The 144,179-nt window shown below is 43.2% G+C and overlaps 1 protein-coding gene across 1 annotated transcript; it reads right to left on the minus strand.

Moving 5' to 3' along the window:
- Positions 1–14,960: 14,960 nt before the first annotated feature.
- Positions 14,961–86,151, minus strand: LOC309569806 (cathepsin S-like). The gene is made up of 10 exons (XM_082275809.1): positions 86,074–86,151; positions 85,168–85,316; positions 75,028–75,150; positions 66,106–66,258; positions 57,102–57,323; positions 49,171–49,333; positions 38,060–38,165; positions 35,138–35,217; positions 18,422–18,497; positions 14,961–15,119 (listed from the first exon to the last, which is right to left on the minus strand). The coding sequence occupies exons 2-10, from the start codon at positions 85,297–85,299 to the stop codon at positions 15,020–15,022; spliced, it is 1,155 nt and encodes a 384-aa protein (XP_082131935.1). The 5' UTR covers positions 85,300–85,316; positions 86,074–86,151; the 3' UTR covers positions 14,961–15,019.
- Positions 86,152–144,179: the final 58,028 nt, after the last annotated feature.

Below are 144,179 nucleotides of genomic sequence, written 5' to 3' on the forward strand. Positions count from 1 at the left end.
CTACGTGAAAAAAAAAAAAAGTTCCGCAGTGGAGAAGAAATCCGGAGCGGCCGTATGAAAGAAGCCTAAAGTAGATTGATGGTGCTGGAACCTTAGGTAGATATAATTTGGTGTGCTGGTGGTATTCAGTATCCAGTATGCTGGTGAACCAAGGAACTGCAATAGTAACCTCAGAATAAAGAAAAAAGTAATATTTGAGTCTGAAGAACGAAGCACTCCACCAAAAAATTAGCATACAGACATACAATAGAATAGATTAATTCTGTATATTTTAAGTCCTTATGAAGGAGGACGATGTGTAATCCCGGAAATGCATTGGCTGTAGCCTCTATTATATCTTTGGAACAAAACTTCCTTTTTTTTTTTTAAAAATGTTGAATGGCACCCCAATGCACTGTATAATAGAGGCCAAGGGACAACATCCCACATCACACCACAACTCACATAGTATGCCTTGCATTGTGCTGCTTTAAAACAATTATTTATGTCCTATTTATTGGTGATTTTAGGTGTGCTTTAAAGTACTGTACAACTAAATGTTTCTATATGACAGTCTAAACAAGTACCAAATCCAGTTACTATGTGATGCACAGTGCTGCCAATCCAGAAAGCAGTCGGCAGACTAGGTGTGACCAAGTGCTGATTGATAAACTACAGGCTTGTAAATCAGCAGTGACAATACTGACAGCTACTGTACATGCCATAAATATGTTCACATCCCACTGTAGAGCAGTGCTTTAAGTGGGCCGGTATGCACTGGTACTCAGTACCGCCACTTCAAAATATGGCTCTTGAGCATACCGCCACCTCTCTGTGCGCCTTAGCGTACCACTACACTCATTTTGGACATCTGCGCCCGCAATTGCCCCCCCCCCCCCCAAGAATATTTCCCACTCCAGAGCCAGATCAGTAACCACCAGTGAGTCCCCCTGCTCCGGAGTCCCAGCCCAGGCCAGGGGGGGTGCTTTGTGGGGAACCTGATGTTATGTGGGGGTCGACAAAATTTATAGGCTATAATAGAGTACCGGCAACCTCTTTTGGGCCACTTAAAGCACTGCTGTAGAGCAAGCATGAACAGCCTACATGAGAGTGTCAGCATTGTTGCCATCACAGAAAGTTGCATTAGGTAGACTTTACTGGCAGGGTCAACAGATATTTGTGGAACTAAGAGAAAACTGTAAGTGCGGAAATATTTACTGTATACACACTATATTATTAAGTATTGGGACGCCTGCCTTTACACGCGCATGAACTATAATGGCAGTAGGGTTCAATATTGAGTTGGCCCACCCTTTGCAAGATCCATAAAGACATGGATGATCGAGTTTGGGGTGGAGGAACTTGACTGGCCTGCACAGAGCGCTGACGTCAACCCGATAGAACATCTTTGGGAAGAATTAGAGCGGAGACTGCGAGCCAGGCCTTCTTGCCCACATCTGTGCCTAATCTCACAAATGCACTTCTGGAAGAATGGTCAAACATTACCATAGAATGAAAGACTTCCTGACCAAGGAGGAAATTCTCAGGGCTGCAAGGAACACCCCAAAGATTCTCATAGACGGCCATGAATTACAAATATACCCAGATATCTCACAGGCCACACTGGAGAAGAGACGCAACTTGAAAGAAATCACTACAGTGCTACAATCGGCACGTTTAAGCTATAAATGGGGATTCCCCTTCAAGCTAATTATCCCCCATAATGGATCCACATACGTGGTCACTAACATCCTGGAAGGACGCAAAACCCTCATCAAATTGGGTCTGATGGATCCTTCCATGAACCCCTCACCCCCCCCCCCCCCCAGCTCCTATATTAAGCTCTTCTTGGAAAACCTTTAACGCATGACTTACTTAACTTCCTTTTTTTAATTTTATTCTTTTACATTTTTCTTTTCTCCCCCTGCGTCTTTTCTCTTTTTCTTTTTAATTTTTTCCCTTGCAGAATCGATATACATCAAAACTCCCTAATCCATGGACAACCGGCAGACAATCAACCTCATCTCATCCTCTACTCCTAAAATCATCCACTGTCATCTAGTGGCCTTTTTCTAATCTGCAAGTCAATTTTACTTCACAGTTATATATTTGTGATGAGCTATATAATATTGCCAATCATTTTTTGGGATTGTATGGTTATATCTCTATGACCATAGAAATCATACAATCGAATTCTGAATATATTTCGCTTTTATACTGAAAGTATGGAAAACCTCCCTTTTATCATTTCTGCTTTTTGTTCCTTCTCCCCCCCCCCCCCCTTCCCATTTTCTCCTTTTTTTTTGCATTTCTCTCAGGTTTTCCAGGATCGATTTATAACTAGACGTTGCACCAAATTAGATTCCTCTTTATTTCTATTGGAATCTACAAAAGGCCTTAGTGCGGTCCTGCGCTTGTACATGTTGTACCCACTCAGTCGATTGACAGCCATCAGCCGTTATAGAAGGGTCTCCTCCCTGCTGGTTCCCATGTTGAGACCTCTTCTCCTTCTGTTGTGCTGTTGGCTCTCGATCGTCTGTTTAGAAGGAGATTATCCTTCATTTAGGTTATTTCTCTATCAGTACCTTATTGGTTCACTGATCCACGGTTCACTTTACTTGTTTAATTTTGTTCTTCATGGTTTTTTTTTTTTTTTCACTATTATCAACACATATTCGTATATATCTCTATATTCTCATTTATCCAGAAAGTTTATCTCGCTCATGTGCCCAGGCAAGCCTCACCTGGACACAAGTGCTCTGTACGTTGCACAACCGAGACCTCTACTCTCATGGTGCGCCCCCACTTACTCCACAGACCTTCAAAACTCTAACCACCCGGGATAATATACTAAACACCTCTATCACCCTAAGAATCGATCACAGTAGCTCAAAAAATCCCATTTTAAAATGACCATCAGATTAATTTCACATAATGTACAGGGATTCAATTCCCCCAACAAACGTAGAAAAGCTTTCCATCAGTATAAACGTCTCAATGCTAGAATTCTGTTGCTCCAAGAAACTCACTTTGCTGAAAACAATCACCCCAAATTTTTTCATAAGGCTTTCAATCAGTCCTTTTATACCACACACTCATCTAAAAGTAGAGGTGTGGCGATATTTATCCATAATTCATTCCCATTTGAAGTCCAGGAGGTGTGCAGAGACACAGAAAGTCGCTTTATAATTATTAAGGGGCGCATCATGGGAAAGGAGCTAACTATAGCTAATGTGTATGCTCCTAATGGAGCCTCTGTGCAGTTCTTCTCAGATTTCTTCAATGAATTAGAAAAATACCATTCCTCCAACATCATTCTAGGAGGGGACTTCAATATGGTTTCCCATCCCACCATGGACAGGAGCAACCCTAATTCTGCATCCAAGACATTCCCTAGGTCCCTAGAACGCAGACTCAATAACTTACAGCTGGTAGACACATGGAGATGTCTAAATATGGGCTCCAAAGAGTTTATGTTCTACTCTAACCCGCACAATTCTTCTGCTAGAATTGATTACATTTATTGCTCTCAAGTGATCTTGGCTAACTCTGTTTCTGCTGATATAATTCCATGTGTGTGGTTGGACCATCACATGGTGCTATATGACACATCATGTATTGGTCTTTCTCCTACACCGTTTTCATGGAGACTCAACGACTCCCTGTTGGCATGTACGGCGGATTCGCGGGAGATCTCTGATTCAATTACTGAATTTTTCTGACTAAACCCCACTGAGGATACCTCAATACAAAATACATGGGTCACCCACAAGGCCTTTATAAGGGGCAAACTAATTGCATTGGCAGTTAAAAAAAACTGTGAACGTACCAGTAGGATACAAGAGATCACTAGAGAATTGCAGCTATTATATAAAACCCACAATACGTTACATAATCAATCAACCAGACTTCTAATTGATCAAAAGAGAGCATAATTAAATAGTATTCTCTCAGAGAATGCGGAGAAATCCCTCAGATATTCAAGGTCAAAATTTCTACTATACGGTAATGCTGCTTCCACGATGCTAGCGAGGAAACTAAACCAAACAATCAAGCCCCCACACGTATATATAAATTAAATACGCCATCTGGAATGACCACTTCTCACCCTAAAGAGGTCTTGAGTATTTTCGAAAAATTTTACTCCACTTTACTGTCCCCACCATCAGCCGACACGCCAATGCACTCTCAAACCTGGTTTGAAGAAATTCCAATCCCATCTCTTTCTCCCTCGGATACAGAGCAATTGAATGCCCCCATCACAGAAGCTGAGGTGACACATAATATCAAAACCCTTCGTAATTCATCCGCACCAGGCCCAGATGGTTTCACAGCAACATACTACAAAAAGTTTTCCCCGATTCTGTCTTCTAAACTTACACAACTCTTTAATCACATTCTGAAAGGCAATATATTCCCTGAAGAAATGTCTCTGGCAAATATGACTCTCCTCCCCAAGCCGAACAAGGACCTATCTAATCCCCAAAATTTTAGACCTATATCAATTATAAATAATGACTTGAAATTATTCAGTAAAATCCTAGCAGCTAGATTATCCCAAATTATCCCAAAACTCATATCCACATCGCAATCAGGCTTTAACCCCAACCGTCAAATCACTGATAACATCCGGCTTGCATGCAATATCATACAAGACGCAAATTTATTTAAAAAACAATTATTAGTATTAGGTCTAGACATACATAAGGCCTTTGACAGTGTCACCTGGAACTATCTTGGAAAGCTATTACCCAGGTTCGGCTTTTCTAATGGGTTCTTAAATGGCTTTACAGCCCTTTATGAAAATCCTAAAACAAGAATAAAGATTCCGGGTTGCAATTCCTCTTTCTTCCCTCTGGGTAGGGGAACTCGGCAAGGTTGTCCCTTGTCACCTCTTCTATTTGCCCTAGCTATTGAACCACTCTCTATTGCTATTAAAAGACACTCTGGGGTGTCAGGCTACAGAAAGGGCTCTGAAACATTTAAACTAAGCCTATATGCTGATGACGCTCTCATGTATATACCAGACCCTTTCAATTCAATACCCAATTTAATGAATATATTAGACAATTTCGCAGCGGTCTCTGGACTTAGTATTAACTTGTCGAAATCTGTAGCTTTACCTATCAACTTCTCTGAGTTAGACACCCTAAATATGAAGATCCTTTTCCCGTTTGTCTGGGCCTCGGAAAAAATCTCCTATCTTGGAATTCAATTAAATAAAAATTACAATTCTCTTTTCCATTCTAATTATCCCTATCTAATTATCACTATTTGCCAAAATACGTAATATGCTTCAGATTTGGTCCTCCTATCAATTATCTTTCCTTGGCAAGATCACGGCGGTCAAAATGACCATTCTTCCTAAATTCATATATCTGTTTCGCGCACTACCCGTTTATCTCACTAAAGCTTATACCTCCAAACTTCAATCTGCTATAAATAAATTCATATGGGGTAATAAAAAACCCAGATATGCTGTCAACATATTATATCATCACCAACGCTCTGGAGGTCTAGGCCTCCCCCATATATGGTCTTACTATATTAGCAGTAGACTTGCTCAGATGGCACATTGGCATGATCGCTCCTCAAATCTGCCTTGGATCAACTTTGAGAGAAACTCGGCTACCCCTTATCACTTAGCAGGTCTATTATGGGATCCCACGATCCCTATGAGCAAAATTTCCTCTCGTAATTCAATTATTTCAGACACACTTAAAATTTGGAGATTTATTATTAAAAGATGGCCCCTCTTGTCCAGTCATCCTCTTGGCGCCTCATTTCTAGATGACCCCAGATTCCAGGAAGCGTTTAACACCCCCGAGAGGTTCACATGGTGGTCGGATAACAAATTGACCTCGATGTATGACCTTTATGATGGGGGAGTTTTCCACTCTTTTCATACATTATTAAACATGAAAAACATCCCTCACTCTGAAAAATTTAACTACGACCTCGTTAAAAATTACTTTGAGTCGCACTACCCTAAACCATCAGGATCTCCTCTTAGTACATTTGAACACATATGTTTGAAGGATCTCACAGGCAGGAGATATATTTCCACAATTTATACCTCACTCAACACAAGTGACTCAGATACAAAGTTGAGTTATATGGACAAATGGGAATTGGAACTGCAAACTTCTGTATCAATGGGAGACTGGCTAGATATGTGGCTGAATATGTGTAAGGCCACCAAATCGCTAGGAGTAAGGGAAACGGCTATTAAAATATTTACGAAATGGTATTATACCCCCAAAAAATTTAATAAATTCTACCCTGAGATCTCCCCCAATTGTTTTAGGGGTTGTGATGCTATAGGTTCTCTATTACACATTTTCTGGGAATGCCCCAAAATCCAAAACATCTGGTTGGAAGTATTCCTCTTGATAGAGAAGGTAACGGGGGAAAAATTTCCATTATCTCATCTACAATGCTTACTTTTTAAAAATATCCCAGAAATTCCCACACATCTTACACGTCTGACACATACCATCTGTATTGCGATGTTATGGGTCATCACCAAACATTGGAAAGAAGCAGCTGTTCCTTTCACTCAAGTTTTAGGTAGAATCGAGGATATCAGTTCGATGGAACAATACCATCATACTATCACAAACTCCAAGACAAAATTTGACCAGAAATGGACCCCCTGGTATATATATAATTGTTCCTTGGTCACATAAACAAAATATCACAATATATTAGGTCGACCAACATTTGAAGTTTTTACACCTCCATAATTACTAAGCACATCACCGCAGCGTTAAATCCATAAACTATGTTAAACGGGCACCTCCTTCTGAGGCAAAGAAGCTGCTCTTTCTTTCTTCTTTATTTTTTATTTGAGGACTATTGCTTTAAAAGATCTATTAACAATGTACTTTTATATTGATGTTACTAATGTTCTTTTTTCTTTGTACTTGAATATACTTTCAATAAACGTTTATAATCAAACATTACCATAGACACACTTCTAAACCTTGTGGACAGCCTGCCAAGAAGAGTTGAAGCTGCCATAGCTGCAAAGGATGGACCAACTCAATATTGAACCCTACAGACTAAGACTGGGGTGCCATTAAAGTTCATGTGCATGTAAAGGCAGGCGTCTCAATGCTTTTTAGTAAAATAGTGAATATGGGGTTGAAACACATTTTTTTTAATGGGAGGCCATATTCCTACTTTAAATTATTGGGCTGCTTTAACACAGCTTGCTGTTGTGCAAACTACATAAAGCCTTGTAAGCTCCTCTATGTCACTGTATTTCTCTCATACCCTGAAAGACTGTAAGCTTTTCAACCTTTTGTATTGCTTCCCAGAAATATTTTTTCTACATTTTCATGTTACTCTGTGTATTGTGTTGTCCAATGTGAGACTACCATTAGCATGAGGTCAGCAGTCTCATAAAGGCATGCTCACACTATGGGTTTGGAAGAATGGAAAGCAGCTGAAAGAAGCAAAGTTTAGAAGGTCCTAGGCCCACTCCCCTCATTGATGATGCAATGGATTTACTGAAAGGGCTCAGGCTCCACAGTACCCTTCACAAGGCTATAATTGTATATGCAGATAAAGCACTTACTTGGTTCTTTTGATTTGCTTTGGGGCCCTACACATGATACAGAGCAGCCATTCTCAGTGTTCCATGAAATCCTAGGTTTCTCAAGGGGTTGCTAGGACTTCCTTGAGCTGTAGTCGATTAACATTTCATCTGATGGTGCCCAGATAATTGTGAATCAATGCCACTTAGCAGAACCAGCAGCTTGACGCTATTGTTTTAGCTGTGTGACCACCAATGTAAGGGGTGTTTTTCCCACTGACCGCTAATGTAAGAGGCATTCTTCCCACCAACCATTAGTGTAAGGAGTATTCATCCCACTGACCTCCAATGCAGAGGCGTAACTAGAGCCTTCAGGGCCCCGATGCAAGAAACCATGAAGGGCCCCCCCAGATCCCTGGCCGGGGCCCTTCCCTTCAAGCCCAGGGCTCTTCCCACTAATCCTGGGGCTCTTTACTCTCGTTGCATGGCCTTTTATTACGGTCCCGCAGCAGGATCCTTTCACAAGTTCTGCAGTGGGCTCCCTTCCTGCAATCTTGGGGCCTCCCCACAGTGGTGCAATGCCAGGGCCCGGTCGCAAGTGTGACTTTTGCAATCCTGGAAGTTCACCCACTGGTTTGCTACTGGGCCCCCTGGAGCATGGGGCCCGGTAGCAATCGTAACCCCTGCAACCCCTGTAGTTACGCCCCTGCTCCAATGTAAAGAACATTCTTCCCACTCAGCATCAATCTAAGGGACATTTTTCCCACTGAACCTCAATGTAATAGTCATTCTTTCCACTGAATCTTTCTTCTGACTGACTACCTTTGATGTTACTCCTGGAATAATACTGAATTATGGTTTAAGAACTGCAGATCATGTTTTGGAGTGAAATAGAAGCTCTAGGATGACTAATCCACATTTGCCATCGTTTTTCAAACTTGGTTGCGTTGTAATTTTTATATGCTAACATCAATCCATATTGAGCTTGTGTATTTAACCATATAACAACATCAGATACGTTTGGTGCATCATTGGATTTCCATAGTTTTGCTATAGTCAACCTTGCTGCTACTAATACGTTTGCTACTACTGTTCTACACTCTAAAGAATAAAGAACCAGATTTATTCCTAGAAGAGCCATTGCGTAAGTAAGGGGAAGTAATGTGAGGTTAGCAATAAATGTTAAAACTGATTTCCAGGAAACGACTAAGATTTTTGCAGCTCTGTAAAATATGATAAAGGGAACCAATTTGTTCATTGCATTTCCAGCAAGTTGGGGAGAGTGATGGGTATGTAGCACTGTCCCCATAGGGCTTGTTGTATGATGACTTGTTGTGCATCCTCTGATTACCAGCAAACAGTCACTTAAGGTACAGTTCTCACATCCATCCTTACTTCCAATGGCTCATTACTCAATATACAGTCCAGACGTATCTGTTTTTAGTATTAATTGTGGAATTTGGATGGGAGAAGGGAATAGTGGGATACTCCAAATGGAACTATGTACATTGGTTAATGACAACTCTCACTTGGCCTTACTAGGTTGCTTGTGGAAGCAGTCACACTGCTTAAACCATACTGCCACATGTATGGAAAGGGTTAAGTCTCCTTTCTCTCTCCAGCAATAGACTTGGTGAACTACATTCTCTTCAGGATACTCTCTAGCATCCCCTTTACTGACACCCGTTCACTGACTTTTCTAGCTGCAGGAGTGTCCCCACTTAGGTCAGGCCCCTTGACACAGATCTGTACTCACTGTACTGCAAAATCAGATCCTCCAGTGTCTCACCTCTCCACAGGACCTCCTGGTTCAGTTCCTCTCTAGCTCTCTCTAGGCCCTCAGGTTGACTACCTGAGGCTGCATGGCGCCTCTACAGAGGGAGAGGCAGCCGCTCCCTCCCTCCGGGACTCTGCTATCCAGACCAAAGACCCCAAGCACATGTTCTTGTGGCATTTATACAGTATCCCAGCATGCACCGAGGCATTTTCCTCTGACAAATGCCTGTGCACTCATTTGTCAGGTCTCTTCCCACTGTCTATTATTCCTCTATATTGGACCAGTGTGAAACACTCTGCAGATGGACTGAGTTTCACCTAAGCACATAGAGCAGACCTCACTAGCAGATCCTGCTCTCTCGTAGGCAGAGAACAATATAGATACGTATACCTGCAATCCTTCTGGTAAGCAGACAGGATTCAAAAACTATACTCTCTCTCTAGCACCTACCTAGGAGGGTGCTACAGTTAGATTTTGGGAAGTTTATATGTTGTAAGGTAACATCTGTTTAATTTTTTTTGGGCAATATCCCAATATTTAATGCAGGAGGATGCCTTAGTACTCAGAATGATGGCCATATTCCATTGTACCCAAGAAATATATTGGAAAAGATCCTTTTCCTTTTTTAACATATTATTGGTTTTAACAGATTTAGGGAATTCTGAGAGAAGTTTAAAAAAATAAGCATATTCCTTTCTTATCACAAGTTCAACAGGTACCTCCAGATTTTTGATGGGATATTTGTGCTTAATTCTGGGTCATATTCCTTCAATCATTCAAAATGTTTACGTTTTTTTACCACCAACTCATTAAAGTCTAGGGGTAGGTTGACAAAGTAGTTAAAACCCTGTGAAATCCAATTATTCACTGAGATACGGACTCTACAATAGTCCAGCACTCTTAAGGGCACAGGAAAATTAATTTGTTTGCCTAGTTCCTTTGATTTAGAAAATATGTGTTTCCAAGCTATCAACGTGCATTTGGTAGTGAGGAGTTTTGGTATTACGTTTTTAGGAAGCAAAGCATACGCTATAGCTAATGCACACGTCATTGCTTAGTGACTTCTTTTTCAATATTGATTCTTGTCTGAATCAGAAAACCAAAACTTAATTTGGTTAAGAAATGACACATAGTAATAATGTTGAATATCTAGGAGACCCATTCCACCATTATTTTTAGTAGCAGTAAGAATTGAGAGGGCTACTCTAGGTTTTCCATTCCAAATAATTTTTTAAGCTTTAGACTCACCTGGTTGAAAAATGTATTGTTCACTTGGATAGGGAGAGAAAGGAAATAATAAAGGAGTGACAAAATGCAATATTATGTACTGAGGCAACACCCAGAGACTGTGAAATGGCGAGAGTACCCTGACCCCAGCTCCTACTTGTAGCCTTGTTTACTGCCTTAATGTGAAAAAAAAAAAACACTGCTATGTACTAGGGATCGACTGATTATCCGCAAAGCCAATTATCGGAGGGCTGATATCCACTTTTCCCGATATATCGGTATCGGCCCCGAAACTTGCCGATATTATCGATATTGTCGTGATGTCGTCATTGCGTATGTTGCACCACGCGCATTTGGCTTAATCTTCTGCCTTCTTATGCCGCCTCCCTCGCCTTGGACAGCCTCGCCTGGAGTCGGGAGTCTCTCGGGAGTGTATAACACAGCCTTACACCCACCCACAGCAGCCCGGTGCCAGCCACCCACAGCCACAGGCCCTGTACCAGCCAGCTAGCCACAGGCACTGTACCAGCCAGCCACCCATAGCCCCTGTGCCAAACACCCACCCACCACAGGGTGCCAGCCAGCCACCCACCGCAGGGTACCAGACAGACAGCCACCCACCACATAGTGCCAGCCAGTCACCCACCACAGGGTGCCAGACAGACAGCCACCCACCACCAGAGGGTGCCAGACAGACAGCCACCCACCACAGGGTGCCAGACAGACAGTCGACCACCACAGGGTGCTAGCCAGCCAGCCACCCACCACCACCACAGGGTACCAGGCAGCCACCCACCACCACAGGCTGCCAGCCTGCCAGCCAGCCAGCCACCCACCACCACAGGGTGCCAGCCAGCCACCCACCCACCACCACAGGGTGCCAGCCAGCCAGCCACCCACCCACCACAGGGTCCTGACAGACAGCCACCTAGCACCACGGGGTGCCAGCCAGCCACCCACCACCACAGTGTGCCAGCCAGACACCCACCACAGGGTGCCAGACAGACAGCCACCCACCACAGGGTGCCAGCCAGCCACCCACCACCACAGGGTGACAGCCACCCACCCACCCAACACAACAGGGTTCCAGCCAGTCACCCACCACAGGGTGCCAGCCAGCCACCCACCACAGGGTGCCAGACAGACAGCCACCCAACACCACAGGGTGTCAGCTAGCCAGCCACCCACCACAGGCACAGGGTGCAAGCAAGCCAGCCACCCACCACAGGGTTCCAGACAACCACCCACCCACAACAGGGTGCCAGAAAGCCAGCCACCCACCACAGGGTGGCAGACAGTCAGCCACCCACCACAGTGTGCTAGCTAGCCAACCACCCACCACCACAGGGTGCCAGCCAGTTTTTTTTTAACCCTATAATTGTGTCTTTCAAATTTCAATGGAGATGGATGCAGATAGAAAAAGTAAAAGTGTGGTCTGGGACTATTTCTCGTCTCCATCTCCAGGAAAAGCAGCAGTGTGCAACATGTGCACAAACAATGTAAGCAAGGGATCAGCAATTGCAAAAACCAAAAATACGTCAAATCTTTGGGCCCATCTAAGAGTTCATCATGTTAAATGATATCATGCAGCACAGAAAAAACACAACGAATCACAAGGTGAAATACCAGTATTCCACAGGCAACAATAACAGATATGTTTCAGAAAAAAAACAGGTGGCTACATTCGGATGGAAGATCCCAACTGCTGGACAGAGTAATCACAGAGATGATGGTCACTGATAACCAGCCATTTACAATGGTATCTGACTCTGGATTTTGTCCATAGTTGAGCCAAGGTACACACTGAAGATTGAATAAATTGGAAATGCGCAACCAATTAGCAGCAAACTTGGGCGCAGCAGTAACTGAAAAAAGTGTGCCATATCCTGATTGAAATATCAAAAAAAATGGAGAAAAATATGGACTTTATAGGCACTGATAGCAGCTTATAATAAAAAACTTTTTATTGATTGACATTTAAAACCATACAAAATTCCCAAAGGGGGAAATAGTACAAACAGAAACACAATGCATAAAAAATAATGCCTTAGTGTATGTAGACAACATAGGCACCATTTACATGAGGTGGTAATGACAATGATTTACATATCACATAATAATAAGTGGCAGGAAAAAATGTATATGTCACACATCCTGTAGGTCTCATAGACGATAACAGAACCGTAGCTACTATCGTCCCTGAGTTCCACTCATGCGACACTGGAATGGTAGACGATTCATGCAGCCAAATGCCCTACATGTTTCGCTTGAATGAACAAGCTTCCTCTGGAGCTACTGGTACATAACATTCCCTATAGAACCACGTGTCAATTCAAGGTAGGCTTAGGCCGATGTATAAAGAAGGGGGGTAGTAAAAATGAATAAATCATAACGGGGGAGCCTGTTGGAATGAGTTGCCGCAGGATACCAGGAATACCAGGGGCAGATGAAAAATGTCTTTCAAGACACAGAGAGGTATAAGTAGGTAGGTTGCCACAAGGGGCAGATAGCCAAATGTATGCAGGATAAGGTATGCCAGAAAGGAGGTCACTCTGGCAGAGGTATCAGAAATGGAATCATTCCAACAAGCATATCCCCCGGATGGGGAGATCCCCACAAATAGAGCTTTTTTTTGGTGGTATTTGATCACCTGTGCAATTTTTTATTTTTTTGCGCTATAAACAAAAAAAAGAGCAACAATTCTGAAAAAAAAAATCAATATTTTTCACATTCTGCTATATAACATTCTCAGAAAAAAAAAATTAAAAATCAAAATTTTTTAACAATTTAGGCCAATTTGTTTTCTGCTACATATTTTTGGTAAAGAAAATAGCGCAATAAGCGTATTTTGATTGGTTTGCGCAAAAGTTATCGCGTCTACTAACTACGGGAAAGATTTGTAATTTTTATTTTTTATTTTTTTTTACTAGTAATGGCGGCGATTTGCGATTTTTAGTGGGACTGCGACATTGCGGTGGACAGATCGGACCCCTAACTGACATTTTTGACACTTTTGAGGGAACCAGTGACATTACTACAGTAATCAGTGCTAAAAATATGCACTGTTACTGTAATAATGACACTGGCAGGGAAGGGGTTAACATTGTAGATGATCAAGGGTTTAAATGTGAGCCTAGGGGAGTGATTCTAACTGTGGGGGGGGGGGGGGGGCGTGGCTTGTGAAATGACCATAGAGACATGTGTTCCTATATAGAAGGATCACAGGGGCTCTATGATCATTCCAGGGAGAAGAATGGTCAGCTGTGTTTACCACGGCTGACCGTTCTTCTCTCTCAGCGGGGAACGATTGCCGATGTCAGGCTGCAATCGGAGCCACCTGCCCATGCATCGGCTTCCCCGCTGCTGAATGGGGGCAGGAGCGTGCCGCCGGCGGCGCGTGCTCGCCACCTAGCTCCCTGCTCGCGACCGATGTTGCCCTATGTCGGTTTGCACAGGAGAGCCACATTGCCGCAGAAACCAGTTAAAATAATCACATGTTGTTGCTTTGAAGTCTGAATGACAGACACTTTTTGTTTTATCGAGCTGTATTTACTCACTGCAATTTATAACATCCAAGTGAAAGATATAACACCAACATGTCAGAAAACAATAAACAAAAAAAAAGTCCAATAAAACAGAATCACTGGGTTGGAAAAAGGATTATTGTAAATCAGGTGTAGCAAATCACCTTCTCAATGGCACACAAAGCCATTTGACTTTCAAGTGTGATCACCCGTGGTCATTTTGATTAGCTCAGCATGAAAAAAGCTTTCCTGGAGCATTCCAGTCCCTGGTAGTGTAACTGAAGCAAACAATCAACTATGGATGGCAAGGCATTGTCAAAAGATTTTTCGGGATACATTTTTAGACAGGCACAAGTCAGGAGATGGATAGAAAACAATTTCAAAGGCTTTATAAATGCCTAGAAGTACAGTTAAGTCTAATATTAAGAAGTAGAAGGTGATTGGTACAACACAGGCCCTCCCTGGATCAGGTTATCACTCCAAACTACTAAAAATGGAACTGGAGATCTCAGATCTCAACAACATAAAGTCTTAGGTAGACTTCATTGGCAGGATTAGTAGGTATTTCTGGAATTTAGAGAAAGCAGTAAATGCCGATGTACTTCTAATTGTTGCAGCACATATTTTTTTTTCGGAGGCTATGTGAGAAAAGGTGGGGCTCAGCTACTATTTTTTGGTGTGACTTGGCATCACAATTCCATAACGTCCAAAACCTTTGTAAGTGAAAGCAACAATGCTTTTAGTTGCCCCCCACCTCCTTTATGTCTTGTTGGTTGATTTTTCCAAAATAAAGAAGCATTGATATCTTGGAAACACAGCATAGATCATTTTATTATTGCAATGAAAAGCCAATCCAAAAATGACCAAATGCAAGGTATGGAAACCAATAGAGTAAAGCCAGCGTACATGTTTCAGCCCAAGTAGGGCCTTACTCATAGCGAGGCATGTAAAGGGTATTCAGCATTTCCACTCTCACACAATCGGAAAGACACAGGAGCTGGCGATTCCACAATGGTTGTCACGATTCCTGGCCATTTTTCCATACCCTTCATTGCCCCAGCCTGCGCCCCAGCTGCAAAGAACATATAGAAATAATATTATAGATGCAGAAATTTGGCATGTTGTTTTAAAATACTCTACAGAGTTCTAGTAGAATGCCGCTTTTAAAGGAATGTTATCATTAAATATGATCTCTGGCTGTCCTCAACTACCACTCTGAATTAGTCATCGACCAATATCCTTTTTTTTATTGCCGATACCGATATTTCGGTCATCGCATAGGTATCGGCCGATGTTGGCCGATATTTTCGTACATTAAAAAATGTTTTTTTTTTTTTTTTACTTGACAGGTACTCTTGTGGAAGGATCTGGAAATATATACCTCTTCGTGTTTTTTAACAGAGGGTGAAATCAGGGAAAGGCTGGATAAACTTAACACAAACAAATCACCAGGCCCGGATGGCGTACATCCGAGAGTACTCAAGGAACTCAGTAAGGTTATATCCAGACCACTGTTCCTGATCTTTGCGGACAGTATTAGGACAGGAGATGTACCAGGGGAGTGGAGGAAAGCTAACGTGATTCCAATATTCAAAAAGGGTCAGAGGCATATACCGGGAAATTATAGGCCTGTCAGTCTGACATCAGTAGTATGTAAACTTCTGGAGGGGATGATAAGGGACTATATCGTAGAGTTTGCTAAGGACAACAGCATCATCAGTAGTAACCAGCACGGGTTTACAAATGGGCGTTCTTGTCAAACCAATCTCTTAACATTCTACGAGGAGGTGAGCTGTGAGCTAGATAGGGGCAGACCAGTGGATGTGGTGGACCTAGATTTTGCTAAGGCGTTTGATACAGTTCCCCATAAGCGCTTAATTTATAAAATAAGGTCTGCAGGTATCGACAGCAGGGTTTGCTCTTGGATACGGAACTGGCTAAAAGGGCGTGTCCAAAGGGTGGTAATAAACAGCGCGTACTCAGACTGGTCTGAGGTAGTAAGCGGGGTCCCCCAAGGCTCAGTCCTAGGACCAACCTTGTTCAATTTATTCATAAACAGCATTGAGGACGGGATCAGTAGTTCGATATCAGTTTTTGCAGATGACACAAAATTAGGCAGGGCAATAACAGCACAGCATGAAGCAGATATCCTACAGAATGACCTGGACAAAATAACGGAGTGGGCAAAGACATGGCAAATGAGGTTTAACGTGGAGAAATGTAAGGTTTTACACTTGGGGACTAGAAACATAAAAGCACAATACATGTTAGGAGGGGAACCCTTGGGAGAATCAAAAATGGAGAAAGATCTGGGAGTCTTGGTTGATGATAGACTAGGCAACAGCATGCAATGTCAAGCGGCAGCTGCCAAGGCTAGCAGAATATTAGCATGCATAAAGAAAGGGATGTATTCCAGAGATAAGACTATAATCCTTCCACTTTATAAAACTCTGGTCCGACCTCATCTGGAGTATTCGGTCCAGTTCTGGTCACCAGTCCTCAGGAGGGATGTGTTGGAGCTGGAGAGAGTCCAGAGAAGGGCAACTAAACTAATTAGGGGATTGGAGGACCTTGATTATGAGGAGTGTCTGCAATCGCTTGATTTATTCTCCCTGGAGAAGAGACGCCTGAGGGGGGACATGATAGCAATTTTTAAATATCTAAATGGGGATCTAGGCTTAGAAAAAAAGCTGTTCAGTCGAAGGGATTGCATGAGAACTCGGGGGCATACAATGCGATTAGAGGAGAAGCGTTTTAACCTCAGGCAACGTGGGGGGTTCTTTACTGTTAGGGCTACAAGATTGTGGAATTCTCTACCACATGAGGTGGTTTCTGCAGGTAGTATGGTGGCTTTCAAAAGACTCTTAGACGTACATCTCAAGGATCAGAACATTCAGGGGTATGCAAGATGATTACAGCCACACACACCTACACAGGTTGAACTGGATGGACTATTGTCTTTATTCAACCTCACCAACTATGTAACTATGTAACTATGTAACTAGTGATCGACCGACATCGCTTTTTTTACTGCCGATACCGATATTTTGGTCATCAGATATCGGTATCGGCCGATATTGGCCGATATTTTCGGACATAAAAAAAAAAATGATTTATGTTTTTTAATGTCTACAGGTACTGTGGTGGAGGGATCTGGGGGACCCCTAAACCCCTCCTCTGCACTTAAAAGCATTCAAAACGCCAGGTTTGGCTGTTTTGAATGCTGTCATTTTTTTAATTTGGCGCTGAGCACCCGGAAGTGATGTCATGACATCACTTCTGGGTTTTTACATGGAGACCCGATTATAGCCGAATGTGGCTTTGATCGGGTTATCTCTTCGGCGGCCGCGCAGGCTGGTTGCCTGGGTCTCCCGGTGGGAGGGGACGAAGACCCTTGGCCGACCTTTGGCTATGGACGCCGGTACCGGGGTGATGCCTCTAGATATCGGCAATATCGGTAACCTAAGGGGCCGATTCCGATATATCGGGGAAAGTGCATATCAGCCCTCAATATATTGGCTTTGCCGATAATCGGTCGATCCCTACTCTGAATGCTAATCATCCCCTTTAGTAGACATCATGGGGTTGATTTACAAAAACTGGAGAATGCAAAATCTGGTGCAGTTCGGCATAGATACCAATCAGCTTCCAGGTATTATTGTGAAAGCTTAATTGAACAAGCTGAAGTTAAAAGCTGATTGACTACCATGCACAGCTGCACTGGCTTTTGCACTCTCTCAAGTTTTAGCAAATCAACCTCATGATGTGACCAAATGCCTAGGTACTTAGTCCCATGATTGGCTAATGTTTAATCTACTGCTCTGTTCCATATTGCTACACACCTTGTCTTCCAGAACGTAGCATTTAGCTTGTGTCCTGCTCCACCAGTCCAGCATTTCTCTGCCACCTCATTCCCAGTGACAGAATGGGGTCCCGCCATGCAGCTAGGTCCATTGGATCTCAAATACTGCGGGTTCAGTCCAAATTGCTTCTGGGGCATTCAATGGTACCCTATAAGTGTCTACTTACAAGCTGGTGAATTCACTAATACAGTTAAGTAACATTTCTATATACACCTTTCCTACAATAGATAAAGAATCTCATGGAATCTAGTACCATTGGGTATGGGGGACATCAATGAGTCCAATACCCAATCCACCATGATATTCTTCTGTTTCATAGCTCAGCTCTGCAGAACAAAGCAAGTACCAATTTTACCTTATTGAATAGGACTTTTTCTACCTGGTTCAGACATTTTGAGGGTCAGGAGAGGCTAGAGGCTACCACAAAAACCTTATTATGGCATAATATTGTGTAGTCATTTGATCCACAAACATTTAAAAGTTTTCCTACTTTTATTTGTAAAATGTATACCTGTTTTTAATCAACCAGAAGGCATTTCCATTTTCTGTACCATATCCAATCACCAGTATTGCATGTCTAAATTCCCCTGGACAGCAGTTGGGTCATAGTACACACCTAGTAAAAAAATATATGTAAAAAAAGTTTAAAGAACACTTCTGCATGTAATAACTGAAAATGAAAAAAACAAAACATATTGATATACTATATGGTCAAAGTATTACAAAAAGTTGACAAGCCCTCTGTGTTGAGTTCAGATGTTTCCAGTGAAGGGTACTGGTAATGACACATCATACAAAGACATTCTACAGTTTGCGCAGTGCTTTACAACGTGAGGGCAGACATTACAATTACAATACAATTCGATACAGGAGGAATCAGAGAGCCCTGGTCATTAGGGATGATCGAACGGTTCGGGTCGACCATCGGTTCGACCCGAACATTGACTGTTCGAGGTTCGGCCGAATTCCGAACTTTTTGCTGAAAAAGTTCGGAATTCGGCAACCAGAACCGACCAAAATGCAATGGAACAGGGACTGGGCTTTAAAAGCCCTTGTTTGGACCAGAACCATCAGTAAAAGCCAATTGAGGGGGCAGGAGAATGCTAGGAATGTGATTGGAGTGACTAGGGGGTCCAGAGGCCAATCATTAGTGAATACGCCCCCCAGTATATAAGATAGCCCCATCAAATCTCTACCATTTTAATACAGGGCTGTGGAAGAGAGTGGAAGCAGTTCTGTTACTTCTGCTCTCAAAGTGTCATTTAGCAATTATTAGTGTGAGGAAAGGGATATCTAGTGTAGTTAGGGTACTATTTTCCACTATAGTTAGATTTAATAATCTAGTTTCTGTAGGGAAAGTGTTAAGTGTAAGGGGACCGTAGTGTAGTGTAGGGTTAACTGACTCTGACTGCTATGGCAGGGTGACAAAACCCTTCCATCTCAGGGTGACCGCTATAGAGAAAAGATCGTTTCACTTAGAACACTTATAGAACTGGATAGTGGCTTCACCCCTGTCACCCTGCTTTTTGTTGCAGGCGTTTATAGGGCTTTTTTGAGGACATGTTTGGAGTCAGGCATGACATCTGAACTTCTGTGTAGGGGTATATATACACACACACATGTATGTATATATACACATACACATATATAGGTGTGAAAGTAGCAGAACACTATGCTTGCGCTAATGAAATAATTAACACCCATATGGCTTCTCTGCTATAACACCTATATATGTGTATGTGTATAAATACATATAAGTGTGTGTGTATATATACCCCTATACAGAATTTCAGATGTTTTGCCTGCTTCCAAAGACCCCCAAAAAATGCCCAAAAAAAACGCCTGCTGCAAAAACACACCTGGGCGTTTTTGTAGCTGGCGTTTTTTTGGTCATTTTTTGGGGCGTCTTTGGAGGCAGGCATAACATCTGTACTTCTGTGTAGGGGTATATATACACACACACACATGTATGTATATATACACATACACATATATAGGTGTGAAAGTAGCAGAACACTATGCTTGCGCTAATGAAATAATTAACACCCATATGGCTTCTCTGCTATAACACCTATATATGTGTATGTGTATAAATACACATAAGTGTGTGTGTATATATACCCCTATACAGAATTTCAGATGTCTTGCCTGCCTATAAAGACCCCCAAAAAATGCCCAAAAAAAACGCCTGCTGCAAAAACACACCTGGGCGTTTTTGTAGCTGGCGTTTTTTTGGCCATTTTTTGGGCGTCTTTGGAGGCAGGCATAACATCTGTACTTCTGTGTAGGGGTATATATACACACACACATTTATGTATATATACACATACACATATATAGGTGTTACAGCAGAGAAGCCATATGGGTGTTAATTATTTCATTAGTGCAAGCATAGTGTTCTGCTACTTTCACACCTATATATGTGTATGTGTATGTGTATATATACATACATGTGTGTGTGTATATATACCCCTACACAGAAGTTCTGATGTTATGCCTGCCTCCAAAGACCCCCAAAAAATGCCCAAAAAAAACGCCTGCTACTAAATCGGCAAGGTGTGAAAATAGCTGAGCCACTATCCTGTTCTATTTCAATTCTACTAAAAACAAACTTTTTTTTTCTGGTTCTGGACATGCTACAGAGCTGACACTTCACAGGTACAATTTTTAGACCCCCCAGACACTAAATCCAAAGAAATCTCATTTTTTTTTTTCAATAATTTTTTTAAATAATTGGCTCTCTATCAAAAATGACAATTTTTAAGAACTTTTCTTTGTGTGATTAATATTCCCTGGGGCATGACCCAGAACCCTAGGCACTTTTTAGGGGCATTTATTGGGTTTTAGGGCTTCAAAATGGTGTTTTTTGATTACCGAAGTTCGGGTCCCTTTGATTTCAATGGGGTTCTGAAATCCGGGCCGAACTTTCGGGAAGTTCGGGTGTTCTGGTCGTACCGAACTTTTGAAAAGTTCAATCATCCTTAGTGAGGAAAGGGATATCTAGTATAGTTAGAGTGCTCCTTTACACTTTAGTTAGCTTCAAAAATGTAGTTTCTGTAGGGAAAGTATGAAGTGTCAGGGTGACCGTAATGTAGTGTAGGGTGAACTGACAGTGACTGCTATGGCAGGGTGACCAAACCCTTCCATAGCAGGTGACCGCAATAGAGAAAAGCTAGTTTCTCTTAGGTGACTTTCGCTTCTGTAATATGGCTTCGCCGCCGCCAGCATTTTTGGCTGCAGGCGTTGCTAGTGATTTTTTGAGCACATGTTTGGAGTCAGACATGACATCTGAACATGTGTATAGGTTGTATATATACACACCAATGTCTGTATATATACACCTGCACATATATAGGTGTGAAAGGAGCAGAAAAAACGACTTGCGCTAATGAAATAATTAACACCAATATATTTCTGTTCCTATCACACCTATATATGTCTAGGTGTGTATATACACCACTATACACAAGTTCAGATGTTTTGCCTGCCTCCAAAGAACCAAAAAAAAAGCCCAAAAAAAAACCGCTAGCGTAAAAAAGAAAAACGCCCAGGTGTGTTGTTGCAGGCATTTTTTGGGGGGTTTTTGGAGGCAGGCAAAACATCTGAACTTTTGTATAGTGTACCTGTGAAGTTTCAGCTCTGTAGCATGTCCAGAACCAGAAAAAAAGATAATTTTTCAGTAGAACAGGGATGGTGGGACCCCTCTTTTACCCTTATATGATCTTTTTTTGGGGGTTCTGAACATGCTACAGAGCTGAAACTTCACAGGTACACCTTTTAGTCCCCCCAGACACAAAATCACACAAAGTTCTTAAATGTTGTCATTTTAAATTTTTGATAGAGAGCCAACTATTAAAAAAATAAAATTTTTTTAAAAAAATAAACATGGATTTATTATCTGGGGGGGGGGGTCTAAAAAGTGTACCTGTGTACCTGTGAAGTTTCAGCTCTGTAGCATGTCCAGAACCATAAAAAAAAGATTGTTTGTATTGGTGCAATTATAGATCTGTAATATGGCTTCTCGCTTTTCACACCTTGCCGGTTTAATAGCAGGCGTTTTTTTTGGGCATTGTTTTGCCTGCCTCCAAAAACCCCAAAAAAATGCCTGTAACAACACACCTGGGAGTTTTTTTTGGGCATTTTTTTGGGTTCTTTTGAGGCAGGAAAAACATCTGAACTTGTGTATAGTGGTATATATACACCACTATACACAACTTCAGATGTTTTGCCTGCCTCCAAAGAACCCAAAAAAGTGCCCAAAAAAAACGCCCAGGTGTGTTGTTGCAGGCATTTTTTGGGGGTTTTTGGAGGCAGGCAAAACATCTGAACTTGTGTACACACACATACTTATATGTATTTTACACTTAGACAGATATAGGTGTTATAGGAGCATAACCAGTGGTGGGATTCAGCCGGTTCTCACCGTTTCCACCGAACCTGTTACTAAGATTTTACAAGTTCGTGGAACCGGTGGAAGCCGAGAGCAGCGGCAGAGACGGCTCTTTAAATCGGCAGTTGCTAATTAAAGAGCCGTCTCTGGGGGTGGACAGCAAAGCTTCCTGCTCACCTCCGCGCTGGCTGCTCCTTGTCATGAGTCCCCCCCCCCCTTCCTGCTCCACTAAGCACAGTCTCCTCTCCTCCCCAGCCAGAGTCCCGACCTCACTCCCCCTCTCCCTCCCCCCCAGTCGGCTCCCGCGCAAGTGAATGAACTGAAGCACACAGCCAGGTGCACTAAGAGAGCCGGAGGACACAGCAGGGATGTCTGCAAGGCTAGCCCCCCTCCTCCCCCCTGTCATACACAGGTCACCCTCGGAGCTGATTGCCCATCCATGCTGCTGCTGGAAGAAGCCCAGGTGACTGTGGATGAGTGTCCTGCAGCTTGGTAAAGGTGAGTGAGATGACCCCATCCCCCACACACCATCCCATACCCCACACTATCTCCCCTGGGGACAGGGACCCCTTCTAACCTGGGAAAGGGGACCCCTTCTCCCCTGGAGTCACGGACCCCTTCTCCCCTGGAGTCAGGGACCCCTTCTCCCCTTGGAGTCAGGGACCCCTTCTCCCCTTGGAGTCAGGGACCCCTTCTCCCCCTGGAGTCAGGGACCCCTTCTCCCCTGGAGTCAGGGACCCCTTCTCCCTTGGAGGCAGGGACCCCTTCTCCCTTGGAGTCAGGGACCCCTTCTCCCCTTGGAGTCAGGGAACCCTTCTCCCCTTGGAGTCAGGGACCCCTTCTCCCCTGGAGGCAGGGACCCCTTCTCCCTTGGAGGCAGGGACCCCTTCTCCCCTTGGAGGCAGGGACCCCTTCTCCCCTTGGAGGCAGGGACCTCTTCTCCCTTGGAGGCAGGGACCCCTTCTCCCCTTGGAGTCAGGGACCCCTTCTCCCCTTGGAGTCAGGGACCCCTTCTCCCCTTGGAGACAGGGACCCCTTCTCCCCTTGGAGACAGGGCCCTGGCCAGGGACCCCTTCTCACCTTAAGGCTTCTGCGTGGCCATCTCCCACCAGGAGCTCCTTCCCTACAGGGGGTTCTGGGGGACCTACTGCTGCCCGACGGGGATGATGAGACCCCTGAGGTGAAACTCACACAAATCAATTTTTTTATCATTTTAGGCCAATTTGTTATCTGCTAAATCTTTTTGGTTAAAAAAAAATCGCAAAAAGCGTATTTTGATTGGTTTGCGCAAAATTATCACGTCTACTAACTAAGGGAAGGATTTCTGTCTTTTTTTTTTGTCTTTTTTTTTTACTAGTAATGGTGGCGATCTGCGATTTTTAGCGGTACTGCGACATTTTCGGCAGACAGATCTGACACCTTTACTGAAAGTCGGAACTGGTTACTAAAATTTTTGAATCCCACCACTGAGCATAACCATATTAGTGTAAATGATTTCATTAGCGCAAGCATATATTTCTGCTCCTATCACACCTATATATGTCTATGTGTGTATATACATATAAGTATGTGTGTATATATACCCGTATACACAAGTTCAGATGTTTTGCCTACCTCCAAAGAACCCAAAAAAACGCTAGCGCCAAAAAAAAAAACAAAAACGCCCAGGTGTGTTGTTGCCGCCATTTTTTGGGGGTTTTTGGAGGCAGGCAAAACATCTGAACTTGTGTACAGTACCACTATACACAAGTTCAGATGTTTTTCCTGACTCCAAAGAACCCAAAAAAATGCCCAAAAAAAACGCCTGTTATTTTGAGGGGACAGCAAATTTACACTGTTATACAAGCTGTACACTCACTACTTTACATTGTAGCAAAGCGTCATTTCCTCAGTGTTGTCACATGAAAAAATATAATAAAATATTTACAAAAATATTAGGGGTGTACTCACTTTTGTGAGATAGCTCTTTGCCTACCAGAACTCTGCTATACCAGCTGTGTGCCCAGCCCTGTGTTACAGACTTAGCCCTTAGCCTACAAGAACTCTGCAATCCCTGCTGTGTGCCACCTGTGTTTCAATAAAAGCCTTGTATGTAAGCCTGCTCTCCATTCGTGTTCTATTTTACCCTCACCTCTGTCACACTTCCCTAAAACATCTTTTCACCCCACTGTAATACAAGCATCAACAGAGTGGAAACTCTGCTCTGAATTTAGGAGCAGTGCAGCATTGTTGCCACTCCATCACAGAAAGCTGCATTAGGTGGACTTCGCTGGCAGGATGAAGAGGTATTTGTGGGACTAAGAACTGGCAGATGGGACTGTGACGGGAGTCACTTTGGTTTGGGGGCCCATGGAATCCAGCTTACCTTAGAGAGGTTGGGAAACCCCTGTCTCAGCTCCTTAGGTCCTTCTTATGTGTAAGTCACCCTGTATCTACAAACCCAATTCCAAAAAAGTTGGGACACTGTACAAATTGTAAGTAAAAAAGGAATGGACTAATTTATAAATCTCATAATTGTATATATTTTATTCACAATATAATATAGATAACATATCCCATCTGCTTACCAGAGGGATTGCAGGTAAATCTTCCATAATACTTTATTGGAGGTATTCAAATGGGGTTTACAGAAAGAAAAAAAAAGAAGAATAACATGGAAAGACAGGAATTACATGGGCCCACAGGCCTGGCGAAATACAAACATAACATAACTGTATGGGTGGTTTAACTGTTGACCAATATATATGGTGAACGAACATTGTGTAACAAAACAAAACCCTGATGTGGTCACCCGTAAAGGACAGCGGTTAGTATCAGGGGATAGGTATATATGTTGTACTTCTGAGGTGGGGGGGGGGGGGTCCTGTTTAAAGAGATGTCAAGCCCAGGTTGGAGTTGACAGTAATGTGGGTTGGGTTGGTTTTTGAAATAAGGGTTATTTAGTAGTGCAGTGTGGTAACGGTTGGGGAGGGGTCAAAGGGGTGGTGAATTTTGTAACATGGTGTCGTCACATTTTTAAAGGGAGTTGTCAGGGTTGACTGACCTGCTGTCAGCCTTGGTAGATATGTCGGTTGGTTCAGTATAGTGATGGAGTGTGTTAGGTACGAAGGTAAGGGGGAAATTGGGGGAGAGGAGGTTGAGCGGTGGGGGTAGGGGGTGTTTAAGGTAGTGTGTGTGGAAGTAGTAGGGAATAGGAGTGGGGTAGGCCGAAACGGGGGGGGGGCATTTGCCTCCATCTATACCCTGGACGTATGGCCCACACTCAACGACTCCCGGATTCCAATGGAATGTGGAGTGGTAGAAGGATATCGGTAAAAGGTTAAGAGGAGTTCTGGGTCTTGCCCTTGTTCATTAAGGTTTGGGATCCATGATTTGGATATATTCAGAGGTGGTTCTAAATTGATACCAACAACACCAAAGGTTGGTGTGTTTGTAGATATTGTCGTCCAAAATGGCTATGAGTTCTTCCATTTCAGCTATTGTATCGATTCTTCGAAACCAGTCCTTGACTGAAGGAGCGCGTGTTTTGCCCCATAGGAACGGGATATACATATTGGCAGTGTATAGCATGTGCATGGTTAGAAATTTGAAGTAAATGCGCCCTGCCGTTGGGGTGTGGTGTAAGAGTTATTGTACGGGGGAGAATTCTAATGTAAACGGAGAACTTCTTGAGAGTGTGGTTTGTACTTCCTTCCAAAACTTTTGAATGATGGGGCATGACCACCATTTGTGGATAAGATGCAGGTAAATCTACATTGTTCACTGCCTACCAGAGAGCAGGATCTGTTAGTGAGGTCTGCTCAATGTGCTCAGGTACAACTCATTCTGTCTGCAGAGTGTTTCACACTGGTCCAATAGGGAGGCATGTTGGACAGTGGGAGGAAACCTGAAAAATGAGTGCACAGGTGTTTGATATAGCCCTGGGGATTTGGTAGAGGAAAGTGCCTCAGTGCATGCTGGAATACATAAAATAAATGCCAGGATCACATGTGCTTGGGGCCTTTTGTCTAGATAGCGGAGTCTCGGAGGGAGGGGGCGGCTGCCTCCTCCTCTGTAGAGGTACCATGCGGCCTCGGGGGTCGACCTGAAGGCCTAAGGAGTGTTAGAGAGGAACTGAACCCAGAGGTGAAGTTGACTGAAAGGGGATACACTGGGGGATCTGATTCTGCAGTACAGTGAGTACAGATCTGTGTCAAGGGGCCTGACCTGAGGGGGGGCCACCACTGCAGCTAGAAGAGTCAGCGGACAGGTGTCAGTAAAGGGGATGTTAGTGAGTGTCCTGAAGAGAATATACCGTATTTTTCGCCGTATAAGACGCACCGGCGTATAAGACGCACCCAATTTTAAAGGAGGAAAATCTAGAAAAAAAAGATTCTGAACCAAGTACTTTCAATGCGGAGTGCCCACAGCCTGCCCCCTTTCATTGTGGAGTGCCCACAGCCTGCCACCTTTCAATGTGGAGTGCCCCCTTTCAATGTGGAGTGCCCCCTTTCAATGCGGAGTGCCCGCTTTCAATGCGGAGTGCCCACAGCCTGCCCCCTTTCAATGCGGAGTTGTTTCTTAAATATTTATTGTATATGTCTAAAGGTTCTGTCGCTAAATGAATTTTTATTTTACTATCGTTGTCTATGGGCATTCCATTTTGTTACATTATTCTCTATGGGCATTCCATCTTCATGTTAAAGTCTATGGGCATTCCTTTCTGTCATTCCTTTTAGTATGTCCCGATGATTTGTGTCCCTCCTCGCTTGCAGTGTTCCGTCTTGTGGTGGGATGTACCACTCGCACACTGCAGTGTAGGGGGGATGATTCCGGTGCATTATCTGAACCCGGTATAAGCGGAGATTTTCCTCTGGGTAGAGCACACACGGTTGTGGCAGAATATAGAGCCCTGTGGGTAGGACCCCCCCCGGGCGGTCATGTATGTGTTGTGTATAGAGTAGTAGAGAAGAAGGAGTAGAGGTTCCCCCGGTCAGTGGCGCAGTACGTTGTTCCGGTGAGGGGGAGTCTAGCAGTAGAGCCGGTGTGTGTGTGTACTGTACACCTTGTGACAGCTGTGTTTGGTGCTGAAGGGACAGGAGCGGAGTGTCCGGACTGAGGTATCGGAGGGCACACAGCCCGGGACCGGTAAACCTCCCTCCCCCCTATCCCCCTTGTGAGCGGCTAATGGTGAGCTTCCAGTGACTGACAGTCCCCTTTGTCCTAGGTGCGGAGTACATGGAGACCTGTGCCCCCTCCTCCCTCCCTCTCCCCGGGGGTCAGCCTGCCATGCACTGATCTCTCTCCCGGGACATAAATGATAGAGGATACCATGACTCTGCTGTCTCTGCTGGGGAGGATCATGCGGTACTTCTTACTCAGACCGGAGACCCTGTTCCTGCTGTGTATCAGCCTGGCCCTGTGGAGCTACTTCTTCCACGTTGATGGGGGGGGGGGGCGGACAGAACGATCGTGCGGGTCACTCGGCTCAGACAGTCAGTCTGAGTGAGGATAACTACCAGTAGTCGCTGCAGGGCAGAGCGTGAGGCGCGAGCGGGGGGCGTGGCAAGGACTCCACTTCTGGCTCCGGAACTGGCAGGCAAATGTGTATTTGCCGTATAAGACGCACCAACTTTTCCCCCCCAGTTTTGGGGAAGAAAAAGTGCGTCTTATACGGCGAAAAATACGGTAGTTCACCAAGTCTATTGCTGGAGAGAAAAGAGCAAGGAGACTTAACCCTTTCCATACATGTGGCAATATGGATTACGCAGTGCAGCTGCTTCCACAAGCAACCTGGTGAAGCCAAGTGAGAATTGTCCTTATCCCTTATGAATAGTTCCAGTTGGAGTATCCCACTATTCCCTTCTCCCATCCAAGTTCAAAAATAAACACTATAAACCAATACCCCTGGATTGTTTATTGAGCGAGGAGCCATCGGGAGTAAGGAGGTTTGTGTGTACCCTAGGTAACTGTATGATTTTAATCAAAGAAGGACGAGAAGTCATCATACAGCAAGCCCTACGGGGACAGTGCTACAAGTGGAAGGGCAAATTCCTACTTTAGACTAGTATTTCTCATAATTTTTCCAGTCAAGGCACCCTTTATATTATGCACAATCTCGAGGCTCTCCCCATTCTAAATTGTAAAAAAATATAAAAACCAAACTAATAATTTTATGTAGTGCAAGTTCTATACATGTAGAACACCCAATATTAGAGGTGATTTATGTTGGCTGTCTGACTGATATTTCAGCATTTCTTCCTCATTTTAAGCGCTGGAAGCGCTGGACGGCCGAACACCTGGGCACACCCGATGAGCTGATCGTGAACAGGTGTTCGGCCGTCCAGCGCTTCCGCGTTCCACGGACCAAAACCACCTAACCGGAAGTGACAAATGACGCTGTGTTGCCGCTCTACGCGTTTCGTCACTGCAACGACATCTGGGGCGGTGCCATTCTACGCACTCCCGTTGTTTATATAGGCCTCCATATCTTAGTGACCTTATTGTTTACCTCCACCATATTGGTAACCTTTTTGAAGTCACCTGCACCCGGCTAACTGGCACACAGATTGGTTTACATAGCACAAGTGCACTTTAATTAATTTCTGCTTCAACTAAATAGAATACAGATCATTTCAATAGCACTAGGCACTTTCTGTTATATTTTTTTTGCACATCTTCTTTGCCTAAAAGCCAAACCTTCTGAGCACAGAGCACTTTTAATACCATTTAAGATTATTATAATCTATATACTTTCTGCACAAATTGGTTTGTGCAAGGTGGTAGCGCCAAAGACCAACAAATCCTGAAACCCCATTTACCTTTTACCCTAGTGGTAAGTTGGAGGCAGCACAACCACCTGTTCCATTTATGTTCAAGTATTAGTGTTACTTACACATTCCGTAGGTTTGAGAATATCATCTTTGATGAAACTAGTCAGGTCACGGCGTGCTGACGTCACACCTACGCATTTGTCTACGAAGGACGGGCGAGCGGAGCCGTCCGGCCGGCGGCTGTTACCTTCCTTCTACCCACGTATTGTCATCTGATGTTTGTAAGTGCAACTTTTATGTTTTGAATAAATTATCGTTGGATTTTATGCCATGGCTCTCCCCTCCTTATTCCTCGGTTAACCTGCACTACTTCCTGAGCCTTGGTTGGATGAGTCCTATTGGAGTTTAGCCCGATGTTACTTTGAACCCCCGCTCATATACCACCTGGAGTCGGTAAGAGTACCCATCCTTACTGGTGCCCTCTTGGTTGCATGATCGGGACCCTTTATCTCTACATGCTTATATATTAGTCCATCTGGTAAGCGGACAATCACACTGGGGAGACTATCTGAATTTCCTCTTGCTATATCTGGTAAGGGGTATCTACTCAGTTTGGTGGTGGTTGTCACTCTTTCACAATCTAATTACCACATTCAGCACTGGAATTCCAGTTTCACACATTTCGGGTGTCATTACCTATTGTTTTTGGTTTTACGCTATGGCGTTTGCCCTTTTTTTCTTTTTTATATAATACCCATTTCTGGAGATTTGCATCACAAGAGTGCAGGCTTGCTGTTCATTCTTTGAGACCTGGTGGAGTCATCATACCACATTTTGGCTACAAAATCTGTCACTTCTGGTAAGCGGTACCTGCACAGGTCACAACCTATTTGGTGCATCTACTCCTTATTCCATTATCGGTTTACACTATGGTGTTGTTTTTTTTTTTTTTTTCATCAATGTTTCACTGAGGAGAACCATATTGGAGTCCTTTGAAGTTTACCGCGTCTCACTTTTGAAGATACTTGCCTTCACCCATTTGGCTCTTTATTGTTTGGAATCTGGTAAGCGGTACCTACACAAGTGTCATCACTTTACATTTACATTTATGGACATTCATATGGACTGTTTCAATTTCTAGCGCAGCTTGTTTTTTATATTTTTACTTTTGGGGTGTTGGTCGCACTTGAAGTTGCTGCTTCTGTTTGAATTAGCGCAGTTGTTTTTTCTTATATTCTATTTGTGTCAATATTGCCTGGTATTTACCTCTACCTTGACTAAGGCCCCTGTTCCAGCTGAGGGAAAACAGCCTCAAAGCATGATGCTGCCACCACCATGCTTCACAGTGGGTATGGTGTTCTTTTGGTGATGAGCACTGTAGGGATGATCGAACTTTTGAAAAGTTCGGTTCGGCCAGAACATCCGAACTTCTCGAAAGTTCGGCCCGGATTTCAGAACCCCATTGAAATCAATGGGACCCGAACTTCGGTAATCAAAAAACACATTTTTTAAGCCCTAAAACCCAATAAATGCCCCTAAAAAGTACCTAGGGTTCTGGGTCATGCCCCATTAACTATTAATCACACAAAAAAAAGTTCTTAAAAGTTGTCATTTTTGATAAAAAAGCCAATTATTGAAAAAAAAAGAGAGATTTTTTTATTTTGACTTTGGATTTAGTATCTGGGGGGTCTAAAAGGTGTGCATGTGAAGTTTCAGCTCTGTAGCATGTCCAGAACCATGAAAAAAAAAAGATAATAAATTTTCAGTAGAACAGGGATGTGGGAACCCTCCTTTAACACCTATATGATCTTTTTTTCTGGTTCTGGACATGCTACAGAGCTGAAACTTCACAGGTACACTTTTTAGACCCCCCCCCCCCCCCCCCAGACACAAAATCACACAAAAAAAGTTCTTAAAAATTGTAATTTTTGATAAAAAAAAAAGCCAATTATTGAAAAATTAAAAAAAAAAAAAGAGATTTTTTTATTTTTACTTTGGATTTAGTATCTGGGGGGTCTAAAAAGTGTACATGTGTAGTTTCAGCTCTGTAGCATGTCCAGAACCATAAGAAAAAAAGATTGTTTGTATTAGAAAACTTTCAGCACAGGAGGTTGGCTTCGCTGCTGTAACACCTTGCCGGTTTAAGCAGGCATTTTTTTGGGTTCTTTGCAGTCAGGAAAAACATCTGAACTTGTGTATAGTGGTACTGTGCACAAGTTCTGATGTTTTGCCTGCCTCCAAAAACCCCCAAAAAATGCCAGCAAAAACACACCTGGGCATTTTTTTTTTTTGACGCTAGCGTTTTTTTTGGCATTTTTTTGGGTTCTTTTGAGGCAGGCAAAACATCAGAACTTGTGTATAGTGGTGTATATACACACATACATATATTTATATACACACCTAGACATATATAGGTGTGATAGTAGCAGAAATATATGCTTGCGCTAATGAAATCATTTACAGTAATATATTTCTGCTACTATCACACTGTATTACTGTAAATGATTTCATTAGCGCAAGCATATATTTCTGCTACTATCACACCTATATATGTCTAGGTGTGTATATAAATATATGTATGTGTGTATATACACCACTATACACAAGTTCTGATGTTTTGCCTGCCTCCAAAAACCCCCAAAAAATGCCAGCAAAAACACACCTGGGCATTTTTTTTGATGCTAGCGTTTTTTTTGGCATTTTTTTGGGTTCTTTTGAGGCAGGCAAAACATCTGAACTTGTGTATAGTGTAATATATATACACACATAATTATATGTATATAGACACCTAGCCATATATAGGTGTGATAGTAGCAGAAATATATTACTGTAAATGATTTCATTAGCGCAAGCATATATTTCTGCTACTATCACACCTATATATGTCTAGGGGTATATATACAGACATATATGTGTATATATACCCCCTATACACATGTTCAGATGTCATGTCTGACATCAAACATGTCCTCAAAAAAGCACTGGCAGTGGCAGCCCCTGCAGCATGAAAAATGCTTGGCTGGTGAGAAGCCATATTCCTGTCCCGAAGCAATTCAGAGAAATGATCATTTCTCTATAGCGGTCACCCTGCTATGGAAGGGTTTTGTCACCCTGCCATAGCAGTCACTGCCAGTTAACCCTACACTACACTACGGTCCCCTTACACTTAACACTTTCCCTACAGAAACAAAATTTTTGAAGCTAACTAAAGTGTAAAGGAGCACTCTAACTACACTAGATATCCCTTTCCTCACACTAATAAATGCTAAATGACACTTTTAAAGTAAAATTAACAGAACTGCTTCCACTCTCTTTCATGTCCAGTATAACAATGCTAGGAATATGGCGGGGGCGATCTTATATACTGGGGGGCGTATTCACTAATGATTGGTCTAGGGACCCCCTAGTCACTCCAATCACATTCCTAGCATTCTCCTGCCCCCTCAATTGGCTTTTGCTAATGGTTCTGGTCCAATCACAGGCTTTTAAAGCCCATTTCCTGAAGCATTGCATTTTGGTCGGTTCTGGTTGCCGAATTCCGAACTTTTTGGGCAAAAAGTTCTAAATTTGGTCGAACCTCGAACACCCAATGTTCGTGCCGAACCGATGGTGGACCCGAACCGTTCGATCATCCCTAATGAGCAGTGTAGTTTTTGCGCCAAACATATCTTTTGAAATTATGGCCAAAAAGTTAAATCTTGGTTTCATCAGACCATAACATATTTTCCCATGTGTTTTTGGAAGACTTCAGATGAGTTTTTGCAAAATTTAGCTTGGATGGTTTTTTTTTGGTAAGAAATTGCTTCCGTCTTGCCACTCTACCCCATAGCCCAGACATCTGAAGAATACGGGAGATTCTTGTCACATGTACTACACAGCCAGTACTTGCCAGATATTCCTGCAGCTCCTTTAATGTTGCTGTAGGCCTGTTGGAGGCCTCCCTGACCAGTTTTCTTCTCGTCTTTTCATCAATTTTGGAGGGACATCCAGTTCTTGGTAATGTCACTGTTTTACCTTTTTTTCTCCACTTAATGATGACTGTCTTCACTGTGTTCCATGGTATATCAAATGCCTTGGAAATTATTTTGTACCCTTCTTCTGACTGATAAATTTTAAAAATTAAAACCCCTTTGATGCTTTGGAAGCTCTCTGCAGACCATGGCTTTTATGGTAGGATGTGACTAAGAAAACATCAGGAAAGACCTACTAGAACAGCTGAACTTTATTTGGTGTTAATCAGAGGCACTTTAAATGATGGGAGGTGTGTACTGACTCCTATTTATAGGCGTGCACACAGGGTGTGCCAGATGTGCCTGGGCACACCCTAATCACCCTGTGTGGCGCAGTTTCCCCATAAAACCCTAATATTTCACAAAAGCCCCCTAATGGGACTCCTAAAAAAATTTGGAGAAAAGGAATAAAAATAATAAAATTGTCAAAAATAATAGCCATAAAAACAACTGACACCATCCACTGCCCTACTGACACCAATCCCTGCCCTACCCACACTGTCAGTATAAAATTTACATGCAAACACAAATGTGTTTGAGCTTTGAGGTGCACACCCTAATACAATAGGCCAGTGAAGGCGAACCTTGGCACCCCAGATGTTTTGGAACTACATTTCCCACGATGCTCAACTAGACTGCAGAGTGCATTAGCATCATTGGGAAATGTAGTTCCAAAACATCTGGGGTGCCAAGGTTCGCCATCACTGCGCTGTGCACACCTATACATGAGTTTGAATGTGATTGCTTAATTCTGAACACAGCTACATCCCCAGTTATAAGAGGGTGTGCACACTTATGCAACCACATTATTTTAGTTTTTTAGTTTTACTTCCCCCCTAACAGGTTTTAGTTTGTTTTTCCATTGAGTTGTACAGTTTATAGGTCACATTAAAGGTGGAAAAAAGTTCTGAAATCATTTATCTTTGTCTCATTTTTTTACATCAGAAAACCCTGACATTTTAACAGGGGTGTGTAGACTTTTTATATCCACTGTATACATGCAGATAATGCACTTACTTAGACCTCTTGATTTGCTTGGGGCCCTACACATGATATATAGCAGCTTTCTCAACCAGGGTTCCATGTCTTCTCAAGATGTTGCTAGGACATCCTTGAGCTGTGGCCAATTGACCCTCCATCTGATGGCGATTGGATAGTTTAGGGCGGGGATCCTCAAACTATGGCCCTCCAGCTGTTGCGAAACTATACATCCCATGAGGCATTGGAAAACTCTGACATTCACAGTCTTGACTAGGCCTGATGGGAATTGTAGTTCCTGAACAACCGGAGGGCCGTAGTTTGAAGACCCCTGGTTTAGGGTTTGACTCCAATACACTACTGTAATGATCTTTTTAGCTATCTGTATCCAAATATAATTTTTGTTTGTTTTTCCCTAAGCCCGCATTCACACTGCAGCGGCACGACTCTGTACTACTTCGGGGGCGACCTGTGAAGTCCGGTGCACCGCGACTTTGGTGTGACTTGCACGGACTTCATATAATGAATGTCTATGCAAGTCGCTCCAAGGTCGCCCCGAAGTAGTACAGGATCCCTTTTCTAAATTGTGTCGCTCCTATTAGAACGGGTCCTGTAGCAGTCAATGGACCGCGACTTGTCAGGCTGATAGCAGTGTGAATGGAGCCTATAGATATAGGTGCTGTTGACTTAGCAAATGAATAATAGTAAATCAAGTGAGCCTGTTTTCACTTTGAATACCCAATCATGTGCGAAGGAAATTTTTAAAAATGGCGTTTTGCTAGCACATGATTGGTTGACATAAGTGAACAGCTTCATTTTATTTACTAAACTCAGTGCACATTCAGTTTGCTCAATAAATAGTTTGGTAAATCAACCAATCATTTTTTTTTTTCTGAAATAAAGAAAAGAATCATTGATATCTTTCAAAAGCAGCATAGATTATTTTATTCTTGAAATTAAAAGCAGACCAAATGCAAGGTAAGGAAAGCCAATATAGTAAAGCCGGCACACGCGTTTCAGCCCAAATAGTGCCTTAGTCATAGCGAGGCATGGAAAGGATATCCAGCATTTCCACTCTCACACAATTGGATAGATACCCCAGTTGGCGATTCCACAATGGTTGTTACGATTTCTGGCCATTTTGCCGTACCCTGCCTCGCCCCATGTTTTGCCCCAGCTGCAAAGAACATATAGAAATAATATTAGAGATGCAGACGTTTGGCACACTGTTTGAATATTTTGCACAGAACTCTAGTAGAATGCTGCTTTTAAAGTGGTGCTATCTCCGGCTGTCCCGATCTACCACTCTGAATGCCTCCTCTTTAGTAGACATCATGTGACCAACTAGGTACTTGGTCACGTGTTTTTTGAGGAAAGAGAAGGAGGCGCAACACCTAGTGCATTACCCGTGGTCACCATATAAAATGTTTTATCAAAATGCCAAATGCATACTCACAGACAAGAAGAATGTAAAATCGCATTAAAAGATTCCACCACACATGGAATGGAACACGTCCTGTAAATGAGACCGCTAACACATTTCGGGAGTCAAGCTCCCTTCATCAGAGCTGGTCATATCAACAGAGGAGTTTGCTGTTGATATGACCAGCTCTGATGAAGGGAGCTTGACTCCCGAAACACTAGGTGTTGCGCCTCCTTCTCTTTCCTATATGTATCCTAGTTGGAGTTCCCCGCCTGAGGAGAGCAGCACACCGGTCTTCCCCTTCGGAGTGAGCGCTTGGCTGAATTGATTGTGACGTGTTTTTTGAGGCTATAGTTAGTATTTTAGGACTGCTGTTATCGTTGCTGTTTTTCAGACAGTAGGGAGGGCAGTTCGATGAAAGCTAAACTTTAATCACTTAAGGACCGGAAGATTTTGCTGCTTAATGACCAAGCCCTATTTTGCGATTCGGCCCTGCGTTATTTTAACGGACAATTGCGCGGCCGTGCGACGCTGAACCCAAATAAAATTGACGTCTTTTTTTTCCCACAAATAGAGCTTTCCTTTGATGGTATTTGATCACCTGTGCAATTTTTATTTTTTGTGCTATAAATAAAAAAAAACGACAATTTTGAAAAAAATAAAAAATTTTCACATTCTGCTATATAACATTCCCCAAAAAATACATTTAAAAATCAAAATTTTTTTAACGTTTTAGGCCAATTTGTTTTTTGCTACATATTTTTGGTAAAAAAAAATCGCAATAAGCATATTTTGATTTTGGTTTGCGCAAAAGTTATTGCGTCTACTAACTACGAGAAAGATTTATGTCATTTTTATTGTTTTTTTTTTTTTTTTTACTAGTAATGGTGGCGATCTGCAATTTTGTGCGGGACTACGACATTGGGGTGGACAGATCGGACCCCTAACTGACATTTTTGACACTTTTGGGGGTACCAGTGACATTACTACAGTAATCAGTGCTAAAAATATGCACTGTTACTGTAATAATGACAGTGGCAGGGAAGGGGTTAACACTATGGGTGATCAAGGGGTTAAATGTGAGCCTAGGGGAGTGATTCTAGCTGTGGGGGGGCATGGCTTGTGAAACGACCATAGAGACATGCGATCCTATATAGCAGGATCATATGGTCTCTGTGATCATTGTAGGCACAAGGACGGACGGCTGTGTTTACATCAGCCGTCCGTCCTTCTCTGTCAGTGGGGGGGGATCGCCGGTGTGTGGCGGCAATCGGAGCCGCCTGATGCGCGCACTGGCTCCCCGGCTGACGAGCGGGGGTGGGAGCACGCCGCCTGAGAGCGAGCGATGTAGTACTACGTCGCTTTGCCCACGAGCGGCTTCCTGCGGCAGTAAATCTGCGGCGGGCGGTCGTGTAGTGGTTAAAAGTAGGAGTGGATAAATTTACTAATACAGTCAAGTAACCTCTCCTACGAAAAAGGATCATATGGAATCTAAACCTAGCACCTTCATAAAATGCAGGGGCCAACTGGCAACTTTTGGCCCAGGGGGCAAGTACAGGCCCATGGCGCAGTGACTCCGCCCCCTACTATTCCTCTTCCCGGCCTTCTCCTGACCCCCATTCCAGGCTGAAGCTTTGCTCCAGGTACTCTCTACTCACCGGCCGAAACTGGGTTCCCGACCTGGTCAGTAGGGGGCAGTTGGGGGGAGCTAGGACAGCTTGGTCAGGGCTGCCTAGGGGAGGAGAGCGTCCAGTGGGGCATGGAACAGACCTCTGCTCAGACACAGTTTACACCATCGATGCTGGGGGGGAGGTCTGGGCTCCATCCTTGTCTTCATCCCACACTCAGTAGGTCAACAGTGGGGATTTTCTACTTCTCTTCACCAGGAATCCTTTAGGCATGTCTGTGGCAGAAGCGGTGCAGCAGAGTGGTCCAGGGGGCCAATTGCCCCCCTGCCCCCTGGCCTAGTCCTTCCCTGATAAAATATGTGCCCAATACCCAATCCTACATGATATTCTCCTGTTTCACTACTCAGCTAGGCAGAGCGAGGTAAGTGGCAGTTGTAGCAATTGAGGAAAAGAAGCCGCTCAGGTGAGACTGAATAACCGGTGCTGATCAGATCCGCCGTCCAGAAACAGTGCAAACTAAGAAATTGGACCTTTTGGAAAAATAAATTGGACCACACTCGGAAATATGAAATCAAAACTGTTCTTTATTCCTCATCGAATCCAAACAGACAGTGCATTGAGAGACATGTTAGGTTGACGCGTTTCACGATATAGATAATAAGATATAGATAATAAGCGATTATCTATATCGTGAAACGCGTCAACCTGACATGTCTCTCAGTGCACTGTCTGTTTGCATTCGATGAGGAATAAAGAACAGTTTTGATTTCATATTTCTAAGTGCCAGTTGTACCTTGTTAGATAAGATTTTTTTTTTCCTGGTTCAGACCTGTTGACACATACCGATAGTCAGGAGAGTCTAGCACAAAAACCTTATAGCGGCATGATAATTGTGTAATCATTTAATCCACCAACACTATAGTTCTCATTTAAATATTTTCACTTTACTGTATTTGTAGAATGTATACCTGTTTTTAAACAGCCAGTAGTCATCTCCATTTGTTTTATCGTATCCAACTACCACTACTGCATGGACAAATTTCTCTGGGCGACAGTTAGGGTCATAGTACACACCTAGTACACAAATAGAAAGTATGTATGTAAAAAAGGTCTGATTATACATTTGTTCATAATAAAGACAGGAAATGTAAATGTATTGATATACTATATGACCAAAAGTATGACAAAAAGCTGACAACCCCTCAACGATGTTGAGTTCTGATGTTTCCAATGAAGGGTACTGTTAATGTAACATCATAAAAATACATTTTAGGCAATGGTGTGCATCCAACTGCAGGAACCCATTCCTATCCTATTGTGTCCCTAATTCAATTTAGTGTTGTGGATGGGCTGTAACCAACCTGAGCGGTTATCTAACCCATCTGGGCTATGCAGGTTTACCCTAAGCCTGGTGGGGTTGATTGGTTCCACTTGTATCAAATCAAGGCCAACTCTCAGGGTTATAAATGACCATTTGCCCCCCCCCCCCTATATATATATATATATATATATATATATATATATATATATATTTTTTTTTTTTTTTTTTACTTTTATTTCCTCCCTTTGCCCCTCCATTTCCCCTGCAGTCTCCTCTCTGTTGCGTCCCCCCATTACACACCTGCTCAGCCCAACAACTGTCCAAACTTCAGCTAAGCTAACCACATTCCCTGTCTCCCCGTGCTCTCTACGTTTGACTTTTCCCCAAGGCCCCTTTCACACAGTACAGATCCGCCTGTCCGTTTTTTTGGCGGATCTGAACGGTCTCCCTATGCATCCCTATGGGGCATCGGATGTCAGCGGAGACATGTCCGCTGACATTCGATCCCATCCGTCAAATCTGGACGGATGGAAACCCCGACGGTCCGTTCCCATCCGATTTCCCCCATAGAGATGCATGGGGAACTGACAGCTGTGTCTCCGAACACAGCGCGGAGACACAGCTGTCATCCGCCTGCTCAGCGTGGGATCGGTGGATCGATCCCCCGCTGAGAAAAACGGACTCCGTCCGACGGACGTAGTGTGTGAAAGGGGCCTTATTCGGCCTACTTGTTGACTTTCACTTATTACTCCCATCTGCCAGCAATCACAAATAGCATTCCAAACCCAACTATGGTGGCTGATCCACGGACTCAGACACAGCTTGTTCCCTATGGGGGTGTCCGGACCTCGGATGGGCCATCAAGCCATAATAAGCACCCTTGATGTCACGCCTCTGGAAGGTTTTACCACCTTCAGGACCAGGCAGTTTGGCACTGCGCTACTTTAACTGGCAATTGCAAGGTCATGCAATGCTATACACAAATTAAATTTATATCCTTTTTTTGACACACACAGAGCTTTCTCTAGTAGTATTTGATCACCAAAATGTATTCTGTTGAAGGTCTTTGGTAAAAAAAAAAAAAATCCCTATTGTGACGGTATTCACCATCACTGGAATTTAAAGACAGATAAGTAATGGTTTGGATTGCTTCATATTTGCCAGCAATATCTCCATATAGAAATATTAAGATTTATTCCCATTTACCATGAAATCTGTAATTCCTAAATGCTGTGTATATTACATATCTTTCAATGTCAGCAAGGTTTTCCTTTTGTTTGTGTATTGGGAATGTGGATTGCCCTGTCTCATTGTAAGTGCTAATGACCTCCCATTGTTCTGTGTCTGGCTATTGTGTACATTGATTGCCCCCTGGGGGCTTCTGTCTCATTGCACATGGCAGTCCTTCTGGTCAAGCTATCGGACCAATCCCTACTGACTCATTTTCAAGTCCTCATTTGCATGGCTAAGGAGGACCTGAAGGAGACCACAGGTACTTTACAATTGACCAATAGGAAAGCGGTTGTTGGGGGCGGGATGTTCCAAATTCTGTATATAAGTCTTGTTCAATAAAGTTGTTTAGAGTTCCTTCACCTCAATCTAGAGTTCTGTCTCTTATTGGGGGAATCTGCTGCAAGGGATTGCTATGTCCTCCATACTCCCTTGGATAATCCCTAAGCTCTTGTAAGAGCTTGTAATAGAGCTTGTTCTGCTGCACTCTCTGGGGAAAGAGAGGTTCACCCACAGGAACCTGGAGCCTGGTCGTAGGTCCAGGGTGGGTAGGAGATTGCGAGACCCTAACCAAGCTGCGGCGGTTCGTGGGGTCTGAAGTGGGTACGGTGTCTGGTGGAGTGCTTGGAGCCCTCGGGAAGCACTAGGAGCATCTGTCAACGGAGGTACCCGGTCCGGGGTGCCCTGATCCGTTACACCTATAAATATATATTTATTGAACTATGGTATAAATACTGAATTTTTTTTTTTTATACTAGTAATGGGGGGTGATCTGTGACTTATAATGGGACTGCAGTAGTGCAGTGGGAAAAATGCCACTAACTTACGCTGGGGGGGGGGGGTTAACTAACTACCACTAATACAGTGACCAGTGATAATACTATACACTGTCACTGTACTAATGACACTGGCTGGGAATGGGCTAACATCTAGGGATTAAATGTGTGCCTACCAAAGTTTAGTGTGTGTACTGTGTGCTGCTTTTACTAAGCAATGCGCTGGTTTTATCTCACTGCAGGGAGAAAAAAAAATGGAACATTGCTGCTGTATGAAAAGAGCCCTGTGTTGTTTACCAACACAGAACTCTCTTCTGTCATTCGCTGAGCCCATCGGCTGGGAACCACTGATTCGTTTGTGCTGCAGCGTATGACAGTACAGTCTTTTGGGAGTATGCGAGCAGACCCAGAGAAAGCTACGATGTACAGGTAAAAGTACTACAGCAGGTCGGCAAGCAGATATCTGACCCAGCCCTTCTCTGAGGAGCTGTATTCAGAGGTTTGGCTTGGGGAGATGATAAATGTTTTAGAGTTCCTTTCCAGAGCAGGTTTTTTACCCTTTCTGCACTCTGCGGATCTTCCCTGGGGTTTATTGGTTCTGTCTGTTGCTGGAAGAGGTTTCAGGAGGCAATGCAGGAGGGTCAACTCTCTGGGTTATAAAGATATCTGACCCAGAGAATCTCTGAAGAGCTGTTTTTGGACGTGTGATTTGGGGAGATGATAAATGTCTAGAAACACCTTTCCAGAACTTTCTTGCCCCTGGTGCCTCCACTTGTGAGAATGCCTATGCAAAGGACTTCGGCTTCAGCCTTGCCCCATTCCAAGGCATGGGCTCAAGGGCCAAGAACTTGAACTGAAGCTAGGATGATGTTCAGAAGGAAGCTGGATTGGAAAAAGTATCTTCTTGCTGTAGAATATCACAGAGGAGCTAGTACTAGCTACCTGTTGTACAATATAAGAAGAAATTTCCCACAGATTATGGTATTTCAACTGCTTCCAAAAGGGGACAAAAAGCCAAACTTATTCATTGCAACTAAAGAAAGATGTGCAGGGCTGCTGTTAGAAATCGCGGGGCCCCGTACAGACTACCTGGCAGAAAATATTAAAGATATATTTAGCTAAAATTACAACAAAATCACTATTAGCAGACACAAATATAACATAACTCACATAATTCCTGCTAAATCTAAAAAAAAAAAAAAAGTCAATGTTAATAAATAAAAATGAAGATGAGATGCAAAAAATATACAGGCTGGGCAGTTGGAGCTCCATCGTGATCAGAGAGACAAAGGGAGAGAAACAAAGTTACAAATAAACCCCTGAGCAGAGATAACATTAGAGCCAGTGCTGGGAGGGGGATTAGTGAGGGACAACTGTCTCTTTCTCAGCAGATAAAAGCTGATAGCAGGGAGAGGGACAGATCAGATTCAGGTGCTGGAGGAAGATTTCTGTTTTTGTTGTCCATCACTAATCCCCCTCTCTGTGTGGGCCCCCCTGTGTGCTCGGGCCCCCTACAAGAGGGCTGGTGGCCCCCCCCCTATCAGCGGCCCTGAAGATGTGACTGATCTTACAAGATCATACATTTGTCTGGCCATTCTTCTGAATTCAGAATTTATCAGAGGCTGCTCTTAAAGAACCTGCTGCTCACAAGCCAGTTATCCAGGGGGCTAATTAGGATTGGAGCAAGACTCAAGAGAGAAGGGTCACTCACACTGCTGGCACAGCTTTGCCATTTGGAAAGCGCTTACAAGGCGAGACTGCCTGCTCTACTTACCAAGACCTCCTTAAGGTTTCATAAATTTAAACAGAAACTGGCCTGGGCCCAATGCACGATGTATGACATTTCAAATAAACCCAGCATGCTGTTGGCCCATGCCCTCTGCGGGCTTCATAATAGGACGTACATCCCCCATATTGTTTCCTCCTCTGGTCAAGTTGACCACATCGGACTCCATGACTTTGGCATTCTGAACTTTCTACCACGCTTTATATAATATATATTAAGAACTTTTGGACATGAAGTACCTTCCAGCTACCCTGCGAAATATGGAAGAAGCCTTTCGGGTGACCTGGGGACCTTGGCAACATTACGTACACAATAAAGCCTATCTCAATGAGTTCCCTCCAATTGGGTGACTCGTCTTGGCTCACGGATGCCCCTCCCCTGGTGAGTCCCACACTCTATTTCTCCTTTGACCCCCTGCCTACTCCTTACTTTATTCCACCCTCTTTCAGTTTTTCTTCCCTGTCCTCCACTCTCCTTTTCCCCTCTCCCTTCTTCTGTTCCCCCGTTTTCTCTCCCCTTCCCCCTCCCCTCTTAGCATACCTTTTGGTCCTGAAGTGTGATTTTTAGTCCACTATTAGGTCCAGTTGATATTTATAACATGAGGTGCTTGCTTTCTTCCTGCTGTTGTTACCCTGGCTCTAGTTACTTCTACATTATGGAATGCACTCTTTCTCTGGGTTCACTTTAAGAGTCTGTCGTTCTAAACTCTATTACTTGTTTATGTTGGTATTACCCTCTTTTCTACATGATCTTTATGGCAGCTTTGTACTAGTGTACCTGCTTCATCGTCAGATGACGAGTACAAATCATATGTTTTTGTTCTCCCTATCAATGTACACCATGTGATGTCACATTGTAACTTGGCTTCTTGTGTACGCACTGCCAAATGTTCTGTATATATTTTGACTGCCTACTAAAGGAATTACAAAAGGACCTGCTGCGTTCAGTACATCTATCCTCTATTTTAGTGATATTTTTAGGTATCCTCCACCCAGAGGCAGACTGGCAACTTTCGGCCCAGGGGGCAAGTACAAACCAGAGGCCCATGGTGCAGCAACTCAGCCCCCCTCCCACTCTCCCAATCCTCCGCCTGACCCCCATTCCAAGCTGAAGCCCTGCTCCAGATACTCTCTACTTACCATCTGAATCCGGGTTCCCGACCTGGCCAGCAGGGGGTGGTTAAGGCTGGCCGGGGCAGAAGAGTCTCCAGTGGGGCATGAAACTGGCCTCTGCTCAGACACAGTTTACAACATCCATGCTGGGGGGAGGCCTGTGCTTTGTCCTTGTCTTTACCAGCACTCAGTAGGTCAGCGGCAGGAACTTTTTACTTCTCTTCACCAGGAATCCTTTGGGCATGTCTGTGGCAGAAGCTGTGTAGCCTTTTTATGGGGCATCAGAGCGGCCAAGGGGGCAATTGCCCCCCTGCCCCCTGGCCCAGTTCTCCCCTGCCTCCACCCCTAAACCCTCTCTGCTAGAACGAAAATCTGTAGAATAGCCAAATCTTCTCCTCTTGACAAACAGAGCTTTTCTTCATTCTTGACCATTAGGTTATAGCATCACATACAGGAGTGGAACACTAGGCAGAAAAAGAACACAGCACCACCTAAGGGCAGTTAAAGCTGGTATAAGCCCCCCCCCCTTTTTCTGCTATAGGCAATCTAGTTTTTTGCCTATTGTTCAGGAGTAAGGACCTGGTTCCCTGCTGGGACCTGTGATTCCATTGTCTTTTCTTTTCCCCTTTTTTCCTATTTCTGTGATTTTTTTTTTCCTTCCTGCGGAGATCGGATTCTCTTTTCATTAACATGAATGGCCCCCCTGTAGCAGCCTCCTTTGTCATGGTTTACTCAATTTCTTCCTTTCCCGCTATGGCACATTTTACCAGGGTGATTAGTGCCTACTGAGCGTTCTAACATCAGATGTCTGTGTTTCAGGTTTTCCAGGTGGTTACTTGGTCGTCTGTGAGTACCATTAACAAATTTTACAAAGTTGTTGTTTTGGCCTTGTGTTGGTTGCTAGTGGTTCCCTGTCTCCCTGGTGGGGGGTTTCTTTTAGTAGGTTGGCTAGTTTGCCTGTTGGCTCCTATTTTTACCCCCCCCCCTTCAATGAGGCACTGCTTTGGAACATCCCTATGGTCAAGAATGAAGAAAAGTTGTGTCCATCAATGAACATAAGAGAAAATGGGATTTCTATGTTACTCATAGTAAAATCCCTTTTACTGACTTCATTGACCAACACAGCACCCACCCCTTTTACTTGTACTGCTTGGTGACTAACTGGATTGCCTATGGACGAGAGGGGGGGGGGGGGGGGTTATGCCAGCCAGGACTGTCCATAGGCAGTGTTGTTCTTTTTCTGCTTAGTGTCCTACTTCTGTAGGTGGTCAAAAAAAGGAGGAGAAGCTGTGTTCATCAATGAACTCAGGGAAAGGGATTTTACAATAAGTAACTAAAAAAAAAAAAAAATTCCATTTTGGGTAAGCTAGGGTTATAACTAGAGGTACAGAAACAGAAAATGCAGGATGCACTTGGCCAAAAACCAAGACTGAAAATTACAGTTTTTTTACATTTTTTATATTTTGATATATAATTGTATTATATTCGACTTTTTAATTAATATCATGAATTTAAATGGAAATAATTTGTCGGCCATTATTGGCACCTTCAGCACAAGAAAAGCTCAAGAAAAATGTATCTCTTTAAATTCTATGTACGTCTTTACACTGGTCCGTTGTGTTTCCATTGCAGTAGTAAAAATCTTGCTTGCTGCATTTTTGGTAAGTTCGAAAAAAACCACACCAAAAATGCACCTCCCCATTGAAATGCGTTAAAAATGCAGCAAGAACGCATCAATAACACACCCGTGTTATGTTTCTGATCCATTTTTTGACTCACATGACCTAGGAAAAATAAACCATATGGACAGTAAAATCGCACCGAATTTGCGGTAAAATCATGCCATTATCAATATGGCAAAATGCCGATAGGTTTCGCTAGCCAAAATTTCAGTGCATCTCTAGTTATAACCCCTGTCAGTTGTTTTTTCGCCATCTGTGTCCCATTGGGGAGATTTCCCTTCCTGTTCCATAGCCAAAACAGGAAATCATGCAAATTAAGGGACTTCCTTGAAGCCCTCTGGGCCACCAGAACTAGTGTACCTATTGGGAGATTTCTCCTCTATTCCTGTTATGGGGACAAGAATAGATTTTCTTTTACTTTCACAGTGATAATGGTAAACAGGACAAATAGAGAGTGTGAATCTCCCTAACTGGGGCAGAGGTAACAATAACGGGTGTTCTAATCAATTTTCAGCCCATCCAACACAAAAAAAAAAAAATTGCCTTTAGTAATACTTTAGGAACAAGGTTGCAAGCCTTCTAAGCCACCTCAGAGTCACCTACCATGGCTCAGGTGTAAGGGGTGCTACACAACCTTGTGGTATCCGTTTGGGGAAGCCATAATTATGTCCCTGTGCACTAAGCCATCTTCATGAAGACATGGTACTGTATGATGAGCTTGGTGTGGAGGAACTTGAGTGACCTGCCCAGACATCAACCTTATTGAACAGATATGGGATTCATTGAAATAGAGACTAATGCCCCGTACACACGCGTAGTTGGCCGTGAATTTTCGGCCAACGTCCGATCGGCCGATTTTCGGCTTGTTAGTATGATGCTTCCGACAACCGACTCCGAACTTTTCGGCCGAAAAAAATCTGGTGTGCAGGCTATAAAATTTTTGTTGGCCGTCACCACAACGGCCGATTGTTCGTCAGTCAGTACAGATTTTGGCAGACAAAAATCTGATGAGCAAGACTGGGCATGCTCAGAGATGAAAAAACACACGGAAAGTAAACCATCACATGACATCACTTCTGAAGTAGATTTTTGTTGGCCGAGAAAATTTGTGTGCAGTCTAGAGCACATTCCAACCAACAAAACACCACTGGACAAAAGTCGGCCGATAATCGTTGCGTGTGTACGAGGCTTTAGAGCCAGACCTCTCATCCATTATGGGTACCTGACATCACAAATGGTATTTTGCTTGAATGGCCACAAATTCCGTTAGACAAGCACCAACATTTTATGGAAAGCCTTCCCAGAAGTGTGGATGCTAGTGTAGCTGCATAGGGTGGGAGAGCAACTCCATATTAATGCACATGGTTTTGGAATAGGATGTTCAACATGCTCATACAAGTATGATGAACGGGTGTCCAGGTACAACTACATTCATAGCAAACAATGCACTTGCACTATAACCAGTAAGGGGGCCCATTTCACTATATACACAGTGACCCTTTCACTATATACACAGTGACCCTTTCACTATATACACAGTGACCCTTTCACTATATACACAGTGACCCTTTCCTTTCTTGGTTGGCCTCTTTTATGAACCGACTACTTGTTTTTGTATATTTACTGTGGGGCGGTGGCAATTCCTAGAAACACATTTAACTTTATGATCACCCCTGAAGCTGCCAATGTCATTAGTACAGTGACAGTGCAATTTTTTAGCTCATTACGGTCACTGGTTCCAAAAAACTGTCAGTTAGTGTCCGATTTATCTGCCCAAATATCACAGTCCCACTATAAGTCACTGATCGCTGTCATTACTAATATAAAAAATAAATAAAAATTCCATAAATATATCCCCTAGTTTGTAGACGCGATAACTTTTGTGCAAAACCAATCAATATACGCTTATTATGATTTTTTTGTACCAAAAATATGTAGCAAAATACATATTGGCCTAAATTGATGAAGAAAATTGATTGTTTGCTTTTATTTTCTTCATATATTCTCCCTCACAAGCAGTGGTATCAGCGGGGAGCGTAGATAGTTTAAAGCGGAGTTCCGGCCATGAAAAAAATTTTTCAATAAAAATACCCCCGGGACAGTCAGGGCTAGTGCATTCCACAATGGATAGCCTCTGATCTGTCCCGGGTCACACTTACCTGCAAGAAGAAATACTTACCTTTAAAATTTCTTCTCCAGCGTTGCCATCTCTGTTGTGGGCAGCTGAAGCCAGCGCGATCCTCTTCTGCGTCCTCTTCCGTGTCCTCTTCTCCCAGAATGCACCGGCCCCGCTCGTCACTTCCGGTGCGGCGCCACATTCCTCCACAGCTTCTGGGCATGCCCAGAAACTGTTTAGCAGGGAATGCGGCGTCGCACCGGAAGTGATGAGCGGGGCCGGTGCCGTCGCATTGATTCCTGGGAGCGATGACGTTCAGCTCCCAGGAATCATTGCAAACCAGAAGTGACGGCGCGGGCCGCGGCCACAGAGGGAGGAAGTGGAAGAAAGGTGAGTACATTTTCTACAATAACAAGGTAAGTGAAAAAAAAAAAATCATAACTATCCATTTCCTTTTCAGGTGAGGAAAAGCAAGCGGATGGCCACAAAATCGATTATGTCGATTTTGTGGCCGGAACTCCGCTTTAACCACTTTAGGACCGGAGGATTTTCCTGCTTTACGTCCAGGCCACTTTTTGCAACTTGGCACTGTGCGACTTTAACTGACAATTGCGCGATCATGCAACGCCGTACCCAAAGGAAATTTACGTCCTTTTTTTCCCACAAACAGAGCTTTCTTTTGGTGGTATTTGATCACCTCTGCGCTTTTCATTTTTTGCAATATAAATAAAAAAAGCGACAATTTTGAAAAAAATATCAATATTTTTCTACTTTGACAGTTAAAAAATATCCAATATATTCAATTTTTGTCATATATTTAGGCCAAAATGTATTTAGCTACATGTCTTTGACAAAAAAATTCTCAATGAGCGTATTTTTAACCGCTTTAAGACCGGAAGATTTTACCCCATTCCTGACCAGGCCATATTTTGCGATTCGGCACTGCTTTATTTTAATGGACAATTGCGCGGTCGTGCAATGCTGTACCCAAACTAAATTTATGTCCTTTTTCCCCCACAAACAGAGCTTTCTTTTGGTATTTGATCACCTGTGCAATTTCTACTTTTTGCGCTATAAACAAAAAAAGAGCGACAATTTTGAAAAAAATAACAATATTTTTCAAAATTTTTTATATGAAATCCCCCCCCCCCCAAAAAAATTTAAAAATCAAAATTTTTTAACATTTAGGCCAATTAGTTTTCTGCTATATATTTTTGGTAAAAAAATTGCAATAAGCGTGTTTTGATTGGTTTGCGCAAAAGTTATCGCAGCTACTAACTACAGGAAATTTATGTCATTTTTATTGTTTTACTTTTTAACTAGTAATGGCAGCGATCTGCGATTTTTTTTGCGGGACTGCGACATTGCGGCGGACAGATCGGACCCCTAACTGGCATATTTCACACTTTTGGGGATACCAGTGACATTACTACAGTAATCAGTGCTATAAATATGCACTGTTACTGTAATAATGACACTGGCAGGGAAGGGGTTAACTTTATTGGTGATCAAGGGGGTTAATGTATGCCTGGTGCTTACTGACGTGTGTGGGGGGAGGGGACTGTGTCACACAGGCATAGATCGCAGGTTCAGCTATGCTGAATCCTGTAATCTGTCCCTGCCTGTCACAGAGGAGATCCGCCCGCTTTGTTTACACAAGCGGGCAGATCTCCTCAGTCGATCCCCGATGATCCGGGAAGAGCGGCGGTGGTCACCGCCGCTCCTCCCCTGGCCCGACTCCCGCTGTGTCTGAATACAGTGGGAGCGAGCCTCCGGCGGCGCGCGCGCGCCGCCCACGAGGGGAGTAGGTCTAGTCGCTGGACGATAACGAGCCATTTTGCCGGAGTACACTCCATATGAGCGGTCGGCACGTGGTTAAAAAAATGATTAGATGGGCACCTTAACGACCTCAACATACAGGGATATACAATGTATTACATAAACAAAAGCACACTCACACACCACAGGTTTAACTGGATGGACTGGCGTCTTTTTTCAACCTTACCGACTATATAACTATGTAACTATGTACAGGGTACAGATACTTCATACGCACCTCTTGTGTACAATTGGAAGGAACGTTGAATACATAGTATTATCACAGACACGGGTCCTATGGTTGCCACAGCTTTTTTAAGTGACAGTTCATTCCCATATGGCAATCTCTCATAACTGCGGCATGTAGCAGCAACTTTAGGAGCCTTGCTGCAGTTGCCTTCCTGGTGAATGGATAAAAACAATGTTATTAAGGACAGGCTTCATGGTGTAAAGTCTCTGATAACGTATTGCCTGTGCCAACCAATTAAAGCTAAACTCCGGCATATATAAAAGGCAGATTATTTCAACTCTACGCTCATAAATATATCATTAAATGTATGTTTTTTTTAAATGCAGTATAAATCCCTGCTATGTATCAGCCTCTTATAGTTCCTGTACAGCAGTTCAGATGGGGGTCTAGGAGCCAATCAGGTGTGCCAGGGCCATCAGCCTTAAGTACCCAGAGAACAATAATTATTACGCCTGCCACGCTGTGACAAATTGTGGTGTGTAAATATACACAGTATATACAGCGCCCCCAGCAGGCACATCTGTTAGTGAAGCAATTAGTAAACATGGCTTCAATGTAAGCTGGGCCCTGCCTGTCAGCCTCGTAGATCAGACAGGTGGTCTTCCCAGTGGCAGTGCGGCTCCCCCAGCTGATAGGCTACACTAGCCTAGCTGCTGTGAAATTGACCAATGCTCTGGGGGGGCTTGGACCCCCCTGACCCCCCGCCCTTATCTACGCCCCTGAGGTGTGCTGCAGTACAAGAAGCATGTTGGGCGGAGGAGAGAGCCGGGTGACTGAGAGATAAGCTGCTTATCCTTTTTCTGCCCAGTCATAGACAGGGGGTGGGATAGTGTTGCCACCTTTTCTTTAAGCCAAACCCGAAAACTTTAGCAGCCTGGGACACCTTTGGATGCCCCAAGGAGAGTAGTAATGTTGTGTGCATAGAGTGCCATAGCGAACAGTGGGTGTGGCCAAATTGCTCTTGCTGAGATCATCGCCCTGCCCCCCCCCCCCCCCCAGTGATATAACCTGCCCCCTGACAGCTGCCCGCAGCTCCCGGATGGCAACAGATTTGTGTGTGACTATCTTGGTTATTTGGGGAGCCACAGCTCAGTCTGAATAATGTGTCGGGGTTTCCGTCCACCTGAAACCCGGACTGTCCGGAAAGAACCTTGGACAGGTGGAAACCCTAGGTTGGGACAAGATTTGTATGTTTTACTGAACACATCTCAGTACACTACAGCCTAAATGTAGTCAATTTTACAAACTAGAAGCAGGCTAAGGTTTGTGTACGGGGCACAGGGATCTGTGAGATTAGTTAGAGCAGTGTTTTTCAACCACTGTGCCGCGGCACACTAGTGTGCCATGAGATATTGCCTGGTGTGCCGTGGGAAAAATTCCAATTTCATCCGAAGCGCATGTTAAGGACTATAAATAGCTTCGGTGTCATTGTTACACTGACAGGAGGAGGACAGGAGGAGACATTGCAGTAGATCTCCGATGAGCAGAAGAGCGCCGATGGATCTGGATCTGGAGGAGACATGAGCAGAAGAGCAGAAGAGCGCTGACTGATGGATCTGGATGGAGACATGCGCAGAAGAGTGCCGAGTGTGGCGGACAGCGGCTATCTGGAGGAGACAAGCGCAGTAAGTACTGAGCGACAGTGAGATACTGCAGTGATGGACAAGTTTTTGAAAAGGAAAGAACTGGACTCTGAACAAAATTCGGAGCCAGATGAGAGCCCAAGTATGAGTGGGGATCAAAAGAAAGCAAAGATGGTTAGCTCAAGCAAATTCTCTGGCACAAGGCAATATAGCAAAAGCTATATTTCATTTGGATTTACTTTCACCGGAGATGCAAACAAACCAACTCCACTGTGCGTAAATGTTTTTAACATTTTCTAATGGTGGTGTGCCTCGTGATTTTTTTCATGAAAAAAGCGTGCCTTTACACAAAGAAGGTTGAAAAACACTGAGTTAGAGCAGGAGCTCCAAACTTTCTAAATAAAGGGACAGTTTTCTGTCTTTTACAATTTAGGAGGACTGTGGCCAGTGGGAGTAGAAAATGTCCCAGAATCCGAGGGTGTAGACAATGTATCAAGCTTGGTGGTCAGTGGCAGTAAATTACATAGTGCCAGAGTTGTATAAAGTACTCGAAACCCATACTTGAGTAAAAGTACAAGTGCTCGATCAAAAAGTGACTTGAGTAGAAGTGGAAGTGCTCGATCAAAAAGTGACTTGAGTAGAAGTACTAAAGTATTCAACATTTTTTGTACTTAAGTATTGCAAGTAGTTTTTTTAAAAAGTTTGCTACTCAAGTACTGAAAGTAAAAGTACCAGTAGTTTTTAAAAAAAATTTGCTACTCAAGTACTGAAAGTAAAAGTACAAGTACTGTGTTATGTAGTTATTAAAGAAAGAAGTCAAAAGTACACATGACATTATACACATTTTTTTGAGGTTCATGAAACCTGCCATCTACTGTTCTGGCTGTGGTCATTTTTATAATTGCAACGAGTAACTATGCAGCACAAAAAAAAAATATCAGAGTAGAAGTATTGAAATCATCGAAAAAATGTAGTGATGTAAAAGTGGAAGTAGGAGAAAAAAATTCTACTCTAGGAAAGTACAGATACCGCCATTTGGTACTTAAGTACAGTAGTGAAGTAGTTCTACTTACTTAATATACATCTCTGCATAGTGCCTGTGGTCACTCAGTAGGAGGAGGAATGGTGCCCAATCATTGGTATTGGTGGGAGGAATAGTGCCCAATTGGTGTCAGTTGGAGGAATATTGTCCCATCATTGATGTTTCTGGGAGGTTTAGTGCCTCATCACTGGTGTAAGTGGGAGAAATAGTGCTTAATTGCATAAATCACTGGAAGCAATGGTGCTTTATCGGTGTCAGTGAGAAGAACAGTACCTAACCAGTGGAAGGAATAGTTCCCCATAGGCTGAATAAAGGCAAGCAAAGAGCTGCATCTGCTCGTGGGCTGCAGTTTGGAGACCTCTGAGTTAGAGAATCATATAACAAGAGGAGTCAACAGAAGAGGAATAGATCAAAGATTAGTGTGAGTTTACTTGTATCATGTCACATAAGCCCCGTACACACGTAGCGATTGTCGGGCCGAACGATCGGCCGTCTTTTGTCCGGTGCTGTCCTGTCGGTTGAAAAGAGCTAAAGACTGCACACGAATTTTGTCAGCCAACAACAGCGATGTCATGTGATGGTTAACTTTCTGTGTGTTTTTTCTTCTCTGAGCATGCCCAGTCTTGCTAATCTGCTGTGTGTCGGCCGAATTCTGTACTGACTGAGGAACAATCGGCCGTTCTGGTGTTGGCCAACAAAAATTTTAGAGCCTGCACACCCGATTCTGTTCGGCCGAAAATTCGCAGTCGGTTGTCGGAAGAATCATACTAACAAGCAGACAATCGGCCGATCGGTCGGTGGCCTAATATTTACGGCCGACAATCGCTACGTGTGTACGGGCCTATACACTATATTGTCAAACGTATTGGGATGCCTGCCTTTAACACGCACATGACCTTTATGGCATCTCAGTTCAATATTGAGTTGTCCCACCCTTTGCAGCTATAACAGCTGCAACTCTTCTTGGAAGGTTGTCTACAAGGGTTAGGAGAGTGCAGGGCTTTTTTTCAGTGGGAACGTGGGGGAACGCAGTTCCGGCACCTCCAGCACTGAATGTATGCAATGGCAAGAGGTGCTGGGGTGTGGGTCTACTGATTCTGGCTGCTGGAGTATCTATTGTTGCTGGAGGGGATCTATTTTTTGTGTGGCAATCTATTGTTGCTGGCAGAGGATCTTTTGTTACTGGGGGTAATTGTTGCTGGAAGGGATCTACTGTTTAGGGACGGGTCTACTGTCGCTGGCTGATGGGGAGTCTATTGATGCTGCTGCTGGGAACTTTGTCATTGCTACTGGGGGTCTATTGTTGCTGTGGGGTCTGTTGTTGCCAGGGGGAGGTCTATCACTGCTGGGGGGGTCTATTGTTGCCGGGGGGGGAGGTCTATTGCTGCTGGCTGAGGGGGATCTATTGTTTTGCTTTTCTTGTTATCATTACCAAATTCCATATGAATAACTTAGTACAACAAAATGCTACTTGGCTCTTTATTCTTCAAAAGGGGCCGTACTGGGAGCTGGGTAGGGGGGTGTAACAAAGGAACGGTGCTCAGAGGTGGGTAGGGGCGGAACCAGGGGGCAGTGCTCAGGGGTGGGTAGGGGGCGGAGATACAAAGTGACTTAGAAGAGGGGAGTTCCTGCACCTATTTTCGGAGAAAAAAAGCACTGGGAGAGTGTCTATGGGAATGTTTGACCATTCTTCCAGAAGCGCATTTGTGAGGTCAGGCACTGATGTTGGATGAGTAGGCCTGGAACCATTTCAATGAATCCTATATCTGTTTAATAAGGTTGAGGTCTGTACAGGTCACTCAAGTTCCTCTACACCAAGCTCATCATACAGTACCATGTCTTCATGAAGATGGCTTAGTGCACAGGGATATAATTATGATGGAAGGAAAATATGCCTTCCCCAAATGGATACCATAGGGCTGAGTAGCACCCCGTTACCCCTTGAGCCAGGTTAGGTGACTCTCATGTGGCTTAGAGGGCTTGCAATCTGGTTCTTAAAGTATAACTTAAAGGCATTTTTTTTTTTTTTGTGTTGGAAAGCCTGAAAATTGATTAGAACACCCGTTATTATTGCTACCTCTGCCCCAGTTAGGGAGATTCACCCTCTCTATTTTTCCTGTTTACCATTATCACTGTAAGTGAAAGTAAAGGAAAATTCCAAATTTTCAAAACAGGAATAAAGGAGAAATCTCCCAATATGTACACTAGTTCTGGGGACCCAGAGGGCTTCAAAGGAGTCACTTAATTTGCAGGGATTTTCTCTCACTTTCTGTTTTGGCTATGGGACAGGAAGGTAAATCTTCCCAATGGGACACAGATGGCAAAAAAAAAACAACTGAGAGGGGTTATAACTAGAGATGCACCGAAATTTCGGCCACTGAAACATATCGTCATTTTGCAGTAAGAAAAATTTTGCAGCAAATTTGCAGTGATTTTACCACAATTTTTCAACACATTTTGTAGTTAGAGCGGAGACTGCGAGCCAGGCCTTCTCCTACAACATCAGTGCCTGTTCTCACAAGTGCACTTCTGGAGGAATGGTCAAACATTCCCATAGACACACTCCTAAACCTTGTGGACAGCCTTCCCAGAAGAGTTGAAGCTGTTATAGCTGCAAAGGGTGGGCCAACTCAATATTGAACCCTACAGACTAAGACTAGGATGCCATTAAAGTTCCTGTGCGTGTAAAGGCTGGCGTCCCAATACTTTTGACAATATAGTGTATCACAAATATAGCCAACATTTTGAGGCCCCGCAGGGTTATTTCCAAAAGTTGTCTTTGTTGTCTTTGTGTTGCTTTGAGTAAGGCACCCTGTGAGGCTTTAAAGGGTTGGCTGTATTTGGTACGAATAAAACCATATTACTCTTTGATCTGCAAGTGCATTTTCCTGACTCTTCTTCTATTGTGGTATCGTCAGGGGTGGACTAACTGGTCAGGCACTACGGCCATGACTGCGGAAGGGGGCCCGCAGGCACCACCTGCTGGAACTCTTAGGGCCGGTGCAGGGACAAAAAATTTGGGGCAGCGGGCCAGCAGCGACCATCTTTTTTCGGGTCCGGCCAGGCTGCATGATGATCATCATAGGAAGGGGGTCCCAGCCCGGGTAGAAGAAGTCAGCCAAGCACGGCACATGTACCCAATGTCATTATGTGTTGTGCCACATGCCTCCGCACACTGGGCCTGCTGCAAACCTAGTCCTACCTAGATAGGGCAAAGACCGCTACCGCTCTCTGAGTCCCTCTCTCGCCTTGGCAAACAGTGCCCAGAACGGCGGAAGAAAAGAGGACACAGAAGCCAGCCACAGCAGGGCCATGGTGCCAGCCAGCCACCCACAATGACCCACCCACAGCAGGGCCAGGGTGCCAGCCAGCCAGTTACCCACGGTGACCCACCCACAGCAGGGCCAGGGTGCCAGCCAGCCACACACACACACACACACACAGTGATCCACCCATTCCTGGGCCAGGGTGCCATCCATGGTCAGGCACTACGGCCATGACTGCGGAAGGGGGCCCGCAGGCACCACCTGCTGGAACTCTTAGGGCCGGTGCAGGGACAAAAAATTTGGGGCAGCGGGCCAGCAGCGACCATCTTTTTTCGGGTCCGGCCAGGCTGCATGATGATCATCATAGGAAGGGGGTCCCAGCCCAGGTAGAAGAAGTCAGCCAAGCACGGCACATGTACCCAATGTCATTATGTGTTGTGCCACATGCCTCCCCACACTGGGCCTGCTGCAAACCTAGTCCTACCTAGATAGGGCAAAGACCGCTACCGCCCTCTGAGTCCCTCTCTCGCCTTGGCAAACAGTGCCCAGAACGGCGGAAGGAAAGAGGACACAGAAGCCAGCCACAGCAGGGCCAGGGTGCCAGCCAGCCACCCACAATGACCCACCCACAGCAGGGCCAGGGTGCCAGCCAGCCAGTTACCCACGGTGACCCACCCACAGCAGGGCCAGTGTGCCAGCCAGCCACACACACACACACAGTGATCCACCCATTCCTGGGCCAGGGTGCCATCCAGCCACCCATGGTGACCCACCAACAGCAGGGCCAGGGTGTCAGACAACCAGCCACCCATGTGACCCACCCACACCAGGGCCAGGGTTCCAGCCAGTCACCCATGGTGACCCACCCACACCAGGGCCAGGGTGCCAGCCAGCCACTCACAGTGACCCACCCACAGCAGGAACAGGATGACAGCCAGCCAGCCACCCACCCACAGTGACCCACCCACAGCAGGGCTAGGGTACAAGCCATCCAGCCAGCCACCCACGATGACCCACCCACACCAGGGCCAGGGTGCCTGTCAGCCACCCACAGTGACCCACCCACAGCAGGGACAAGGTGCCATCCAGCCACCCATGATGACCCACCCACATCAGGGAGCCAGGCCAGTCACCCACAGCACGGGGCTCCATCTGTACCAGCCAGCCACCCACAGCAGAGTGCACCGTTCATGTCAGCCAGCCACCCATCCACACAAAAAGGAAGCCTGACCAGCCAGCCACAGCAGGATGCCAGCCAGCCACCCACCAACAGCAGGGAGCTAGGCCATTCACCCACAGTAGGGTGCACCGTCCGTGCCAGCCACCCACCCAGCCAGCCACAACAGGGTGTCAGCCACCCTCCCACAGGTGCCAGCCAGCCACCCCACAGGAGTCAGCCAGCCATCCACAGGAGCCAGCCACAGAGGACACATGAGCCAGCCAGCCACAGAGGACTCGGGAGCCAGACACAGACATTAATGTCTAAACCGGTGCCAACAAAAGTGAGTACACACCTAAGTAAAAATGTCCAAATTGGGCCCAAATTGTCAATATTTTGTGTGGCCACCATTATTTTCCAGCACTGCCTTAACCCTCTTGGGCATGGAGTTCACCAGAGCTTCACAGGTTGCCACTGGAGTCCTCTTCCACTCCTCCATGGCGAGCTGGTGGATGTTAGAGACCTTGCTGTAGGAGACTGCCCAGTGACCCAGATTTCAGGAGGCCCATGGGAAACACCAATGTGTTGGGGTAACACGTGTACATGTAACATGGTATTTGTGAATATCATGTGTGTTGTATTATGCAGTCCATTCATTTTTAACGGGCTACCAAAGCACCACAACCAACATATAACTGGACATCTGCGCATTCTAGGGTGTTACAATGGAACTGCATTGCGGTGTGTTGCCTAGGTGCATTGGGGTGCCAAAATAAAAGGAATGGCACTGCAATTTGTATTTTAGCTGAATTTTTTTAGAAACATCCTTCAGAGGATCTTGATAGTATTTCAGGACTTTGTTTTGTTACCTTTGCTTGGTATGGGTATGAGGATTCCAGTGCAAGTCCATGATCAATGACATACTTAAAAGCCTTATACATGTTTCCTCCCTTACATCCATTATTTCCATATTTCTTGCTGCAATCCACAAGTTGCTGTTCGCTCAGTGACCGCAATTTTCCTGTCTTCAGCTTCATCTGGCATTCCAGAGATCCTGTTGCACTGAAAGCCCAGCAAGAGCCACACTTTTTCTGCAAAAATGTATAATGCTAAGGATCAGATACACTGTAATTGTACAATGTTTTTTTTTCCAACTCTTATTTTATGATATCATGCATGTACACAGTAAGTTCCAAGGCAGGTTCCGAGGAAGAGGCAAAAAACATTAGCATACAGTTACAGATAAAACATACAACGTGTAGTCTCAGTAGGGTTGCCACCTTTTCTTCAAGCCCAACCCGAACACTTTAGCGGCACACTGCAAATGTTTTTTTTTTTTTTGGGGGGGGGGGGTATACACTATTCATAAATGTTGTGATTAAATAACATTTCTAATCATATAAAGGTAATCACAAAAGTCACTACCTACATCTGAATAGGCAGAAATCCCCTTTTACATCGGAATGCGCAACGTTCCCTCTTTACATCTGAATCTGCTGAATTCCCCCTTTACATCTGAATCCACAGAGTTCATTTACACTGTAAGGGGGGGGCTCTGCAGACTCTGATATAAGAGAATACTCTGGGGACTCTGATTTAAGGAGGCACACTAAGAACTCTGATGTAAGGAGGGGACTCTGATGTTATACTGCAGACTCTGGTGTAAAGGGGAACTCTGATGTAAGGGGTTCTCTGGGAACCAGAAACCCCACTTACATCATAGTTCCCAGAATTCCCATTTGATCAGGGTTCCCAGAGCCTCCTTTACATCTTAGTCTTCAGAGTTCCCCACATCAGAGTCTGCAGAGTTCCCCCTTACATCTGAGTCCGTCCAATTTTCACTTACAATGTAAGAGGGAGCACTAGGGACTATGTAAAAGGGAATGCTAATGTAAGAGGGCCTCTGCTCAGCAAAGCCCCCCTCACATCAGAGTCTAGAGAACCTCTTACCTCTGAGGAACCCTGATATAAGGGGGTGTAAGGGGGAATGCTGCAGACTCTGGTGTAAAGGGGAACACTGATGTAAGGGGTGCTCTGGGAACCCTGATTTAAGGGGGGCTCTGATGTAAGGGGGAATGCTGTTGACTCTGGTAAAAAGAGAAACTTTGATGAAAGGGGACTCTGCTCACCAAAGCCCCCCTTTTATCAGAGTCCGCAGAGCACCCCTTACATCAGATGGGAAGGTTAAGGCCATAGATGGCCTTCACTCTCATTCCGCTTGGGTTACCTTCTTGGCATTTTAAGAAGTGAACCGCAAGTGGACATTCATCGTCCCTCTTTTTGATGCTTTGGATATGTTCCCCGATTCTAACCTTAAATGGCCTTTTGGTTTTACCAATGAGCACTTTGCCACAGGAGCAACTAATCATGTAAATTACGTGAGTGGTTGAACAATTGATGAATTGGCATATCCTATACTGTTTATCCCCATCAGAGCTGATGAATCGATTGGTCCTGTCTACAAATTTGCACACAAAGCATCTGTCACATGGATACATACCATGTAGTGATGGAAGGTCAGTGAGCAGTTGGCTTTGGGGGTCCTGCAATACTCAGAATGAACTAGGGTGTCACGGAGATTTCTTGCCCATTGGGCTACTACAAGTGGGCGTGGGATAACAATCTCCCCCGATATCGGAGACCTTGTGAGTACATGCCAATGTTGGCTAAGTACGGCTTTGACCTGACCCCACTGAGAGCCATTGCGAATGATAATTCTAGTTGGAGCATTTCGATCCTGATTTTGTTTTCTAAATTTTTTGGGGGTCAGAAGATTTTGTTGGTTTTTATCAATCGCTTTTTTCTTGGCTCACCCAATGCAGCCATGCAAATAGCCTCTTTCTCTGAACCTATGTTATAGATCACCTGCCTCAGTTTGAAAATCCTCCTCTCGTGAGCAATTTCATTTAATTCTAAAGTATTGCCCAACTGGAATCCCATGGATTAGAGAAGGGGGTGATGGCTACTTGCCTGAAGCAGTATATTTGTAGCTGTCTATTTACGGAATGTTTTGGTAATTATTCTGTTTTCCTGTACTGTAATAAGTAGATCAAGGAATGAATTTTCATCAGAGGAAAAAAGTCAACCTGATGTTTCTATGTTGAGCTCATCTAGGAAGTTAAGTAGTTGCTCTCTGGTGCCCCCCCCCCCCCATATCATTAGGACATCATCAATGTACCTCAGCCACAGTAAACTATGACTGAGGTATGGGGGGGATCGATACACCACCTCCTCCTCCCAGAGGCCCAGGTGTAAACAGGCATAGGAGGGGGCCCAGGGGGCACCCATGAATGTGCCAAAGAGCTGTTGGTAACTGGTCCCCAAGAATTGGAAGCAATTATGTTTGAGTATAAAGTCCAGGGTTTCAACGATGAACTCATTATGTACTCCCATCTGTGGGAACTTCAGCTCAAGAAACTAGGATACTCCCCTTAGACCCCACTTGTGTGGGATCAACGTGTAGAGGGACTCCACATCGATCCCAATGAGCAGGACCCCCTGGGAACCACCTGGTCTGCCAACTTGCAGAGAACTTCACTCAAATCATGTACCAAGTAAGGCAATTGGCCGACCAGTTTCTTTATCAGGGCATCTGTAAACCTGCCTACTCTTTCCAGAGGGCCCCCTATGGCCAAAACAATCAGCCAGCTGGGTTTTTTTTAAATATTTTTGGAGCTTAGGGATTACATAAAAGGTGGGTATATTGTATTCTCGAACCTTGAAAAAGTCAAGCTCCTTTTTGGAGATCAGTCCTACCTCAGCAGCTAGCCTGAGTCTGCGATTGAGGGCATCGACAATGGCCGAGAAAGGGTTTGTGGTCATTTTTCTGTATGTGGTAGTGTCAGACAGCTGACGCATGACTTCTTGTCCATACATGGTCTCCGTCATCAGCACAATGTTCCCCCCTTGTCACTGCCCTTAATTACCAGATTGGGTACCGTAGTTAGTTCATTCATGGCTCTTCTTTCTTCCCCTGTTAGCTTGTCAGGACCACTCCAGTCCCAGTTAATTTTGGCTAGGTCTTTTTGAACCAGATCCAAGAAAAGGCCTATCCACTTGTGTTTAGACAGCAGAGGCATCTTCATGGACCTGATCCGAATGTTACTCGGTCTCCTGTATTAAGATGTGGGGGGGTCAAGTTCAGCCTCAGAGTCAGAATCCATGTTCTCCTCAAGCAGCGACATCAGTACATTTAGGGCTTCTTCTTCCCTATCTATACTTCTAGAATTAGAGCCAGTGTATCTATGAGTGTGCCAATATTTATTAATACCCTTCTTCAGACACAGACTACTATCCTTAAATACTTCAAATTCTTTCATAGAAGAAGTTGGGGAAAATGAAAGACCTTTTTATAGTAAAGTGATATGATGAGGGGTTTTTTTCAGCGGGAATGAGGGGGAACGCAGGTCCGGCACCTCCAGAACTGACTGTATGTAATGGTAAGGGGTGCTGGGGTGTGCTGCAGGGTCTATTGATTCTTGCTGTGAGGGGATCTACTCTAACTGGAGGGGATATATTTTAGAAAGGGGGTCTATTGTTGCTGGTGGGGGATCTATTGTTGCTGGGGATGGGTTCTATGTTGCTGGGGGGTCAGTTTTTGTGGGGAGAGATCTACTGTTGAGGGAGGGGTTGGTTGATGCTAGCTGTAGGGAGATCTGTTGTTGCTGCCGGAGTCTATTGTTCCTGGGGGGGGGGGGGCAGGGGGGGATTTGTGGTCCATTGTTAGGAGGATCTATTGTTGCTGGCTGCAGGGGATCTATTTTACTACCTTTCTTGTTATCACTTCCAAATTATATACAAATTACTTAGCACCACACAATTATATTTGGTTCTGTATTGTCTAAAAGGGCAGTATTGGGAGGTGGGTAGGGGATGGAATCAAGGAATGGTGGTAGGGGGTGGAACCAAGGAATGGTGCTCGGAGGTGGGTTGGGGGTGGGACCAAGGAATAGTGCTCGGAGGTGGGACCAAGGAATGGTGCTCGGAGGTGGGTTGGGGGTTGAACCAAGGAATAGTGCTCGGAGGTGGGACCAAGGAATGGTGCTCGGAGGTGGGTTGGGGGTGGAACCAAGGAATAGTGCTCGGAGGTGGGACCAAGGAATGGTGCTCGGAGGTGGGTAGGGCCAGAGAAAAGGAGTACCTCGGAAAGAGGGGAGTTCCTGCACCTATTGTCTGAGAAAAAAAGCCCTGGATATGATGTTCATTAAGTGTGAATTCAGATAGATTTTCTACCTTTAGGTCTTTAGTCGGTTCCCCTTTCACCCCCTGCTTGGCTCCAAATTCCATTATCTCGTGCTATTTCTTGTCCTTAACACCCTCTGACTTTTTCCTTTGTCTCTTCCTCTTTCTTTTTCTACCGTTGGTTTTTGAGTGTTGTCCTTGCTCCCCTCTGATGTTTTTACTATACTTTTTGTGGGGGCCTAATTGTTGGCTCTGGTGTTTGTATGCTCTAAAAAAGTTACCGACTTATGTTTACCCTCGCTATCTGATGAAGAATATAGGTACTGTGAAGGAGTGTTATTTCTAGCTCTACCACGACGTGAGCGGCTCCTTCCTCGTGGTCCCGTTAAATCAAATATATCCCTTCTTTCTCAGTCTTGGATGTTTTGCCTGAACTTTTCCTGTTTATTAATTCTCTCATTTTTTTGACTTTGCTCTACCTCCTTTTTATGCTGTTCATTATATTTTTCAAAATCAGGGTCCCGTCTGTATGGTTCAAGCAATTGAACACTGATTGATTTCTGCCTCAATTTCCACCAGTTGGAGTTGTTCCTCCTCCACAATCATCTGCATGGTATAAATTTTTCCCTGAGGCCCCTGGGGACAACATTTTGTGAAATGTGGAATTCAGTAAGGAAATATCCCACTTTTGATTAAGGTATTTTATAGTAAATTTCTTGTGATTTTTAAAGAAACCCTGATGACTCCCACTCTCACGCCATCTACCTTGGGACCGACATTGCACACATGGAACGGCACGAACGAAGAGTGCTCTGGTGGACTATCTCTATGCGGATTCTGTCCATGAAGCATTAGGAGCTTTCAGCGCCGCTGGGGAGTGGTGAGATCACACTGACTTACTTTGTGTATACTGTCCATAGGACACCAACTTACCTACATGTAGCCAGCCTCCTAGCAAGATACTGCATGCACACCGCTCCTATCTGCATCCATTCACCCGCCTACAGTCCAGGTTTACACAGCCAGGTTAGCCATTGGGCTACCATTCAGCACATCGGTGCAAAGACCCCATTCAGCATTTACCTGCACTTATGGCTGGCTGTACTATGCTAATGCACCACTGATTGACTCGGTTTTAGCGGATCCAGCCATCTATCCATCCCTCATATACTCCATATCACGTCTGGCCCTGTACTACCTTTGAAGCCATAGACTGGCCAACTGGGGTAAAAAACACAATTTACTCCATCTGCAGCAACTTGCACTAGTGCCTCTTTGATTTAACCATTGGATTGGATGAGTGTATGGTGGATGTGTGGTTTGTGTGGGTGTCTGCAGCTGCTTTCTTATCTGGTTTTGACAACGTTGTCATTTAAATTTTTTGTTATGTTGGAGGTTTTTGCAATTTTTCATGTTCTATTTTAACCAAATATACTTTAATAAAGATAGGTTACCTGCTAAATGACTAGATTCTGTAAAGTCTCAAAATACTAATTTATTACATATTTCACGATGGACACAAATATATAAAAAAATCACGTAATCCACATAAAAATACAGACATATATGAATAGAGGACTGACATAAAAAAGATATATTACCATGCATTTGTACAATTCATTATAATAGTAAATACGGTAAATATATAATAATATATAAATATCATAAAAATTTATATTTATATATATATACATCATAAATAATGCATGGTCAACATCCAGAAGATAGATATGTCGTCTCATCTATGGGCTCTATGCGTTTTGTGGATCCTTTTCCACTCATCAGGAGCTTGATTAAAAATATATATGAATGTAGACTAATTTTAGAATAGAAAAATATCATATATGTTGAAAGAATACAGCAAAATACTCCCTTGATAAAAACATATATATGGAATCCTACTACTTACATGTCAATAACTGAAGTAGACCCAGTGACCATATGGGAATAAGAGCACCATGAAGCAAAGGTCTAAACCGGGGCGGAGGTGGGTATAAGCCAACCAGTCCTGGGGTTGGGGGGACCCTACAGAAGAGGCAGATACGGACACCTATGGGAATTCCAGAGGGTGTGAACACACATGGTGGTCAGATATTCTATGAAAAAAAATCAGTATATAATAAAATGTGTATGTGTGTATGTATAATCAGATCAAGAGAATATTTGGTAATATGTGCTACAGGACGAAGGAACATCCAAGGTAACAATAAAGACAAGAAAAACACCAAAAAGTGCAAGGGGAACATAGGGTGAACAGGAATGCCAGTAGTGGAATTGGAATGTATTGAAGGTAGCCAAAAAAAATCTTACCAATGACAGTTTTTTTGGCTACCTTCAATACATTCCAATCTATATATTCCATTCACCCTTCTTATCCCCATTCAGGCACTTGGTTTCATTACTCATGTCTTTTCATCACTGCTTCTTTCATCATTATTGCTTCCTGTTTCATCACTGGCATTCCTGTTCACCCTATGTTCACCTTGCACCTTTTGGTGTTTTTCTTGTCTTTATTGTTATTATACCTTGGATGTTCCTTCGTCCTGTAGCACATATTACCAAATATTCTCTTGATCTGATAATACATATACAAATTTTATTATATACTGATTTTTTTCATAGAATATCTGGCCACCATGTGTGTTCACACCCTTTGGAATTCCCATGAGTGTCCGTATCTGCCTCTTCTGTAGGGTCCCCCCAACCCCAGGACCAGTTGGTTTATACCCGCCTCAGCCCTGAGTTAGACCTTTGCCTCATGGTGCTCTCATTCCCATATGGTCACTGGGTCTACTTCTGTTATTGACATGTAAGTAGTAGGATTCCATATACCGTATTTTCCGGCGTATAAGACGACTGGGCGTATTAGACGACCCCCCCTAATTTTCATCTACCGGTAATACTTATACTTAGGTTACCTTGGAGATATTATACTCGGCGTATAAGACGACCCCCAATTTTTGGGGGATTTTTTTTGAGGTTCAAAAGTAGTCTTATACGAAAATACAGTATATATTTTTTTTCAAGGGAGTATTTTGGTTTATTCTTTCGACATACATGATATTTTTCTATTCTAAAATTAGTCTCCATTCATAGATATTTTTAATCAAGCTCCTGATGAGTGGAAAAGGATCCACAAAATGCGTAGAGCCCATAGATGCAAAGACATATCTATCTGGATATTGATCATGTATTGTTTATGATATATATATATATAAACGTTTTTATGATATTTATTTATTATTATATATTTATTTACTATTATAATATTAATTATTATAATAATGAATTACTATAATAATATTAATTGTACAAATGCATGGTAATATATCTTTTTTATGTCAGTCCTCTATTCAAATATGTCTGTATTTTTATCTGGATTTTGTGATTTTTTATATATTTTTGTCCATCCTGAAATATGTAATAAATTATTATTTTGAGACTTTACCGAATCTAGTCATTTAGCAAGTAACCTACCTCATTTAAAGTCCCATAACCATTGCTTTTTTGTATATACATTTAGGGATGGGGGTTTGTTACTGTGTATACTTCAGATCATATCCTTTTTCTTAATACTTTAATAAAGCTGTTTATAATTGAGCAGTTGATCCTCCCTGAAGATGGACCTTTAGTCCTCCTTAAATATATCGGTATGTTACTAATTTAATTTTGTTACGTAATTTGTTTAGTTTTGTTTTCGTTAAATGTTGTTTAGTTTTCGTTAAATTTAATTTTATTTATTGATTTTCCAACTAATTCCAAATTTACAGAACGATTAGAATTCGGATCTGAATTCTGTGTGAAGAATAGCTGGTTGTTAAGCAGCGTGCCGGGAAGCCAGCCAATGCTTCCTGATGACTCATCAGCTGTCAGCGGGCTTCCCCACTGACAGTTGAAGCATAAACAAAAAATGCCGGCAATACAAAAATGTTTAAAAAAAAAAAGCTGCTTTCTTGCCCCCCCCCCCCAGTCCATACCAGGCCCCTCAAGTCTGGTATGGACTTTAAGGGAAACCCCACGCCAAAATGAAAAAAAAGAAAAAACGGGCATGGTGTCCCCCCCCCAACATCCATACCAGGCCCTTATCTGAGCATGCAGTGTGGCAGGTCAGGTAAGGGGGGGTAACGATCGAGCGCCCTCCCCTTCTGAACCATACCAGGCCACATGCCCTCAACATAGGGGGGTGTGGGTGCTGTGGGGCAGGGGGCACCCCAAAGCCCCTTGGGGACAAGGGTCTCTTCCCAACCACCCTGGGCTGTGGTTGTGGGGGTCTGCAGGCAGGGGGCTTATCGGAATCTGGAAGACCCCTTTAACAAGGGGCCCCCAGATCCCACCCCCACATGTGAACGAGCATGGGGTGCATTGTATCCCTACTAATTCACTAAACAAAAAATGTTGGCGGTGTGATTTGCTTCCATAGATTAGGAATACAAGTCTGACCTTCGTTTATTAAATGTTCCATCAGCAAATTCTTCTAACAATGCAAAGGTACTGATTATACAATGTTTATAGGATCCTCCCTATAAAGTTTCGGTGCAATACTCTTGTTTTCCATATACCTTCCAAAGAAGTATACAATAGTGTATTCTTAGAAGAAGTGCTAGTGAATAGGATCTTACTGTACTCAGTGTAATATTTGGAAGTAAGTTCAACACTAGTCTAAATTGTAAAATTTCTGTTAAGGTGACATACCTGGTCCTTCACTTCTGTGACACAGCCTTTCCTTCTCCAGTCAATCGACTTTGGAATTTTAACATCCCAATCATCTAATCCACCTGTGTAATTCAGCTCTGTAATGTCAGAATCCATATATTCCATCATTGTGGCCACCACTTCATCCGATGTCTGAAATGAAAAGATAATAATAAAAGCAACATCTCGGAATGTGTATTCTTACTTATACAAGGCTAGCTCACAAGAGTGGCCTCCCTCACTTGCTCACAGTTCCACCCCAGGTGCTATGAATTAGGCCCCGTACACACGCACGATTGTTGGCCGTAAATTGTTGGCCAACGTCTGATCTGCCGATTGTTGGCTTGTTAGTATGATGCTTCCGACAACCAACTGCAAATTTTCGGCCGAAAAAAATCTGGTGTGCATGCTATAAAATTTTTGTTGGCCAACAACAGAACGGCCGATTGTTCCTCAGTCAGTACAGATTTCGGCAGACAAAAATCAGATGAGCAAGACTGGGCATGCTCAGAGAAGAAAAAACACACTGAAAGTCAACCAGAACATGACATCACTTTTGAAGTTGGTTTTTGTTGGCCAACAAAAGTCCAGTGCAAATCTAGAGCACATTTCAACCAACAAACAACACTGGACAAAAGTTGGCCGATCAGTTGGCCAACAATCTGTGCGTGTGTACGGGGCTTAAGTAGATGCATTGCCTGCAGGCCTTCAGCTGAATGCAAGGAGGCACCTCTTCACTGACCACCAACGTAAGAAGACACCCCTCTACTGGATACTCATGTCAATAGGCAATTTTAAAGGGCCACCATTAACCACTTGCCGACCGCCGCACGACTATCTACGTCGGCGGTCAGCCCCTCACAGGCAAAGTGACGTAGGGCTACATCGCTTGCTTGTGAGGGTCTAGGGAGCGAGGCGCGCTCCCGCTCCTGCGTGGTCACGGACCCCCCCGCGCGTGTGACCGGCGAGGGAGAGGGAGAAAGTCAGGCGGCTTGTGTAAACAAGCCACCTGTCATTCTCCTCGGTGTAAAAACAGTGATCACACGGATCTACTATGCAGATCCGTTGATCAGTGTCATTACAGCTCAAGCCACAGCCAATCACAGTAGAAAGCACGCCCCTAGGGACACACACAGCCCCTCCCTCTCTAATAAAGTTAACCCCTTCACTACCAGTGTATTTTTACAGTAACAGTGCATATGTATAGCACTGATTACTGCAGTAATGTCACTGGTAACCCCAAAAGTGTCAAAAATGTCAGTCAAGGGTCCGATCTGTCCGCCGCAATGTCGCAGTACCGCAAAAAAATCGCAGATCGCCACCATTACGCGTTAAAAAAAAAAACAACAAAAATGACAAAAATCTTTCCCTTTGTTAGTAAACGCGATAACTTTTGCGCAAACCAATCAAAATACGCTTTTTGCGATTTTTTTTACCAAACATAGGTAGCATAAAACAAATTGGCCGAAAATGTTAAAAAATTTTGATTTTTACATTTTTTGGGGGGGGAATTTCATATAAAAAAAAGTGAAAAATATTGCTATTTTTGCAAAATGTACGCTCTTTTTTTGTTTATAGCGCATGATCAAAAAATCGCACAGGTGATCAAATACCACCAAAAGAAAGCTCTGTTTGTGGAAAAAAAAGGACACCAAATTCGTTTAGGTACAGCGTCGCACGACCTTGCAATTGCCTGTTAAAGTCACGCAGTGCCGAATCGCAAAATACCCCCTGGTCAGGAAGGGGGTAAAATCTTCCGGGCTTAAGTGGTTAAGAGAAGGCACTTTTTCACTGCTCACCAGTGTAAGAGAAGACCATGCCAAGCTTCAGGGTAAGGAGGCCCTTCAACACTGACTACCAATTACTACAATTATCCTTGTCCTAGTTTATTTTCTAAATATTATTATTATGTTTCATTTATTACTGAAAATAATTTGTCATATAGCGGAAGTAGATATGAATGGACACTGTATTTATAACTTATTGCCCCCAGCCTTCGCCAAATTCCTTTTTTTTTGCTGCAGTGATCTGACTTCCTGTTAGAGGGTGGCTACATTTATCCTCCATGGTTCCACGATATGTAGGAACGTAACCACCCTCTCTTGCTTACACCCAGGACGAACTATGGGATGCCTAGTATGCACAGAGCAGTGCACATGTCCTCTACTATCGTGCACTGCTCATTCCAGGAGAGGTTTGGGAGCTCAGGGAGGACATTACAGGGAGGCAGAAATGATTTAATGAAAAATAGATTAAGCACAGGATGCTACAGCGCTCTACACTTTTGTCGCTTGAAATAGGAGAAAACCACAGTCCTGTGCCGCTTGCAGTCCACTGGAGGGAATGGAAATAAAGGTATATAAATTATTTCCAGCATACTAGAGTGTGTGGAAAAATACATAGGAGTACCCAGGGCTTTTTTTCTCAGAGAATAGGTGCCGGAACTCCCCCTTTTCAAGTCACCCCTTGTATCCGCCCCTACCGACCTCCGAGCACCGTTTCTTGGTTCCACCCATTGCCCACCTCCGAAGACCACCCCATTTGTGGTACTAACTAATTTGCATTGAGCTTGTTAATAACAAGAAAAGCAGTAGAATAGATCCCCTGCAGCCAGCAACAATGGACCAATCACAACAAAACACCCCCTCCCTAGCAGCAACAACAGATCTCCTCGCAGCCAGCATCAGCAGACCCTCTGGAAGAATAGATCCCCACCCAGCAACAATGGACCACCTACAAAAAAATACCACCCCCTTCCTCAGCAACAATAGACCCCCGGAAGCAACAATAGACCTCTTCCTCAACAGTAGATTCCTCCCAGAAATGACTGAACCCCCAGCAAAATAAGACCCACCCTTAGCAACAATAGATCCCCTACAAGCAACAACAGATCTCCCCAGCAACAGACCCCCCTGCAATAATAGATTCCCTCCAGTAACAATAGATCCCCAGCAACCAGCATCAACAGACCCTGCAGCACACCTCCAGCACCCCTTGCCATTACATACATTCAGTCCTGGAGGTGCCGGAACTGCGTTCCCCTGCGTTCCCGCTGAAAAAAAAGCCCTGGGAGTACCATATAAGCATATAAATAGTCTCAGACCAGAGGGCAATACGGTTAAGAGATCAAAATAATAAATAAAGGCAATAGACTAAAAAGGTGATCACAGCCCAACTCCACAGAGCTGATGTTGCTGTACTTGGTGTGATGTTAAGCTAGACAAAAACACATACCTGTCCTTGTGGCCATGAGGGGAAAGAAAAACACCCGGCAAGGCCAACCTCTCCAGACTGCCACGGCAATACAGAGTAAAACCAACCACCAAGATGGTCGCCCTGAGTAATTGGAAGAACTAAAGCGGCGACCCGGAAATTATGTCAGTGGCAGATCATACAGTAGGGGAAAGGGGACCACATCCGACTATCTCTCAGCAGTAAGAACATGTTGTGAAGTGCTAGCTTCTTTTTCAAATCCAAATGAGAGAGAAAATGGAGGATACTTATATAGCCATCAGCACGGGAAGAGAGCCAGGACCGATGGAACCAAGCCGCCTATGATACTAAGGGCCGCTTACAAAACTAAACAACACGTTTAAAATACATATACAGTATGTTTATGCAAAACACCTTGTTATAAAAATAATACATAGATTATATTAATGTCACTTGAAATAACACATGAGCTTAATCCTCAATAAATACTGGAAAAGGGTAATTATAAAAAGGAATAGTAAATAATGAAGCATAATTCATATTTCCATGATTGGTCACTAAAACATTACATTAAAACAAAATACCATCCCAGCAGCAACAACAGGTCTCCCAGCAACAAGCATCAATAGATTCTCCAGCAGCCAGCAACAATAGACTCCCTTCCTCAACAACTGACCCCCCAGAAACAATTGACCTCCACACAAAAATAGATCCCCCTCCAGCAACAATCCCCCAGCAGCCAGCATTAATAGACCCTCCAACACACTCCAGCACTCCTTGTAATTACATACATTCAGTACTGGAGGTGCCGGAACTGCGTTCCCCCACGTTCCCACTAAAAATAGCACCGGTTTCATTTATTTAATTTTGTTTCGTTCATACATTTTTTAACGAATTCCAAATTTTCAGAATGATTACAATTCGAGATCAGTCGAAAAATGATCGACTGATTAGAATTATGTGTGAAGAATAGCTGGTTGTTAAGCAGTGGGCCGGAAGCTTGCTGCCGAATCTTTAACAACTGACGACGCATCAGCTGTCAGCGGGCTTTCCTACTGACAGCTGAAATGTACACAAAAGAATGCTGGCAATAGAAAAGACAGAAAAAGAACAGCGTGGGCCCCCCAATCTATACCAGGCCCTTCAGGTCTGGTATGGATTCTAATGGGAACCTCATGCTATATTTTTTTTAAAAATGGCGTGGGGTCCCTCTCAAAATCCATACCAGACCCTTATCCGAGCATGCAGTCCGATCCCCCCTCCTGAATCATATCAGACCACATGCCCTCAACATGAGGGGGGGGGGTGCTTTGGGGCGGGGAAGCTCTGAGTTCCCCATAACCCTGGGTGGTGTTTGTGAGGGTCTGTGTGCAAGGGGCTTATCGGAATCTGGAAGATCTCAGCCTCCCCACCATAGAACACCTTACCCAATTACCAAAAAAAATGTGAATAAAGGCACAGTACAAGTTTTTGACAATTCCTTTATTAAAAAATAAAAAACAATGTCTCCCGATGTAGATCCATCTTCAATCACGCCACCCGCTTCAGTCACCCGATGATGTCAGAGGGTGACCTGGTCCCCTTGTGATGTCACTGACCAGGGCATGCTGGGTTGATGACATCACAAGAGGGTGGAGTCGCCCGCTGATGTCATTGGGTGACTCCACCCCTACCTATTTAAGAAATGTCAGACGGAGGAGAAGGCAGTTGGTGGAGAGCCGACGGTGCGCGGGTCTGGTGGTGCGGTGGGCAGGGTGATTGATGACGGATCTACACCGGGGACATTGTTTTTGATTTTTTAATAAAATAATTGTTAAAAACTCGTGTGCTGTCTTCATTCACTTTTTACACTTTTTTTTGTGAATGTGTAGGGGTAATATGTACCCCATACTCATTGTCATGGGCAGGGTCGGGATCTGGGTGCCCAGATTCTGATGAGCCCCCCGCCTGTAGACCCCTAAAACCACCACTCATGGTCGTGGGGAAGAAGCCCTTGTCCCCATCAACAGGGGGACAAGGTGCTTTGGTGTGGGGGGCCCCCTGCCCCAAAGCACCACCCCCCCCCCCCATATTGAGTGCATGAGGGCATGTGGCCTGGTATGGTTCAGGAGCGGGAGGGGCACTCACTCGTCCCTCTCCTTTCCTGGCCTGCCGGGCCGCATGCTCAGATAAGGGCCTGGTAAGGAAGGATTGGGGAAGGGACCACACTCTGTCTTTTTCTGAATTTTCTATTGACACCTGCTGACAGCTGATGAGTAATCGCTTGTTGAGGACGCGGCAGCTGGCTTCCTGGCCCAGTCCTTAACAACTGGATATTCTTCACCCAGAATTCGAATCAGGAGCACATGTGCTGCGGGGTCTTTGGCTGGTGAGCAGAGTCCCGGAGGCAGGGTGGCGGCTGCCTCCTCCTCTGTAGCAGTGGTACGTGGCCTCTGGGGGTCACCCTGAGAGCCAGAGGAACGGAGCAGAACCCAGAGGTCCAGGAGAGCTGACTGAGGGGGAGACACTGGAAACCCTAGAAAAACAGTATCGTGAGTACAGGGGATTGTGTCAAGGGGCCTGACCTGAGGGGGGCCACCCCAACAGTAGGATAGTCAGCGGATGGGTGTCGGCAGTCAAGAAAGAGGATACTAGTAGAGTGCCCTGAAGATAATTTAGTTCATCAAGTCATCTGGAAAGATACTTAACCCTAAACCACCTAAGTGGCAAGGTGGATTAACAGCGGGGCTGTACCGAGAGGTAGAAGTGCTCCATTTTGTGAATAGTTAGTCTGGAGTATCCCACTATTCCCTTCTCCCATCCCTTTATAAAATAAAATACAAAACAACTACATACCCCTGGATTGATTATTGACTGAGCCAAGAAGTAAAGTGTTAGACTGTGAATGTCAAAGTTGCTATTGGTAACCCAGGGGGAACCGTAAGTGTAAAATCCAGCAGTCCTCAAGGGGGCAGTGCTACATGCTCTTCTGGAGGAATGGTCAAACATTCCCATAGACACACTCCTAAACCTTGTGGACAGCCTTCCCAGAAGAGTTGAAGCTGTTATAGCTGCAAAGGGTGGGCCAACTCAATATTGAACCCTACGGACTAAGATTGGGATGCCATTAAATTTTATGTGCGTGTAAAGGCAGGCGTCCCAATACTTTTAACAAAAAAGTCCCAATACTTTTAACAAAATATAGTGTGTATATATATATATATATATATATATATATATACACTATGTGAGAAAATAAATGACATGGCCATTAAGTAGTGGGTACGTATGGTTTATTTTTAGTAAAATAAGGCCCCTTTCACACATAGCTGATTCTGTTCCAATCAGTAGAGGATCAGTTCACAGATCTCCTGCTGATCAGATTAGAGTGGGGGATGACACTTGAGTTTGCGCAGAGCGAACACAGACAGAGCCCACTCTACTCTATGGGTAGTGACTCTGCTGTCCATTTACACCCGAGTTCCCCTGATCCACTTCGCCTAAATGGTGGAGGACGGAATCCCCTTCCTTTTTTTTTTTTTTTTTTTTTTAGTGGACCTGGTAGGACCTGGTCCATTTACACCCATCTGTCCATAGGGATGCATGGACCTTCTGATCAGGTCTGCCTGAAAAAGTGACAGCTGGATCTAATCTGGAACGCCCGTCTGAAAGGGGCCATGGGGATATAGTTTATTGTCACTTTAAGAACTGTTTTGTCCCAGGTGGTAAGTACACAAGGTATGCCAGTGGTGACATGGACTTTATATATTTCATTAACCACTTTACCACTAGAGGATTTTGCTGTCTTACGTCTGGGCCACTTTTTGCGATTTGGCACTGTGCGACTTTAACTGACAATTGCGCGGTCGTGCGACGCCATACCCAAACCAAATTTATGGCCTTTTTTTCCCACAAACAGAGTTTTCTTTTGGTGGTATTTGATCACCTGTGCGATTTTTAGTTTTTGCGCTATAAACAAAAAAAGAGCGTAAATTTTGCAAAAACAACAATATTTTTCACATTTTTTTATATGAAATTCCCCCCAAAAAAATGTAAAAATCAAAATTTTTTTAAATTTTTGGCCAATTTGTTTTCTGCTACCTATGTTTGGTAAAAAAATTCACAATAAGCGTATTTTGATTCGTTTGCGCAAAAGTTATTGTGTTTACTAACAAAGGGAAAGATTTTTGTCATTTTTGGTGTTTTTTTTTTTAACGCGTAATGGCGGCGATCTGCGATTTTTTTTGTGGGACTGCGACATTGCGGAGGACAGATCGGACCCTTGACTGATATTTTTGACACTTTTGGGGGTACCAGTGACATTACTACAGTAATCAGTGCTATATATATGCACTGTTACTGTAAAAATGACACTGGCAGGGAAGGGGTTAATTTTATTGGAGAGGGAGGGGTTAATGTATGCCTGGTGCTTACTGACGTGTGTGGGGGGAGGTGACTGAGTGACATAAGGACAGATCCAGGGTTCAGCTATGCTGAACCCTGCAATCTGACCCTGCCTGTCACTTGGGAGATCCGCCCGCTTGTGTTTACACAAGCAGGTGGATCTCCACACTAGATCCCCGACGATCGGGGAAGAGCAGCGGCAATCGCCGCTGCCCCTCCCCTGGCCCGACTCCCGCTGTGACTGAATACAGCGGGAGCGAGCCTCCGGCGGCGCGCGCACGCCGCCGAGAAGGGGGAGTGTCTGACGACGTAGATATACGTCGTCAGACGATAACGAGCCACTTTGCCGCAGTGCTATTACCGTACGCAGACGGCAAGTGGTTAGAAGAAAACTCCACCTTTGTTAGAAAACATAATACATTATATAAAAAAAAAATGTTACATAAGCTATTTTGTAACTTGTTTTTCTAAAGTAACTTTCAATTTCCAGATCCACCAATTAAGAAATTGTGATATTTGCATAACTCCTCCCACTGCTTATATCAGAGCTGAAAGTGGTTGTAAAGAATCAATGTTTTCTACCTTCGTGCATTCTTTGGATGAAGGTAAAAAAAATAAATAAAATCCCCCCATATACTTACCTGAGCCTGATCTTCCTCCAGGGGACTCTCCCTCCTCATTGGCTGAGACAGCAGTGGGAGCCAAATGTTATGTGGATAAAGCCGGCACACGAAAAGTCTTCTTCCAAGTATAATACTTTATTCCAACATGGATAGCGGTGACAACATGACAAATGTTGACGCGTTTCAAGTTTACGCCTTCCTCATAGCAGTGGGAGCCATTGTCAATCACAGCCATTGAGCTAATGAGGAGAGAGAGGGGTGGGGTGTGTGAATAGGCATGCACAGCAGTGGTTCGGGAGCCACCATAACAAATTGATGGTTCTGGGGCACTTGGCAGGAGGGAGGCGCCAGGAGCGCCTGCGCAGGATCCTAAAAGAAGAAGATCGGGGCCACTCTGTGTAAAACCACTGCACAGAGCAGGTAAGTATAACAGGTTCATTATTTTAATGTAAAAAAAAAAAAATCCAAACCTTTAACATCACTTGAAGGCTCTTGAGAGGAGTGATGTTTCAAGGAAGCTAATTACAGCACTCTGCCAACCCCTCCCACCAGCCACAATCTGCTTGCATTGCATAGAGAATCAAAGAAACCCAGTGATGATTTCACTGGGTGTAAAAATAAAGTATGTAATGAAAAAGGAAAGGTGTTATTTCATTTTGCTATGGTTTCAAATTACTGCACAAATTTGGAGACGTGTTCTTACCATGTCTGCCAGATGGTTCATTCCAACCTCATAGGTGTGAAGCCCCAGACTGTACTCCAGATTGTGGATGGTGACAAATTTCAGAGAATCTTCCCAGATCATTCGTCTTTTCATCTCTTCCATCTATGATAGAAAAAAAGAGAAAACAATTGCGCTAATCCAAAAATAAAATAAAAGCAGCAACCTCAAGTGAGACTAGCACCCAAAAAATGTCCAATATAAAATAAGTTGCGCTGTGGATGATGTATACAAGTTGATTGTATGGTGAAATAATAAAAGATCCGAATAATGTCCAGAATATGGAAACAAAAACGGGTAACTTGTACAGGTACCGCTTACCGGAAATATGATAAACAAAGGCCCATCAGTATGTTCAAATACGTCCTAGGGATGAGGTCCAGGTGGACTACCAGGTTCCAACGCGGATCCCTCAATGGAGTGGTAACATGTGTGATACAAAAAAATATACCGCCATAGCGTAAAACCAAAAAATAAGTGTAAAGAAAGGACACCCAAAGTGCAATGAGAACACCACTGCTCCCGTAGTGGAAGAAAACGTGATAAAAGGATGCCACAGAACCCCAATAGGTACTCCTTACCGAAATATAGAAGAAAAATAGCAGATGCACCAAAAAGGGGGGAAGGGGGATTACCCCAATAGGACAGCAGCTTACCACAAGGATGAGTATGGAGAGCTTATATATGACTGGATAGGTGTGACTTGAACATGCAAGCAAGTGGGGGGACACCTCTGATGGATAAAACACCCTTACCGACTCCCGATGATTTGGAGGCAGGAAGGATATGTATGGAACCGATCCGTTGTGTCTCCTCACTCAGATAGGGAACTCAGATAGACGGTATTGGGTCAACCATGGATGATACAAAATATGGAAAACGCCATAGTGTAAAACCCACGGATGTATTTATTGTTAAAAATGGTAATGCACTTACAGACAATCAGAAGATCAAATGCAGAGAGGAAAAAAAAGCCGCCGGCCGGACGGCTCAGCTCGCCCGTCCCTCGTGGACAGCAACGTGTAGGTGACGTCAGCACGCCGTGACCTGACGCGTTTCATCAAAGATGATATTCTCAAAGGTACGGGCGGCGTGCTGACGCCACCTATTAATAGCCATAGTGGTGATTAGATCGATGACCGGAAGTTCCCTAACCGCCATCTTGGTTGAGGTAACCCGGAACCGGAAGTTGCCTCCACGGTTCGGTAAACATCAATGGGAATAAAACAAAACAAACAAGGTGATCCTGCATAACCCAGAACCGGAAATCATGACGAACCCGGCACTGAGAGGGGTCAGGACCAACAGGATGTAAACAACATAAGGAGTAACCAAATAATGAGACCCGCGCCCGTAGGGGTTAGGCCAACCACTGTATGATGTAAAGTAAAATTTAATCAAAAATAATTAAATATTAGATATTGGATGTTGAATAGATCCAACATAGTCGTTGCACTAATTGAATAGTAAAACAAACTATGAATCAAATTTGTGCATAAATTAAATATATCAACAAGAATAATAAAAATATAAAAAAATTAAATTATATATATGTATTAAAATAAGTGGGAAATTCCGGTGATGGATTCTGACCCCAAAAGAAATTGTACAATATTTATAGACCCTGTTATGAATTGAAAAACAAAATAAAATATCCGTAACAGGCATCCAAAGATGAATTGGAAAATAAAAACAGTAACACATAACAAATAAGAATACAGTAACATTCTATAAATTTTGAAGGGCATATAGAGGTAACAATACGATAATTTCTGGACATAGTAATAAATTGTGAATTGGACAAGATATAATCTACCACCTTATGTGGACTATGAATTATCAATAAATGCATTGATTTCAGTATCTACATTTAAACCAAAAGGCATGTAGGTCTTGGCCCTATAGATCCATGCCATTTCAAGACGGGAGATACCTCTAGTTTGGGGCTCCCCCCTCCAGTGTGGAGTGAACCTGTCTATTCCAAGAAACAGCGTATTCCTAGGGTCACTGTTGTGGGCCTGTGCGTAATGCTTGGAAACAGAGTGCTTCGGGAACGCTTTCCTAATGTTGGTTACATGTTCATTAAGTCTGACATTAAGAGGGCGTTTAGTCCTGCCGATGTATTGGTAACCGCATGGACATTGAAGCAAGTATACCACTCCTTTGGTGGTACAGGAGATGAAGGGGTCAATGTCAAATGTTTTCCCCGTACTTTGGGAAGTAAACGATTTGGTGTTACGCTTCCTCACAGAGTTAAGTGAACAGATTTGACACACTGGACACACTGGTTCACTCCACACTGGAGGGGGGAGCCCCAAACTAGAGGTATCTCCCGTCTTGAAATGGCATGGATCTATAGGGCCAAGACCTACATGCCTTTTGGTTTAAATGTAGATACTGAAATCAATGCATTTATTGATAATTCATAGTCCACATAAGGTGGTAGATTATATCTTGTCCAATTCACAATTTATTACTATGTCCAGAAATTATCGTATTGTTACCTCTATATGCCCTTCAAAATTTATAGAATGTTACTGTATTCTTATTTGTTATGTGTTACTGTTTTTATTTTCCAATTCATCTTTGGATGCCTGTTACGGATATTTTATTTTGTTTTTCAATTCATAACAGGGTCTATAAATATTGTACAATTTCTTTTGGGGTCAGAATCCATCACCGGAATTTCCCACTTATTTTAATACATATATATAATTTAATTTTTTTATATTTTTATTATTCTTGTTGATATATTTAATTTATGCACAAATTTGATTCATAGTTTGTTTTACTATTCAATTAGTGCAACGACTATGTTGGATCTATTCAACATCCAATATCTAATATTTAATTATTTTTGATTAAATTTTACTTTACATCATACAGTGGTTGGCCTAACCCCTACGGGCGCGGGTCTCATTATTTGGTTACTCCTTATGTTGTTTACATCCTGTTGGTCCTGACCCCTCTCAGTGCCGGGTTCGTCATGATTTCCGGTTCTGGGTTATGCAGGATCACCTTGTTTGTTTTGTTTTATTCCCATTGATGTTTACTGGACCGTGGAGGCAACTTCCGGTTCCGGGTTACCTCAACCAAGATGGCGGTTAGGGAACTTCCGGTCATCGATCTAATCACCACTATGGCTATTAATAGGTGGCGTCAGCACGCCGCCCGTACCTTTGAGAATATCATCTTTGATGAAACGCGTCAGGTCACGGCGTGCTGACGTCACCTACACGTTGCTGTCCACGAGGGACGGGCGAGCTGAGCCGTCCGGCCGGCGGCTTTTTTTTCCTCTCTGCATTTGATCTTCTGATTGTCTGTAAGTGCATTACCATTTTTAACAATAAATACATCCGTGGGTTTTACACTATGGCGTTTTCCATATTTTGTATCATCCATGGTTGACCCAATACCGTCTATCTGAGTTCCCTATCTGAGTGAGGAGACACAACGGATCGGTTCCATACATATCCTTCCTGCCTCCAAATCATCGGGAGTCGGTAAGGGTGTTTTATCCATCAGAGGTGTCCCCCCACTTGCTTGCATGTTCAAGTCACACCTATCCAGTCATATATAAGCTCTCCATACTCATCCTTGTGGTAAGCTGCTGTCCTATTGGGGTAATCCCCCTTCCCCCCTTTTTGGTGCATCTGCTATTTTTCTTCTATATTTCGGTAAGGAGTACCTATTGGGGTTCTGTGGCATCCTTTTATCACGTTTTCTTCCACTACGGGAGCAGTGGTGTTCTCATTGCACTTTGGGTGTCCTTTCTTTACACTTATTTTTTGGTTTTACGCTATGGCGGTATATTTTTTTGTATCACACATGTTACCACTCCATTGAGGGATCCGCGTTGGAACCTGGTAGTCCACCTGGACCTCATCCCTAGGACGTATTTGAACATACTGATGGGCCTTTGTTTATCATATTTCCGGTAAGCGGTACCTGCACAAGTTACCCGTTTTTGTTTCCATATTCTGGACATTATTCGGATCTTTTATTATTTCACCATACAATCAACTTGTATACATCATCCACAGCGCAACTTATCTTCCATCTATGATGTCAGGAAATGGATATCGTCATCAGAATACACATAATACAGATGCAGAGTCATATAGAAATGGCCTGTATACTAGTCAGGTAATACTGTATTTCAGTTTTTTATAGTGGGAAGATATTGGAGTCACCAAAATTTATATGAAGCAGACGAGTGATAAAATCATTTGTACCTTCTAAAATGAAACATCAGACTTTACATGGTTCTTCAAATGAACCTTTAACATTCAGAGCCGTCTTTAACAGAGGGGGTAAATGGGGCAGCTGCCCCGAGCCCATTCATTTTTGTGGGGGCCCAAAGCAGCTGCCCCCTGAGCCTACGATACCTGCGAATAGCTGATTAGTGAATTTGGGAGGGCCCAATAAAATGTTGGTCCTGGGCCCAATCAGTAATAAAGATGGCCCTGATAATATTTGTGATCAATCAAAACCGATTTAAAGAAAAAAAAAAAGGAAGGAGCCTGTATGTACTTTATGTATCTTCTTCAAGTGTATCTAAACCCAGGAGCAATAATGTAATATATTGCACCTTACCAAGCCTTAGAAGTGGTGGCTGCATTCATAAATAAAGATTTATGTCATTTTTATTGTTTTTTTTTTTTTTAACTAGTAGTGGCGGCGATCTACGATTTTTTTTTTTTTTTTGCAGGACTGCGACATTGCGGCGGACAGATCGGACCCCTGACTAACATTTTTGACACTTTTGGGGGTACCAGTGACATTACTACAGTAATCAGTGCTATACATATGCACTGTTACTGTCAAAATGACACTGGCAGGGAAGGGGTTAACTTTATTAGTGATCAAGGGGTTAAGTGTGTCCCTAGGGGCGTGATTCTAACTTTAAAGGGGCGTGGCTTTTGATGTAACCACAGAGACATACGATCCTACATAGCAGGATCGTATTATCTCTGCAGTTACACCAGGGATAGTGACAGACGGTTGTGTTTACATCAGCCGCCTGCCTTTCTCACTCTCCCGCGAGAGATCGCGAGTGGCAGGCGGACATCGGAGCCGCCGGTCACACGCGCAGGGATGGCCTACAGGCTCCTGGGCGAGCGACATAGTACTACGTCGCTTTGCCCAGGAGCGGCTGACTGCAGCAGTATATGTACTTGCGGCGGTCGGCAAGTGGTTAACTACTTCAGCCCGGAAGGCTCACCCCCTTCCTGACCAGGCCATTTTTTTGAGATACGGCACTACTTTGCTTTAACTGACAATTGTGCGGCCCTGCGACGATGTACCCAAATAATATTTGTGTCCATTTTTCCCCAAAAATAAAGCTTTCTTTTGGTGGCAAAAGAAACCTCTGCGGTTTAAATTTTTTGCGCTATAAACAAAAAATGAAATCAATTATTTTTAGTTTCTGCTATAAAACCTATGCAATTACAAAATGTCAAAAAATCTAATTTCTTCATTAATTTAGGCCAATATGTATTCTGCTACATATTTTTGGTAAAATAAATCCCAGTAAGCGTATATTGATTGGTTTGAACTAGGGATCAATCGATTATCGGCAATGCCCATATATCGAGGGCCGATATGCACTTTCCCCGATATATCGGAATCAGCCCCTGAGTTTACCGATATTGCCAATATTTCGGGGAAGTGTTTGTACCGGAGTGATGCCTGCAGCTAGAGGCATTACCTCATCACCACCACAGCTGCCACAGATCCCACCCCCTCATAACTGCCAAGGATCCCACCCCCTTCACCACCAGCACTGCCTCTAATCCCATCCCCCTCACAACCACCACCACTGCCACAGATCTTATCCCCTTCACCACCACCAGTACTACAACCGATCCCAAGGGGGCACTCAGGTGGATGTAAGGGGCATTCTTGAAGTATTAAGTGGGCACTCTAGTGGTACTGTTTTAGTACCTCCAGAGTGCCCCCTTAAATCTTCCAGAATGCTCCCTTACATACTCCAAAATGCCAACTAGTAATAGTAAGGTCAGTGGCAGAACTGCCAGGGTCCCAAAGGTCCCACTTATGACTTGGCCCTGGTGCTCCACCACCATGTGGGAGCCTCAAGACAGCAGGAGGTGGCCCCCTGCAGAACATGAGAAAGGGCCCTGGGATGGGGTCAGGGGGGGACCCTTCATGGTTTCTTGCACCCGGGCCCTAAAGATTGTAGCTATGCCTCTGCTTTTAAATACAACTGGTCCTTTGAAGGCAAGCGTGATGTTGATGCGCCCCACAATGACTATCGAGTTTGACACCCCTGGTCTACAATAATTTCATGGCTTTTCACATTTTGGCAGCGGAGCCCTAATATTGACATTTCAGTAATAATATAACAAATTGGGGTGTAACTATTGAATGCGATGGGCCAAGGCCGGGGCAAGCTGACATCACACTTCATGTCGTATAATATGCAGCGCCCTTCCCATTATTTGACAGCCATACTGCTAAATACATTTTCATGTGCTCATCAAATATTAAGGTAATAGACACCTGGCTACAACTAAATCCAGGAAAAAATATGTTTTTCAAGGCCTATTATCCCAAAAAATGACTGCATATTGATAGTTGTGTATGTTAATGTATCACCTTTTTTTGGGGATTGAAAATTCATGTCAGTGTTCCTGCTAAGGAGATTTGGTATCTCTCCATTTGTCCAAGTGTTCATTGCTACCGGTTCAAAAAGTGAGGAAAAATCCTCAATTTTGAGTTGTGACCAGGATAGCAATAGACAGGAAAACTTCAAATGGAGACACTTATTCCTATGACAACTAAGAGTGGATTTTCTCTTACTTCCTGTTGTGTGTATAGGACAGGAAGTGAAGGGAAATCTGCCCAATGGGACAAAGATGGGGAAAAAAACCCTTCCCTAACCTATCCAAAGTAAAAAAAAAATATGTTTTGGCTTTAGATCCATGTAATAATAGTATTCATAACAGAAATGTATTTTGAAGGAACGTAATAATATCATGTCATATGTTAAGACAGACATAGTCATTAGAATAAAGTATTTTTACAATAGTGGTTCTTTAGTTATTCTAATTGGTTCCCAATCTTAACCCAATGTAATCAATCAGAATCCACTAGTTCCCGGGAAACTGGATAGCTTCACTGCCCTTTTCATACCATTATTGCTTGTTCTACTATTTTACAGAGTAATTATCACATCTTATAAACAACAAGGAAGAACCCCCCTAAGGGAACGGGACTCTAACCACTTGCCGACCGCCGCCCGACTATATACGGCGGCAGTCAGCCCCTCCCAGGCAAAGTGACGTACCGGTAAGTCACTAGCCTGGGAGAGAATAGGGGGCGAGCGTGTGCCGCCGGAGGCGCGCTCCTGCCCCCGCTCGTACTCGACGAAGCCGGCGTGTGTGACCGATGTCCGCCGGTCACTCCCGATCGTCGGGCAGAGAGGGAGAAAGGCAGGCGGCTGATGTAAACAAAGCCGCCTGTCACTCTCCCCTGTGTAAAAACACAGATCACTCGGTCCTGCTATGTAGGACCGTTGATCTGTGCTATTACACCTCAAGCCACATCCAATGACAGTTAGAAACATGCCCCTAGGGATACACTTAACCCCTCCCTCTCCAATAAAGTTAACCCCTTCCCTCCTTAGTCATTTTTACAGTAACAGTGCATATGTATAGAACTGATTACTGTAGTAATGTCACTGGTACCCCCAAAAGTGTCAAAAATGTCAGTCAAGGGTCCGATCTGTCCGCTGCAATGTCGCAGTACCGCAAAAAAATCGCAGATCGCCGCCATTGCGCGTTAAAAAAAAAACAACAAAAATGACAAAAATCTTTCCCTTAGTTAGTAAATGCAATAACTTTTGCGCAAACCAATCAAAATACCCTTATTGTGATTTTTTTTACCAAACATAGGTAGCAGAAAACAAATTGGCCAAAAATTTAAAAAAATTTTAATTTTTACATTTTTTGGGGGGGGAATTTCATATAAAAAAATGTGAAAAATATTGTTATTTTTGCAAAATTGTCGCTCTTTTTTTGTTAATAGCGCATGATCAAAAAATCGCACAGGTGATCAAATACCACCAAAAGAAAGCTCTGTTTGTGGGAAAAAAAGGACGTCAAATTAGTTTGGGTACAAACATGGTAACATATACATGAAAAATGTAATAATAAGGTATAAAAACTTGTCATGATCACACAATGATGGTAGAGCATTGGTTTCCAGTAGACACCCTACGTGTTACGGGAAATACCCTTCGTCAGGGGTGAATATGGGAACTCATATGCTTGAAAGATTTTTCATGGATAGAATGGCTGACCATGTCAGGGTGGGATGAAGATCCAGGAAGTAAGTGGATGAAATGACAGACAAGGATGGAATGTCAAGAGTAAAGAAGGAGAGGTGGCCCAAAAGATGTCTCCGACACAGGTCCCTATATAGGGAGCCTAGCTGGGTTGCCTGAAGCAGTCCATGTGCAATCTATAGGTAAGTCTGAATGGCAGGAGGCACTAATAGATCATGACTTAGATCAAAATAGTAGTGGCAATCCAAGTCTGCAAGCCAGGGGCTCAGATAACTTGTAGATGCCAAAAAGTTACCGACCGTCTGGGTCAGGAGGAGCCAGCAATGCCCAGAGGAGGGTCGGTAACTTTTTGGCATCTACAAGTTATCTGAACCCCTGGCTTGCAGGCCTGGATTGCCACTAATATTTTGATCTAAGTCATGATTTATTAGTACCTCCTGTATGCTAGCCTCCCTAAGGATCTATATTCAGACTTATCTATAGATTGCACATGGACCGTTTTAGGCAACCCAGCTAGGCTCCCTATACAGGAACCTGTGTCGGAGACATCTTTTGGGCCACCTCTCCTTCTTTACTCTTGACGTTCCATCCTGCTCTGTCATTTCATCCACTTACTTACTGGATCCTTATCCCATCCTGACATGGTCAGCCATTCTATCCATGAAAAATCATTCATGCATATGAGTTCCCATATTCACACCCCTGACGAAGGGCATTTCCCGTAACGCGTAGGGTGTCTTCTGGAAACCAATGCTTTACCATCTTTGTGTGATCATGACAAGTTTTTATACCTTATTATTACATTTTTCATGTATATGTTACCATGTTGATTTTTAATGTGTTCTATTAAAATTTATAATTTTTAATTGATATTGTGGTGTTACTTTTGGCCTTTAACCACTTGCCGATTGCAGCACGTCTATATACGGCGGCAGTCAGCCCCTCACAGGCAAAGTGACGTAGGGGTAGGTCACTAGCCTGTGAGGCTCTAGGGGGCTAGCATGCCACTGGAGGCACGCTCCCGCCCCCACTAGTTCACGGACCCCTATTATATTAAATCATTTTTTCATTTTTAATTGTTTATCATTTTTAATATTTATCATTTTTAATTGATATTGTGGTGTTACTTTTGGCCTTTAAAGTCCCGTTCCCTTAGGGGGGTTCTTCCTTGTTTTTGCAATTGGGAATGTCGGCCATTTAACACCCTGCTCTGCCTAGATGAGTGCCCCCCAGGGGAGGGCTGGGCCAGGGGGTAGGGGGGAAGGGGGGCAATTGCCCCCCCCCCCCCCCGGGCCACTCTGATGCCCTGCAAAAAGGCTGCACCGCTTCTGCCACAGACATGCCTAAAGGATTCCTGGTGAAGAGGTGAAGAGAAGTAAAAAGTCTGCACTGCTGACCTACTGAGTGCGGGATGAAGACAAGGACAGAGCGCAGGCCCCCCACCCCCCAGCATGGATGCTGTAGAGACCGGTTCCATGCCCCACTGGAGACTCTCCTCTTCCAGGCAGCCCGACCGAGCTGTCCCAGCTCCCCCCAACTGCCTCCTGCTGGTCAGGAAACCTTATTCGGTGAGTAGAGAGCACCTGGAGCAGAGCTTCAGCCTGGAATGGGGGTCAAGAGGAGGCGGGCCGAGTTGCTGCACCATGCACCTCCGATTTGTACTTGCCCCCTGGGCTGAAAGTTGCCAGTCAGCCCCTGGTGCCCCCTATATATCTTATAAGCAAGGACAAGATGGTGTCATGCCAAAAATGATGCAAAAACAATGATATGAAAGCAAACATCAAATAAAGGTCCTCTTTGGCATTTTACGTTACCTCATCCATGTAGACTTTGTCGTGTTTTGTAGCCCATAGCTTCCAGTGGTCATCCAAGGTGGAATCAGGACCACCATGAACAGACATTATAATGATGAGCAAGCATACAAGACTGGTTATAGGGGACCACATTATCTTACAATGCCGACCTGTTAAAAAAAAAATAAAAGTAAAAATTAGGGAATTTTACGAGTTTATACTGTACTAACTTTTCTGGCTGTAGCAATACTCCAGGGAAACTTCCTTGCTTAAATTTACTAACTATTAAAGCCAATACCCACTACTCCAGTAGACCACCTGCCCTTTCAGCCCCGCATCCAATCACTGTCCAGATCTTGCCACCTTCATCTTGGTAACATTTCAAAAATGTGCCCAAAAATACACCTCTTCTTAATTAATGACACCACCCTGCTACTAATTCACTTCTTTGTTATCTCCCACCTCAACTATTTCAACTGGATGGCTTAACTCTACACTAGCTGTCCCCACTTTAGTCTATTATAAATGCTATTGCCAGACTCATCCACCTTACCGACCTCTCTGTATCTACCACCCCTCTCTGCCAATCCCTCCTCTTTCCCATTGAATAAAAACCAAAAATATTATCACCAAACCATCCTCATCTCTCTTCCCAAGAGCTGCTGCTTTCTAGCCACCCTCGCTGCCTCCTCCCATGCTAGCCTCCAGGAATTCTCCAGAGCCCCTTCCATCCTCTGAAACTCCCTACCTCAATCAATCCAGCTGTTTCCTAAGGTCTGCCTAAACCTGAAAAGATGAAACGGCATTGTCCAGCATAAAACATCATAGATTAAAATATTGTAGTTTTTGGTCCTGCAAGACAGTAGTATACATGGAATGTCTCTCTGGACACCATTAAAAATGCTGCCAATTCTGGTTGCTACTCACCTAGATGTATTCACAGCTGCTGCTGGCGTAGGAACGGCAAAATTGGAGAACTATTCACTGCTAAATGAGTCACAGTTCATTTAGCAATTGTCAAAGCAAAGCCACCAGACTGCAGTATATAAATTGTTTTTTTTGATGGGCGTTGCCTGAACTGGTCTTACGTCCTGGAAGATATCTATGATATCAGCCTACCCAACCAAAAACCGCGATGACTATCAGTGTAAAGTTGCACAATCCCACTACAAGCACCTAAACATTCTAATTCTGCATCCAATCTTTGAATATTTGAATAATTTGTTAAACCACCCTTTTCTTTAATTACATCCTATAGTCTGTTGGGATAGGTCTCTACTAATGCCTCGTACACACGCAACGATTGTTGGCCGTGAATTTTCGGCCAACGTCCGATCGGCCGACTTTGGGCTTGTTAGTATGATGCTTCCGACAACCGACTGCGACTTTTCGACCGAACAAAATCTGGTGTGCAGGCTATAAAATTTTTGTTGGCCGTCAACAGAACGGCCGATTTTCCGTCAGTCAGTACAGATTTCGGGAGACAAAAATCAGATGAGCAAGACTGGGCATGCTCAGAGAAGAAAAAACACACGGAAAGTCAACCATCACATGACATCACTTCTGAAGTTGGTTTTTGTTGGCCGAGAAAATTTGTGTGCAGTCTAGAGCACATTTAAACCAACACAACACTGGACAAAAGACGGCCGTTTGGTCGGCCGATAATCGTTGCGTGTGTACGAGGCATTACTTTGCACATCTAGACTTTGCAATATTTGCCCACTCTTCTTTGCAGAACTGCTCAAGTCATGTTAAATTTGATGGTGACTGTTGTGGACTGCATAGATTTTCATTGGGGTTTAAGTCTGGGCTCTCACTTAGCTATGCAAGGACACTGGGCAGATTTGATTTAAATCAAGTTGTAATAAATCACTCGTAAAAAGGCTTGATTTAAATCAACTCAATTCAAATCATAATTTTTAACCTGCTTAGCGGTATCCCTGAGCGTGACTCGGGGTGGATTTTTTATGCTAGGATCGGTATCCCCGAGTCACGCTCAGGGTGGATGTGCAGAGCGTGCAGCACTGTCTCTTACCTTCTCCTGGCGATCCAGCGATGATCCCCCATTGCTGTGATCGCCAGCCGAGATCCCCGCCGCTCCTCCGTCGGTCTGATGACTTCCTGGTTCCGTTCCCTGCAGCAGCAACGCTGCATGGGAGCGGAACTAGGGAGGGAAATTCAAACGTTGCACAAAACACAAACACGTAACATTTATACTATATATATATATATATATATATATATATACACACACACATATATATATACACACACATATATATATATATATATATATATATATATATATATATAACGCATGAATTATAATCTAATCAATAATATAATTTTATTATATTATATATATATATATATATATATATATATATATATATATATATATTATATTATATATTGTATAATAAAATTATATTATTGATTAGATTATAATTCATGCGTTTGTGTTTCAAATTTATCACATCTGGGGTGTCTACTAGAGTCTTGTTTTGGTCAGGTTTAAGTCAGTAATTACTAAGAATTGTAGGCCTATAATACATAACGCCAAATTTCCATGCAAAAAATTGTACCGCTTTTGGTACAGAATTCCTGACATAATCATACCACAGGGAGGTTAAAGAGCGACTGTCATCTCTGTCCCGCAGTGGCTCCTCCTCTGACCTGCTGTTAACTCATCAACTGTCCTATTAACTTTAATGGGACAGCCGGTTAATGCGGCAGTGACACAACAAGGTGAGGGACGTGGCGGCAGCAGGTGAGTGGATGCCCGCTAACAGGCGCTGCCATGATGGATCTGAAATGACAGGTGCTCTTTAAATGTAAGGACTTATTGCTGGTAGTTAGAATCTTTAACATAAATGAAGGTTTAGGATAATAAGCTGTCAGGTAAGTAAAACAGCGATATCAGAATCATACAGTTTGCAGTGCACATAGATTTGAAAAACAACGGGATAAAGGAATATTCCTGAACTTTGTTTTATCTCATGGTTAGTGTGAAATTGTGTGAATGCATTAATGCAGCGCATGTTATCTCAGCTTGCAGAGCTTGGATTCATTGAATGAGTTTACCAAAAATGTAAATATTGCCGAATTTACAGCCTCGTGCTACATAATTAAGCTCCATTTCATGCTGAACAGAGTATAATAATAATATATTTTAAATAGAAAACTATCTTTAGATAGATTTTTACTCAAAAAGCATTGTATTAAAATAAATTTGATAAAAAAAACCTAATTTAAATAAATAAAATGTGATTATTTTGATTTTTTTTAAAAAAAAATGATTTATTTTTATCCACCCTGCACGGACATTCACCTTTTTCTTGGGAATGGGGTGGAGAGTAAATATCTATTAACCAAAAATCTGGCACGATCCCCTAAAAATTTAAGTTCATCTAGAAATAACCCACGCCAAACAGGGAAAACCCCACAGACGAGGAAGATGGGGATTTTAATGTGCCCAAAGTATCAAAAGAAAAACAAATAATAAAATATATAAATTTTATTGAGAACAAAATAAAAAAATCGACATGTAAAGACAATATATTAAAAGGTGTATCCCTTTAGGCACATCCTAAAGTACAGTGATTCGACGTGTTTCGTCCACAGTTTGGGCTTCCTCAGGATCCGGATGTGTAGTAAACTTGTCAGTAAATGTATAAACACCTTATAATAGATAGACAAAATCCCATAAATGATCAATACATAAATATACATATTATTTTATCTATACAATATAATAATGGTTGTATACGATTCACATATTTAAATACATTGGCTTAGAGGGAGGCGATCCAGAAGCAGAGGTTACGAGAGCAACGCTTGATCCAAAACATTGATTCCCCCTTCCGGGAGCTGACTGGCAGTGAATCCCCAGCTGGATGTGTGTTTACAGGGACAGCAATGAAGCACGTTGGCTTGATGTATTAGTTACTACTCTCAATAAAAACTTTTGAATCAACTTCCAAACTTGCAATTCTTTTGGATACCGGACGTACTCCTTTTCTCATTTTTTCACAGTCATTCCAGAACTATGGACAGTTAGCCCCCTTTTTATGGCTGTAACGGCCTCCAATTTGGGAAAGGGAACTTGTGCAAATTCAGCCAAAAGAGTTTTGTGAGCTCAGATACTGATATTGGATGAGAAGACCTGGCTTGAAGACTTGGAATGGGGTTCCAACTCATCCCAAATTATTTAATTAGACTTGGGGTCATGGATCTGCAGGTCACTTTATTTCCTCTATATTTTAACATATCAGACCAAGGTTCAAAGTGCACAACTGTCTAAAATGTCTTTGTGTGCTGTGGCATTAACAGTACCCTTTACTGGAAATACTTAAATTTAGTAATTTGGGGGGATGCCATTAAACATTTGCCCATATAGTGTATTGTTAATAGCAGTCTTCTAGGCAGAGCATGATTTTACAATACAAAGATCACAGAAATGAGCAATCCTGCCTCCTATCCCAGTGCTGTATTTTAGGCTAGGCCAACAAGGCCCAGGCCTAGGGCAGCACTTTGCAGGGGGGCAGCAAAAAAGCTGCCCCTCACCTCTACCTGAGACTCTATTGGCCACTGGTTACTAGAGCCACCTCTCTCTTACCCCCTCTCTCACCCGCCCCTTTCTCTCTCTCATTCCCCTTTCTCATCCCCCTCTCTCTTGCTCTCTCTCTCTCAGCCCCCCTCTCTTGCTCTCTCTCTCATCCCCCCTCTCTCTCTCATCCTCCCTCTCTCTCATTCCCCCTCTCTCTCATTCCCCCCTCTCTCTCATCCCCCCTCTCTTTCTCATCCCCCCTCTCTCACCCCCCTCTCTCTCATCCCCCCCTCGCTCTCATCCCCATCTCTCTCTCTCATTTCCTCCTCTCTCTCTCATTCCCTCCTCTCTCTCTCATCCCCTTCCTCTCTCTCTCTCTCTCTCTCTCTCACACATCCCCCAGTCTCTCTCTCATCCCCCTCTCTCTCTCTCACCCCCCCATCTCTCTTTTGCTTTAAACCCCCCTATCTCTCTCTCCACCCTCTCTCCCCCCCTTCCTCACCACCTCTCTCTCTCTCATCCCCTCTCACCCCCTCTCTTGAGATCTCAGGGGTTCATGCTGGGACTTGTAGTCTTTCAAATTTGGAGGGAGTCACATCCGTTAAAAAAGGAGGGGGCAAAATTACATAGGAGGAGGAGGGGGGGGGGGCGCCCAATTTTAGTCTTGCCTAGGGCAGCACAAAACCAAAATACACCACTGTCCCATCCTACATATAATTTTGGATGCTCATTCATGCTGATGTGGTCTTGATGTGGTGCATTTTCCATAAATTCAAGTTAAAACCTAACAGGATTGAAACCCCCTTGAAGTTGTTACAGGAGGGGTGCAGCCCCAAGAACTTCCAAGAATGTAAATTCTTCAGCATCCTAGTAAAAATTTTAGGGATCTTACTTGAGAGTCTTTTTTTTTTTTTAAATAAAGGTTTCCGGCTCTGCAACTCCCAAAGTCCTTAGAACCCAACACATGCAAGAAAATGTGTAAAAAGAAAAAACGCAGGAAAGTTGCAAAAACAAAAAGTCTCTTCAACACTGGATAATTTGCAGAGGATCCCCTCCCTCTAACTTTTTTTAAAGAATTGCTTCCCTTTCTTGCGACACTTCAGTTGCCCGGTTGATGGGCAAAGTTCAGTTCTAGTGTCAACATGGGATCTCTTAATATATAAGCAGCCAATTCTGGGAAAAATAACCTCCCACAAAAAAAGTAAATAACAGTAACCAGATGACGTCGTAGTGACGAAACACGTAGGGCGTGGCATTTTACGTCACTTCCGGTAATGGTGGTTCGGACCGGTGGAACGCGGAATCGGAAGCAGCCCGGCGGACACCATACACTGAAAGTGAACTCCCTAACTGTGAGTGGATGCTTACTTGCTTTGATTTGATTATCATATACTACGCAACGGAGGCTATTTTGTGTTTCAGCGACTAATGAAACCTGAGTCATCTGCCATAAGCGTGCGGTAAGCATTGTTTGTACCTGGTGAAAATCCACAGGCGCAATGTGTATTATTTAAAGGCACGCAACCGAGCAATATTACACAGGTGCACAGACTAGCACTCAGCACTTTGCATTTATGTGGCAACATGATATGGTTTCACTAAGCACATTTTATGCACTTTATTGATGGTTTTTAAGGATATTAGCACTAAGCACTTTGCATTTAAGTGGCGACAGTACATGGTTTACTAAACGCACTATATGCACTATATGCACTTTCTTAAGGCGTAAGGTTTTATATATATTTTATCTTCACCAATACGCACATCATACACATTTTTTATCTTCAATATTTTACATGTGGTAGCGCCGACACCAACAACCTTGCACTTTTTCACTTCACACTACCTCAGAGGTAGGTTGGCGGCAGCTTACATCACATTGTTTTATACTAATCCTAGTCCAATCAATGTACTGAGACTCCATAGCGCTGGTATCAACCCTATCCCCTATAACAGTAACCAGGGTTAGAGATCCAGAGAGATCCACAGCTGTAGGCTGGTGTACACCCTGCCAATAAAAAGCAGGATCAGGGACCTGGGCCATTCTTCCACCTGGGCCCCAGCTCTTTACAGACCATTCCTGGTCCCTCCATCCAGCCTTCTTAATGACCATGCAGTCCTTGTATATAAACCTTCCCCAGCTTTGATGCTAAGGAACTTAGTCCCAGAATTTTGTAGCTCCTGAATAATGATGGGGTTTAGGCACATGGAGGAACTCCCAGATCTCATCATTATACCAACTTTCTCTGAGAGCTTCCACCTCCTCCATTACTGCTAGAGGCACATATGGATATTCATACCCAAATTCAAGGACTAGCCTCCTTTGCATATACTGCTGCATTCTGGAAAGTTGGGGTAGTCCATCCTTAACTCCTCCGCCCAACAGGATATATAGATTAGCAGCCCTTTTAATTAGCTCACGATGAGCCTCATCCTGAGCAATCACCTTTGCCCAGGTGCGAGGGGGAGAAAACTCCAATGTGCGCTCCTAGCTCAACCATAGGCACTGGGCACACTGTAGCACCTGAAGATCATGCTTCCAGTCTGCCTGTATGGGCAATGTTCCTGGGTTTAAAGGTGCAGCTTCAGCCTCACTGGCAATTTCCTGTGCCTCCTTTCATTACTCCTGGTGTTCCTCCAGAACCAGACCAGACAAAGGCCCCCCCCCCCCTGAAGCGTCCCCCTCAATAATGTTCTCTTTACTCAGATCAACACCGTACTTGCGAGACCCTGAGTCAGTCTCTAGATCACTTGCTTCAGTCTCCCCAGGGGCTCCTCCACAGGGCAAAACACTGGTATTACTCCTGCTGCAGGCTTCCCTCCCATGTGGCCATGCTCTCCCCCAAGGAGGACAGAACTCCTATGACTGCTGGGATGGGACCCTGTTGGCGGCTATATATATTCTCTAAATCACCTTCTTCTCTATGCTCTCCTGACCCAATCTCCCCCAGGAGCTCCTCCATGGGGCTAGACACTGGTACTACTACCGCTGCAGGCTTCCCTGCTGTGCACCCCCCCATGGCCCTGCTCTTCCCCACTGAGGACAATACTCCTGTGACTGCTGGGATGGGACCCTGCCGGTGGCTGTATACATAGCCCCTGGCCCTCTGCCCCAGCTTGGGAAATAGCTTTGCCTTACTCGGCTCAGTGGGCTTGAGACTTTACTTACATGTCCTTTCAGCCACTCTAGTCCAGCAGTCTTTGTAGAAAATCTGTGTTAAACTCCATATTGTAGATGACAAGTTGCTGGGCACCAGCTCGAACAGTGGTTTCCCACAGTGCCCACTTTGGCTCCACACTCTCACCTCTTTAGTTGGCTTTTGACTTGTCCCGCACACTGTGAAAAAATGCTTCACTCTCCGGATGGTGCCCAGAGTGATACTACCCCAGTGCACTAGCAACCAATTCAGTCTCTCTGCACTGAAGAGGCAAGCTTGGGTAACCAAATGGGATGTAATCCGCCATCTTGGTGCTTTCACCACGTATAAGGTGTACTTCTTTTCTGGGACACATATCACAACTCAGGACTCATCATATATGCTACTCCTGGCCTAAAATTTAACTATTTACTTCCCATACAGAAATACTTACGTAACTGTAGTCACTGTAGGCACTTTATGCCCTCACGGCTGTTGGCAATCCCCTTTCCTTGCACTGAAATGCACAAGTCAGTGCCCAAAGCTTCATCCAGTTTTTCTGACAGTCCCTTATAGCAATGGCTGCTTGCACCCACAGGGAATCCCAGGCAAGCCCTCCCATGTACCGCAGACCCCTAAAGGATTTGTCCCAGGTTCTCTTCCCAAATGAGTGCAGAACAGCCAGGCACACAGCAACACCAACCGTCTCACGACTCAAAGACCAGGCAAGGAATTTATTTGAGATTAATGTTCATTGAACTTGGATAGGAGCAGGATGAGCTGTAGGATACTCCAAATTTTAGCACACAAAATAGTAGAGGACATTCTCTGTCTACTCTTCAGGATAATTCCCCTCTTGACTGACAAAAGAACAAGCAACTATAAGGGACTCCATACCTAGGAAAACATACCTGGCACTGAGTGGCGATTTTGGCTCTGAGGAAGAGGATCCTCCCTCGAAACGCGTAAGCCACATCAGGTTTTGAGGACGCCATCACGCTATCCAGCAGTAGAGAAGTGTCCTGGAAGCGAGCGGTGCCCATTTCCTATATGCTTGTTCATATGCTACGTTTGTGAGTATATTGTACGCCACCCTTCTTTGATTTTAATAAACTTTTAAGTGGTAATGCACAAGGTCGGTGCTCCCTTCTCTTGTTGTTTTCTTGTAGTGCCTTTTGGATACCCTTGGTCCTGAGGGGGGCAGCAAGACCACTTCTTTTTTGTCATAAAACCGCCTAGAAGATTCACCTTCCCGCATACCACTTGAGCACAGGAGAGATATCGTTTTTTGGACTCCATACCTAGGAACAATCTCAAATCAGCAGATCTGAAATGGATGCTCAAAGGGTTAGGCAGCAACAGTCACTAGGATCTCTCTTTCCAGCTTGTACTCACAGTGTCTCTGTGTGCTTTGATAACTCTGACCAACACCCACAAGACCCTTCTTCGGTGAGCTCCCAGGCCAGATCCTCAGTGAACCCTCCTTAGCTTGGCCCTAACTTCTCTCAGAAAAACGCCCCCCAACTCTCCCTGAGCTGGGACCTTAATAAACTCCTGCAGACTTCAGCTAATCTGCCCAGAAGGGCAGCAGCTCTTCAGGCTGCTGTCTTCTCCACCTGGACAAGAGCCCTGCTGTTCCAGGCCCAATAAGATTTATGCACCCCTCAACCACCTACTGGAAATTATTTTTCCCAGGGGTTGGCTGAAACCACATAAATATTGAGGCCCGGGGTTTGCCTCTTACAGCCCACTACATTCTAGAATCCACCAGAAGGCAGGGGAAAGTAGTCGAGCCTGCAGCCAGCAAGATCTAGAATATTCAAAACCACACACCACTCCACTGAAACTAAATTTACCTTAAAGTTTGAGTAAACTCCCATGTATTATTTTACCTATAGGTAAGCCTATAAAAAGGCTTACCTACAGGTACTGTAAATATCTTCCAAACATGCACCATGCACGTGCCACCCGGACCGTACCTTCAGAGTCCTGTGCCGTAACGCGCATGTGCGAGAGTGACGTCATCACATCTCTAGCCACTCACATAGCCAGAGTGTATATTGTATATTTTATGTGTATATTGACTTAGATGTTTCTCTGCACATCTGTTTTTAAATTATGGTTTTGTTGATTATTGTCTTTTTGTTTTGTTGTATGTTGTTTGTTCGTGTACCGATTTTTGTCCACAAGATGGCTCTGCTTGGTCTATATACCTTTCTATTTAAATGCATTGAATTACTTTTGTCCAGGTTGTTATTGATTAATACTGGATTTTTTTTGCGGAAGATATTGTTTCTTCTGTTGTAATTTTTATTTTTCCTATTGATTTGGATTTAGAGGTTACGTGGCTTTGTTTTTTTTCTGGTCCGGCTGTTGATGCATCCGCCGGATGTCACGCTCCTCAGCCAATTAAGCCGCTTGCTCCCGCTGCTGTATTAACCACTTAAGCCCCGGAAGATTTTACCCCCTTCCTGACCAGGGGGTATTTTGCGATTCGGCACTGCGTGACTTTAACGGACAATTGCGCGGTCGTGCGACGCTGTATCTAAACAAATTTGGCGTCCTTTTTTCCCCACAAACAGAGCTTTCTTTTGGTGGTATTTGATCACCTGTGCGATTTTTTGATCATGCGCTATAAACAAAAAAAGAGCGTAAATTTTGCAAAAATAGCAATATTTTTCACATTTTTTTATATGAAATTCCCCCCAAAAAAAATGTAAAAATCAAAATTTTTTAACATTTTCGGCCAATTTGTTTTATGCTACCTATGTTTGGTAAAAAAAATTGCAAAAAGCGTATTTGGTTGGTTTGCGTAAAAGTTATCGCGTTTACTAACAAAGGGAAAGATTTTTGTCATTTTTGTTGTTTTTTTTTAACGCGTAATGGCGGCGATCTGCTATTTTTTTTCCGGTACTGTGACATTGCGGCGGACAGATCGGACCCTTGACTGACATTTTTGACACTTTTGGGGTTACCAGTGACATTTCTACAGTAATCAGTGCTATACATATGCACTGTTACTGTAAAAATACACTGGCAGTGAAGGGGTTAACTTTTTTTGAAAGGGAGGGGCTATGTGTGTCCCTAGGGGCGTGCTTTCTACTGTGATTGGCTGTGGCTTCAGCTGTATGAACGGTGATCAACGGTTCTACATAGTAGAACCGTATGATCATCAATCATACACAGGGGAGAATGACAGGCAGCTTGTTTACACAAGCCGCCTGACTTTCTCCCTCTCCCCCGCCGATCGCAGAGTGACCGGCGGACATCGGGTCCGCCGGTCACACGCGCGGGGGGGGTCCGTGACCACGCAGGAGCGGGAACGCGCCTCCGGCGGCGCACGCTTGCTCCCTAGACCATCACAAGCAAGCGACGTAGACCTACGTCAGTTTGCCTGTGAGGGGCTGACCGTCGACGTAGATAGTTGTGCGGCGGTCGGCAAGTGGTTAAGATTGCGATGTCGCCCGCCGGCCACGCCCCTGACGAGTCATTTGTTGACTAAACGCTACATCGGGCGGGACTGGTGGGAAAAAAAGGAAATTTGGAAACTGGACTAGAAACACTCAATTAAAAAAAAAAGTTCACAAGGGTCGTATTGTTCACTTATAGTTAACCACTTCTGGACCGGAAGATTTTCCCCCTTAATGACCAGGACATATTTTGCGATTCGGCACCGCGCTATTTTAACGGACAATTGCGCGGTCGTGCGATGCTCTACCAAAATAAAATTGATGATCTTTTTTTCCCCACAAATAGAGCTTTCTTCTGGTGGTATTTGATTACCTCAGTGATTTTTATTTTTTGCGCTATAAACAAAAAACCGAGCGACAATGTTGGAAAAAAAAAAAAAACAATATTTTTCACAATCTGCTATATAACATTCCCCAAAAAAATTTAAAAATCAAAATTTTTTTTAACATTTTAGGCCAATTTGTTTTCTGCTACATATTTTTGGTAAGAAAAAAAAATCCCAATAAGCGTATTTTGATTGGCTTGTGCAAAAGTTGTCTTATCTGTAAACTACGGGAAAGATTTATTTTTTATTTTTTATACTAGTAATGGCAGCAATCTGCGATTTTTAGCGGGACTGCGACATCGCGGCGGACAGATCGGACCCCTTACTGACATTTTTGACACTTTTGGGGGGACCAGTGACGTTACTACAGTAATCAGTGCTTAAAAATATGCACTGTTACTGTATTAATGACACTGGCAGGGAAGAGGTTAACACTGTGGGTGATCAAAGGATTAAAGAGGTAGTAAACTCCTCAAATTTTTTTTTCTTTTTTTCTTCCCTGCAAAGTAAATGCATAATGTGCTAGTATGCATCGCATACTTGCACATTATGTGACACTTACCTCCAACGAAACCTACGATGTCCACACTGCCGGCCGCATCCATGTTCACCCGTCTTCTTCCGGGTCTGCGGACTCCAGCAGTATTACTGGGCAGAGCCGCGTGACGTCACTCCCGCGCATGCGCGTGGGAGCCACCAGTCACGGCACAGGGCTCTGAAGAAACGGCACGGGCGGCCGCATTATGTCATCGGCTGCATACACTGCAAATATCTCTTAAACAGTGCAAGTTTAAGAGATATTTACAGCACCTATAGGAAAGCCTTAATATAGGCTTACCTATAGGTAAAAGTAATTAAAGTGGGTTTACAACCACTTTAAATGTGTACTTAGGGGCGTGTTTCTAACTGTATGGGGAGAGGCTTCTGAAATGATCATAGAGACCTGTGATCCTACATAGAAGGATCACAGGCGCTCTGTGATCATTCCAGGGAGAAGGACGGTCAGCTGTGTTTACAACAGCCGACCGTTCTTCTCTCTCAGCGGTGAACGATCGCGGGCGCCAGGCGGTAATCGGAGCCGGCTGCCCCATGCTTCGGAGTCCCCGTCATCCTCCCTGATCTAACTGCAGAGATCATATGATCCTGCTATGTAGGATCGTATGTCTCTGTGGTTACATCACTAGCCACACCCCTTTACAGTTAGAAGCACGCCCCTAGGGACACATTTAACCCCTGCATCTCTAATAAAGTTAACCCCTTCCCTGCCAGTGTCATTTTTACAGTAACAGTGCATATTTTTAGCACTGATTACTGTAGTAATGTCACTGGTACCCCCAAAAGTGTCAAAAATGTCAGTCAAGGGTCCGATCTGTCCGCCGCAAAAAATCGCAGATCGCCGCCATTACTCATTAAAAAAATAAATAAAAATGACAAAAATCTTTCCCTTAGTTAGTAAACGCAATAACTTTTGCGCAAACCAATCAAAATATGCTTATTGCAATTTTTTTTACCAGACATATGTAGCAGAAAACAAATTGGCCTAAAATGTTAAAAAATTTTGATTTTTAAATTTTTTTTTTTGGGGGGAATTTAAATTAAAAAATGTGAAAAATATTGTTATTTTTTTCAAAATTGTCGCTCTTTTTTTGTTTATAGCGCAAAACGTAAAAAATCGCCCAGGTGATCAAATACCACCAAAAGAAAGCTCTATTTGTGGGGAAAAAAAGGACGTCAATTTCATTTGGGTACGGCGTTGCACGACCGCGCAATTGTCCTTTAAAGTCACGCAGTGCCGAATCGCAAAATAGGGCCTGGTCAGGAAGGGGGTAAAATCTTCCGGGGCTTAAGTGGTTAAGATGGTACATTACACCAGAATTAATACACAAATATCAATCAGAAAAAACGGACAAATGCTGGAGGGATTGTGGAAGTATTGGAACGATGTACCATATTCTGTGGGAATGTCCCAAAATCAAAGAATTTTGGACAAAGGTATGACAAAATAATTTGTGAAATAACTGAAACAAAGATTCCAAATGACCCATGGGTCTGCCTATTCCATAAAACGACAACACCACTTAAACAATATAAAGTAACTCTAGTCCCAACCCTGCTAAATGCAGCAAAAGGAACAATACCGAAGAAGTGGTGCGAAGTATGCGCCCCAGAGTTAAAAGAATGGTGTAATAGGATAAACTACGTCTTTAATATGGAATATATATATATATCTTTAATATGGAATATATTAGCAATAGTCAGGAGGAAAATCCAATAAATATGAAAAAAAATGGGAAAAATTGATAGATTTAAAAAAATCAAGTAAACATATGGGAATAAATATTAAATATAATGAAAGGAAAAAAAATAGAGATGGCAATGGAGTAGGCTAAGAATCAATACGGAGGAGAGACTGGGGAAGGAGGGGAGGGAGAGGGAAGATAGAAAAGGGAAAAATATATTGTAGGGCAATATTTTTGTAAATCTGATTTTAAAGATGATATGTGTATTACCTTTTGAATTGACTGTAACATTTTTTCAATGAAGCCTAAACTACAATAAAAAATTTAAATATAAAAAAAAAGTGAACAAAAGTTGACAACATGACAATATTATACAATTTTGCGAAGATTAGAACTTTCGGTCTTTTGTAACATAGTGCTTCTGCTAACATGGTTTGCGTGGTCTGCTCACAATTACCCAAGAGGAAAGACACACCAATCTAGATTCAACAAAAAAAAAAACACACTTTGTAACCGCAATTTTTAAACAAATTCTGTATAATTATAGCAGAAAATAGCAGAAAATAATAAAAATAATAATAATAATAATAAATAAATAGTAAATAATTGAAAGTGCAAAAAGCAAATCGGTGTTGCATTGACCCCGTAGGGCTTGCTGTGTGATGACTTCTTGGGCCTCCCTCTGGTTACCTTGCAGATGGTCACTAGGGTCTTTTTCACACGTCCATCCTTACTCCCATTTGCTTGTTATTCAATAAATAGTCCAGGGGATTTGGTTTAATATTTATTGTGGAACTTGGCTGGGAGAAGGGAATATTGGGATACTCCAACTGAATTATTCGCAGTAGATAAGGACAACTCTCACTTGACCTCACCAGGTTATTTGTGGAAGCAGACACACTGCTTTAACCATACTGCCACTTTTATGGAAGAATTAAGTCTTCTTGCTCTCTCTAGCAGCAGACTTGAAGCAACGACTTTATCTTCAGGACACTCTCTAGCATCCCTTTGACTGACACCTGTCCACTGACTCTTCCATTGAAGGGATGGCCCTCATAGAACAGGCCCCATGACACAGAATCAGATCCTTTCTAGTGTCTCCATTCCAGTCAGCTCTGCAGGACCTCTTGGTTCAGCTCCTATCTGACTACCTGAGGCCGCTTGGCAGCTTCTACAGAGGGGACGGCTGCGGCCCCCCCTCCGAGACCACGCTCTCCAGCCGAAGACCCCAAGCACATGTGCCCTTGGTATTATTTACAGTCACCCAGCATGCAACAAGGCACTTTCCTCTGCCTATCACCAGGGCTGTAACAGTGCCTGTTCCCCCAATTGTCGGGTTTACGCCCACTGTCCAATATGCCTCCCTATTGGACCAGTGTGAAACATTCAGACAATCTGAGCTGCACTTGAGCGCCATTAGCAGACCCTATCAATAGATCCTGCTCCCTGATAAGCAGAGAGCAATCTAAATTTACCTGGCAATCTTCCTGGTAGGCAGAAAGACCCAAAAACTATACTCTCTTCTAGCACCTATGTAGGAGGGTGCTACATAGGGAAAAATGAGGGTCTACCAACTAAGCACGTGCTATGATCTGTAGGGGTATTTTATATAAGAAAGACATGACTGCATCTGGTCTGCCATGCCAAATTCACAGTAATGGAAAGGAACTCTAGTTTTAGGTTAGGAATGCTGAATTATATGCTAAAGTATAAGTCCTGCACCATAGGTAGGGCACCGTCTTTGTTCCACTCAAGGTCCTTTGTGCACAGGACTTTCCAGCTCCTGTATTACATCCCTTCCCCTGTTTTAATGTTCCAAAGAGGGACAGATTGCAACGTCCAGTCTAACAGTTGCAGACAACAAGCGGTTCTGAGTCTAAGAGTAGGAAGAAGAAAGCTTTGTCAGGAACTCAACTACCTCTTGCACATGCTTTGACTGTACCGTGAGGATGTGTCCTTCATCATAGACTGGTCCTGGGAAGTGACAGCCACTGAAGACTAGAGGTGGTAAGATGGAGTGGCATGGTCCTGGAGTGACCAACTCCATTCATACTCCTCTATCTTCAGCCTCAGTACAACAAACCATGATGAGTGGTGCTTCATGAACTTACTGGCATTGCTAGGTTTTTCGTGCCTAAACATCTGCCATTGTTGCAGCTTTCTCTTTTGCATACTAATTGCATGACATTATGTGCAAGAACCTAAGCTGTCCATAGGCGACTTTTTGTTTTTTCAATCAGCCAGCAGGCTAATCGAAAAAAAAAATTAACAGATTTACCCATCCACACAAGCATGATTAGAGAAATCCTCTCTGCTGGGACATTGTATTCTGATAGTGGGACTCCTTTGATGTCAGAATATACAGATTAGCAGTTCTAGAAAAATGGGAAAAAAGGGTAAATGATTTGCCACAGATGTCCAGTTGCCTCCATCCCTATATATATGTGTACAGGCAAAAAAGTTTTGGGACTTTAATTGAGGTAAATTGGACAAAAAATATATTATTCTTTATTATTATTTGATGACATGATTTATATGGTAAAGACAAAAAAATATAATAGTACTGTAGCATAAATACATACAGAAATAGCGCACACAGTAGGTACAGTAATAAATATTGGATACATAATAAATACAATCTTTTTCTAGGACCAAAAAATGGATCACTCAAGAATAAAATGGATACAATAAAATATACATGTTCTGTGTGCGCATAATCTTACAGTAAATGACAGTAAAATAAAAAATAAGGTAATTAATAACTTATTTTTTAAATATATCACAGTTAGATTAAACATATGAGTACATGCAGGCTCGACGCGTTTCATGGACCTCCGTCCATTCATCAGGAGCTTTATATGTTTGTCTAGAAATGATGAAAATATGGGTTATGTTAATGCACTAATATGGAATGTAGACTAGAGTAAAACGTATAGTGGAATGGACACTACCTTAAGCAGTGTCAAAAATCCAAGAGCAAACCAGTCTGGGACAAAGAGACCAAAGCTGATCCAGGAAACGCCTGATCCGGGGCTGAGGCATGGGTCACCTCCAAAGAACACAGACAACATGGAGGAGAGGATCTCAGATGGAGTAAAAATAGGTACATATACAGGCTTTAGGAGTGTCACTCCACGAAGTGATGGTAAAGACGTTTTGGGAGCAAATGTAGTCTGAAAATATATATATATAAAACTAAATAAGTATAAAAAATGAATATATTGAAAAAATCCATTTCCACATATCTATAAACAATAATAGGATGTATAAATCAGACAATTGAACCCGGAAAGAGTGCCTTTGAATAGCCAGCTAGGTGTCATAAGACTAAGCAGAATCATGAAGTGCATATAATCAGAGAAAGAGTCCAAGAAGATATATGAATTGAATAGATCCCCGACAGTAAGAGGTGCACAAAAGAGGATATAGGGGTGCATGTTGGGGAGTATTCACCAACAAATAAAAATATGCATATAGTCAGAAAAGTGTCCTGACAAAAGTGTGTGTACTAAATCACCAAAAGTGAAATATCCAGAGAAAAATATAAATATATATGTATAAGGATAATAGAATCCAAATAAAGAGTATGTGTGGAAAGCTGACAAAAATGCAAACCAAAATAGACCAATGGTTTAAAAGTGTAAATCAGCAAAGAAAAGCCCCTATGAGAAAGTGCCCAAATAAAAAGTGCAAATAAACAAAGTGAGGATCGGTGCACTATAAAGTGTGACATAGGTTAGGACATCCATTATTCAAATTCAGTATGGCAAATAATCAATACTGAAGTTAGATAATATCTTAGAGTCAAAATATTGTTAAAAATACCAGAGAGAGAAGATCCCGAAAGCCATGCTCAAATCCATCCACCTCAAATGTCCGAGATATCGGGGTGAGACCACGCCAGCGCCATGCTGGCGTCAGTATATATAGGCGGCTAGTATCCTTCCCACATCCAGGCAAGAGGGCCGGACATTGGAAGGAACGAACCGCCCACTGACGTCATGAAGGATGGAAAAAGGGGTTGCCCTGGTAACGTGACGCCGTGAGGCGTCACGTAACATGCAACACATGCATGGCGCCGATGGAGGGCGTGACCCCCCGCCCTCAACCCGGATGCCAAAACAGAGACAGGCTCAGGGGGAAGGTGGCTGACCGTCCATCGCAGCCCCAGACAGGAAGCCTGTAACTAACTCGAGTCCAAAAGACCCAGACTGGGTGTTTAAAAGCTCAAATAAAAAATATTTGCTGTATAAACGTCAAATATCAGTAGAGAGGGAGCTGATTGTAAAAATTATATATATATTTTATATGTGTAATGTGTATGAGTATAATTTCTTATTAAATATCATAAATAATGAGAGTTAAAAGGGCTGTGGCAAATACAAAACGGGTGTCTTCCACCCCAAAATGTACTGGGAAAAAGGGTAAATGATTTGCCACAGATGTCCAGTTGCCTCCATCCCTATATATATGTGTACAGGCAAAAAAGATTTGGGACTTAAATTGAGGTCAATTGGACAAAAAATATATTATTCTTTATTATTATTTGATGACATGAGTTATATGGTAAAGACAAAAAAATATAATAGTACTGTAGCATAAATACATACAGAAATAGCGCACACAGTAGGTACAGTAATAAATATTGGATACATAATAAATACAATCTTTATCTAGGACCAAAAAATGGATCACTCAAGAATAAAATGGATACAATAAAATATACATGTTGTGTGTGCACATAATCTTACAGTAAATGACAGTAAAATAAAAAATAAGGTAATTAATAACTTATTCTTTAAATATATCACAGTTAGATTAAACATATGAGTACATGCAGGCTCGGCGCGTTTCATGGACCTCCGTCCATTCATCAGGAGCTTTATATGTTTGTCTAGAAATGATGAAAATATGGGTTATGTTAATGCACTAATATGGAATGTAGACTAGAGTAAAAAGTATAGTGGAATGGACACTACCTTAAGCAGTGTCAAAAATCCAAGAGCAAACCAGTCTGGGACAAAGAGACCAAAGCTGATCCAGGAAACGCCTGATCCGGGGCTGAGGCATGGGTCACCTCCAAAGAACACAGACAACATGGAGGAGAGGATCTCAGATGGAGTAAAAATAGGTAAATATACAGGCTTTAGGTTTAGGCGTTTCCTGGATCAGCTTTGGTCTCTTTGTCCCAGACTGGTTTGCTCTTGGATTTTTGACACTGCTTAAGATTTCTTATTTAATAAGAAATTATACTCATACACATTACACATATAAAATATATATATAATTTTTACAATCAGCTCTTTGCCTGTACACAGTTCTAGAAAAATGTTCCAACAAGCAGTTTGATAGAAGACGATCGTTAGATCAATTTCTGTCAAGTAAGAGTGGCCACACATGGATTGAAATTCAGCTGATTCCTGCTGAACCAGCTACATTTCAATCCATCTATGGCTAGCTTGATGGATGATATAATTTGCTGGGATGAATGTGTGCTACAGACGAAGCAGTGTTTCAATATATTTATGTACTATCATTTATTTATTTATTTTAGGTACTTATATAGCACTGTCAATTTACACAGCGCTTTACATATACTGTACATTCACATCAGTCCAGTTTTGTAAGCCTGATGTATTTATGCCAAGCTAAATGCTAGAGTAAAAAAAAATCAAATACACTTGCAAAATACGTAATGGTAGAACGCTGTGTCATTGACACTTTGAAACGTGTACTGTTCCGTAACACCACGTGCACCCTAAAGCAGTGATGGCGAACCTTGGCGCCCCAGATGTTTTGGAACTACATTTCTCTTTTTCACAATCAAGTTTATTGAGAAAATAAGGAAACTGAACATTACAGAAACATTATGATGAAATGTGTTAAATGTGAATAGGCATCATTGGTATATTGAAAAATGCAATACAACATCGGTGATGAAGCCTCATAGTGCAATTCGAACAACATGTGAATCACATCCTATAAAAAGAATCATATATAGTCTTGTGTAAATTTCTTAAATCTGAAACTAACATTACATAGCAATCTAAAGAGTGGAAGTAAAAGTGAGAAACAGTATAGCAGGAGGAACAGGTATTGGTGATACAAACTGGGGTTGAGGGATATCTGTCTGACAGGAGATCCCATAGATAGAGTAGGTAAAGTATGTAAAGTAGACCTCTAGGGTAGTTTGAGAGCTGAGTCCAGAGGATGAGTTCAGCTATTAGTCAGGTGTTCGTAATCTCTAGAATGTCTAAATAAGTACCAGGAAGTCCACAGTGTATGGAATTTCTCAGTTCCGTCTGAAGCTACCGCTATTTATTCTTCCATGTTGTAGATATTGTTGACGGTATAAAGCCATTCTTTGACTGACGAGGGGTCGGAAGACTTCCAATGTAGGGAAATCAGAGATTTAGCTGCGTTAAGGAGGTGATGAGTAATCGACTTTCCATTTCTGGAGTTTTTCAGGTGTAATGTACCATTGTGTGAGAAGCTTATAGGCGTTTTCCTGGTATCTCGTGCTCACAGAGCATTTATGTGCCAAAAGACATGCATTGGTCCATTGCTTATCAGATATGTCAATCCGTAATGCTGTCTCCCATTTACTTTTGCATTTATCTGGTGCAACCCATGAAAAAGTCTGTAAGAGCGCGTAAGAGAAAGAGGTAGCGCCTTTATAAGCCTTCCCTTTTAAGCATATCTGTTCAAAGCTGGTGAGTGGTCTAGAACATGCCATTCTTCTCACAGAGTTGGTCAGATAAGGGTGTACTTGTAGATAGGTCCAAAAAGGCGGAAAAACATCTGCATCTTTAGATTTAAGTCTCTCTCGTTTAAGCAGGTTGCCCCTGTCAAAAAAGTGTGTGGCCAACTTGTATGCAGTGTCTTTATTGTTTACCCAGAGGTCACTTAAGCTTGGAGCAAAACCTGGGTTGCCAGTCAATGGTGTAAGTGGTCCAGGACTGCTGGAGAAGCTGTGTGTTCTAGTTAATTTGTGGAAGATTCTAAATGTAGTACCCATCAAGGGATGAGTTTTCATGATAGACGGATAAGAGGTCCAGGGAATCCAAGGAGAATTGCGTATTTGTAAAGGGAGTGCCTCTGATTCCAACCCAACCCAATCTTTCCTGGAGCTATGGCAATGTCAATTAATAATTCTGGTCAAATGTGTGGCAAAATAATACACTTGAAAATCTGGGAGGCCCATTCCACCCATCTCTTTCCGTCTAGTAATTAATTTAAATCTTATTCTCGGGGGTTTATGCGCCCAGATAAATTGAATTTGTAAGCTTTTGAGCTTCTGAAAGAAGCTATTCGGGATTTGAATGGGAAGGGCATGGAAAAGGTAGAGTAGCCTCAGCACAACCATTTTAACAATGGCAGCTCAGCCAAACCAAGAGAAGAACTTTTTATTCCAGGAAGCAAGGTCAGAATTAATGGATTTTAATAAAGGTATGAAATTATTTTCATACAGTGCAGGGATAGTGGGGGTGAGCCAGACTCCCAAGTACTTCAAGGCCTCCGATACACATTGGAAAGGGGCAATTAGTTTTTAGTGGGAGGGATTTGTTACTAGGGATATTTATGTTTAAAGCCTCCGATTTAGAATAATTAATTCGGAAATTGGAAACATAGCCACAAATTTCGAAAGCTCTCATTAAATTTGGTATTGTTGTATTTGGTTGCATGATGAAAAACAGCAGATTATCTGCATAAGCCGCAACTTTGTAAGTCTTGTCACCCACCTCTATTCCCTGTATCGATGATTCTGCTCTAACTTGGCTCAAGAATGGCTCAAGAGTCAAAATGAATAGTAATGGGGACAGTGGGCAGCCCAGTCTTGTTCCTTTTGTTATAGTCCCAGGTTCCGAAAAAGTGTTATTAATTTTTATTTTAGCAGAAGAGCACATGTATAGAGATGCCAACCATCCCAACATGTTGGTTGCCATCATGAAGTCCCATGCTACTCTGTTGAAGGCCTTCTCCCCGTCTGTAGACAAGAGAAGACCCTCGACTTTTCGCATATGGGCATGGTGGATAAGATTCAGAGCTTTGATTACACTGTTTTTGGCTTCACGTCCGGGCATAAAGCCTACTTGGTCAGAAGCAATTAATTTTGAGAGGAGAGGCTTAAGTCGGTTAGCTATTATTTTAGCCATAAGCTTTAAATCTAGTTCAGTAGTGAGATTTGGATCAGTCAAAGAATTTAGAGCTGCACGATTAATCGTTCTGGGATCGCGATCTCGATCCACCCCCCTATGCGATCTCCATCACGAATATCGGCGATTCTGGGGGTGGGGTTATTTTACGGCCGCACCTCCGTCACGCTTCCTCTATTCAGCGCTCTGCAGATGACGAGGCAAGCCGCACCTCCGTCACGCCTCCTCCATTGAGCATTCTGCAGATGACGCGGCATGCCGCACCTCCGTCACGCCTCCTCCATTGAGCACTCTGCAGATGACGCGGCAGGCCGCACCTCCGTCACGCCTCCTCAATTCAAGTCTGCAGATGACGCGACGGTGTCTTCCGTCCCACCTCAGCCCCGCCTGCTCTGTCCCCGGAAGTGACAAGGTCCTATTTGTTCACGGGTCTGAGAAAATTATGGCATGATGAGCTTTCCATGAGGTAATCAAGGACAGAGGAGGGGGGGAGAGAGGGGAAAACCCTAAAAAATAAATAATTAAATGTATATTGTAATGAATGAATTATATATATTTATATTTCATTTCATTATAATATACATTTATTTATTTATTTTTTTAGGGATTACATTTTCTGCACATAACACTATCTTTTCAGCATTTTTTACTTGTGAATTATCAATATAATAATAATTAATGAAATTATTATTTTCATTATATTATTTATTGTATTTTATTTATATATATATATATATATATATATATATATATATATATTACAATGAATAATATAATGAAAATAATAATTTCATTAATTATTATATTGATAATTCACAAGTAAAAATGCTGAAAAGGTAGTGTTATGTGCAGAAAATGTAATCCCTAAAAAAAAAAAAAAAAAAAAAAAAATAAATGTATAAATATATGTGGTGCTGAGAATCGTGAGTGAATCGTGATCTTTATTCCAAGCAAAAAAAATTGTGATTCTCATTTTTGCCAGAATCGTGCAGCTCTAGCACCAGTGGCGTTTTTAACAGTTCTGCGTATGTCTTGTAATAGTGGGATGTGAAGCTGTCTGGGCCTGGGCTCTTGTTAGGTTTCAAATCCCTTATTGCTGTTATTAGTTCCAATTCTGAAATAGGGTGTTCTAAGGTCTGCGAATCGCTCGGAGATAATATGGGAAGTTGACTCTGTTTAAGATATTCAACAATTATGGAAGCTCTATCCCTCTCCAGACCCTGCGGTCTATGCTGCGGGGCCAAATTGTAAAGGTTAGAATAACAGTCATGGAATTGCATCGCAATCTGTTCTTCAGCTTGTTCCATTTTGCCTGTTTTAGTCTTAATACTTGCAATATTAGTGGATGCTTGAGCTTCTTTAAGCGCTCACGCTAAAAATCTGCCACTTTTGTACCCATGCCTTTTCGCAAGAATAGGAGATGTTTAGTTCTAGCTTCCAAAAGTTGTTTAAGTTCTTTACATTTTTCTAATAACAGTGTGGCCGATTGCCGGGACAAGGATTCTTTGTGAAATTGTTCCAGGCTAGTGATTGTATGCGATAAATGCCTGAGCTTATTTTCTGTATTTTTTGAGTTGCGCCAATTTTATAAGCTCGCCTCGGATAACGCTCTTATGATCTTCCTATCTTGTTAGAGGGGAACAATCTGTAGTAGTGTTTAGTAGGAAATCATTTTTAATGTGTTTAGTTATAACCTCATGGGAGGTGGGATCCATGATCAGAGACGCGTTTAATCTCCAGTTAAAAGCTTTAGGCTGTGGTTGGGAATGTAGTGTTAGTGAGATAGGCGCGTGGTCTGAAATTATTTGAGAGCCAACGGAAGTCTGTTTGAAGTTTATTAGGTCTCTTTGGGTTGTAAACAGGTAGTCTATGCGGGCATACCTGTTGTGGGGAATGGAATAGTGCATAAAATCTCTACCATCAGGGTACAAAGCCCTCCAGGAGTCTACAACCATAAAGGATTGAAGCATTGACTTAATACTTTTTAGTGTTTTATATTGAAGACTTGATTTCCCTGTGGAAGTATCCTGCAGCGGGTTTAATGGCACATTAAAATCTCCACCAAGGATGATACGACCTGAGGCAAAACCTAATAGGTCATACGTTCGTTTTTTGCGGAAGCATGTGAGTTGTTGGGAAAGTACACATTAGCAAGAGTTGTAGGCATTCCAGTATATGTTCCTTTTATAAATAGGTACCTGCCCTCTTGGTCTGCCATGTGTGTCTCAGTTTTGAAATTTGCAGTTTTACTGATTAAGATTGTCACACCTTTTGATTTAGCGTTGGGGTTCGTTGAATGGTAAGCTTCAGGAAAGTAGGAAGACTGAAGCTTGGGAACCTGGTCAGTCTTAAAGTGTGTTTCTTGTAGGAAGATAAAATGAGGTCTAGCTTTTTTCAATTCCCTTAACAAGGTTGATCTTTTCTCAGGAATGTTGAGACCCTGTACATTATGTGAGATCGCCGTCAAGTGTTTCCCCAGGGCCATGTTGTAAGTATCCACAGAAGTCTACCAAACTTTTCCGTCAGCAATGTCAGCATCAAGCAGTCAAATAGAAGAAGAGCAAAAGAGGGGTGAGGAAGACAAGAAAGAAAAAGAAAAGGAGAAAGGAAAAGAGGAAAGAGAAGTAAAAGCGCCTCTATATTTTACAAGGGAGATGCCCAAGGTATAGAAACACCTTAAATCAGCTAAACCGTTATAAGGTAAGTACTTATGTGAGCCGTCACACGTCCACGAGTGAACGAGGGAGGGCCCACTTGTTGGGTGGATAGGAGGCGTACGACCAAAAAGGCAACACTAGATACAAGAAAATCACTATTTCAATGAAATAACAGTGCAATAACAGTCAGTTAAAATCAATAAATGGAGAGTATGGCAAAACAGCTCTCTAAAAGGCTCATTCAAATAAAGTATTAGCAATAGGTAACTTACGGCTTTAAACAAAAATGCGTATGTATTGCAATTTGCTCAAACATATTGTAGGTAACTGGGTAAACAGAGTGGGCAAGGAGATCACAACAAAGGAAGTGCAGCAACGGAGGCTACATTAAAAACTGGGGTGTGCCAGAGACCATATATGGCCAAATCTGAGAAAAACAATATCCGTGACTTGAGTGTGTTGGGTCCTCGAGGGTGGCCGGAGTGTAAATGGTGGGGGGGGGGAGAGAGAGAAAAAAAATGTAAAATACATTTTTCTTTCTTGTTTATTTGTATAGTCCCTTCTTTCCCCCCTCTTCCCTTTGCCCGGGGTTTATGTGTCTCGGGGCAAAACATAGAGACAATAAAGGCAAGTACCATGGAAGCAATGTCCGCAGTTTGTCGATGTCTACAGTCCATGGCCAGTGGGCAATGAAAAGCACATATTTAGGCTTCTTGATCCGATACTGGTGAATGAGTGGTCCCTGACAATAACTTGGCCCTCAGTTGTAAAGGTAAAGGTGCGCTTTTAGCGAACAGAGTAGGTGGGTGAAGAAGGCCCCCCCCCCCCAAGGCATATTATCTCAGATATGATCCAACAATCTCATATAACATATAAACGGGGATATGTGCATGTCTAAGTGGATCCAAAAAGGGCTAAACAACTTTTTTGAGCTGGAAAGAGAGTAATGTCACTTTGCTGTCTCAGCGGTCATCATACAGTTTTGCAGTTTGTCTGTGTGTTGTAGGGGTAAACAGACCTGGATCTCCATGAAGGGCGTTCTTGTTTTTCTAATGCATCAGTTTATCCGGTGAATTGAGCGGGGTGTGCGGTGGGGTCCTCGTGAGGGGGGGGGGGCAACTTATTTTCCTGGTACCAGTCCGGTAACTCCACCAGTGGTATCTGTATATCTGTAGCCCCTCACAGAACTCCATCAGATCATTGGGTGACCTGAGCACATGTTATTTCCTGTTAGAGGAGACAGTGAGCACAAAAGGGTAGCGCCATTGATATTTCAGGTCTTTTTCCCTGAAAGCATTTAGAAGCGGGTGTAAAGTTCTCCTGTTTTTCAGGGTGATCTGGGACAGGTCCTGAAATATTAGAATTGGAGTGTCATTAAATGTTATGGCGTCACTCTGTCTGGCTTTCAACATTATTTCTTCTTTAAGTTGAAAGTCCTGAAAGCAGCAAATAATGTCTCTGGGGGGACCAGCTTCAGGGCCTCTGGCTCTTAAGGCCCTATGAGCACGTACAAAATCTATCATGGCATCCTCATGGCATTTTAGCACATTGGATGGAGCTTCGACACACGGACCAATAACGAGTTTTACAAATAGATCCGGAGATTGGAATCTTGTATCTCGCTCTGCCTGCGATATCATTTCTCTGCTCCCATGGTCTATGTGTCTTTTTCCATCGTCTGACCAATATACAAGTTTTGGCATAGATTTTGGCCACACCATCTCTGCCTTGTGGTCGTCTATGCCCGCCCGGGGGACGTTAGTTGGCATTCAGCACCTATACTCCATTTGTTGTGATCCACCTGTCTCACTACTGGGAGTATCTACATATGCCTCGCCCTATATGCCATTGTAAATTATCTTTCTTGTATATTCATTTGCTTATTATTAAGCTCTATCCCTTGTACCCCTGAGGAAGCGGTACATACCGCGAAACATGTCGGGTAGTGGAGATCGGATCGATTAGAGAGATACACACTGGCTCTGGCACATCCAGGCTGACTGTGGCCTCTGATTAGTCCGCCCACATTTCCAAGGATTTGACCTCATTATGACATTTTATCAATTTATGTTGTTACTATGATGATGTTTCATATTGTCTTGTAACAGTATTGTCCTTTATTGTTTGTCCCTATGTTGGGAAATCTATGTGAGTAATAAAATTACAACTTTTTAGACAATTTCGTATACACATTTCTTGTTATTGGTTATAGAACGGTACCCTTTAAAATCCCAACCTACGCCCCATTTTTTGATACTCTCTCTACTTTGATTAGGGATGAGGTACCCTAGGATTTAATAATTAATTCAATGGGCTAATCTTTGCCATTTTAGCACATTGTTGAATACCTTGTGGAGTGCCTGTGGGATTTGGTCAGTGGGCATGGATTCAGGGATCCCCCTGATCCGTGGGTTGTTGCGTATCCCCTATTATCTAGATCTTCTAGATGTCTGCTGACGTCTATGAAGTGTTGGGAGTGTGTGGCAGCTATCTGTTCCAGCTTCTTAATAGCTCTGTCTCTCTGAGTCCCTGCTTGTTCAGCTGCAGAGAGTTGTTCAGTGAGCACCAGGATGTCTGCTTTTAAGTCTGTGATCGCTGCTGAGAAGGTGGATTTGATATCAGCAGCGTTCGATGTTATGGCAGCAATAGTCAGGGGCATGTCAGCGTGGGAATCCCTGCTTACCGCATCCTCTGACGCTGATAGGGATCCCTCATTGTTCTCCTCTTCTCTGCTGACCAGCGCCATCTTGCCTCCAGGCATGCTGCCACGCGAGGCCGACTGTGATTTGAACAGATCAGAGATGTTCCTCCTGGTCACCGTCAATGATGCTCAATGCTGGCAATTGTGTGAGGTATGCCTGGTCAATCTGCCCATCCTATGGGGCCTCTGATGCCGTAAGCGAGTGCTGGAGATTCGTTATTGCCAAGGAGCTCCTCAGTGTGCTGCCATCCTCATTGCGCTAAGCCATAGCTTATAGTTCATGTGGAACTACATTTCTCATGATGCTTATGCACTCTGCAGTGTAGTTGAGCATCATGGGAAATGTAGTTCCAAAACATCTGGGATGCAAAGGTTCGCCATCACTGCCCTAAAGGCATCTCCCAAGGATTGTTTTTTTTTTTTTTCTTGTCACTCATTGCATTAGTAAAGAATAAATGATGACAGTCTCATTAGATCCTTGCATTAGAAGGATCCTCCCTGTGCTGTATAGTATTTTCTGGGGCATTTTATTGTTAGATTTATTAAACATTGCCCATGGCGGTTCCCAGCTCCTCTTACCTTTTTTGACAATTGCTTGAAAATCACTTTCAAATCAAATTCCCAAAAAGATTCAAGGAACTCCCTGAGAATCATACTCGGGCAGATCTGGCCATCACTTATTGTGAACTTTGCCACACAATGATGGTTCACAGAACTCCATCCTGTATACTGGAGGGCCACGTGTGTTTTCCTAAACTATTCAGAAAAATGTTTCAGCCTATCTGAAAGCCAGGCTAACATTTCCAATAAAACACAAGTAGGCAACATGATTTACTCTTGTTCTCAGTGAAAGCTTCATGTTGGAATTTTCCAACACAGACATATTCTACCATACTATACAGGGCTCTACTGGAACGAAGACAAGAGCAAAAAAGGTACTAGGAACAATTTAGACATGATACAATTATCTTACCACCATGGTCATCAGAGCATGAAAGGAAAACCACACAAGAACAGGGAGAACATGTCGACTGGTTGAGATCTACAACCAAGGCATCCAGTGATGCAAGGCAGACATGCAAACCACTAAAGCCTGGTACACACTACTGTTTTTTTTCTTTTTTCGTTCAACCCACAGGTAGACAGCTCTGGTTAGAACTGCTGTACTAACCATGCAGGGTAAGTCCAGTGATCTCCTCTGCTGAGCTATTGAGTTCTAACATCCCCCCCCCCCCCCTTCCACATTTTATCTGGAAGAATTTTTTTGTTGTTGGTTTTATGGGCACAATTAACACCCAAAGACCAATTTTTCTGCACCTGTTTGACAGGTGCATATAATTTCAATTTTTGACAGCAAGGTCAATTCTTGCTTTCATCAAGAGCACCTCTATAGGGTTACAGTGTGATGACACCTCCGACACTCAAAGATCAATTTTTCCGCACCTGTTTGGCAGGTGCATATCATTTTAATTTTTAACAGCAAGGCAATTCTTGCTGCGATCTTTTTTTGGCTTTATAAATGCAATTATTGCTGCAGCAGCTTCTATACACAGTACAGATGTGCCACTTTACAGGTATACTAAGGGGATCCCCCAGACACTATTTTGAAAGGAATTTTTCATTTTTATTGCTATTTCTAATTTTTTATGCCTTCACTTTAATAAAGCAACAGTAAATGACTGCTCATTTAAAAATGAAGTTTTTTTTATAAATTTTATTTTGATTGAATCATGTCCCCCAGGGCAGTGCCTGGACCCCCATAACCATTGTACGTGCAATTACTTGCATATAAGCCTTCAAATTGGGGACTTGTGATTTTTCCAGTTTGGGTCCCATAGACTTCAATGGGGTTCGTTATTCGGTTTCAAACTTTCGCAACGTTCGATAGTTCTGGTGCAAACCGAACAGGGGGTCGTCTGGCCCATCCCTAATTACCGCAAGAAATAGCTTTTATTCTCTAGGGTCTCTGCATTATATATAATGTTTGGTGGTTCTAAGTAGTTTTCTAGCAAAAAATACTGATTTTAACTGTCAGAAAAAGGCCTGGTCTTCATGTGGTTAAAACGCAGCAAAAAAGATCAGCTTCCTTTTTTTTGCAACAACATGCTTCTAGATGCCAAGATAAAAGATATATTCATGGTCAAAGAGATGGCAGAAATATGATTAGACATTCTTATCTTTCCATGTTAGGCAGAAGAGGAAGTGGTAGTATGATGATTGCACGGATGAGTTGAAGACGGGGGTGACCATAGAGCTTCTCTGCAGAAAATATTTTTTCCCACGTTTGCAGCGATGTCTTAAAATGGTAAAAGCTATGGCAAACTTGGTGCATCCAACACTAAGCCCGGGTGCTTAAGGGCCCATTTAGATAGTTGCATTATGGTAATGCATGGCGAAATGTGTTTTTTTGTTTTGTTTTTGAATGCTTGAAGTGGTATAATTACGGCGGTGGTAGAGTCAATGAGGTATCTAGGTAATAAGTGGGTTGTTCCCTCAACCTCAGAAAATATAGAAGTAATATTTCATTCTGAAGAACAAAGTGCCAGACCAAAACGTTAGAGTCCAAAATGTAGTTTTATTCCAAACATACAGTAGGTGGATTATATATTTTTAGGTCATGATGTTTGGTCCCTGAAACATGTTTTAAACAAAACTTCAATTTGCCATTTAACATTTTGGTTTGGTTTTTTAATCTTTAGACTCAAATATTGTTTTTTTTCTTATATAGTGTAATCTCTCGCGCTAATAGGTTCACAAAACACACATTTAAAAAAATCAAACATAAATACAAATACAGTATCATAAACTGCAGCTGCTTATACTTAAATAAAATTATAACAAACTAGTGAATACACCACTTAAAAGCAAACGCCAAGCAGCACAAATGCTGTAAAATGAGTAAATAAATAAATAAATAAATAAGTGAATTGATAAGTGTCTCAAAAAAAATCATAAAAGTCCCAAAGAATAATGAATATTGCACAGTTCCATGAAAAAAATGCTTGATTAAATACAACATCCAATGTTGTGGATCCTGTGAGTGAAGAATGGTTTTAAGATGCAAGGAAATAGTGATCGACCGATATTGGTTTTTCGTTGCCGATACCGATATTTTGGCCATTGCATATTGATATTTTCGTACATTTCAAAAAAATAATTGTTTAAAAATTTTTATCACTTGACGGGTACTCTTTTGGAGGGATCTGGGGGTCTAAAAGACCCCAAACCCCTCCTCTGCACTCAAGTTTGACTGTTTTGAATGCTGTCATTTTTTTTTTAATTTGGCGCCGAGTACCCGGAAGTGATGTCATGACATCACTTCCGGTTTTTACATGTAGACCTGATCAGAGCCGAATGTGGCTTTAATCGGGTCTTCGGCGGCCGTGCAGGCTGGTTGCCCAGGTCTCCCGGTGGGATGACGGAAGGCGGCGGAAGGGGGGTGACGTCCCCTCCCGCTCCTTGATTTGAGAGCCGAGCGGCTTCTCAGCCGCATCGGTTGTCATTACAAGACAGCTGACCATCGACTATGGACGCCGGTACCGGGGTGATGCCTCTAGCTGCAGGCATCACTCCGGTACAAGCACTTTCCGAAATATCGGCAATATCGGTCACCTTGGTGGGCGATTCCGATATATATACCTGGGAAAGTGAATATCGGCCCTCGATATATCGGCTTTACCAATAATTGGTCGATCACTACAAGGAAATATTCAGCGCAAATCAAATAAAAATCCATAATAAGCAGCTTAACACTAAAGGTCAAAACCAAAACCTCAAAGAATAATGTAAAAAAAGGCATGCAGTGACATATGCTGGAAGATAAGCCCATCCACCAAGGCAAACACTGCCTCTCACCTCCACTATTCAAACCTAAAAGAATCACACAGCCCAAAACATACTCCAAGGGAATCAGATCAAATGATCCAGGAAGGTCCTGATTGGGAAAGCATCCTCAGAAAACTTCTTCTCCCTTTGTATGCAAAGGGGGAAGAAGAGACGATCTAGTGTTCTCTGCATGTATCCAAATAATTCATGTATTCAAAAGTAATGTAATTACAAAAGGAGCACTTCATAAGTGCATGAAAACAGTGTGTAATCGACAATCTGATCATGGTGGCCGCGGGTAACGTCATGCGTCGCTCCTCCCCGTACGCGTTACGTCCGTGGGCAGGACTTCTTCAGCGGGAACTGCTTGCTCCACAAAAATTGCTAGTAAAAGAAAACCTGGGTTTGTGTCCAGAGAGAGATCTGAAGGTGGAACATGGTGGATTTTCACAGTATCCTGATTACAGCTTGAAACATGTCCCTGAGCACAGCCATTGTAGAGGAGAAAGATAAGGGATAAAAGATAAGAAAGATGACTGTCATCATTTATTCTTTACAGCGCGATCGCCCATACCATGCAAATTGGGGAGCAAATGTTTTTTTGGTGAGTGGCCAGCTGATGGGAGTGGTGTTGGATGTCACATTGGTGGTGGATTTTACGGTGACAAAATCCTTCTTTACTCACCGGATCCACAACATTGGATGTTGTATTTAATCAAGCACTTCATGGAACTGTGCAATATTTATTATTCTTTGGGACTTTTATGAATTGTTTGAGACACTTATCAATTCACATATTTATTTATTTAGTCATTTTACAGCATTTGCGCTGCTTGGTGTTTTCTTTAAAGTGGCGTATTCACTAATTTGTTATATATTGTTTTTTTTCTTAATGGTATCCCAATGCAGTGTATAGTGCGGCACCACAGCAAACACACTCATGTTAGCATGCATTGTAACGTGCTGCATTTAAAAAATGGTGTTCAGTCAACCCCCAAAATTTGCAGGGGTTTTGTTCCTAGAGCACCCGCAAATTGTGAAAAAACGTGAATTTTGAATGTGGTCAAAAAATGCCTGTAAATGGAATTAATGGTAAAATTTATGTTACAAAATTAGTAAATGATATTGTTCTTAATAATTTAGTGTTAAAACTAGGGATCGACCGATTATCGGCAAAGCCGATATATCGAGGGCCTTTTGATTTACCGATATTGCCGATATTTAGGGAAAGTGCATGTACTGGGGTGATGCCTGCAGCTAGAGGCATAACCCCCGTAGGGCTTCCATAGCCGAAGGTCGGCTGTCTTGTAATGACAACTGATGCGACTGAGAAGCCACTCGGCTGTCATTCCAAGGACGCCCCCCCCTCCCGCCGCCTTCCGCAGCTCGTCCGGGTCTCCTGTCCCACCAGGAGACCCGGGCATCCTACCTTCACCGCCGCCGTCTGATCAGGTTTCCATCTGCACCGCTGCTGTCTGACCAGGTCTCAATTTCTTTGAATTCGAGTACCGCTGACATGACATCACTTCCGGGTACTGGCGGTGCCGAATTCAAAAACGTACAGCATTCAAAACAGCCAAACTTGGCGTTTTGAATGCTTTAAAGTGCAGAGGAGGGGTTTGAGGTCTTAGACCCCCAGATCCCTCCACCACAGTACCTGTAGACATTAAAAAAAAAAATCCAGAAAGTAGTGGGCAGAACTAGGTGTGGAAAGGTTTTGATTGACAACCTACAGGCTTATGAATTAGCAGTGACAATCAGTGGTGGGACAAGACCCTCTAGGGCCAAGGGCCAAGGGCAAAGATACCAACTGCGCCACTGCTCCCCAAGATCCCAAGATGTATAAAGGAATTTGAGCACTAATCTTCACGTTTATCCCCTAAACATAAATTCCCCTTGAAGGTCAAATTCTCCCAAACAAAAATGCACACTGTTTCCAGTAATAATTCCACCCCCCCCCCTCAATGCAATCCCTACATAAACCTATGCCCCCCATTCCCCCTCCTACCACAAATCCACTCCCCTGCAAAGTTTCCAATCCTAGCACAAATGCTCCCTTCCCAAATTACCTCTTCCAGCACACGCCCCCAAAAAAAGCACCTATCAGAACAATTCTCAGCTGTTTGCTCTCCCCTCCTCAATCCCCCCACAGCACTAATTCCCCCACCTACATTTTTCCTTCTTGGACAAATCTCACCACCGCACCCCCCCCCCGCCCCGCCCCGCCCCAAAATGCTCCTCCCTGAATAAATACCAATCTAATAGCACACATTTCCCCCTCTATGCCTCTTCTATCTTAAATCCCCTCAGTCCCCCTTCCTACCTCATATCCCCCCCCCAAAAAAACCCTCCTCCTATCACTAATCCACTTCTCACTCCCCCTCCTAGCATGAATACTGTCATTTCTAGCACAAATATGTAGCAACCTCTAGTGTAGAGTGCTATTGTAAATAGGGTTTTTGATAGTGTAGGTAAATTTAGGCATGGCTGGCAGCAAAGCCTGTGTTGAATCTGGGTCAGGTTATGTGACTCACGGAGGCTGGATAAATCATCACCTCCCTCTTCTTGCTGGAACCTTGGAGAGGCTTCCAGAAGAATGGAAGGGAGGTAAGGAGGAGCTTCCTGGAATATTGATGAGGGCCCCAGCCAATCCCAAGCAATTGGTCTGGCAGAGGGTAGGCACCACCTAAATGCTCTTGGGTCATGCCAGCAGGGGCAGTTGGGTGGAAGATGGAGAAGGAGTGCTGAGGAGGCTGTTTGTGGCCCTGGAGGGTGCCCCCTAGTTTGGAGGGGTGACCTCGGCCCTGGGGAGATTCTCTTACAATACACGGAGGCCTCCTGTCCTGAGGCACAGGAGCATGAGTGAGGACAGCAGAAGCCAGCAAGCACCTCCAGGAGGTCCCCAGGACAAGTCAGCCTGGTGGGTTGGTAAGTGTGCAGTCTGTTAGGACTGTGGGAAGTAGCCTGGAGGGCTAGTGAGAGAGGAAGCTGCAGCCAGGAGAGCTGGCAGTGCCATAAGAGGTGATACTGGGATCAGTAGCCACAGGATTGTAGCTGGACACTGGATTTTTCTCTACACACCAAAGGGGCCCATGGTCCCTGCCTGTAAAGAGCTTTTGCTTAATTTGACTAAGTGCCTTTTGTCAGATTCATCAAACAGTGTTCCAGAACTTCCAGCTGAATCTTTGTTGTTTCTGCAAGCGAGTGCTGGAGGAAGAGGAGTGTATATAGACTGTATAAAAACTGTATATAGGAATATTGTCCCTGAAGAGTTGCTAAAGTCAAGTGGACATCCCATAATTTCCGTCTACCCTGTCCAAGTTTTTATCCCCTCAATATAACACAAAACCTAGCACTGGACTGTTTCTTGGCTCAGGGGTACTGTGGAGAGTCGGTGCGCCTGTCTGTGCAGGGTGGGGGATCCCTGTTCACCAGCGGCTCCTACCTGTTGTGCACAACAAATATATATTACTCTGCCCCCCTCCAGTTGTTTACCCAGTTTAATTCCCCCTCCCTCACACACAGACCTCACAATTCAATACATTGCTGCAAATGTCTGTGGGATGTTCTTCCTCCCAGGCTCCTCCTCTTCTTGATACCTCACACCCCTTTGCTGGGGGAAGATAGGGGTGGGTAAGCAAACTCTGCTCAGTCCGATGAGACAGTAGCACAGTAGGAGGGTGGCAGTGACAGAAGGAAGAACCTAGAGGGGAGAGAGTGCCCAGCTCTCTCTTCCTCTCCAGATTGGGCTTTGTCACTTCCCACGCAATGCTGACAGGAGAAGTAAAGCTGCTGTCAATACTTATGCCAGATTGTAGCGGCAGCAACACTTTACAGGGCGCCCCCCTTGTATGGTACCACTGTGCCCAGGGCAGTCTCCCTTCTGCCCACCCCTAGTCCCAGCCCTGGTGACAATACTGATAGACACTTCCCTAAAACATCTTCTCATCCCACTGTAGTACAAGCATGAACAAAGTGGAAACTCTGCTCTGAATTCAGAAACAGTGCAGCATTTTTGCCAAACCATGACAGAAAGCTGCATTAGGTGGACTTCACTGGCAGGATGAACAGGTATTTGAGGGACTCTGCAGGTGGGACGAAGACAAAACTGTATGTGCAGATATATTTATAATTGGGGGTCGCACTTGCAACACATTTTTTTAATAGTTGGCCATATTCCTACTTTAAACTAACAGGCTGCTTAAACACAGCTCATTGTTCTGCAAAGTGTAGTGTGAAGTACAGTATGTATTAGGCACAGTAAGCTCCTCTAACTTCAGTATCACTCTCATACCATGATATACAGCAAGTTAGCAAGTTCCTCTACCTTTTGTATTGCTTCCCACAAGCATTTATTTCTTCTATATGTATCACCCTCTAGTGTGCGCTAGTGTATATAGTTGCAGTTTAGGATGTTGCAGTTGTGGTTTGGCTCAGAGCCAGGCCTGAGTTCAATCTGGGTCAGGGCTGAGTGACTCTGGGAGGCTGGATGACTCAGCAGGCAGTACCTCTGGTAACTCCCCCTGCTTTTTGGAACCTTGGAGAAGCTTCCAGAAGTAGAAGGTGTTGGACGATTCATGTAGGATAATATATACAGTATATACAGTGCCTTGCAAAAGTATTCGGCCCCCTTGAACTTTGCGACCTTTTGCCACATTTCAGGCTTCGAACATAAAGATATAAAACTGTAATTTTTTGTGAAGAATCAACAACAAGTGGGACACAATCATGAAGTGGAACGAAATTTATTGGATATTTCAAACTTTGTTAACAAATAAAAAACTGAAAAATTGGGCGTGCAAAATTATTCAGCCCCTTTACTTTCAGTGCAGCAAACTCTCTCCAGAGGTTCAGTGAGGATCTCTGAATGATCCAATGTTGACCTAAATGACTAATGATGATAAATAGAATCCACCTGTGTGTAATCAAGTCTCCGTATAAATGCACCTGCACTGTGATAGTCTCAGAGGTCCGTTTAAAGCACAGAGAGCATCATGAAGAACAAGGAACACACCAGGCAGGTCCGAGATACTGTTGTGGAGAAGTTTAAAGCCGGATTTGGATACAAAAAGATTTCCCAAGCTTTAAACATCCCAAGGAGCACTGTGCAAGCGATAATATTGAAATGGAAGGAGTATCAGACCACTGCAAATCTACGAAGACCTGGCCGTCCCTCTAAACTTTCAGCTCATACAAGGAGAAGACTGATCAGAGATGCAGCCAAGAGGCCCATGATCACTCTGGATGAACTGCAGAGATCTACAGCTGAGGTGGGAGACTCTGTCCATAGGACAACAATCAGTCGTATACTGCACAAATCTGGCCTTTATGGAAGAGTGGCAAGAAGAAAGCCATTTCTTAAAGATATCCATAAAAAGTGTCGTTTAAAGTTTGCCACAAGCCACCTGGGAGACACCAAACATGTGGAAGAAGGTGCTCTGGTCAGATGAAACCAAAATCGAACTTTTTGGCAACAATGCAAAACGTTATGTTTGGCGTAAAAGCAACACAGCTCATCACCCTGAACACACCATCCCCACTGTCAAACATGGTGGTGGCAGCATCATGGTTTGGGCCTGCTTTTCCTCAGCAGGGAAAGGGAAGATGGTTAAAATTGATGGGAAGATGAATGGAGCCAAATACAGGACCATTCTGGAAGAAAACCTGATGGAGTCTGCAAAAGACCTGAGACTGGGACGGAGATTTGTCTTCCAACAAGACAATGATCCAAAACATAAAGCAAAATCTACAATGGAATGGTTCACAAATAAACATATCCAGGTGTTAGAATGGCCAAGTCAAAGTCCAGACCTGAATCCAATCGAGAATCTGTGGAAAGAACTGAAAACTGCTGTTCACAAACGCTCTCCATCCAACCTCACTGAGCTCGAGCTGTTTTGCAAGGAGGAATGGGCAAAAATTTCAGTCTCTCGATGTGCAAAACTGATAGAGACATACCCCAAGCGACTTACAGCTGTAATCGCAGCAAAAGGTGGCGCTACAAAGTATTAACTTAAGGGGGCTGAATAATTTTGCACGCCCAATTTTTCAGTTTTTTATTTGTTAACAAGGTTTGAAATATCCAATAAATTTCGTTCCACTTCATGATTGTGTCCCACTTGTTGTTGATTCTTCACAAAAAATTACAGTTTTATATCTTTATGTTTGAAGCCTGAAATGTGGCAAAAGGTCGCAAAGTTCAAGGGGGCCGAATACTTTCGCAAGGCACTGTATATAGTTACTCAAAAAATTTAACTAGTTACTAGTTACTTCTGTAAATTGTAATGAGATTACTTTACTAGTTACTGCATTTGAAAAGTAACTTCACTACTTATTACTTTACTTTACTTTTGAAAAAAAAATATGAACAAATTCCAATGCGCATATTTATTTGTAGTGCACAAAAAACAATACAATATTTATTGTTTTATTTATATATATATGACCACAGCGTGCCCCCTTTCAATGCCAGACTGACCACAGCGTGCCCCCTTTCAATGCCAGAGTGACCACAGTGTTCCCCCTTTCAATGCCAGACTGACCATAGCATGCCCCCAGATTGACCACAGCGTGCCCCCAGATTGACCACAGCGTGCCCCCAGAGTGACCACAGCGTGCCCCCAGATTGACCACAGTGTGCCCCCAGAGTGACCACAGCGTGCCCCCTTTCAATGCCAGAGTGACCACGCCAGAGAGACCAGTGCACTTACCTGCAGTGGTGGGCGTCTTCTCCTCAGTCCTCCCGCCTCCTCCTCGGCCACACGATCCCCCGCATCTCCTCCAGTCCATCCTCCCGCAACCTCCTCGGCCACACGATCCCCCGCGTCTCCTCGAGTCCGTCCTCCCGCCACCTCCTTCGGCCACAAAATCCCCAGCGTCTCCTCGAGTCCGTCCTCCCGCCTCCTCCTCGGCCCGCGCGAGATGTCAACGGTTTGGGTAAGGCAGGAAAGCGTGTTACTCAAGCCGAGTAAAGTAATGCAGTTATAATTTGTTACGAAAGTAACGCGTTACATTACTACGTTACCAAAAAAAGTAACGTAACACGTTACATTGTATCTCGTTACCCCCAACACTGTATATATATATATATATATATATAGTATATACATATACAGAATATCCTACATAAATCGGCCAACAGAGGGTGGAGTCTAGAAGGAGCTGCTTGGAGTATTGATCTGGGCCCCAGCCAATCCCCAGCAAAAATGAGCTGGCAGGGGGAGGGTTACCTCATAAATACTCATGAGTCATGCTAGCAAGGGCAGTCAGGTGGAAGATTGGAGATGGAGTGCTTAGGAGGCTGTCGGTTAGTCCTTGGGGGAGCCCCCTAGTCTGAGGGGGTTGATCTCAGGCTTGAGGCTTGGGTGCTGAAGGGACCCTCTACAACACAAGGAGGATTCCTATCCTGGAGGCACGGGAGCAAGGAGAGGACATTAGGACCAGGTAAGCACGTCTGGGAGATCTCCTGAGTGTCAGTCTGGAGGACTGGTAAATGTCAGTCTGGAGGACTGGAGGAGCATCAGTCAGGACTGTGGAGAAGTAGTCAGGAGGGCTAGTGAAAGAGGCTGCTGCAGCCAGGAGAGCTGGCAGGGCCTGAGGAAGTGAAGCTGGGACAAGTGACAAACGGGAGGAAGTTCAGTAAATGTGTTAGTGGTGTCACTCTACATTCCACAAGTATAGGGGCTGGGTGTCCCTGCTTGTAATGGGCCGTTGCTACCGACTTTTACAGAGTGACACTGCTGGAGATTCTGCAAGCAAGTGAAGTGCTGGAGGAAGGAAAGGAGCTTTATATAGGACTGTATATGCTAGGAGTTGTTCCTAAAGTTTACTTTGAAGTCAAGTGGGCATCCAATAATACCGCTATCCCTATCCAAATTCATTACCTTCAATAAAACAAACAAAAAAAAAAAAGTACTGGACTGTTTTCTGACTCTGAGGTGACTGTGAGGATTTGGTGTGCCTGGCTGTGCAGGGTGGGGGATCCCATTCTACTTGCGGCTTCTTAGGGGGTTTGCTACATATATTTGCAACTGGCCCTGTTTGTGTACTACGATGACCAAAGTGAGGCCATCAACATGAGGTCAATGATGTGATGAGGGCAATCTCACACTGTGAGTTTGGAAGAACGGAAGGAAACTCAAAGGAGCAAAGTTTAGAGGATTTAAGGCTCATTTTACTCGTTGGTGGTTCAATATATTAATAACTGGTTATTGAAAGGGCCCAGGCTCCACAGAAACCTTCACAAAGCTATAATTATATATGCAGATTAAGCACTTACTTGGACCTCTTGATTGCTTGGGGCACTACACATGATATATAGCAGGCTTAGCAGCTTTCTCAACCAGGGGTCCTTAAGACGTTGCTAGGACATCCTTCAGCTGTGGACAATTGACCTCCCATCTGATGGTGATTGGATAGTTTTGGGTTCAACTCCAATACACTAATGATCTTTTTAGCGATCTGTATCCAATTACAATGTTTTTTTGTTTTTCCCTAAGCCTCGGTTTAAAATCAATTTCGAACCTGCCTTTTCAGTCCGACTTCGGGGGCGATTTCACAGACATCTGTGGGGGAACACCAATGTGTTGGAGTATTGCATGTACATGTAACATGGTATTTGTGTTTGTATTTGATATATACCCTGTGGGTTGTATTACACAGTTCATTCATTCTCAATGGGCTACCAAAGCACCACAACCCACATATAACTGGACATGCACCATTTTTTTTTTTTAACATAGCGGTTCACATCTGTGTAGTCTGGGGTATTACTATGTAAGTGCATTGCAGTATGCTGCCTAGGTGCATTGGGGTGCCAAATTAAAAGGAATGGCACTGCAATGTGCATCTTAGTTGAAGTTTTTTTTAGACGCATCCTGTTACAAAGCCATTTCTAAGGCTTTGGGACTCCAGCGAACCAATTTGAGAGCCATTATCTATGGGCAAAAACGGCATCCATGGGAGAGTTACAGGGCAAGAGCCACTGCTGACAAAAAGAACACAAAGGTTCGTCTCACATTTCTCAAAAAAAACATCTTATTTTTTTTTTTTCAAATATTATCTTTTTATTCAGGAATTTATAAAATTATACATAACTTTTCTGATATCACATACTTTTCCATCCTAATATATAATATAACATCTCCTTTTGCTATTTCCTTAAATTCCCTTCTTTTTCCTCTTTCCCTTCCTTCCCTCCCTTCCCACCCTCTCCAAAAAAAAAAAAAAAAAAATTGTAATCTTGCGACCAGAGATGGAGGAGTCACCTCTATCTCCCCTATCTTGTTATTCCCTTATTTTATTTTGCTATATATTGTTTCCCTTCTTCAGAGCATATAAAATGATTCCATAATTCCCACATTTTCCCATATTTTTCTTGCCTATTTTGTGCGTTGGGGATTAATTCTTCCAATCTCCTATTGTCCTCTATCCTATGTATCCAATCGGCTACCGAGGGAGGTTGTGTTTTTTTCCAGAAGCCCGGAATGCATGCCTTAGCCGCATTTATCAGGTGGGGAATCACCGATCTTTCATATTTATTTGTTGGTATGTCCGATATATTTAGCAAAAAGAACGTCGGGTTCTCCTCTATTTCATATTCCACAAATTTCTCAACTATAGATTTCACTCCTGCCCAGTATGTTTTTATCTTAGAACAGGTCCAGAAGATATGATACTGTGTGCCTACTTCTTTTCTACATCTCCAACATAAATTAGATTCATTTGGGTACCAACTGTGTAATTTCTTGGGCGTGATGTACCATCTTGTTATAAGCTTGTAGTTCATCTCCTGTGTTCTGGTACATCTAGATGGCCCAAAGATAAACCTCAATATCCTCTGGATCTGTTCATTTGTTAAGTCCCACTTTCTCACCCAAGGTAATTCCGGTTGGTCTTCTGGGTTCGTCAGTAGACCATATGCGATTGATAGAGTACGTAGTAGATTCCCTGGTTTTGCGCAAACTTGCTCAAATCTCGTTAGTGTTCTACCAAAATCCTCTGGTTTTCGATATGGAAACTAGGTAATGGTATAGTTGAATTGCTTGCCAAAAAGGTATATTATATGGTCCCTCCCTGTCCATCAATTTGGTCACTGAGGGCCACTTTTTTTGTATTAGGAATGATGAAGCCTGTTCCTGTTCTTTTTCCCTTAATATTGTAAACTGTCTATTATCTAGTCCCGGGGGGAACTGGGGGTTGCCTAATATTGGAAAATAAAGGTGATCTATCCGTTGTCAATTTAGAGTATATGTTTGGTCTCGTACAAATACGTAGTGTATTTCCAATTATTAAATGGTGTAAAAAAAAAAACATCTTAATTATCCCCAAAACTTTTGGGCAAATATTCTGTGGACTGATGAGACAAACGTTGAACTTTTTGGAAGGTGTGCATTCAGTTACATCCGGCGTAAAACGAATACAGCATTTTATAAAAAGTACCTTATTCCAACAGTTACTTTTGGTGATTGATGGTAGTGTGATGGCCTGGGGCTGCTTTGCTGCTTCAGGTCCTGGACAGCTTGCCGTAATAGATGGAATCACGAATTCTGCCCTCTAACAGTAAATCCTGAAGTAGAATGTCCGGTCATCATTTTGTGACCTCAAGCTTAAGCACACTTGAGTTATGTAGCAGGACAATGAGCCCGAAACATCTCTGAATGGCTCAAAAAATAAATAAGGTTTTGGAGTGGCCTACTCAAAGTCCAGACTTAAATCAGATTGAGACGCTGTGGAATGACCTTAAACAGGCCATTCATGCTGGAAAACCCTCCAATGTGGCTGAATTAGAACAATTCAGCAAAGAAGAGAAATAATATGACCTGAAGCATACACCAAGATGTGCCTCCATCCCACATTGTACATACAAACACAGAACAGAGGTCATGGGACTTTGAATGAGGCAGGTCACTAAATGAAATACACATTAGATAAAATCAAAATGGTAATTTTAGCACAATCTGTAATTGACACAAATATATAACATTAGTTTCCAGATATGATACAGTCATATGTAAAAAGAGCTGACACAGAAAAATTCATATAGTAATAGAATTCTTATTATAATAGTTAACATATTTCATAAAAAATACATGATCGTTCGCTCAATAGTATATCTGTGCATTTATGGGTCTCTACGCGTTTCATGGAACCTGTCCACTCATCAGGAGCTTAATGCGAAAAGATACCTGTAAATATAGGTTTGTATAAGAATGCAAAAATCTCATACATGTATTAAAAAGAATATAATAAATTCCAAAAAATGGCCCTATTACTTACATGTCAGCATCAAAAATACACCCAGCATCTAGAAGGTAAGTGAGAGTGCCAAAGCAAACGTCTGACCTGGGGCTGTGGTGAGGATGGGCCGCCCAGTCCAGAGGGGAGGGGGGGGACAAGAGGGCAAGTCAAGACATCAGGTGCAGTTCTGTGAGCTGTGAAAACACATACAGACCAAACTGATCTAGAAAAAAAATTGTATATTAAGGTGTAATATATACAGTGCCTTGCTAAAGTATTCGGCCCCCTTGAACTTTGTGACCTTTTGCCACATTTCAGGCTTCAAACATAAAGATATAAAACTGTAATTTTTTGTGAAGAATCAACAACAAGTGGGACACAATCATGAAGTGGAACGAAATTTATTTGATATTTCAAACTTTGTTAACAAATAAAAAGCAGAAAAATTGGGCGTGCAAGATTGTTCAGCCCCTTTACTTTCAGTGCAGCAAACTCTATCCAGAAGTTCAGTGAGGATCTCTGAATGATCCAATGTTGACCTAAATGACTAATGATGATAAATAGAATCCACCTGTGTGTAATCAAGTCTCCGTATAATTGCACCTGCACTGTGATAGTTTCAGAGGTCCGTTTAAAGCGCAGAGAGCATCATGAAGAACAAGGAACACACCAGGCAGGTCCGAGATACTGTTGTGGAGAAGTTTAAAGCCGGATTTGGATACAAAAAAAATTCCCAAGCTTTAAACATCCCAAGGAGCACTGTGCAAGTGATAATATTGAAATGGGAGTATCAGACCACTGCAAATCTACGAAGACCTGGCCGTCCCTCTAAACTTTCAGCTTATACAAGGAGAAGACTGATCAGAGATGCAGCCAAGAGGCCCATGATCACTCTGGATGAACTGCAGAGATCTACAGCTGAGGTGGGAGACTCTGTCCATAGGACAAAAATCAGTCATATACTGCACAAATCTGGCCTTTATGGAAGAGTGGCAAGAAGAAAGCCATTTCTTAAAGATATCCATAAAAAGTGTTGTTTAAAGTTTGCCACAAGCCACCGGGGAGACACACCAAACATGTGGAAGAAGGTGCTCTGGTCAGATGAAACCAAAATCAAACTTTTTGGCAACAATGCAAAACGTTATGTTTGGCGTAAAAGCAACACAGCTCATCACCCTGAACACACCATCCCCACTGTCAAACATGGTGGTGGCAGCATCATGGTTTGGGCCTGCTTTTCTTCAGCAGGGACAGGGAAGATGGTTAAAATTGATGGGAAGATGAATGGAGCCAAATACAGGACCATTCTGGAAGAAAACCTGATGGAGTCTGCAAAAGACCTGAGACTGGGACGGAGATTTGTCTTCCAACAAGACAATGATCCAAAACATAAAGTAAAATCTACAATGGAATGGTTCACAAATAAACATATCCAGGTGTTAGAATGGCCAAGTCAAAGTCCAGACCTGAATCCAATCGAGAATCTGTGGAAAGAACTGAAAACTGCTGTTCACAAAAGCTCTCTATCCAACCTCACTGAGCTCAAGCTCTTTTGCAAGGAGGAATGGGCAAAAATTTCAGTCTCTCGATGTGCAAAACTGATAGAGACATACCCCAAGCGACTTACAGCTGTAATCGCCCCAAAGTATTAACTTAAGGGGGCTGAATAATTTTGCACGCCCAATTTTTCAGTTTTTTATTTGTTAAAAAAGTTTGAAATATCCAATAAATTTCGTTCCACTTCATAATTGTGTCCCACTTGTTGATTCTTCACAAAAAATTACAGTTTTATATCTTTATGTTTGAATCCTGAAATGTGGCAAAAGGTCGAAAAGTTCAAGGGGGCCGAAAACTTTCGCAATGCACTATATATATATATATATATATATATTTGTATATGTTTTAACGCATTGTTGAAATGAAAGTTATTTTTTTATTTAAATAAATTGTGGCTATGTCTGATGTTGTGCCTAAAAAAATCAACCTATGCACACAGGAGATATCCATGAGAGATATTCTTTTCTCGCAACTGGAAGCTGTATACCACAGGAAATAGTTTAGATACTGATACTTACAGAGATATGACGAATCACATGATTTGTAATGACTCACTTCTAAGAGTTTGAGCCAAGGAAAGCCATTTACCACAGGAAAATCAAAACTACCATACCGCAAGACAGTGCCAACTTGCCAAACCTATCACACAATACAGGGCTGTACTCCAGTAACTTGAAATAGGATCGACATTATACAGTTCAAAACAATTTAATTATAATTACTGTAGCCACTGAAAGCCACTTATGTCAAGAAAAAGAAAATTATTATTAGGCAATACAGAGCCAACATGCCAATGCCATATAACACAGGCTTGGGGTAAAATCAACATGTTGACTTTAACCACTTTACCACCAGAGGATTTTGCTGTCTTACGTCCAGGCCACTTTTTGCGATTCGGCACTGTGCAACTTTAACTGACAATTGCGCGGTCGTGCGACGCCATACCCAAACAAAATTTACGTCCTTTTTTTCCCACAAACAGAGCTTTCTTTTGGTGGTCTTTGATCACCTCTGCGATTTTTACTTTTTGCGCTATAAACAAAAAAATAGCGTAAATTTTGAAAAAAAATAACAATATTTTTCACGTTTTTTTATATGAAATTCCCCCCAAAAAAATGTAAAAATCAAAATGTTTTTAAATTTTTGGCCAATTTGTTTTCTGCTACCTATGTTTGGTAAAAAAAATCACAATAAGCTTATTTTGATTGGTTTGCGCAAAAGTTATTGCGTTTACTAACTAAGGGAAAGGTTTTTGTCATTTTTATTGTTTTTTTTTTTTAACGCGTAATGGCGGCGATCTGCGATTTTTTTTGCAGGACTGCGACATTGCGGCGGACAGATCGGACCCCTGACTGAAATTTTTGACACTTTTGGGATTACCAGTGACATTACTACAGTAATCAGTGCTATACATATGCACTGTTACTGTCAAAATGACACTGGCAGGGAAGGGGTTAACTTTATTGGTGATCAAGGGGTTAAGTGTGTCCCTAGGGGCGTGATTCTAACTGTAAGGGGGCGTGGCTTGTTAGATCATCACAGAGACATACGATCCTACATAGCAGGATCGCATAGCCTCTGTGATGATCTAAGGGAGAATGACAGACGGCTGTGTTTACATCAGCCGTCTGTCTTTCTCCCTCTCCTGATGGAGATCGCGAGTGGCCGGCGGACATCGGGCTAGGCAGGCTCGTGGGTGAGCGACGTACCGGTACGTCACTTACCTTTAGGGGGCTGACTGCCGCAGTATATAGTCGTGCGGCAGTCAGCAAGTGGTTAAAGATCCTTTATTTTTTCAGTATTGGCTATTGAAAATTGAGAACAATTAGCCAACAAGCAATATAAAGGTTGCAAAGAAAATTAAACAAGTTTAAATATGGTTGTATTGCCTCCAGTTTTCAACTTGGAGAATCATACACCAAAGCTTGTTGGCTCACAATAATCAGCATTTAAAGGAATGTGGAGACTGTAGTTTTTGTATTCAGCTTAAAAGGAGAATTTTTTTGAGAACTAAAGAAGAATGAGTAAATTTTTTAAGGATATCATCATAAACTGAACTTCTGTTGACATCCTTCTGCATGTTTAGTAAAATAAGGGATTCCAGAGGATTTTTACAATTTAAAACTTTAAAAATCTCTTTCACAAGACACTTGAGTACATGCAAGCCTAAGAAGTACTTTACATACTGCAAAAAGGTTTGAAAATGCCACACACTGCAAGTCTTGGTCATGCCAAATCGTACAGCAACAAGTAAGACAGTTCTCACATCCTATATGTTTCACGTTAAAGAAATTTCATATCAATGAAGTCTTTACCTTCAACAAATTGATATTTGGAGGAGGGCATGGTTTCTTTAGAACTGGATCATTTTCTTTGAAACGAAGAAGCGTAACCTTAAGCTGAACAATATCAACATTAGCTAGCTGAGCTTGAGTTTTCAAAGTGTCTGCTGGAACATCACTTTGCTCTGGCAAAACCATTCAAGGTCTACATCAGGCATGTCCAACCTGCGGCCCAGAACCACAGGCAATGTGGCCCACTGCCCCCTGACAATTATTATTTTTTTTGCTGGGGAGGAAAGAAGTTGAGTTGGGGGAACAGCCACAGTGGCTTTCAACTAACTGTAGGCAGAGGCTGCCTCGGAGCCTCTGCTCTGTCAATGATAGACAGCACGTTGGTGACATCTATCATAGGAGCCTGTCCAGGAGGCAGGACTTCGTATGACAGTGGTCACCGGATAAGCGGGAGATCCCTGCTCTGTGTAATCCAGCGGCTCTCCTCTCTCTTTATTGCAGACTGCATTGGATTGGCACGCACTGGTGAGGCTACATTGGATGGGCACTGATCAGGTTGCATTGGATGGGCACGCACTGGTGAGGCTACATTGGGTGGGCACTGATCAGGCTGCATTGGATGGGCATGCACTTGTGAGGCTGCATTGGATGGGCACTGATCAGGCTGCATTGGATGGGCATGCACTTGTGAGGCTGCATTGGATGGGCACTGATCAGGCTGCATTGGATGGGCATGCACTTGTGAGGCTGCACTGGATGGGCACTGATCAGGCTGCATTGGATGGGCACGCACTGGTGAAGCTGCATTGGATTGGCATTCGCTAGTGAGGCTGCATTAGATAGGCATGCACGGGTGAGGCTGCATTGGATGGGCACTGGTGAGGCTGCATTGGATGGGCACTGATCAGGCTGCATTGGATGAGCATGCACTGGTGGGGCTGCATTGGATGGGTCCTGATCAGGCTCCATTGGATGGGCACGCACTGGTGAGGCAGTGGGAAGGGCGCGGCGGCGTTTTATTACTTATATACCTTAACTGTAGTATATATTTTATATGCGGCCCGAGAAAATTTCTCTACACTCAATGTGGCCCAGAGAAGCCAAAAGGTTGGACACCCATGGTCTACATATTATGGATAAAATTTTTATATTTTGAGAATGTTGGTAGAAGGGTCTACACTCTACAGGGAAGAAATTCTGGACCGTATTCTCAAAAATAATTTGTGAAAACTCTATACAGGGAGTGGGACATAATCTCCAACATACTAAAAAATGTTTTAGAAATATGGTTATTTACATCAGACTAGACCTCAACACTGTCAGACAGTGAAGACATGTTCTTTATCTTGTCCCAGATAGCAAGCAATTAAGCTGCAAGTTTGAAATGACTTGCTAAGCTATTGCTAGACTTGCCAGGCTTCACAAATTTGTTGCACAATTGCAGCAAGTCCGCATTGCATGACTCCAGATCAACTTTCTTTGCAAACATTCTGCAAGTCTGCTGTAAGTTCTGGTTCGGTTATGTTGTGCAATGGTCATCCCACCACAGGGGTCACTGTGGCTGGACTTTCATGTTGTAAACTTGCAGAGCTCTTGCTGTAGACTCGCCACTGCAACTTTACTCTTGCTAGAGACTTGCCATGCAAATTTGCTCCAAATTGGAAAGGTGTCAACTAGAACTTGTACTTTAAGTGCTTTGCAAGTGTACAAATTTGCCTATGAAAATGTGAAGGAAGTTAACAGACTTAAAGTTCAACACTGCCACAAATTTGTGGAAAGTTATCCTTGCTATCTGGGGTCTTATGCTTGCCTCCTGTTGACCTGGTGATGGCATTTGGGTTAGGGAATCAGTGTTTTAGAAAAGAGAAAAACTTTTTTCCCCCATAACTATTCTTTAACCACTTGCCGACCGTACATATACTGCGGCGGTCAGCCCCTCCTGGGCAAAGTGACGTATATATACGTCACCCGCCCGCAAACCAATAGAGGGCGAGCGCGCCGCCGGAGGCGTGCTCCCACCTCCGCTCGTTCACTGTCATCCCTGCGCGAGTGACCGGTGGCTCGGATGTCCGCCGGTCACCCGCAATCATCCGCTGCAGAGGGAGAAAGGCAGACGGCTGATGTAAACAAAGCCGTCTGTCATTCTCCCTGATGTAACTGCAGAGATCATACGATCCTGCTATGTAGGATCGTATGTCTCTGTGGTTACATGAAAAGCAACACCCCTTTACAGTTAGAAGCACGCCCCTAGGGACACATTTAACCCCTGCATCTCCAATAAAGTTAACCCCTTCACTGCCAGTGTCATTTTTACAGTAACAGTGCATATGTATAGCACTGATTACTGTAGTTATGTCACTGGTAACCCCAAAAGTGTAAAAAATGTCAGTCAAGGGTCCGATCTGTCCGCCGCAATGTCGCAGTCCTGCAAAAAAAATCGTAGATCGCCGCCATTACTCGTTAAAAAAAAAAAACAATAAAAATTAAAAAAATCTTTCCCTTAGTAAACGCAATAACTTTTGCGCAAACCAATCAAAACACGCTTATTGTGATTTTTTTTTACCAAACATATGAAGCAGAAAACAAATTGGCCTAAAATGTTAGAAAATTTTGATTTTTACATTTTTTTGGGAATTTCATATAAAAAAATGTGAAAAATATTGTTATTTTTTCAAAATTGTCGCTCTTTTTTTGTTTATAGCGCAAAAAGTAAAAATCGCACAGGTGATCAAATACCACCAAAAGAAAGCTCTGTTTGTGGGGAAAAAAGGGACATCAATTTTATTTGGGTACAGCGTCACATGACCGCGCAATTGTCCGTTAAAGTCACGCAGTTCCGAATCGCAAAATAGCCCCTGGTCTTTGAGCAGCCAAATCCTCCGGGGCTTAAGTCTCTAGAATAATTTCATGAAAAAATTGCATGTTTGTCCCAAAACTCCAAATGTAAACTGATAACTCATGTTTGGTGCATGTTGACCTGGGGATGGCATCAGGAATGAGGCACTGCTGCTGGAGGATGCATCAAGGATCTGGGGATAGCAGCAAGAATGGGGAATTGCTGCTTGAGGACGTCACTGTGTTACAACATGCTTGGCAATTGGTGGCCAAAGGAAGGCATCGGGAATGGAGTATTGCTGCTGGAGGACACTACTGTAGTCCATCATGCTTGGTGTTGCTTAACTTGGAAATGGCATCAGGAATGGAGCACTGCTGCTGCAGGCCATTACCTTGTCACATCATGGTTGCCGCTCATTGACTTGAGGATGGCATAAAGAACGGGACACTGCTGCTGGAATAAATCACTGAGTTAAATAATGCTTGCCACCCATTGACCCGGTGATGGCATCTGTAATGGGGCTTTTCCGTTAAAGGATAGCACTTTGTTACATAATGCTTGGTGCTCATTGACTCGGTGATGGCATAAGGAATGGGGCACCAACGCTGGAACACATTACTGTTACAACATGCATGGAGCTTGTTGCTTTGGGGATGGCATCAGGAATGGGGCAATGCTGCTGGAGGACATTAATGTTACTTTATAGTTTGAGGACGTGGAATGGCATTAAGGGTAGGACACTGCTGGCAGGGATGTCTTGAGATAGTAAAGCGCCTTGAAAAAGTATTCACACCCATTGAAATTTTCCACATTTTGGTATGTTCCAACGAAAAGCGTAAATGTATTTTATTGGGATTTTATATGATAGACCTAAACAAAGTGGCACATAATTGTGAAGTGGAAGGAAAATGATAAAGGGTTTTCAAAATGTCTGATAAATCTATACAGTATCTGAAAAGTGTGGCGTGCATTTGTGTTCAGCCCCCTTTCCTTTGCTACCCCTAACTAAAATCGAGTGGAAACAATTGCCTTCAGAAGTCACCTAATTAGTAAATAGAGTCCACCTATGTGCAATTAAATCTCAGTATAATTACAGCTGTTCTATGAAGCCCTCAGAGGTTTGTTAGAGAACCTTAGTGAACAAACAACAATATGAATGCCAAGGAACACACCAGACTGGTCAGGGATAAAGTTGTGGAGAAGTTTAAAGCAGGGTTAGGTTATAAAAAAATAATCCCAAGCTTTCAACATCTCATGGAGCTCTGTTCAATCCATCATCCGAAAATGGGAAAGGGTATGGCATAACTGCAAACCTACCAAGACATGGCCGTCCACCTAAACTGACAGGCCGGGCAAGGAGAGCATTATTCAGAGAAGCAGCCAAGAGGCCCATGGGAACTCTGGAGGAGCTGCAGAGATCCACAGCTCAGGTGGGAGAATCTGTCCACAGGACAGCTATTAGTCCTGCACTCCACAAATCTGCCCTTTATGGAAGAGTGGGAAGAACAAAGCCATTGGTGAAAGAAAGCCATAAGAAGTCCCGTTTGCAGTTTGCGAGAAGCCATGTAGGGGACACAGCAAACATGTGGAAGAAGGTGCTCTGGTCAGATGAGACCAAAATTGAACTTTTTGGCCTAAAAGCAAAACGCTATGTGTGGCGGAAAACTAACACTGCACCCTGAACACACCATCCCCACCGTTAAACATGGTGGTGGCAGCATCATGTTGTGAGGATGATTTTCTTTAGCAGGGACAGGGAAGCTGGTCAGAGTTGATGGGAAGATGGATGGAGCCAAATACAGGGCATGAATGCCAACATGTACTGTGACATACTGAAGCAGAGCATGATCCCCTCCCTTCGGAGACTGGGCCGCAGGGCAGTATTCCAACATGATAACGACCCCAAACACACCTCTAAGACGACCACTGCCTTGCTAAAGAAGCTGAGGGTAAAGGTGATGGACTGACCAAGCATGTCTCCAGACCTAAACCCTATTGAGCATCTGTGAGGCATCCTCAAACGGAAGGTGGAGGAGCGCAAATTCTCTAACATCCACCAGCTCCGTGATGTCATCATGGAGGAGTGGAAGAGGACACCAGTGGCAACCTGTGAAGCTCTGGTGAACTCCATGCCCAAGAGGGTTAAGGCAGTGCTGGAAAATAATGGTGGCCACACAAAATATTGACACTTTGAGCCCAATTTGGACATTTTCACTTAGGGGTGTACTCACTTTTGTTGCCAGTGGTTTAGACATTAATGGCTGTGTGTTGAGTTATTTTGAGGGGACAGCAAATTTACACTGTTATACAAGCTGTACACTCACTACTTTACATTGTAGCAAAGTGTAATTTCTTCAGTGTTGTCACATGAAAAGATAGAATAAAATATTTACACAAATGGTAGGGGTGTACTCACTTTTGTGAGATACTGTATATTTGTTTTTAAGAAATGTTTTTGTAGATGTACACTTGTATGAACCAGTCCAGCAGACAGCAGAGACATATATGGTTGGAGAGATTACAGAAATGTGACTAGACATTCTTATCTTTCCATGTTAGACAGAAGAAGAAGTGGTAGTACGATGTAAGGTTTTACGTTGACTGAGCCCACAATGCTTAATCGCACAGTAGAGTTCCAGACAGTGGTCGCCATAGAACTTCTCTGCAGAAATAGTTTTTTTTTATCACGTTTGCAGTGCTGTTTAAAAAAGGTGAACAGTATGGCAAGCTTGGTGCATTCGGCACTAAGCCCAAAAGCTTAAGGGCCCACTTAGATAGTTGTGTTATGGTAACGCATGGCGAAATGTGTTTTTTTTTATTTTTTAACAGATAGATGTCACTGGAACCTTAGATAGATATAATTTGGTTCTTTTGATATATTTTTCAAAAACGCTTCAAATGCTTGTGGTATCCCAGTTGGGTCTCTAGGTGATGAGGCGGCTGCTCCTGTGAACAGAGAACCTGCAACAGTAACCTCAGAATATAGAAGTAATATTTGAGTCAGAAGATCAAAGTGGCACACCAAAATGTTAGAGTGCAAAATTAAGTTTTTTTCCAAATGTGTAATAGGTGCATTCTGTATATTTTAAGCCCCGATGAAGGGGGTGATGTGTTGTCCCTGAAACGAGTAGATTGTAGCACCTAGCTTGTACTCTAACATTTTGGTGCAGTGCTTCACTCTTCAGATTTAACTATTAGTGTGTGTAACGACACCCCGGGTATGAAAGGGGTTACAGTCGTTTAGAACATTTCATTCCAGAACACAAAAGCAGCTACCGGACACACCACTCAGCCAAACAAGAAATCCATACGAATAATCCTCCCCCCAAGTACGAGACTAGGCTCTGTATTGAGGGTCAAGCAGTAATCAGACCCTTTATTGAATAGGAATACACGCTTTATATACATGTTAGAAGTAATGCAGTCATCACAGGATAATGACCCAAATCCAGCCCTCAACATCACACAATGGTTACATAACGAGCCCCCAATACACATTACTCTGAGTGTCAATACATCCCTTAGCATACAACAGGTGAGTTCATTAGCACACTTAACAATAGGTGAATGGAAAGCCACCTCAGACAAAAGCAACATCGTTAGACAATCAGTCTCCACATTGAACTTGCTGGAATGACCATTTTAGGAGTTGTACTTCCTGGTCATGGACCTCATACTGTACAGGGAATAAAATCTTCATATTTCAAGAGAGACATCATTCCTGAATATCACTGTCCCATTTGGAGCCATCCAAACCATATCCCCAGTGCCCCCCAGTTTCCTGGTCACCCTGCGCCCCAAGTGACTCCCGTCACAGTGTGAGTGTGGTGTGGATACACAGCCCCAAAGAATTACCCTGCTAGGTCCTAAGGATATGAGAACTTTTGGTGAGGGAACCCTCCACAATCAATTTCAATGCAAAAGAAAGCCAATACAAAATAGATATGGGCTCTACCTGTCACCTTATTCACTAAATAGTCAATTATGACTATTGCAGCATACAAACCTATTACTTATACCTCTCTAAATATATAACTCAGCTCCCAATTGTTGGAATATAATCAAAATCTTTATTCCATATAGATTAAAAATTATTTTACAGACATGTCGCCCTCACAGACCAATGGAGGTTTCGCAGAGCATATGCCTTTCCTCCAGTTCCAATAATCTTGCAGTTCCTCCGGAGACTCAGGTCAGAGGCAGTGGAGATAATGGCGGTGATACCATTCTGGCCCAACAGACCTTGGTTCCCTCTTCTGACACTCCTCAGGGTTCAGGATCCGATCCCGCTGCCCCTGAGACCAGATCTGCTGTCTCAAGGCTCCATATGTCATCCTTGTCCAGCTCGTCTACATCTGAAGGCTTGGTTATTGAGAGGGGAGGGTTACAGGCCTTAGGGTGCCCTGAAGAAGCTATTTCTACACTTCTGAGTGCCAGGCGGAGTTCAACCAACACCGAGTGTATGATAGGATCTGGTCAAGATTCTCCTCACATCTGGCTGCTAGGCCCAATCCTGATTCCTCCATCAAGATTCAGGATGTGTTGAGTTTACTGCGGACTGGTCTAGACCTTCCGATGTCGGTTAGCTCGCTTAGGGTCCAGGTATTGGCTATTTCAGCTTTTACTGGCATCTCTTGGGCTAGCCATACTCTGGTACGACAATTTTTCAAGGGGGCAGTAAGACTCAGGCCCCAGAAAAAGCCAAGATTCCCCAAATGGGATCTTCCCTTAGTCCTGGATTTTCTGTATTAGTGCATCGGTGATACAGCTTAACCTCTTACCATCAAGGAATTGACGTGGTTGACCGTTTTTCTGGTAGCCATTACATCTGTAAAGAGAGTCTCTGAGATCGGAGCCCTAGGGGCGCAAGAGCCCTTCCTAACTTTTTTCCCGGACAGGGTAGTCTTAATCCCTATGTTGGAAGAAAGACCAAAGGTTACCTCTGTCTTTCACGAGAACGTGGAAATAGTTTTGCCTACCTTTAGGCAGGATGAGGGCTCATCTGTCCATCCGTTATTAGGCCTTAGTCATAACAAGAATAACATAATTATGATTAAGGCCTTATAGGCTGAAACACGTCAATTGATCTTATCTGCGGTTGTGTACTGTGGTTCTTGAATAAAGGTGAAGATTTTTTTAAGAGCAACTACTGGTATGCAGGTCATCTTTCTATATATGCAGTAAAATGGATGTGGATCGGGCACCCGGGAGCTCTTTCATCAGTATGTTGTATTCATGCTGGGACAAAGCCATCTAGAGCCCAGGGCAAACATACCAAACTGCGTGCCCACCCCCACACCCCCATGATGTATGAGCATTATGTGTCAGCAAATATCCCCCCAAAAATGTTTACCTTCCTAGCACAAATTCCCTCCCCCTTCTACCATATCCCCTTTACTAGCACAGACCCCCAAATTCCCCCCTGTTAGCGCAAATCATCTTCCCCCATTCCCCCTTGCAACACAAATCCCTCCCCAAATCACCATTCCTAGCAACCCTCCTAATTTCCCCTCCTGGAGAAATTCTAATCCTCCCCCCATCTCCTCATGGACCCATCCCATCCCCTAATGGACCCTCACATCTCCCCCCCCACCTCACATGATACGACAGTGCCCAGGGCAGCCGTCCCTTCTGCCCACCCCTTGTCCCAGTCCTGGTTGTATGGATAGCAGCACTGTTGCTTCTGTTCCCAAATATACACTGTCTGTGTATGGGGCCAATCTCCTGCATACCAGTCAGATATGGGTCTGCTCCATTCTAGTAGACTTCAATGGGCTGCCAGCATGCAGCATCTGGAAGCTGAGATGCCAGAATGACAACGATGTGGAAAAAAGTATAAATCTAGAGATATGCACAAATAAAAGATGTAGGGAGCCGCACACCGATCGTCATCCCAATTACAACATAAAAGATAATGGCTTCAGGTTGTCTCCTCTGGAAGCCACACCTCTAACGCGTTTAGGCTTTGGGTCCTCTGCGTCCTAGTAGACTTCTGTTGGGAGTTGGGACATTGCAAACCAATGGCCCGTTCACATTATACTATATTACCCAAATGGAAAAGGCCTCGCCTTTACCAATGCTAAGCACTAGGGGGAGGAAACCATAACTTACAGGCTGGAAATTGTCTGAAATTTGCCTATAAAAAAAAAAAGAATGCTGGAAAATGATTAAAGTGTGTAGAGGAGTTCCCATTAAGTCTATGTGGCCAAAAACACCCAAATCTGCCTCAAAAGTAGCTCATGTGGCCTTTGGAGTGTCAGGCTTCCAGCTCCACCCCACTGAGTGCTTATATATGAACGACCACAATTAAAAAAAACATCATATTAAGGACATATAGGGCTCTTTCACACTGGCAGCAATGCTTCCCGATGTCTGAAAAGCGATCTGTGGTGGGTCGCTTTTCATAAATTGATGCAGCAGCTGCAGGCATGTGTGTTTTCTTACTTTTTTATTTAATTGTTGAACATTGCGGGATTATGTTGCAGCTGCAAGCCAGGAGTTTGGCTCACGGTTGCAGTGTGGCCCTATTAATCCCAATGGATCAATGTCATTGATGATGAGCAATGCTACCTGTCAATCTTTGCATTAAAATTGCTGCACCTGCAAAGCATTGTGACCGTGGAAAGTGTACAGGCCTGGAAGGGTGTAATGTTAGAATTTGGGTGGGTGGCTGGGGTAGGCTTGTTTTTGTTTTGTTTTTTACTGCCCCCCATGCTTTGAGCTACAAAACGCTTATTTATGAACGGGGGGGCAAAATGTTAGTGTAGGGGAGGAAATGTGCGTTGGAATCGGTCAGCCGGGGTCTCCGTGTATTGGCAGAAGTTAAATTGGCTCCTTCATGGCTCCTAATGCCCGCCAGGGATTTTCATCCTATATTTGGACTGGGGGGGGGGGGGGGGCAGAGGCAGCTTCTGCCAGCATGGAGAGCGACAGGCTGGTTGCTACGGGCAATGGAGGAGGAGATCGGCCCCAGAGGAGATCCTTTTATTCTGTATTCATGTGTTCATTGTGACATCAGCCAAACCCGTCATTCCTCCTTCTACCAGCAGATGTCCTCCTTCTCAGGGCTCATCCACATCAGACACAGTAGAAGAAGACTTAATGTATTCCAATGAGCCCAGTGTACCCCATCGCAGGGCTTTCATGTGCGATTACAAAAAGTACAGCGTGATGAATTTATTCACCTGAAAACTTACCACAATGCACATTAACAGATTGCAAGTGCATGTTAATGCAACTCCGTTAGGACTCCCTCACATTGGTGGCAGGGGGGCAGTAAAAACTGGCGGCCAAGCCAGGGTTTTACTTCTCCCCGAATACCCACCCGAATCCAAACATCCAATCATATGTCTGATAATGCACTTTGGTGGGGAAAAAGTATATTGCAGATAGTTTACCATTAATCTGCTGGCGCCATCTGGTGGTGAAAAAGGATATTGCAGTTACTGCAGTTTACCATCTGTCTGATTGCGCCCTCTGGTGGTGGAAATGTGTATTGTGGCTACTGCCGCTCACCATAGGTATGATGGCTCCCTCTGGCAGTGAAAATATATATTGCAGTTAATATAGTTCACTATCTGTCTGCTGGCGCCCTTTGGTGGTGGAAAAGGATATTGCAGCCACTTTACATTTAGAATCACAGTAAATGTTCACCAGAAGTATAGATACTTATGTATTATTGAGTCAAATTAAGTGGGTGTAGCACTGAATGTAACCACCACCAGGTGTCACTCACTCTTCCCCCCTTCCACTGCTTGTAATCCTTCTCTTTAAATTTCACTGATAGACGAAAAACAAATAAAAACATCATAGTGAAGTATTATCAAACCTAAATCACTTCCCAATAATCCCCCAGGAATTGTGATCTCATAATTCACACTGTGCTCCTATTCCACTCCCCGCCACCAGGTGGGGTCTCACCAGAGACATTGACCTCAATGGGTCCTAGCAGCGAAATCCTCCCCCGGTCACCACCCGTCTCCTCTAATCCAAGCTACTGCAGTTCACCATATGGCTGATGGCGCCCACTTGTGGTAAAAAGTATACTGTCCAGCTTATAAACCCATCTCGTTGTGGAAAAGTATATTTCAAATACTGCATTACACTATTAGCATGATGGCAGAAAAGTACATCGCAGTTACTGTAGTTCACCATTCATATGCTAGAACCCTCTGGTGGTAAAAATTTATATTGCAGCTACTGCAGTTCACCATATGGCTGATGGCGCCCTCTGGTGGTGGAAAAGTATATTGCAGCTACTGCACTTCACCATATGTATTATGGCGCCCTCTGGTGGTGAAAATGTATATTGTAGCTACTGCACTTCACCATATGTATTATGGTGCCCTCTGGTGGTAAAAAAGTATATTGCACAGGTCCTGCCGTTTGTTACAGTTCACCGTCTGAATGCTGGCGCCCTCCGGTGGAACTCAGTCATGTCGTATTTTTGTAAGAAACATTATTTATTTATATTATATGCCTACATGTACAAAGGTAGTCACCACACACATCTAGTATAATTAAAGATGGCTGCGCCATAATTTCCGGTTGCGAAGGCGTATTTCCGATTCTGGTTTCATACTTCTGATGGCGCCCCCTGACAGTGAAAATTTATATTGCTGCTACTTGCAGTTCCCCATCCATAAGTATGGTGGTTTTTCTCTGGTGGTGGAAAAGTATATTGCAGCTACTGTATTTCACCATATGTCTGATGGTGCCCTCTGGTGGTGACAAAGTCTATTGCAACTACTGCTCTTCATCATGTCTGAGAGCGCCCTCTGGTGTTGAAAATGTATTATGCAGATACTGCAAGAACACCATTAGTAGTGAGAAAGTATATTGCAGATACTGCATTACACCATACATGTGATGGCGCCCTCTGGTGGTGAAAATGTACATTGCAGTTACTGCAGTTTATTACAGTCCACAATCTGTCTGATGGCACCCTCCGGTGGTGAAAAGTATATTGCAGAAACAGCAGTGCACCATTCATCTGCTGGCACCATCTGGTGGGAAAAATGTATATTGCAGCTATTGTTCACCATAATTCTGATGCTGCCCTCTTGTGGTAAAAAAGTATAGTGCAGCTACTGCAGTTCACCATCCAGCTGATAATGCCATCTCGTTGTGGAAAAGTATATTACAGATACTGCATTACACTATTAGTATGATGGCGCCATCGGGTGGTGGAAAAGTATATTGCAGATACTGCAATTCACCTTACATCTGATGGTGCCCTCTTGTGGTGGAAAAGTATATTGCAGATTCTGCAGTTCACCATTAGCATGATGGCGCCCTCTGGTGGTGGAAGAGGATATTTAAGTTACTGCACTTCACCATATATCTAATGGCGCCCTTTAGTGGGGAATATTACCATTTTCACACTACCATCAAACTGCAAGAGGACAAAGAGGGCAGGGATGTAAAGATTACGATCAGCCTATAATTTAGCTGCTGTATTATCTTTGAATTTTTTTTATCTCAGACCTCAGTAAGATGGCTCTTCACTCTTCAAAAATCTGTTATAACCATGGAGTGCGGTGTTGCATGATAGGCAGAAGTGTTATTGAAGCCTGACTGTATTCATATTGGAACCTGGGAAAAAAAAAATCAGGAGAGCCCCCTGATGTTACGTTGGTGGACTGAGATATTAATGTGTTTATCCATCCATCTGGAGGGGAGAGATCTGTGAGCAGAGTGGTGGCACCATTGTGTATCGTTAGAGGAATAACATTAATAGACCCCATGTTGGGTGTTATTCTTACAGGAAAGAAGATATTCATTCATCACTATTGTCCATTATGGAAGTCATTAGAGAGACTTTTTACACTTTTATTATATTTTTGCACTTAGATTGCTTTGTCACTTTTTATATAAGCTTATGTTTGCAAATGCTTAGAGCTTTATATTAATCACAATCACTCTGGTACAGTATTTGTATATTTTATTATTGCATCACACATTTATATTTTATTCACATTAGAGCTTCATTTATGTAGTTGTGTGTTGGGATAGAGCAGCATCACTGTTTATTTATATATTGCAATT

The sequence above is a fragment of the Pelophylax lessonae genome (genome assembly GCF_965119305.1).
Source record: "Pelophylax lessonae genome assembly, chromosome: 13".
In the NCBI taxonomy this organism is placed as follows: Eukaryota; Metazoa; Chordata; class Amphibia; order Anura; family Ranidae; genus Pelophylax; species Pelophylax lessonae.

Bases quoted from the DNA above. Each gene is read 5' to 3' on its own strand.
- LOC309569806 (XM_082275809.1), bottom strand. From the start codon at position 85,299: ATGTGGTCCCCTATAACCAGTCTTGTATGCTTGCTCATCATTATAATG. The intron at 66,259-75,027 runs GTAAGAACACGT...TTTTCATTTCAG, and splicing joins TGAACCATCTGGCAGACATG to ACATCGGATGAAGTGGTGGC. The intron at 38,166-49,170 runs GTGCGTATGAAG...TTTGTGTACTAG, and splicing joins CTTCCAATTGTACACAAGAG to GTGTGTACTATGACCCTAAC.